The sequence below is a fragment of the Cupressus sempervirens genome, chromosome 5 (assembly GCF_028749045.1).
Source record: "Cupressus sempervirens isolate cs-2001-9-10 chromosome 5, ASM2874904v1, whole genome shotgun sequence".
NCBI lineage: Eukaryota > Viridiplantae > Streptophyta > Pinopsida > Cupressales > Cupressaceae > Cupressus > Cupressus sempervirens.
In genome coordinates, this window is record NC_143122.1 from 338,627,088 (window position 1) to 338,771,266 (window position 144,179).

The window sequence follows — 144,179 nt, forward strand, 5'->3', positions numbered from 1 at the left end:
ACACAAATTTGGTATTCAGGATCCATCCCGATGTGTTTTATGTAAACAAAGGGAATAAGATGTAGATCATATTCTGTTTAATTGTTCATATTCCAAAAAATGCTGGGAATCGCTTAGGCATAGGCTAGGTTGGTCAACCCCCTTCCCTAATTCTCTGTCAGCTCTTCTAAAAGGCTAGCCCACACATTCAGTCAAAGGTGTATATAAAAAACTATGGAACATATCCCCCTCCATTGTGGCATGGGAGATTTGGAAGGAGAGGAATCGACGAATATTCTACAATCTAGAATTGAAGCCTGAGGAGTTAATGTTAAAAATGGAAGCAAGTATTGTTGAGACTACAAACTCACACCTCAAAAAGGTGTGAATAGTAGAAGGATCCTTTTCTAAGATGCACAAATGAAGAAGCTTTGGTCCAATCTGTTGAATCCCTCAACGAGCTATATTAAATCTAATAAAAAGGCGAGGGAAAATTGCAAATGGGAACCACCATTGGCAGGGTGGGTCAAATTAAATTTTGATGGTGCAGCTCGGGGTAACCCAGGAACAACAGGGATTGGTTGCATTATTAAAGATGAGTCGGGGCAATGGATCGGTAAAAAAACATTGTTAATCAAACCAACGTCCAATAATCTAGTAGAACTAGAGGCTTTAAATCAGGGTCTTATTTTGTGCGTTAGGTTAAAATATCCCAAGGTCATCATAGAAGGAGACTTTCAAATTATATTAAATGCTATCAAAAAATGCTCTACTCCTAATTGGGTTCTCAATTCTCAATTAGAAGAAGTCCTCAATCATATGGATAAGTTGGAAGAGTACATAATTTGTCATATTTTTAGGGAGGGGAACCAAGAAGCAAATCTTTTAGCAAATACAGGGTCAGATGGTGCCAATACATTACTTTTTAAAAGTGACACTTCATCATCGAGAGAGCCTTAGTCTTTCAACTTAGCTTTTGGCTCCTTCTACCTTTGTTTTTATCCCTTTTCCTTATCCTTTGTTGCTTGAATCTTCATCACTCTGAGACATATAGATTGTCAATATGGTTAGAGTTAGTTTTTATATCAGCCTTATTTTATACCAATTTTATTCATGGGTTATTAAGTTATTTATTAACTTTTACTTTATCTCCTAATTAGGCTTAGTAGTGTGATCCCCCTTTCTATCGACATCCTTCTCCTCATTATTCATATGGGTAGACCTGGGCAGTCTTAAAGTTTTTACCAATCTAGTATTTCTCTTAACTCCTTACTAGCATGACTTCTAGTCATCATGTCTTGGGATGGTATTTAGGATCCCTGGTCAGTTTAGGCCGAACTCAGCCTTCTTCCCGTGATTCAATCATATCATGGCAAGGTTTAGTGGCTAAGTTTGTCAAGATGATATCATTGGATGGCATCATCTGAGAGGCTTCTAGGTGCTTCCTTTGCCTATAAACTGGAGGTAGTAAATTGTCGTTTTCACCTTTCCTAAGATATGGATTCAAACATTTATGTGTTTCACATGTCAGAAGTTCGCACCATGGCCTTTTGCGAAAATGTAAAACCAAAAAGGTGGAACAGGATACTATACTCGGTCGATGACATGACTCATTTAGCTATCAGCAGAGCAATTAGGGAAGGCATCTTCGATTACAAGTACACATGGAGAACCAATAATGATGTTATTGGATCATTCATTGGAGTCATGGCCAGAGCCAAAATTGCGGCAAAAGATATTATTAGGCTATGTCGCGATCTATTTGTCCCAACATGGAGGAAGGGTTTCGAACAAGCCGTCCATAGCATAGATGAGAAACTCTAGATTTCATTGCCAGAAAAATACATGAAATTGCCTCTGGGCTCACCAGACTTAGACACTACATTCAGATGACCATCGTTGATAATTTAGGAAAGCCTCGTGTTTTATCGGGAATGGCCTAAAATGGAAGCGAGTATTCATTTTTTGCTACGTTGGAGAGGGATAATTGCAGAAGATAATAGAGACTGGCTAATCAAATACCTCTAATTTTCCAATGCGTATATACAACTAGGAGTGGTATTTGATAACCTGGACGCCCTTGAATTTTGCACCCTAAATGCTGAAAAGACTAGTAGGGCTAAGATGGACTTCGAATTTCCACCAAACTTTGTTGTGGAATAGCTGAATGACATCCCATAAGTTATAACGGTGTACTGGAAGTGAATTAGCTACCATGGTTGGTGTTTTGGGGGAGCCTCGATGATTATTAGGGTTAATATTAGATTAGCCAATAGGCAATTTTGTATCTATGGACTCTTATACCCATTATGGCTTTTACATATAGCTAGTATTCTCTCTCATTTTCTCTAGCTGAGAGCCGATTCGCTTCTCGGGATGTAATCTAGATTTTGTCAAAGCATATTGTACAAATGTATATAAATATATGTTGGAATTAGCCTTTATAACACGATGGTTGTATCCTGGTCATGTATGTTTACAAGATTGTCTTTCTTAATTCGACTCCTCTTTGTTATGTTTATTATTTGAAATTTGAATGGCACTAAGATGTATATTATTTTTAGCTGCAGATTTCAGCCCTATTATTTCCTAATAATGGTATAGTATCTTATTTGTTGACGTTAGATCTTTTAATTTTGTCTAGTTATGTAAGGATGAGGTGCTTGAGGTGCTATGCGTAATGCTTTGACGTTTAGATTAAAATATAACATGTTAGGTGATTATTCTTTGTTTGTTGTATTCATTTAACTCAGGAGATCATTTTTTGAAACTCATTTCTATTCATAAAGTTAAGCCCTAATTGTTCTTACCCCAAATTTCACTATTATTGAATGCTACTCTATTTTATGTAGCATAAACTAAGCTTAATTAGGCATAAATTTTGAAGGATTCGATAGTAAGTGAGTACTTTGACAGTATCCAAAGGAGCGACCTGGTTTGGCTTGGTATAGTTGAATTAACACTTCATTTACTTTTATGAGTTGGGTTGGGACTCCTTTTTAGATGCCCTATTTTTGGGCTTTTCCTTGGTTTTGGATTGAAAACTATTTAAGGATGGTAAGAGATAGAATTGTCTTACCGCTTTTTGGATATTGTAATCTTGTCATGTTTTATGATAGTTGTTTAGTCTTATGATTAATGGATGGGAGCATTAGTTGAATTTTGACTTCATTTTGACTTCATAACTCTCTATCTTGTGAGGTTTTTGGTTAGCCTTATATTATTCCTTTGAGTTATATTATCATAGATCTAATGCTGGTGCGTAGGTAATTATTGATCTTACTCTAATCTAGTTAGGATTTATGATCCTTTATTAGAATATAGTTGGGCTTGTGTTATTTGTTTTAGGATCTCTAACCATGTTTTATGTTAAGATAAGATGGCAGAAATCAGAACTGGTACATGCACTTTGTCATCACATTGGCAAGGAGTTTATGTAAATCCAAGAAGGATGGCGAAATATAGACTGTATTTGTTTTGTAAGCAATTGTAATCTAATAGGGGTATGCCCCATATTTGTCTGTATTTATCAATTGTAATCTGACTGGGGTATACCCCTTTTATGATGTAATAATAAAGGACGTTATGTCCCAGGCAAGACTGGAGGTTTTCTTCTCTGTTCTTTCCTACCGGTGCCCGTTTGAACGGAGCAAAAATTGATGTAATCTTTTTATTATATTAATAAAATTTATTATGGCCTTGGCCCTTTACCAATCAAAAAAACTAAAAAAAACTTAGATAATCTGATATCCTTCTAATTCACTTCCGTAATTCATAATCTTCAATCCCATGCTTCCACACATTCAATCCTCAACTTGGCCTTATGAATAAACTGTCAAGTCAACTTGAATATACTTTTAAACAAACAATTTTCATCCCTCAAGTCGACTAGCATTAACCAATAAATCAATCAAACTTAATATGTTGTCAGTCGACTAATATAGAATTAAGTACTCAGTCAACTCAGAGAAACTCTTCGTTAATCAACCCAAATTGGTCAATAACAATTTTGAACTGACTTTCCTTTGGTAACCAAGTGAACTTGGTCAACTCAGGATCCATGTCAACTTTCCTTTGTTAACCACGTGAACTTAGTTAACACAGAATCTACCTTTGGCACTTGAGTGAGCTCAGTAAGAACTGACTCTGAACTTGTTATAACTAGAATGTTCTACAAACACATGAAATTATCTTCAATGCCTGAGTGAGCTTGACAATCACTATCTTGCTTGATAAGGCTTGACATTTTGTGTAACATCAAAGATAACATACAATTGCATAACTGTTTTCAACAGCGGGGTTGATTACTCCATCCATGCATGCATCTTGTTTGTTTTTTCATCTCTCTTTTTGGCAGATGGTTTTTCCCATGAGGTTTTCCCTCTTTCTTCACTTTATGAGAGATTGTATTGCATATCATTTGCTTTTGCATTTTGTACATGAGTACATAACATGGCCTAGTAGTCCAGACCCATCATGCATTTTAATCTAGTTTTTGTAAGCTTAAGTGCATTCCCCTAAGTTGCACTTAAAGGGATGGGGGGGGGGGGGGGGGGTGTGTTAGTGTAATTAAGTATTTACTAATTACACTTACTTAAGTTTACTTAGGATAATGCATTTTCATATTAGTTTTCATGTAGAGACATAGGAGTTTTCATTTTATTTGAGCACATGTTGTCTCACACCTTGTTTTGTGTGTTCCACCTTTGTGTTCTTATCACATGATCATGTTCTCATTGTTGCACATGTTGCATGTACTTTGTTACACGATGGATGATAATCCACCTTTGGTGGACATGTGCTTAACACTTGCATAACTCCTAGTCATCTTGCATTGCTTGTATATTGAGGCACATCTATGATGTAATTGTCTAGTGCCCATTATTGATTGATCAACAACAAATCAAGTCATTCAAGGGTCATATTTTATTGTCTCTCTTGTGCTATCTATTGAGATTTTAGATCTTGGCATTTCATTCTTTGCCTTAGGTAAATTCTTACAACCACCAGTCGCCAAAATGTTATCTGAATCCTCTTGATGGGGGATTTATGACATCTGCTCACTTAACTAGCTGATAAGACCCATAGAACCACCCCTTGCTTATCTATCTGATGCATCTTCATAGAGTGGGTAAGAGTCCCACACATTTTTCTAAGTGTGACCACTCATAGTCGCATCCCCTAAGGCTTTCCTTCACAATCTTGACCCTTGCTAATCAATCATCTTCTAGATGTGTGATTCGACTTCTAACATTTGTAGCACCTAAAAAACAAACCTCCATAATCCAAATTTAGATTCCATTCCCTCAAGATTGAGGATAATTTGATAGAGTGGGGAAGCAATCTACATAGATCAAAGTTGACACAAATCCTTGTATAGGAAGCATATCTCCACCTTGACAATGAACATGAGAAAAACATAAATTTTCACAAGGGATTATCGATAAACCTCGTTTGTCCTCCACTTAAGGATCATCAACGAGCTCATAAAGATAGATACAAAAAAGGAACTTCCTCAACTATTTTAGAATAAAAATTGAAGCCTAGATACCATGGTCTAATGAATAAACCACCATGTCCCATGAATCATGGACCTCCGTTAAGCACCTTATCTCTGTCAAAATTGTATCATTTTTTTTTTGAAGAAACGCTAGAGCTAGAATGTTGACCTTGTGCCCATACCAGTTATGTTTGATCCAGGAACTGGTTCTATATTAAGGGCAAGATGCTAATGAATTTCATGATGATGACATTCTTTTTCAAGCTTTCCAATTTTGAATTCAAATAAGATACATCTGAGATCTCATTGTCTACTTCTAAAAAGATACATCCCACATCTTGTGCATCCTTTGAGCAATCTTTGGCCTCCTTTCCAACAATTTTGCCCTCCTCTATGCCCAAAATCACTCCCTCTCTATTTGCCTAATGAATATTGTTTTAATTTTTGTTTATATCATTTTTTTAATAAAACAATAATAAAATCGTTTACATTATTAAAAAAAAATTACAAGTCCATATTTGTGATGAGAATATCAGGATTTAACTGTGTGATTTTGAGTCAAACTCGATGACCCATGTTTCATGAGTAGTGATTCAACATGAATCCATCTCTCATGAGAATAAATGGAACACTTAGCACTCATTGGATCTAGGTGATGCTCACAGGGGTGAAGCACCGGGACTTCCCGGGAGGTCACCCATCCCAGTACTACTCTAGCCTGAGCGCGCTTAACTACAGAGTTTCCTCCACAGTTAAACCCAAAGCTTGCAACCCCATTTGCAAAACCTTCACCAAGTGTTGTGCCTTATGAACCATTCATTAGAAAGCCCCTTAAGCTCATCAATTGATAAGTAGGAGATGATTTCCACAGCTAGTCAAATTGTGATCTCCTACTTATCAAGTCCATATTTTTTAATATTTTATATGTATGATTATAAAATGGACACAAATATTCAAATTTAAAATATATATATCATAAGTTAAATATATTTTATAGTTTAATTTTTCTTATTATTTCAAAATAATAGAATTCAAATGATCAAACGGTCATAAGTTTTCAATGAGACACAAGGGAAATTCCACCCTGGACTATGGACACTAGTTTAATTTAAGAAAAAATACCGTTTAAAAAGAGGAGGAAAAACCCATCTGAAAAACAAAACCGGTCACGGGGAACGTGAGCGAGTTGTCTTAAAACGTAGAAAGCAAAGCAAAGCTCAACGCTGAACTGAACTTATTTGAAAGTTTTAAAATGGAGATCCACAAAAGCTCTCTAATGGCAGCTCTGCGGGTTTCCCCTTCGCTGGCATTTCCTTCCTGGAACGCGGTAAGACATCTCTCCCGGTTTTATTGTTATCACCTCAAGGTGCGTTTGGAATCCTGAAAATAACATGCAGATATTACTATATGTATGCTTTTTAAATGCAGGTGGGAATACTTTTGGTATACTTCATGTATTTATATTTTGCCGGATTTCTTCTGCCTGGGAAAGTCATTCCAGGTGTTCTCCTTGCGGATAAGTCGAGGATCTATTATCGCTGTAATGGTAAGCTTGATTTTAAGTGAACATAATTGTTTCTTTTGCAATGGAGATTTATTGTGAAGAAATTCCGAATGCAGTAGAGATTGATGGTGATATCCGATTTGCTGGTTACAGAGCATTTGCAATTTATATATTTGTTTATTTATGCCTCGAGTTTCATAGAGATTTTAGCAGATACAATTATTTTTTGCTCTCTTGGGATTGTGTTAGATCATGACTTTAAACGAAATATTGTAGTGAGCACGAAATTTTTCCAAATACAATTTATAGTAGAGGAGGACAGAAAGAGTAGTAATTTTTTTCTTTCGTAAAGGAATTTTATTGTAAAGACGAAATTCCTAGGAATTAGGACCATCAAAATAAGGACCTGTTGTTCTGTGGGCGAACTGTAGAAAATTCTGTCAAAATCTCGTAGGATCCGTGGTTCTATTGGTGAGCTGTAGAAATTTCTGTCAAATCCTCTTCCCACTTTTACGCTTCTTCATTGGGTATGCCGCACGCAGCGAGTTGAAAGTGTATTTCATCTAACTTCAATGCAGAATTTCAGTCATTGTTTACGGCACACCCAGCAAGGGGAATGTTGTATTTTGTGGAATTTTAAGACATTATCGATGTCCCTTGGGGATTTGCATGCTTCTCTCTACATTTCTTCTTGTTTGAAAGGCACGCACGTTTTCCCACCTGGGCTTAAACCATTGGATATAGTTTTTTTGTTTTTTCATGATTTTTGTTTTGTCAGTAAAGGAAGGGATTAAGGCCCTCTCACAAACTATTAAAGTAAAAAAGAAAGAAAGTTTTGTAAGAGAATATAGCACCTAACACAGAAGAATCTAAAAGATTCCAAAGAGTATGAGAAACTGAACTGCCCTATACTTCCAATCAAAACTGAAGAAAATGTGAAACCTATGCTGAAGTCTGAACTGAATTACCTCACACATGTTTCGAGAGGAGCTTTTGCCTGCTTCTACTGAGGAGAGTATCCATTGGTCATTGCACACCATCATCAACTGCACCTTGAGCTTACATTTGAAAATTTTATTCTTCTATTTTTCTTTCTTTCTGCTTGCCTGAAGTACCAAAGTTTTGTTTAGTTATTTTGCTGTCTGGGAGGTAGTTGTTCATTCAGGTAATGTAACCAGAGCATCTTCATTTACTAGGAATTTCATCATCTTCCTTACAATGCTGAAATGCATCTTCTTTGTCAAAACATTGATCTGCACGAGATGGAGCTTCTTTAGGAGGAACCTACATAAGGGTGGAGTGCTCAGAATTTGGTTCATCGTGGAGGACCTGAGGGGGCAGGCATGGGTGGGATTCCAGCCTACTGTTCACATGTTGGTGCAAAGGGCTTGGATGTGTGGGATTGACGCCTACTGTCCATCATCTTTAATTCCTGTTCCTTTGTAAGAGCCTGGAGCTACTTATCTTCATCCTCAAATAAATGCTCCTCACAATCCTAAAATGCATCTTCTTTGTCAAAACATTGATCTGTATGAGATGGAGCTTCCTTAGGAGGAACCAGCATGGGAGTGGAGTGCTCAGGATTTGGTTCATTGTATAGGACCTCAGGGGATGCAGGTGGGATTCCAGCCTACTGTTCACATGTTGGCGCAAAGGGCTTGGATGTGTGGTTTGCCCCAAAAAAATTCTGCGGTTTTGCCATATGAATTCTTTGCCTAGGACTTGATTTTTTCGACCATTTCTTGAGGCTTATAAAATGAAGATCCGAAGACAATTTTACAGAACCCCCCATAATTTTGTGATAAACCATGCTGCATTTAAAACACCTCTCTAGCAATCCTTTGAACTTCACAAAGTGACACACATCCTCACAAACTTGCTTTATGAGTCTGCCATCTCTGCATCGACTTTCAAGAAATCCCTCACCAGATTAATCAGATTTTTAATAGGTCTAGAATATCTCAGAATTAGTGGTAGTCTATATAAGCGCAATTAAATTGGGCTTTTGGAGATGATAGCAGATGCGGAGTCAAAAAGCAAGATGACGTGGCCAGGATCAGTCAAACCTTTCTAAAAAACCAAGGACCATGCTGCCACACAAACAAACAGTGTCTGGCCAAGTGGAATTGCACTAGTGTGAATGATCAACTTGGCGATGTGATGCAGAGCAAAGACGGCCTAAGACACAATCCCAAAATGGACTCGCCAAGTTGTTAAACCCATAGGATTTCTATCGGCTTTCAAAGCACTCAAGCCCTCCAAGTATTTAAAACTTGATCCACCCTATAACCACTTGTCTCCACACTTAAAAATGTTTATTTGGTCTTAGACAAGCTTGTTTAAACATGATTCAAACCCCCAAGTACAATTTATACTCCCAAATCCAACTTCAAATAGTTAACTAGCCCTATTCACTAATTACGTCTCCTAACCCTGTTTGCCCACTTTTCATCCAAACCTTCCAAAACACCACACAAATAAATCAGACTTTCAGATCCGCTTTTGGGAGTCTTTTAACATACCTGAAAACCGGATGCCCTTCCTTTGGATTGTCAGTATGAAATCAGGTAACTTGTCTCTGTTTTAGGCCTAATTAGGCCACTTTTTCAAAGCAACTAGTCTCCAAACTTTGAATCAGGACTTCTAACTTCTTGCACAGTTTTAACCTGTCACCAAACCAAGGATTTTGACACTTGTTTGCATAGACTCGCTCTCTAGGTAGGTTATTTGACAAACCCTCACCATCCAGGCTCTACAACTAGGGCTTCTCGGATCTTTGGCCAGAACTCACTTCAAGACCTCGACCAGAGTTGTTACACCATGTCTTGGACTTGGCCAATCACAACTCACCATAAAAACACCTTTTCCTTAGGCTACTTCTCTTGCTGCTATACCTGTAGCATCAAATTAAACCCTTTCACAATGCCAAAGTCATGGTGATCATCCTCTTTCCAGTCAAATATGCAAAAACAGTTGTTAGTAATGCAATATCGATACAGAAGGTGGTTCATTCCTCAAGAAGCAGTAGGAACAAAAGGAGGAATGAATCAAAAATATATCAAGACTCTCAAAATCAAGGGTTTTGCTGCCCTGTCACAGTGCAGTCAAATTTAGGGTTATAAAATGGATTTCTTAAGATCTCAAACTGTTTTAGAAATGCATGAAAACATATGAAAATGATCCTAAATCCTTTCCAAGATATCAAGTGTTAAGAACTTAAAGGAGGAGTAAAAATAAAAATGAAAAACTCGGGAACCAGAACTTTATTTATGTTGCAGACTAAACCTCCGTACAATACCTTCACACCCTTCACATCCAGGCCTTCTCAAGGCTTTATAGACTCTTCCGCAACCTTCTCCAACTGATTCTGATCTGTTGGAGGCGTTGCATTAACCAAAACAACCAAATATGGTTAAGCCTGCCAACTAACTAGCCGTCATAATTTGAATTTTCAAATTTGGAACTCCTAGCAAATGAGCTTCTAAGCTCTCAAAACCAACACAAATGAGGCATTGCATTAACCGAAACAACCAAATATATTTAAACCTGCCAATTAACTAGCTGTCATAATTTGAATTTTCAAATTTGAAACTCCTAGCGATTGAGCTTCTAAGCCCTCAAAACCAATACAAATGCATTGTTTTGGACCTTATTAATGTTCCTAATCCTAAGTACTCCATCTAGACACATTTGGCATCTTCGGTCCTATGGTCCTTATCAGTACCATTAGGTCTTTAATCATTACATCAATTTTTTTACAAAAAAATGCTAAATAGGCCTTAGTACATCATAATTAGGTCTTAGTGACCCTGTTCTATCATTTGCATTCCTTGGTGCCTTCAAGGTTGTAACTGGTCCAACAGGTGCTCCTGCACCATACTCCCCTCAAAAAAGATCTCTTTTCCCAAGAGATAAGGGGCCTTGACTTCATACCATGCATCCTCCTTGATGGCTCTGATCTTCCAGTGCGCTTCTGTTGCAATAACAACTCTTCTACTGGAGTCTTCTTCCTCCTGTTACCTGCACTCGACTCCAAACAAAAACTTGTTTATGTTTATGACTGTCATATGCTGCCTTCTGTTCTACTCCTTTGTCTACCATTGGCGGGCTCAACTGGCTCAACTGACCCTGCCATTCTTGTAACCACGAAGGATGATCCCTGCCTTGAACCTGTATGCCACTAGGACATGCAATGGTCCCTAGATACCTTCTGATCCATGGAATACTGATCAGATCTTAATGCTGCCTTTACCTTTTTCTTGTCATCAGACCTGTCTTCTTGCTGTATTCCCTTCATTTCCCTGGTCAAATGTTGTTGTTCCCTTCAAAGTAACCTGCATATTAACACACTCATTACCAAAACATATGATACTAAAAGTAAAATCATTTACATTATTCTCGTGCAAAGGGGTAAGTACAAACTTCCTGCTATCTTTATGCATGACATAACCATTTGTGTACCCATTATGTAAAGTTTTCCTCAAATACATGTCATTGGTACACATCACGTAAAACTTATCAGAATATTCCCCTATAGCGAATTCTGCACATGCTTGTTCTCGGACTAAAATGTTTGGTTCATTATTGACTCAAGTTGCATTGTATGGCTTAGTATGAGGAAATTTCTTCAATTTTAACTTAGTAACCATCTCATAAGATACCAAATTGTCATGTGAGCCAGAATCAATGATCAACTTACAAAGTTTACCTTGGCTTAAACACTGAGATCTGTAAATTGATACTTTGGTTGTGCTGGTTTCTGCAATGGACCTCTTCTAAACATGAGTGCCTCTCCATCGAGAACTGGATATGCCAGTGAAATGCCTTCTTCTTCTTTCATCTCATCTTCTTGCACTAAGTTCACTCTTCTTTCATTGTTCCTATTCTGCTGCTCCAACTTTGGACATTTAAAAGAAGGATGCCCTATCTCATTACAATTGAAGCATCTACCGGTGAGTGTCCCTCAACCTGCTCCAAATTTACCTCCACCTTTGTATCCTCCTCTCCACTCTTGCATGATCTCCTTGCCTTTGTCTTTATCACTCTGATTTTCTTGAGTAGGTCTTCTGCGTCTACCCCTGTTTGTGCCTCCTCTACCACTGCTTCCATGTCTCTCTTGCTTCCTCTTCACCTTCTCTTCAGCCCTGATGGCTAGTTGAAAACACTTACCTAGGGTCTATGGAACACTTAACCCTATCTCATCTTGTAGGTTGTACCTCAAACCATTGAGATACCTTGCTATCTTCTCCTTTTCATCCTCTAAGCCTCCTCTGATACTAAGCCTATGGAATTGTTCAGTATAAGACATGATATCCATGTCTTTCTGCCTTAGGTTTTGCCTCATCCTCTTTGTTTGTATGCCAAAATCTGAAGGAAGAAATTGCTCTTTTAGCATGGCCTCAATCCTACCCGAAGTAGTAACCTTAGCCATGCCCCTTGCCGTTCTGTCTGTCTGAGCAGTAGAACACCATGTCAATGTTGTCCCCTTAAGTTTTGTTTTGGCAAACTTCACTTTCTTCTCTTCATCTGTATCTTCAAATTCAAAATAATTATCCAATGCATCCAACCATCCTAAAACTTTTTCACTATCCATCTTACCCTGATAGATAGGTAGATCGATATGCCCTTTGTTGCCTCCTCCTTGTACTGCCTTTAGTACTCTCAGCATCTTTCTTTAGCAGTCTCAACATCTATGGGTTCTTCTTCATTGCCTTCATTCTGACTTTCAGCAGCAACTCTTACTTCACCTTATCCTTCATTTTCCTCTTGCTCTCTCCTAGCCTCACTTTCCAAGGCTTCCAGTCTTGCCATCAAAGTAGTGTTATCCCTCCTCAACTGTCTCATCTCTCACTCCCTTGTAGCTTCCTGCTCCCTCCTTTCTCTTTTTTCTACCTCCAAAGTCTCTCTAAGTTTTTGGTTCTCCCTAGCCCATTGTTTTGGTGGCATCTTGTCAAAACAACAACCACACCACATAAACCTTCTTCTCCTAAAGGGATCTAATTCCTTGCTCTGATACAAAATAACAAAAAACAAACAAAAAACAATGAGGAACAACCCTCTAGCTACTCTTAGCAACCAAGAAAAAATCTAGAAGCGAACGATAGGCCCTAGGGTGAGAAGGGACCCCACACCGTTTCAGATGAACTCTGGAAGTAGAAGACGGTTGTGAGTGTAAATAAAATTTATATCAGATTTAGATGAATCAGATGTCTTTTCTACCAGAATTCTATGATTACTACTCTCTGTCTTATTGTTTGCAGATTATGATCAGAATATATTGGTCTTGGTATATTTCAATTGTATGTGAATTCGATTGAATATTTATAAATACTAAATATTAAAGTCTGATCGCAGAACTCTAGATGAGGTAGAGCATTAATCGATTTCTATGCACTTTTGCCTGATCAGGTTTGAGAATAAATATGCTTATGAGAGGCCATGTATTGGGTGGATGTGTCTCCACAATGTAGAGACATGTCCACACAATACATGTCTCTTCATTTGGCAACTAAGTAAACCCGACTGCCAATCAGTGTTTAGTCATTTGTTTATTAAAAAAATCTCTACACTAGTCACCGATCATACAAGGTCAATAATCAGAATTAAATCTGCATATAACCCAATCTTGTGATCATGACTTGATCATTATATATAAGGAGAACATGGAAATAATAATGAAGAATCTGCAGATGCAGATCGAGGATATACTTGGATATCATGATCAGAAATATTGGATGATGGTAATTTGTATTCTATTGTTTAATATATGCATCAATATAAGCAAGATATATTGAAGTCTAAGTAAGCTATATACAAATTATTATCATCCAATCTTTATCTGAAAGAAGCTATAACATCAACAACGAAGAAGACATCTGCTGAGTGGAATTCTTGCACTGTCTCACTGATCTAGTATGGCCAATAGGTCGGACCAAGCAAATGCTTGGTGAAGTGATGAGTTGGTCAGGTGTGGTCTCTGTTGTCTTGCATTTTGTCACCACAAAACATAGGTAAGAGTATGAAACTTTTTCATCTAAGTTTTGTATTTCTTTAAAATAATTCACTATTTAATTGGCCAACATTGATCAACCAGTCGTTCCCGATTCGCATAGTGAATCCTTTTATGGAAGGCTTCATCAAGTCCTTTTCGTTTTTTCATTTTGTTAGCATATGCTTGATTTTTGAGGCCTTCAAAGTCCTTGTTTGCACTTTTGAGTGTTTGTTTTAGTTTGCTTTAATCTTTTTGATACGTTCAATCTCTTGTTTTCGGTTTTCCCTTCGATTTGGTATATCTTAGGGCTTAATCGTACTTATTAGTCAGAAGATATGACTATTTAAGTGCCCAAAAAGTGGACTCTCCAAGCTCAATCACATATTTACAATATGAATGTTATATAGAAATAGAGAATACTGAGAGGAGGGGGTGAATTAGTATTCTACAAACTTTTGCCCAAAATTGGATATTGTTAATTACTTTATAACATACATATGAAAGTAGGCAAGAGCCTACAACACAACGGTAAATTGTGAGCCTCTTATTGAAGAGGTCTTGGGTTCGAATCTACCCGTGCTTAATAAAATAATAATTAATAATGATGCATAATAATTAATCTTGGCTTCGGCCTCTAATCGATTAAAAAAAAAAACATACATATGAAAGTAAATTAACAATGCTAAATAATAGAAGTAACCATACACAAAGAGAACTCATAAAACCATATTTTGTTAACTAGGAAAACCTTGACCAAGGGAAAACCCCGTTAGGGATGGTACCCACAAGATGATCCACTAAACAAAAGTATCCTGTTCAGGATCTTGACTCTGTTAGGAGTCTATTACATACATATAGTGTCTCGGTCCTTGTTAGAGGACTAGGCACTGTTAAAAGCCTCAAACCTGTTAGGAGTTGTTCCAACCCTGTCAGGAGTTGATATATAGAATTACAAGATGTATGCAAGATGAGCCCACTGTCCAACCATGCAATTATATGATATAGTTCCTTTATACAAAAGAGATAGATATAAAAACCTCTTTGCTATGCTGATATCTTCAACATTTGATCTTTCCTTTGCTGCTCTTCGCATACCTCTGATCATATATTAGAATTCGCATCAATATAATTCGCATATGAGTTTGCATATATCATATGCCATGCACACTACTTCGCATAATACAATCTTTCCTTTACACCTTTACATTTTACAAAATTTGTCCAATCATCGACCTTCAAGCTTTTACACGCTTGGTAGAGTACAAAATTAATTCTTGCCCTATTAGGGTTAACATCTAGGATGTCATCCCTAATTAGTTAAGTAATTATTTCGTGACCAAAATAATTCCTTAATCCATAATTCACATTACTCTGTTCTGTCCTATTCATTTTCTTTACTGATGTTTAATTCATAACTTGTTCCGTACTGACTTGTGCACTTACATACATCATCCTTATACTTTGTACTATCTGTACCTAACTGCGCATGTGCTAATAATGTCTTTGGCATCCGTACACATCAAAACTGTCTCTGCTCTACTAGATAACTATTTGATTCTTACAGAATTTTCTATGTCTAACTGTGGAGACTTCATCTGTACATAGTGCCTTCTTCACATAATATATATGTTGCCGTAAATGACAACTCCATCATTATACCAACTTATCTTACTTTGCCATATTGCCAACAATTTTCTAATGTTGATAGTCATTTTCTAAAAAATATAACTTAAAATGACTTTATGTTATGTTTTTTAGTTACTTTATCACTTAAGTGATTTAAGTGGATATAGTGCACTTTATGTTATAATTTCATGTTGAGTTGCTTTTTGATTTTTCACTTAAGTGACTATAGTGCACTATACAGTCTGATTTACTGTTTTATTTAAAACATCTAAGTAAAATGTTGCTTTTAAATAAATATTTACACAATGTGTAAACTATATATGTGTGAATATTCTATTTGACCCATTTAAAGTGATATCTACTCAAAAATCAACTAGACATGTGCTTAATAGGAAGTTTAAGTTGTGCAACTCAATAACATGCCCTTTTTAAAATATGTTACATGCAATTGCATCTAGAGAATGAGATTTACCTCTTGCATGTAAACACAAATGACTAAAACATGCAAATGCATCTAGAGAGTGAAATTTACCTTGTTCAACCAAAATGCATATAAAGTCAAAGCATATTTTCAACACATGGAAATGCACTTGGAGGGTGTGATTTGCACTTGAGGCCAAATATAAAACATGCAAATGCACGAGAATTATGCACTTGAAGGGAAATGTTTGACTTAGACAAATGAAAAGACAAAAAATAAAACACGCATTTGCATGTCTAGAGTCCGATTTGCATGTAAAAAGACATTTCCAGCCAAGGCGTCACATGCAAATGGCCTCCTAGAGTGTGATTTGCACTAAAACATGTCTTTTCTATGTCATTTTAAATATGTGATGAGGTCTCATGGTGAGATTTGCATCTTATATGCTAAAACGCGACATGCATTCGTATTTCAAAGGTATATATCTTCAACTACATGCTGGGCATTACATGTAATGGTTCATCAAGAGTGCGATTTGCACTTTAAAATCATTTTGCATGCAATAAAAACATGTGTTTGCACTCCAAGGGTTCGATTTTGCCTTTATGTTAAAAACGTTGGAGTTTGAGGAGAAAATAAAACACATAAATGCATCCCAAGAGTGCAATTTGCTTCTTGGATGCATATAAACGTCATTCAAAAGGCATTTTTCCTCACTACATGCGAAAACGTTACATGCAAAGGCAGCCAAAGGGTGCGTTTTCATCAAAAATGCCCAAAAAAAGACATTTCTAGCCCATGCGTTTGCATTTGGAGGTCATGTTTTGGCATTTGAATGCATGTATTTGCATTTCTAGTCCACGTTTTTCATCATTTTATGAAAAACCGCCTCATGTATAAGCATTTCTAGGGCATGCTTTTCTCCAAAATGCCTAAGAACATGTATTTTGCCAAAATGTTTTGCATGAAATGGAGTTTGGGGATCACATTTTGGCATCTATGAGCAAAAATGCCCATGCATTTGACCTTGGAGATCACGATTTGCAAAGTTTGAATTTGTCAAAGGCTCTTAGTTGTTGCAATCATTTGCACTTGGAGAACCCGATTTTGGAGAAGACTTGTTTATCTAAACTTCTCTTTCCTCCATTTTTGGCTCATTGAGCTCCAAGTAAGTAGAAGGATTCAACTTTGCTTGTATTTCTTTCTTATTTTGCTACAATATTGCATTCTTTGGTTCGTTTTTGTCCATTTGTTCAAATACAACCCATGTATTTAAGTAAGTTTGAAATCCTCTCATTTGCAAATGTTAAAACTCTTCCAAACTCCAAAAACGAAATTGCATGTAAAGGGATATCTTGAAGTTTGTCATGTTTGAGTCAAAAGCAAGAGTTAAGTTTTTCTTTTGTTATTAGTTTTTCTTTCTTGTTTGTTTTTAGTTTGTTTTTGGAGAAAAGTTGAAGTTTTTCACCCAAGAATTCAAGTGCATTTCCATGTTTCCATCTCCCATACTTAATCCATTTCCCAAACTCATTCATTTTCCACTTTCCCATTAATTGTACTCTATGAACCCAATTGCATGTTTTACATCATGTAAAATGAGGAGTTTTTACCACATGAAATGACATCAAGAGAACCCGATTTGGGTGAAAACTCATATTTTAAAGCACCCAAACTCTTGTTTTGCACATATCCATATGCTTCCAACTTGCATTCTTGGTCACCCAAAGCAAAAGCCTCATTTTGCCCACTTGCAATTCACCATCTTAGATCTGATTTTGGCCATTTTTGCCCAAAATACAAGTTGTCCTAAACATTTCCAGCCTTCCAAAGTGTTCAATAAGTATCTAATCCATACTTCAAACACTCATCTCTCATGGATCTGTCATTGTAACTGAAATCACAAAATTTTCATGGATCCAATCTCATTGGAATATGCTTTCATCTTCATGTTGTAGACTCTTCAAGATATGTTAGAACTTCGTCAAAGAATAGAAACATCCTATCTGAAAGATCCACAATCCCGGTGATCTTGGAAATTGATGTTTGTTTCAAAATTTGAGACTTTGACCAGAATTTTGTACCTCTGAATAGACTTTATAGAATTCTTTCTTTTTGGTTTTTTCTCATTTTCCAGTTTTTAGGTGTTTTTGAAGATACATGCAAGTAAATGACAAATAACAAATAACTTCAAACTAAGAATGATGAGCAACATTCATATATTGAAAACACTTAACAATCTAGAAATGATTCAAATCAAACCAGGCATAATATTCAGATTTTTGTAGTCAAAGAAATAAATGTATCAAATGGATTTGCTGCTATCTACAATGAACCTAATGCCAGCTGTAGAAGGGTTTTACAAACACAAAAGATGGAGAGCTTGCTGTCACAAACCCCTATATGATCTCCAAACTGCAAAACGTGGCTGCTAATAAGGAATGATGCCCATAATACAAGCCCAAGCTCCCTTTGGAAGAAACACCCAAGCTGGAATAGGCTGACTGCCTAGTTGAATGTGATGTTTCCTTCTAATAAATGGTGCTATGAAGATTGTCGATCCTTGCCACAGAGAATAGTTCCTTCCAACTCCAATATTGAATCACCATACCCTTGTTGAGGTTTGCATCCCAACACTCCAGACTTCGGGTTTTCGTCCCAAGCCTCTGAATCGCTCCACTAGAGCAATTTCCAATCTCACAAGTTTCAAATGTCAAAAGATACTCCACAATTAGGTCTTTATCTCCTTATAACTGCTCCCATTTTGCACTTTATAGTAAAATAACATTTTCCCAATTAAAGGCATCCAAACTATAGGAAAAACTTTACTTTATTAAAATGTCATAACCTATGTTCCCTCGAGTTTCCGGTACAATGACGGTGGGGGATAGCGAGATGGGTTTTCGGGATGGCAATTTTGGAGACCCGGGGGGGGGGGGGGGTGGGGAGGAACGGAAAATGGGAATGACTATATATATAGGGAAATTTTAAAATATACATTGAAATTTGCAAATATACATGTCATTCATATGAAACTAAGCACAAAGCATGTCTTTTAAACATTATAGAACCATATCATACAACATTTGAATGCCATCTAGGAAATAGTATCCGATTTCAATATTCAATTGTCAAAATGCATATCAATATCAGTGAACAATATCATAATGATAAACATGATAAATCTGAAAATGTAAATCTAAATATGCCTAAAGCTATACGCCCAAAGGCTAGAGGGCTGCCATAAAGTAATAAGCATCAATGTATCATAATCATGTTCACGTTCAACATAAAAAACATAACATAGAAAAATGAAGTAGATTGCTGCTCCTATTCTGCCTCTACTGCATTTGGAGGGGTAGGGCCCACGTCGACGACCTAGTAAGGAGCCTAAATTAATTTTTAATATTCACTTTTTATTTTTTTGCATAAAAAAAATTTTAAAAACAAATTGGGGACGGCTGGCCGTACTCGCTATGGTTGGGGGACGTCTAAGCGTCCCCTTTCCGTACCAAGGACAGCCAACCGTCCCCCTTTTTTTCCATCCATCCCCAAGTTTCGGAGATGTCCCCTGGTAATTTTCCTTTTTTGGGGACGGTTGGGGGACGTCCCATGCCTGTCCCTCCATCCTTGAGACGTCCCCGTTTTTAAAATTCCTGTTTTTAGGCCGGGTACGCGTCCCCAAGGAACATAGGTCATAACTCAAAGTGCCAAAACAATCTCCAGATAGTGAAAATAGTTATAATAATTCAAGACCTTTCCAACGACCTATAAGACAAGAGCACATCTGACCAAACGAAGTCATATTCCCCTTATTGCTTCAAAATGACTATATAAATAGCTTTATTGTAAATTATTTAAATGCTAACTTAAGAAATATTTAGATATATTAAAATATTCCCCACTTTGCCTCTGAAAGCCCAAACCTACCAAATAAACATAAAACTGACCATGTCACCTGTCTGTGACTGATACCGGACGAGATGGTTCAACTAGTAGTCCCTTCCCTATAATCTAGGGATGCTCTTAGAAACTAGAAAACACACCCTGTCATCCTAAAACTGAAACCATGGAATGGTCTCTTGGAACCTTACATCTGGAAACTACCAAATCCTCCTAAAATGTAGTTTGGTGTTGGTTTATTAGTATCCTTGTTTCCAACTATCAGATAGAAGTGTAGTTTAGAGATTTAATCTTGCCCATTACTCACTCTACTGGTAAGTGGATTCTTTCCTGAAAGCTAAGACGAAAGAATATTGGTAACACCCCTTACAAAATCTCTCGACTTCTTGATCCAAGGAACGGTGAGGAGGGGGAGCTTTCCTTTAAAGGTAGGAGAGACTTGGTCTCATACACAGTGGCTGGTCTACCTATTTTGCGATTGAATTTGCGCAAACTATCGGTCGAAGATAGTGCCAAACCAGGTCAAAAATAGTGCCAAGTCTTAAAGGACATGCACTAAACTTAACAAGGACAATATTGTGAGGATTGTGTTGCTTACATTTGTTGATGCATCGAAGAAGAAGGTACTGCACTCACTCCATCGAGGCCCAATCTGACCCAAGCAGAGAAGGGCCCTAAGAAAATGAAGATCAACATACAAGAAGAGATAAGATTGAAGAAGAAATCAACAAGTTTCAAATTTCAAACTGGAAAAATAGCAAGTTTAGGTGGCACCCATATACAAAGTTTCCTTTTGTCTATCCGATTAATACTAACTTGGCCATAGAAGGGAGGGATTTTCAAACCTAGCTATTTCATCTTATTTTCTCACCCCATGAAGACATTTTAGGATTACTATGTGTTCGAGAGGTTTTACTATTGAGATTTTCAATTACTAGTGCTTCTAAATTAATAGTTAATTGATCATTGGTTCGCTTATTACCTTTAAAAATTCTTTTGTTTCTATCTTTCCATAATTCCCATATCAATATTTGAGGGGGAAGTGATCCACTAGCCTTTAAAAATACAATTAGCAAGGACAGTATTTTGAGGAGTGTGTTGCTTGCATTTGGTGATGCGTTGAAGAAGAAGGGAACGCACTTGCTCTATTGAGGCCCAATCTGACCCAAGTTGAGAAAGCCCCTAAACAATCGAGCCATAAAATACTGTTGGTCTAATCAGAGTGTCAAGAAGAGTCATCTTGATGTGGTGTCCTAAAAGAGGTGCTGAAAACACACTCTCTAGAAGGGCCAAAGAACCATAACCTTTGTTGATACTAGGTTGAAGGGTTGGATGCATGTAAAGCGAGTGCCCAAAAACTTGACACCTAAGTAAGTGTACGTAGAGAAGATCTCCAGAAGGGCCAAAGAACCATAACCTTTGTTGATACTAGGTTGAAGGGTTAGATGCATGTAAAGCGAGTGCTCAAAAACTTGACACCTAAGTAAGTGTACGTAGAGAAGATCTCCACCTTGCAACTCAATAAGAAGAAGTGGATGTGGGAGGTCTTCAGATTGTTGAAGACCATCACCTTGGTCCTCCCTAGGTTAAGCATCGGCTGCCAAGAGTCACATTAAGAAGCAAGGCCATCATGTAGCGTTGCAGATCCTTAGGAGAGGAGGCCAACGAGGACCACATCATCGACAAAGAGAAAAATAGAAATCAAAACTTGACGCAAATAACATCCTTTAGGAGCAAGTGGTCTTGTAGAAATCCTCTAACTCATCAATATACAACCCGAACAAGGTAGGGGATGGTGAACAACCTTGCTTCACCTCGATGCTACTCCAAATGAAGCCACAAACCCCACGAGGGGTCTTAATGCGACCAATCACTGTCTCGTGGAGTCTCATGATGACAGTCAAGAGAGTCTTGGAAATACCAATGTTGCGCAGCCTCTTGAAAAGGGCCAACCTGATTACATAATAAAAAATTTTACAAAAATTACAAAGTAGTAGTAGACCTTTGAGGAGCGATGTTGAGGCTCCTCAATAGTAGCCCTTGAGGAAGTTGGAGGAAGAGGCCATGAATGTGAGAGAGTAAATAGTGTGAAGAAGGATCGAAAATAGTGGGACAAGAAGAGGGAGATGCTTGTAAATAAATGTATGTAGGGAGAAGAAAATTATTAGGGTTATGTCCAAGCTTCTTAAAGGTACCTACGTGGAACTACCACACTTCTTTGGAATTCTAGACCTTGAAAAGTTGATAGATTGGATGATACAAATGGAGGAATTTTTTCAGTATGACGAAATAGTAGATCAAAGGAAAGTGTGAGTGACACAAACTAGGTTTAAGGCATGTGCTGCACTTTGGTGGAAAGAGGTGTAGTTTTAAAGGAAAAGAAGTGGCAAAAGAGAGAATTACTTGATGGGAGAGGATGGTGACTAGAATAGGCTAAATTCATACCAGCTTATTATTAGCTTTAGTTGTTGCACAAATTTTAGAACTTGTGGAAAAGGGAGTTGAGTGTAAAAGGAACCATTGGAGATTTTTACAAATTCTCCATTAGGTTGGGCCATTGGGATATGGATCATGAGAAGTAGGCTAGATATATTAATGGCTTGAGGTTAAATATCTAGGATGAGTTGAACATGGCGAGGCTGCAATCTATTGAGGAGGCCTACCAATATATATTAAAGAGTGAGGAGAAATTGTCAAGAAGAGAACAGGTTTTAGCTAGAGACAAGTGATTTTTTTATGGGAGAGATAACTAAACAATAATAGAGAAGTAATGTGAAGGTGTTGAAGAAACTACTAGAAGACAAGCTCCGCAACAAGGTGAATCATGGAGTTGGATCATGAGAAGTTGGCCAGATATATCATTGGTTAGAGGTTGAATATCTGAGATGAGTTGAACACGATGAGGCTGAAAATTACCGAGGAGGCCTTCCAATATATATTAAAGAGTGAGGATAAATTGTCAAGAATACGATAGGTTTTTTCTAGAGACAAAAGTGAATTTTCTATGGGAGAGATAACTAAACAATAATAGAGGAGAACATGGTGTGAAGATGTTGCGAAACCACCAGAAGACAAGCTCCACAAGGAGGTGAATCATTGAGTGCTGATTTCTGATTTCTTAAAGAGAAAAAGCATGTGGCATGGGATGTACATGTAGAAAAAGAGAATGAGTTTGCAGCAAAAGAAAAGACTATAGTAGAAGCGACATCATACCCTTTGGGGGATAGAAGGTCGTTGGTAAATGTATGAGAACAAAATGTAAAGAAAGGGAACAATGTGAAAGAGTACCTTGAGGAGCTTGAAGAAGTGGAAGTTGCAGACATTGGACCTATGGTAGCTGGTTGTAAAGAAGAGGAGAAATCCTTGATTAAGGAGGAATGAGAACGAAAGCGAAGAACACAAGGAAATGCTGCTTGAGTTCATTGTGCATATAGAGTTGAGCTTGAAATAAACTTTGCATTTGAGAAAAAGGAGGTGCTATACAAAATATTAATAAAGATGCAGAAGGAGATGAGTTAATGAACATGGAAGAGGAGTGTAGAGCCGAGATGGAAAAAATTGGATTCGTAGAGAACCATCATGAAGCAACAATTTACAAGTAGATGCTACTGCAGCAGTAAAGTAGTTATCAGATTCTACCAAGGAAGAAATGTATATGAATTTACATGGCATGGAAGTACTTAGGAGGTTGCAAACATGGTTACCTAGAGACTTGTCTACCACCCCTTGAGATGTGTCTTGGGAACAAAATGTCTCTGGAAGCTTCCCATTGCACAAGGTTATTTTGGCTGCTGTCTCCAAATTTTCTTGACCATAAATTGATGTCTCTCACTATAAAACTTAGGGTAAAATGTATTAAAAGGCAAAAAAAGTAGGCAAATAAATAAAATAAGCCTGCATGATGTTTCATATTGATATTTTAGATGAGTCCAAAAACCATGTAAAGTTGTAGTGATCAGATCTACCGCCAGTGTAGACTTATTGAGAGGGACATACAGAATTGTACGGCTAACTTCTTCTCATTGTAATGGTCTTAAGACAAATTGCCTATACTATTTATTTTTCTTGTGTGGCTGATTCACTTTTCTTGTTTTCGAAGTTCTGCATCATGATAATTTTTGGAAATCACTAAAGTATATTAAAAAAATTATGTCTCCATGTAGCCCAATCTCAATATTGTTGAAAATTAGAGTGTCTAGTATCTCCAAGTACCCCTGCCTCCTGATGGTTATGGTTGCAACAAAAGAAAAGAGAATCAATGAGCGAAAAAGCTTGCTTGGCAATGCAAAATAAACATTCGTCAAATGTTTTGACATGTGGAAGAAGATTCACCCAACAGATTTTGCATGATGATGGGGGCAATGAGTAGTAGTGAAGGCAGAAAAGATAAAGGTCTAGGCTACTTTGCAGCAAGTTCACTTACAGGAAGACATCTTATAACTTGCAGCAACACAATTGGTAACTTGTAGTAACACATTTTTTTGTAGTGGATGGAGCTCACGTTTTGACAACTTAGGGAACCTAATGCAAGGGTATCAAAATGAATATTCTTGTCGTCACCAAGAAAAGACACTTCTATTGGGTCTATGCTGTTAGATTTTGCATTTAAGTCCTCAATCCTTTGTTTTGGACCATCAATTTTGAGACTGAGGTCACCAAACTGCATTTAATTTCTTTGGATCATGATTTTTAGTTTGCAATTTGTGCCTTTGGCTTGGATAATGGAGTGTTCACCTTGCTTGCTGCCTTATCATTCAACAGTGTTAATTTGATTGTGGTGGAAGTGTGAAGGTTAAAACTTTGTTTGGGCACATCTCACAAAAATATTAGCCGTTTTGGCACTCATATGCAACCGTGGGAAGAGTTAAGACTCCATTTTGGGCAGGATTTAGTGTAGTCTGGGAGGAATAGTTGTCTGAGTTCTTGCAGTGTTGAGAAAAGATAGTGTGCAGGCATGTGGGAGATCCAGTGAGACTTTGCATGCTACCACCTCTGATTTGGGTGTCCTTGCTGGTCTTCCTGGGTCATGGATGACTGTATTTCCATCCTTCTTTGGTTATGGGATACAAAATTCCCCCAACAACAATGGCTTCCTTCTTGTCCACTTGCACAAACTCGTTGTAACCCATCAAAATGATTTTGTTTTCCTTTTGCTTTGCTTCAATATTCCCCTGCAATGAAGTTAGCTTAAAAACCTTTCAATCCTTCTTAATGGTGTATGTATTAGCAAAACCATCATACATAATTTTCTTGTCCAATTACCATGGTCTCCCTAGAAGAAAATGTCAACAATCCATGGACAAACTATCACAAAAGGACCCTATCGTTGTACTCTACAATCTGAAAATCAATGTAGGCTTGTTCATCCACCTAGAGTGATTGGTTATCACTCATCCGCGATACTTTGTATGGGGTTTGAGTAGGGATTCTTTCTAGGTTCAGTTTGTCTACCATCTCTCTAGATACCATATTATCAGTGGAACCAGAATTTATGATTACCTTGCATACTTTACCTTTTCTTTTGCAGTTGATTTTGAAAAGTGCCCTCCTTTGGGTTATGTCCTCCTTGGGTTTGTTCAAGAGTGTCCTCCTAAGCATCAGCATCTCTCCAACCTCTGAAGCAACATTGGCAGGGTCAGGGAAGTTAACACTTTCCTCTTCACCTTCTTGGACCAATTGTACTCTCCTTTCACCACTATTAGAAGCGGTACCAATCTGTTCAGGACACTTGTAAGATGTGTGCCCAATCTCACCACATATGAAGCATTTCGCTGTGAAAACACCCAATCCTCTTTCTCCACCTCTAGTACCTCTAAATTCTCCTCTTGAATCTGCAACTTGCTCTTGGCATTTACTTGTGTCTCCTTGTCCTTCTTGGGTCTGCCTTGTACCTCTACCTCTGGTATTGTTTCCTCTACCTCCTTGTTTCTCTTGTCTCCTCTTCAACTTCTCCTCAGCTTTGATGGCCAACTTGTAGTGTTCTTCAGCAGTCCTAGGTGTAGAGAGACTAAGTTCATCTTGTATGTTGAACCTTAGACCTCCTAGGTACCTTGCTACCTTTTCTTCATCTTCTTCATGTGCTGCCTGTATATCCAACTTATGAAACTCCTCTGTATATGTCTGCACAACCATGTCTTTTTGTCTCAGATTTCGTAGCCTTTTGTATATTTGAACTCTATATTCATTGGCAATTTTTCCCCTTCATTTTGTCCACTGTCTCGTACCATGAGGTTATTTTGGCTTTCCCTTTCTTCCACCTATCTGCTGGTACACAATCCCACCATAAGAGAGCATGCCCCTTCATTTTTGACTTACCAATCTTCACCTTTTGATTCTCTTCAACCTTGTCATATTCAAAGTAGTTTCCATTTCCAATGCTCCAAATCAATCTATGAGTTCTGCTCCATCCAATTTGCCTCCATACATGAGTAAATCTGCCTTGGCTCTATTGTCAGCAATTCTGACCGCCTTAATAAGCTTTGCAATCCTTGCATCCTCCGGGTCCATTTCTTTCTCTTGATGAGCTTTCTCTCCACCCACTTCTTCTTGGTCACTTTGTTCATCAGCAACCCTTCCTCTTCTTCTATCACTGACCTCTAAAGCTTCCATCCTCTCCCTTAAGGCTTTCAACTCCTTAGCAACTGCTTTACTAACACTTGGTGGCATCTTGATTTCAACCTCTCACTCCTTACTCCTTATCCTCTTAACCTTCTATCCTCTACCTGCAAGGTTCTACTTCCTTTCTCTGATATCATTTATGACACAGAGCATCAATGTTCACATCAACAACCTTGTTCAATTGCCCTTGTAGGCACAATGATTCATTTGGCAAATCAAAGATCAACATACGTCAAGGACTCACATGTTTTCAAGGAGCAATAATATTGGCTAGTGGGAACGCTCCAGTTATGACTCAAATCAGTCACTGATCACATCCATATCACAGTATTAACATATGGCTAGACCATCTTTGGACACCTCGGCTTGGATCATTCTCTTCCCCATGGGGACTTTATGCAGAACAGAATCTTCATGCTTCAAATAGACTTGAGATGCAATTCCTTTTCATCAGACTTTTGTTTTCTAATGACAACTTAAACATTTTTATAACTTAGTGTCACAAATCAGTTTTACACTACCCTGTTAAATCAGACTTTGAACAGTCCTAACATTCCTGCGTGTTGGTCTTATCAAATGCATCCACTGCAAGTTCCGCATGCACAAGGTAGCAATGTAGTTTTAGACTGTGACGACAGACCTTTGAGATGGTTGCAAGGCATATACAACTTTCAATCAATGAATAAACTTGTGACTGTCACTATCATACCAGTTTAGATAGTGATTTGATGATCAGATATAAACAAAACAACATAGAATCTTTGTCCAATGGACGGATGTAACTAATCTGGAGCAATGAAGATACATCACAAACTTCAAAATGATTATAAAACAAAGAGTAAACTCCAAGTGACAATGGCAAACTAACTTGACTGCGACTGTCACAATTTTAGGTCGTTTAGGAAGAGATTGCCAATATCAGAGTTCAAAATCACATGAACTCATTTGTTATACACATGGAAGGAAACCTTTAGACTTTTTCCAATCTTATCCAACCTTGTGTGCCCTTAGCAATCATGACAAACAACTATAATCAACAAGATAATGCAGTTAACTATTAAGGAACAATGAAAATGGACTGAATCAACCAGCTAGGGCATCCAATTTCTCGCCAATGGTTGAAACATTCAATCTGAAATAAATTGCATTAGAAAGAGCATCCAATATACTAACAAACCCCAGAGTTATAGATTTTTCTAATAGTGCAAATAGGAGTTATGAGTCAATCTTCCTTCATGCCTTTGGATGTGAGGGTTTTGGAACAGTTCTGAAACAAATGACTTGATCTCCCTCTGTATTCAGCAGCTGGCATTCAAGCTTGCTTCAAAAGGAAGTAAATTCACCATACTTAGTGTTCCAACGGGTTTGGGAATAAAAACTAATCAATTTAGATGAAAGCCATGCCTCCGATCACCCATTTTTCAGGAAAATGACATGGAAAAACGATGTTTTATTGCAAACTTCCTTCCTGAAATCCATCATTGATGGTTCCCTTGACCCAAAGATGGATTTAATAACTTCTACAATCATTTGCAACCAATTGCAACCAACTTTCCAATTAGTTGGGTGTTTGAGTCACTAATGACAAGTTTGTTTGCAAAGTTGCAAAAGTTGTCAAATAGCTTTTGCATATTATGACCAATGACCTCATACTGACCCCGAACATTGCAAACATGTCCAACATGATGTAGAAACATTAATTTCACCCTTTTTGACATCTTTGACCACTGCTATGTGCATTGATCATCTTTGACCAATATGGGGTCTAGTTGCATTAAAACCTATCATATGGCTCAAAGGCCTTACAAACATGTTTCAATTAATCATAACAACCTTATTTGACCTAAAAGGAAACAAAATGGCCTCACATTGGCCTTATTACATTGATTTGACCAATTTGCTCTCAATGGTCTCAAACCAAGTTCCTGATTTGGATATATTTCCAGATCCGGATGCAAGAAGCGGGTGTGTAATTTTTTTTTGGGGATGCTGCTGCTGCTGTGTGTGTGTGTGTGTGTGTGTGTGTGTGTGTGTGTGTGTGTGTGTGTGTCCATATATATATATATATGTACATACACACACACAATTATACTATGTATATGTAAAGAAATGAAAGAAATATACAAAATTAAAACATTTGATAGCTTGTAACTTCACCAATACATATTCAAATATTAAATAAGATTGTAAACCATATTAATGATATCATATACGTCCATGTTCACGATTCCAATGCAATTCAACAAATCATCACAATTACAAAATTCATTGGAATTGTCTCCTATTATTGAAAGAATATATAAATTTAATGACAATGCATGAATTATTGAATATTTACAAGTATAGTATTAATTAAAATAATCTACAAATCCTAACTGTATTTATGGAGGAACTCCTAAAAAATATATCTTAATAAGTGCATAAATTGATTTGTGTTATGTGCACATTCAAATATGGATATAATAACTTCGGGAATTTAAATTTTGTTTTCTATAATAAAATCTGTCTTGTCAACCATTTAATCAAATCCCTTGAAAATATAATATCATTATAAACCTTAACTTCTACTTGAATACCTGCAACTGTGTGCATAACTTATATTGAAAGCTTGCTTAAAGAAATAGGGAATCATGCAATCCTCAGAGACATTAGGGAAATCAAACTGATTAAATGAAAGAAGGAATAGTTTTAATGGCCTTTGTCAGACTGCACAATCGAAATGACCCAAAGACACAATTTTAATGCATCTTCGATTTAGCTAAACAAAAATAAAACATAGAGAGACATCGGGACGACATCATAATAAGAGTGCTTCATCAAAGCCTTGAGCAATTGATGTAAAATGGAGCAGAAAATGGTCAGCTTTCTCCAAACGCTCTATTCTATTATAGTGATTATGCTGCTGGTGCAGGTACAGGGTTATAAGAAACAAGAAACAGAATTTTGTTGGAGTATAATGGTGATGGCTCTTGGATGTGTCCGGATGCTGGCCGGAAGCCATTCCCGGCCAGCTGGATGCATGCATCTGAGCTGGAATCAGCATCCCCATGCCACTGCCTCCACCTCCACCTTTGCTACCAGGAGGCTCGAATTGGTATCGTAGGTCTCAAAGGACCCTGATGCTCCTGCATCAGCTGTCGATTCCACCTCTTGGCCCACAAGCGTGCAAGGGTGGTCATCCTTTCACATTGTCCTCCCAATTCGCAAGACACAAAAATTCAAAACTGACTGGTCAAGGAATTTGCTAAAATATTCGTAACAAAATACTTCTTGATGAAATCAAAAGGTTTATTCAGATGGCTGAAAAATAGTTATTGCTGCACTCAGTCTGTTTTTGAAATTAATTGATTTCTGCTGTCTATGCTTTTGCCTTTTCATAATTTGAATCATCTTAATTCTCCCTTGATTGATCCTCCTATAAGTGATCTAAATTGCTGGTCTATTGATGCCTTTCTTGGATGAATTGTTCTCCCTTTATTCCTTCAAATGGGAGGGAGGATGACCCTTTCATGTTGCAAGGGACAGATCTCTTCTCCTTTAAGCTCTGCCTTGTTTAGTTAAGAAAAACTTAATCTTGGTTGGCCTCCTTTATTCCATTGTTGATAATTAAATGCATTTTAATGTTGGGTTGACACTTACATTGGAACATATTACAATGCCTTGTTTTTTTTCTCAATGTTGCGATCTATTGTGATATGTGAAATATCCCAAACAGATATTTACTCGATTTCCTTTTCAATCAATATATTCATACTTAAAGAGAGGCAAATGTATTACAACACAAAAATAGAAACCGTAGATTCTACAATAGATAATAACCCGTTTCTTTTCAAAATAAGATTTAGCATTCAAGCATATGGAAATGCGTTACAAACCAACAAAATGAAACGAGTAACTCTCCTAAAAATTCTTAAAACAATGTTATTGCATTATACAACAGCAATACAGTAACCAACAATCAGAACCCAATCTTAAATATAGTTATACAGTTAGATTGGAACATTAAAAGAAAAACCCGTAACCGCATACGAGACACTTGAAGTGATGTCTCTAAGGACAATGGGTTTGCATCCACTGTCTGCCAAGACGAGGGGCTACTTCCTCATACTAGCTGAAAGCTGAAACTTTCCAAATACTCTCATAAGAGAGAAACTGAAATCTGAAATAATAAATCAAGCATGCCCAAATGAAAGATTCTCTTCTCCTTTTATCCTCATAGCTGAGACTCTTCGATTTTCTTCCTGGCTTTTTGTCTTATCTCTCATTGTCCTTTTTGCCCACTTTATAATATTAAATTGACCTATTATATTTTGAGTCCATGCTCTCCAAGTCAATTTTAATATTATACATAATATGCCTTTAATATTTCCAATGTCCCAAAAAGGAGACATTACAAATCTCCCCTCCTTAAAATTGCTTGTCCTCAAGCAATCAGTACTAGGATCCCATAAGAGTTTGTAGGTAGCTCTGTAGCCCAATCTGAAAACAAATCCGGCCATATTGCAAAGCAAGGTGTCGAATTGCAATCCATCCATCAACCAGATCCCTGGGTCCCATGTTAATCCAATTAATGTCACTGCACTTGAGGTCTATAAAACTCTAAATCTAATCGCATCTAATCTGAAACTAAGTAGAATTGCGACTCGACCCTCAAAAAGCCATAGATACATAAGGCCAACACTTGGATCCCAAACACTGATGGCATAACCAGCTGATATGATGAGATAAAAATGTATCCAGAAGTTATGTATATCCCAGTAGGTGGTGATGACCTGTACTAAATAGATGATGTAGGAAATGAGCTGTTCAAAAGCTGAAATCAACACCAAGGGCACACAAAAGATAATACTGCCATCATCACTCTGAAGAGTCCCTAAATACATAGGGGTCATGAGAAAGAATGAAGCTGAAAAAGCATTCCCTATGATCAACACATAACTCTCCTCAATCCTCCACTAGGACCTATATAACTGCTGAAGTAAGAAGTCCATCCAACCCATATATAAGTTAGAATTCGGAACCATGTACATGCTGTATGAAAGAGAGGCAGCAGTAGTCACTTCACCACACCAATCTTGTGACCAAGGTTCGCTGTTAAAAACTGTAGCTAAATTCAAATCTCTTAAGTCAAGGTCATCCTCTTCCTGGAAATCAAAAGGAGCTCTCTCCTCTACCTCAAAAAGTGGGTTATCGAAAATCCAAACAACATCTACCTCAGACAAAGGGTTGTCTATAAATTGAAAGTGATTTGAAATTTTGGAACTTGGTTGCTTGGGGCAACTATTCATATCATACGTCTGCTGAATGCTATCAAGTTCATCAATTACCTCTAGGAAAAATCCTTGCCTTACTTTATCCTCATGTTCCATAAAATGATTTGCGCTCCGAATCTGATTTTTTGCTTCTTGAAGGGAAATCCGAGCATCATCTAATGCCTCATGAGTATGCTTAAGCTCTCTATTGAGCTCCATAATCTCATTCCTTTCTTTATTCAGCTGATCAACATGTATTTCAGCAACCTTAAGATTGTCATCCTTGTCGGAAAGCAAATATAAATAATCTGATTTCATAATTTCAAGAGCTGTTTTGATCACTTGCAAATCAGAAACAAGCCAATCTGCTTCCACTTCATTTTGAACCTTTTTGTAGAGATCTTCCACCATCTTGCGAGTGCTGTCATAATGTACCAATGATGCCACAACCATGTCATTACTAACCTTTAATTGATTCTTTAAGGTATGCATTTCATTATTGTCCTGTTGAAGTGGTTCATTGTCTTGTAGCATCATCTTAGATTGTTCCTCTAAATTCATGTCATGGGTATAGGAAATATATGGTTCATCACATTAAGACCCCAACTCGCTATTGCCTTGTGTGCAACTGACCTTATCGACCTGCTTGTCAAAGCTAACCTCCACATCACCAATGAAGAAACTTGCACTTTGTTTAACATCTTCTATGTGATTGTGAGAAGGCTGCAAATCAATGATAGTTGACTGTTCTTTTTCAAGACCCTCTATTTGATGATTTTGGTTTGCCAAAAATTCTTCATAAACACCTTTGCGCTAGTCTTTTGCAAGGAGATCCTAAACCAAATTCATATACCTTCTTTTTGCCATATCAGTCTTATTTTGCTGCTCTAGATAAAAATCCATGTAATCACTGAATGATAAATCATTCTGAATTTGAGTAGGAAGTTCTTTATACTCGTAAATGTCGAGTATTTCTGTTCTTATATCAGATTCAAAATTCTGGGCTAACTGCACTTGTAGCTTCATAGTACCTTCCTTGGTTTTATCCAAACTCTATATTTTCCCAAATTACCAAAATGGATACTCTTTCAAAATGAAGAAGACCAATGCACATAAATTTCTATCAATGCTGCTCAAACTGTTGCGAAGATAGCTCAATACATTTTTTTGCGGGTGTGTGATAGAAATGTTCTTCCAGTCGATACTCGACTTCCACCAATAATTTTAGAAACGCCTCCTTATCCAGAGTACAAATGAAGAATCTGTTCCGTACCTTCCAACATAGCAGTCAAGTATAATGTGGAATTTTTTTTTGTTTCATCTATATTGCTTCCAAATATTGCTACTAATTCACAAGATTCTCAAATTTTATTATTTTAGAGAGATTGCCAAATTAGGTGTGGAAACTTTGGAACTTGCAAGCGGTTGCAACCTCAACTCCAACATCTACCAACAATATCCGTTCTCATGCACTGTCTGTTCACCAAGGTCTTTAATAACAGTCCTCTACTATTGAACACAATTCTATAAAACCTGACTAGTTATTTTATCTCATATTTTCCCTTGGCAGTGATTGCAATTTGAGTTTGCTACTTGTTTCATAAAGCATTTTGGCCCATTTTGATATGTCCTTTGATGCCATTTAAAACTGAGAATTCTTTGTTTTGGACTACTCAACAGGTTGTATAAGCTGTCCAATTTTGTCACCAAGTTGTTTACACCAGCTATAGTTTTCAAATAGTCCAATACAACTGGAATGTTTACTTCAGCTGACTCTATATGAATCAGATCAAGAACTCATAATATGAATGCCGGAAGATAGAATTACTTAATTTGGACACAAGATTGTTACTGATGGGAAATAATTCACCCCAGACTGAAATAGTGATGTCCAATTGGGTCTTTGCATAGAAACCGGATCTTCACAAGTTCCGCTAATTGTTTCAATTCTCCAAATTTTGGTAAATGGATAAATTTGTTCTCCTAGGCATTAGTCTTTGAAGATTAGCCTTCCAAAATGAAATGTCCCCTCGTGTACCATAAGGCAATTATGTATTCCAATAATATATAAACGACCCCACAAGATTAATATTTTCTTCAGACAAATTTCTCACAACAACATTAATATAATTGCTCAAAGCTTCCCTGCAACTGCAAAATTCTTTACAAACCCTGCCATACGGATTCCTAGAGCCAATATCAATTACGACAATTGATAGAGTGTTCCCCTAAGATATTCCAATTTGGTACTGAATGTGTGTCGGCTCCCAATAAGAAGTTTCCTCTATCTCAAAAAGTTTTTGCTTATGTTCTTTTATGTTGTAGTTGTGTAAGAGCTCGAATGCCCAAGAATATATGTTTGACCTAATAACCTCAACGAATCAGTTTTGAAAACTACAAAATCTTTGTAACTTAGTTGTAATGAAGATGAAGATGACTTTCTTCCAAAACATGGACTCGATATGATTTGATCGCTTTAAGCAACCTCCATGCTTAGTAATACAATAGATAGTGCCAAACTTGTCTACAACCTCCAATTAATTATTTGGTGATGCCAGACTTTGTCGGAGGAATAATTTCGATTAATGGATGCCCTATTAAATTAAGAAAAAATTTTAAAACAAAAATTTCTAGTATCTTTACGAAAATTCCATTCCTTAAATTTTTGTTTGTATGTCCAACATGTAATCAAAGTAGCATAAGTATGAGAAACCTAATTTGGAAAGATAACGTGGAAGCTTGCCTTGAGTAAAGTAACGTTGCGTTTTGTAGTGTAAATCCAAAGATTTGTCTGCTTTCTTGTGTTTACCTGCTTTGCCGTTTTGATTAATACTCATGCGTATAACCTTTCAATGATTCATTCTACACCAAATACCGTCGTTACAACTCCAGAGGCGTTACTCCTTTTTACAACAGAAAAATTCTTTGAGTGATGTCAAAGTGTTATCACGACACTTGGCTTGAGTACTATAATATTCCTCTCCGTTAATAAAACAAACCAGAACCTTCCTCGTGTGTCAGAAAACCATGAGTATAGGCGATATCCTTAGACATTTTAAATTAGTTGTGGAAATTGGAGACACCTAGCCGCTGCTAGTAGTGCTTTGTAATTAAGTATCGTTTCGTCTAATGGCTACGACAACCCACAAAACTACACTCATAATCTTGTAGAAATTGATGAAAGCAATTGCACAAGCTTCTTCAATTTTATTTTTTGTCGTTCTGAAGTATGACAAGAAATGTGACTAGTTTGGACAACGATCTCTCCATCTGCCAATGTTCCCGACTATTACTAGCCTTCGTTATTCCTTAATACACAAAATGATGTTTTGTTCTCTGCATACTCTTGCCCAACGTTTGAAATGAATCCTTGATGAAAGAATGCAAGTGGTCGGTTCTAATTCCTCTATATTATGGTCTTGGAACACAGACAACTTCCAAGTAATGTTTCTACAAGGGGCATAAATGAAACTACAATCTTTTCTACCAAAAACGTTATCTGCAACTGCCCAAATATACCGCACTTTTACCAAATTTAAGTCGTGTTATCTTGAAAGAAGCTTCTCCTCTTATCATATGGTCGTGAGAATCACTACTTCAGTAGACAATATATTGGAGTGTATCCTATCGCAGAAAAGGCTTTCTTCTTCATCCAACGGAATAACCTCATGGTTCTTGCCTTTGGGTGTTACCAACTCATTCAATACAAATCCTTCCAAATTACCGTTTGGAGGAGTTACATCCTATCCTTGATTATTGTCAACTCTGTATTATCTAGCAAACACGGGCTGAGATGCTAGACCCTATATTGCCCAAATTTCTGAGTGCACTACTTAGCTAGTACATTGATAACCCTTTTGAAATTTCTGACTAAAAACAATTTCACAATTGATATTCTTTATAAATCCTCACAGGCTGGCAGAAAAGCTGGCTCTGTTATAGTTTCATAGGCTGGTAGGAAGACCAACTCTGATACCATTGAAATATCCCAAACGGATATTTACTCGATTTCCTTTTTAGTCAATATATTCAAACTTAAAGATAAGCAAATGTATTAGAACACAAAAATAGAAACCATAGATTCTACAATAGATAATAACCCGCTTCTTGTCAAAATAAGATTTAGTATTCAAGCATATGGAAATGTGTTACAAAACAACAGAATGAAATCGGTAACTCTCCTAAAACTTCTTAAACAACATTATTGCATTCTACAACAGCATTACAATAATCAACAATTAAAACCCAATCTTCAGTACAGTTTTACAGTCAGATTGGAACATTAAAAGAAGAACTTGTAAGCGCATACGAGACACTTGAAGTGATATCTCCAAGGACAATGGGTTTGCGTCCACTATCTGCCGGCACGAGGGGCTACGTCCTCATACTAGCTGAAAGCTGAAGCTTTCCAAATACTCTCACAAGAGAGAAACTGAAATCTGAAATAATAAATCAAGCATGCCCAAATGGAAGAGTCTCTTCTCCTTTTATCCTCACAGCTGTGACTCTGCAACTTCCTTGCTGGCTTTTCGTCTTATCTCTCCTTGTCCTTTTTGCCCAGTTTATAATATGAAAATGACCTTTTATATTTCGAGTCCATGCTCTCCTAGTCAATTTTAATATTATACGTAATATGCCTTTAATATTTCCAATGTCCCAAAAAGGGGACATTACAATATGGCAGGGGCACGATATTTCACCCTTCCCAAGATTGTTTTTTCACAAGCAACTTTAAATTAAGATGGTCAAAAGATTTCTACTCCTTCCCAATTGGCTTTTCTGTAGGCAAGTTCTTCCACTTAAGCAAATATTCCAGAATAACCTTATTTAAAAGAACAGTTTCAAATTTAAGATGCTTGCCATTTGCATTGGATATTAGATGTAAGATGCTTAAATTTGTGGTACAGGACAACACATCCAGCCAAAACTATGATCAATATCTATGCAAAATTGATACATGAAGTGCAGTTATTGGACTGATGAAAAATTAGAATAAATGGTTTGTTTATTAGACTTTGTGCATTCCTGTATTGATTATCCTCAGTTTTGAAGTAAGAAAATCTGTATTTATCATTGATGATTTCAGTCTTATTCAGTTAAATTTTGTTGTTGTAATTGAATGAAATTAAAATTTAGTAGTTCAGAGAAAGTTAAATGTGTATTCACTAATAATATAAATGACAAATGTTGCCAGGTTTTGCTACACTTCTGTTGTTGATTTCCCTCCTAGGAATTAGTGTAGCTGCTGGTCTTTTCTCACCAGCGGTATGTTCTTCGCTGTTTACGCTTTTCATAGTCTTTCATATTTTATTATCACATTCTATTCCCAGGCAATGAGTGTGATGTCAGTTTTTGTAGTATTTGAAATTTTGAATGTTTGTTCTTTAGCAGCGTTTCCATTCTAATAACATGAAACTCTTTTTGAAAGGGAAACTTTCCTTGTAGCCATTTAAATCATTCTTTTAGCTATAGCATTTTCTTTTTTATGGTACTCTTGCTAATTTACGCAGAAAGCCTCTTTCTCTGAGGGCAAAAAGGGGATGTGACGCACTTTATGAATTGAGTATCAAATATTGTTTTTACTAAATTCCTCTGCCATGTTAAACTCCTCTGCAATGGTTTAATTCTTTTATCATTCTTGTTTGGTTTCAGGTTATAGCAGACAGAGGATTAGAGTTACTGTCTACAATATTTGTACTCAGCATCTTGGTAAAGCTTTGGCATTATCCTCTTTCATATACTTATGCAGTTGGCTAAAGTTTCAAGTTTGAGAATTCATATTATACTCAAATAATTTGGTTTCACTGTTTATGATTAGTATTTGGTGTTTTGCAAAGGCACATATTTATTTCTTGATTTTGTACATATCTTAAACAAAAATGATTTATTAATAAAAATAAAACTATGTGCTGCTGTGCCAAGTTTATTAATACAGCCATCAATGTAAAGAATATCTTTCATTGTTTCCCATTAGGCATCACCCAAATCAGTTATTACCTATTGAAAGAAGTATTCTTCTTATACCTGTGTTAATTGTCTCTATTAGTAGCGTAATGTTTTTTAATTTTCAATTTCAATATTTTTAGTGATAAACGGCTTTAAGGAGCCATACCTATTTATTAATATTAAAACTTTACATGAATGACAGGTCCATAGGAGGCCATGGTAGCTACAAACCACACCTTCCTAAGAGAGTTTGATATAACGTGTAAAAATTGGCCACTCATAAGGCGTCCATAGTTCAAACTTTCTTGTCTATGCACCAGTCTGACCTTAGTGATTATTACAAACTTTTAGTATATCCTTACTTCGGAAAATATTAATTTTCTGCTCTGTGGTTGACACCCATTGGTTGTGGTGGAGCAGAACCCATAGAAGGCATTGCCTCCTCCAAGTCCGTTTCCGAGCAGGCGATGAAGGCAAATGCTAGTTCAGCGTGCCACTAGTGGGGACCCCTACAATGTGTTTCAGTCTGCAGTAAGCTTTGTGAAACTTGAAACTAAGCCTGAGCATCACCTTCTCAAGCATCGCCTTTAAACCTACCAGCCACTTGGGGCCTAATTAGGGTTGTGGCCTTGCACAACACTACCATTTTGTGCTCTTCCAAGTCTAGCATGGTTGCCACAACTTGGGTGGAAATAATCCTATTTGTAGAGGCCAATTTCATAATGTGTCTGCCGAAACCAACTCTATAAGCCCAATCATCACCTTCTCAAGCATTGCCTATGATCCTACTTGTCCCTTAGGTCTGATTGGGGTTGTGACCACATGCGACACCACCATATTTTGCTCCTCCAAAATTTGCTCACCCTAATCCAGAAAATGACTGAGTTACCTTATTTCTAGAGGCCAATTTCATAAATGTATTTCTCAAAACCATTTTTGTTGCCTGCAAGACTATTATAGAGTTAGTTTTCAAAGGGATCTTTGGATGTTTCTCTGTGATGAACCCCTTGAAAGCTATTTGACAGAAATTTTCTTCCAATCACATGGGAGGCTCTGTTGATGTGTAAATGAAGATGGAAGAAATAATGAAATGGCCTTGTTGATCTCCACTAGTTCATTGGATGTTATGAGGGAATGTCATAAATGCTCAGTAAGAATTGAGTCCACATCCAAGCATGTTTCACCAGTTCCGTTTGCTGTAGTGTGTGATAGGCATGGTTTAAGTATGATGTGAAGAACAAGGCAAGTATCATATATCAATTACAGATCCACATAAGCCTTCAAGCCAGTTTTAGCGATTGACTCCATCAATAAGGTATTGAGCTCCCTATTACCTCCTGCTTTACATGGGCTATATTGAAATCTTCAAGCTCTTTAGCAAGTTTAAACATGCCTTCAACATATTATTTAAATTTCAGCTTTTAGATTTTCCTTTTCTTAGAGCATTGATTGCCAACAAAGAATCCTCTTTAATTACTAACTTTATGAAACCAAGTTTAACCTCATCCAAAAGGCCATGGAGACCACCACAATTTTTGCTTCGTTATTGGTGCCAGATGGAAGGGAGATGCCCATTGGAGTCCTTGAAGATGCACTCGGCCCCCTGTTTGCCTGGATCGCCCCTAGACACGTCATCATAGTCAAATTTGATCTAACCATCCTCTGGTAAAATCCATTTTGCTTTTGCTTTTTGTGAGGAGCCATGATTAGCCCTGAGAGCCCCATGCATGGGGGAATTTTCAATGTCGATATTATTGTAATTTTTTCTTCTTTTTCTTCTCGACCTAAGCTTTTAGGATAATATCTGCCCTTACCAGTTTTACATTCAGAGTAATATAACATACTTCCTCATTGTTACTGCTGACATTAAAAGAAGAAAACTTTTGATTCAAAATTCAAACGATCTAGTGGTAAGAGCCTGGTTATCATAACTCGGGTGTAAACTGTGTGGTAAAGGCAGTCTTTGATCTTCCTCTTTAATTTATTCATCCACTCTACCCAAGTATTTTTAAAGGATCTCAATTTGTATGTGAATTGACATAGCTGTACATGGGCCATTTTAAGCTTAATTCAACTCAAATTTGGTATTTACTCCTTTGACCAAACAGCACAAGCAACTCATCTTCAAATTTTTTGAAGTTTAGGAAAAGTGGAAATAATGTATATCTGAATCATATAATATTATTTTGTATTTGTCTAGTTCTGGTTTAATCTGGTTAGTACAAATTTTTCTGTGCGTTAAGTACACAGAGTTTCGACTAGAAATCTTGTCTATCTAGAGACCATTCTAAGCAGCTATAACCTGTCAAAAGCAGTGTTTCCCCAAATTTGTGGGATGGGGGATGTTGGAATAGGTTTTGGGGATGCCAATAATTATATTAGATTTTGAGGCTGTTAAGTGGCTTATAGATTTATATGAAAGTAACCGTAACTTGAATAAAATGTACAAAAATAAGTAGTGAATTGAGAGCGCCCCTGATGATTGAAACATAAAAATTTAATATCACTTGTTAAATTTTAAATGACAATGATAAATCAAAATGGTTTATATCATAGCTGCATTACCTTGTATAGGGATCAAGTAAATGTTACTGATAAATCAAGATGGTCTATATCAGAGTAGCATTAAAAATTCAAATAGTATAGGGGTTGATTTGTTGAACCCAAAATATAAATAAAATTCATTTACTAGTGAAATTCTCAGGATGAATCTTTGTTTTTTAATTCCATACTTAGGGTAGGGGGTGGAAAATCCCTGCAATTCTGTGAGGCAGTACCTTTAGAATAATCTCTGTTCATCACCAAGCCCAAGTTAAGGCCTTTGAGGCCACAAAGACTTCCATGACTCATGCTTTCTTCTGTAACAAATTTTAAATGAGAAACAATGAAAACAGCAAAGCCAATGTCTTTAGGAATTGGGAACAAAATAACATTTTTCTTAATGTTTGGGAACCTTGTGTGATCCCCTCATAAAGGTAGGCAGTACCTTTAGAATAATCTATGTTCATCACCAAGCCCAAATTAAGGTCTTTGAGGCCACAAAGACTTCCATGACTCATGCTTTCTTCTGTAACAAATTTTAAATGAGAAACAATGAAAACAGTAAAGCCAATGTCTTTAGGAATTGGGAACAAAATAACATTTTTCTTAATGTTTAGGAACCTTGTGTGATCCCCTCATAAAGTTAAAAAAAAAAAAATTGTGACATATTAAGTGTTTTATTAGAAGGTGTGTTTTTTCAGGACAATTTTTGATGACTGCAGAAAGTGTCCCGATGTTCTGGGATGTCACAAGGCTATTGGGGATGAGAGCCCATCCCCTTAGGGTTCCCTCAGAAAGGGGATGCCTTGGGAAGTCTAAGGGTATGTTTAGTCCATGTCCTGCAATTTGTTCATAGACAGTAAAACATATGAAAGCCCAAAGGGATTTCAATGACTGCAGAAGGTGTCCTGATGTTCTGGGATGTCACAAGGCCATTGGGGACGACAGCCCATCCTCTTAGGGTTCCCTCAGAAAGGGGATGCCTTGGGAAGGCTAAGGGTATTTTCAGTCCATGTCCTGCAATTTGTTCGTGGACAGTAAAACATTTGAAAGCCCATGGGGATTATATTCTGATTTCTATGCTATGTGGTTATCAGTAATCTTATGTTAGCTAATTTTTCTTTACCTTAGTTTTTAGAACATCATCTGCTCCTAACAGAGCAGTTTAAAATCCATGGTAATAGCAAATATAGTTCCTTATCTTTGCTGCCAACTTTCATTTGCTTTTCTTCTGTTGCTTGTTTCAATTCAACAGTGTACATACTTTGAAATCTCATTGCCATGCAATAGTTTGTCCTATCCATTCAAAGTAAAACCTGTGGCTTCAAATGGCTCAGAGTGAGGTTATAATTAACTTGGGTGTATACTTAGTAGTTGAACACCCTTTGATCTTCCCCCCCGAATTTTTGCACCCTGCCATTTAGCTAAATGTTTTTGATGGACCTCAATTTGCACATGACTTGATGTCCCGTACATAGAGCATTCTAAGCTTATTTCAAAACTTCAATGAATATTTGACATATCATGTCTTGACCCGAGCAACCCATGTGACTCATCTAAAATTTCTTTTGAAGTTATGGACAAGTTAAGATGAAGTAAATTGGAATCAGATATACAAAGTGCAACTACAATGTTGGAATTGTCATCCTTGTACTGCTATTCAACCTATTTTTCTAGCTGTATAGTTTTGGTTGAATTCATTGACTACCACTCAAGATATTTCTGTGCATTAAATACAAATGAATTTTGACTGCCAAGGCAGCAGAGAGCTTTCCATAAAATTATTTTATAATTGTTTTCATCCTGGAGAAATTTCTCACCAATACTTAACTTTTCTAGGATTCATGTTCTACAGAAATTTTTTATAATTGTTTCTATCCCGAATCTACAACAGCTTACTATCTTTTGTAAAAATAAACTGGACTGTTCTGGACAGGATAGTTACCTGTACAAAAGTTATGCTCTTTAGAAGAGTTTGGTAGATATGATACGATATTTAAAACTCTACAAAAGTTATGCTCTTTAGAAGAGTTTGGTAGACACAATACTCACTTAAAGAAATAAGAAAGTAAGGTTGTTTTTGGTCAACTTTGAAGTCTATTATCCTCTATTTTACTTATCTCATCAATAGCAATGCAAAGATCCACATTTGTGATTAACCACAACAGGTTTATTTTATTTGCTTCCAACACCACATTGGTGCTCAGATAGATAACATGAATACGTGATAGAAGAGAGTAGTAAATAGTTGAATATTGGTTATTGTAGGAGCTATCCACATGGTTCAATGAAGTCTTATGTGTATGCACTCGAGGAAGTTATGCACGAACATACTCCTTAACTAATCTACTTCTATCGTCGACTCACTATGGACTTGTTACATTATTGACTTATTATTTTAACCAATGTAAGAGTTAATTGAATGCAAAGTGAAATATAAGCACACTCCTACTCGTTTAAGTTTGAAAATGAAAAAAAATGGTAATATTAAAGCTTAGCTTGTCAGCTAGTGCTAGATAATGGGTATTTGAGATTGTTAAGGCCTTTTTTCAAAGGAGAAGACATTTTATTTTTTGATTTTTGCTAATAAGCTTTTACTTTGAACTATTTTATCTGAGCTAAAAGTGGCTATTTTTTGTGTTCTACATGTCTTGCTCTCAACAGATGGCATTAGTCTTATATTTTTCTGGTCATAGTTCCCATAGTGGTACAACGTCTCTGAAGCCACATGTTACAAAGAGCTTCATTCATGACTGGTATGTTTATGATCAACTTTTATGTATCCAAGTTCATTTCTATGCACATATGGCATGAAAGGTTTTGAATTTTTGTCATCAATTTATAATAGATTAGAGCTTTATTCATTTCTTTACTTGCATCGCCATCTCAATATTTCTGCATATTTGGTTACGCCATTCAGTTATCTTTAGTTTTATCTAATGCCTAAAATCTATATTGCTGGTTTGGGTTTTATCCTCCACTCTGAGAGCAACCAATCCTACATCTCATCTGACTCTCAAGTTGTGAGCTATATAAGGTAGTCAAAGGGTCTTGTTCCATACCCTAATTAGCTAAAAGGTAGACATTGGTGGTGATCTTTTTGGAAGGATATTTACAATATTGAATAATTATGCAAATGTCAAAGTAACCTTCTCTTAGATCTAGGGTTGGAAGATTTGATCCATGATATGTTTAATCACTTTTTGGTCACCATCAAGGAGTATCATGATACTAAGTTTTTGGTTTCTATGGAGAGCCTTATGATTTCGTGCATTGAAGAGATGGAGGAAATATCCCAACCTATCACATCTATGTTATGGTCTGTTCACAATTTCGAATGTGTCCCTTCTATTGCAACATGTAAATTGGTCAATAATGTATTCAAGCATTGTGAAGAAAAAAATGACATCTCAATTGCACAAGGCTAAGGAGGTTAGTGACGACAGTTAGAGTGATGAGGAAAATGAAGTCACATGAGGATTTGCAAGAATCTATTTCTATGCCTACCAATGGAGAGCACTTGAAACTTCAAGATGTTGGAAAAGATGAAGAAGCTGCTTGCACTAATTTCATCAAACCAACACTCGTCGATCAAGTCGATTAAAATTTGGGCCCTATCAGTGATCCTCCAAATGAGAAAGCTCTACCAGTAGTTGTTCAACTTCATGGAGATGCTACCGATGATTCCTTGCAGGAGCAATTGCAGTTGGTTGAATATGGAGTTTATCCTTCATTTGTGCCTAAGTCGTGCATGACTGTAATTTTTTCATGTGAAGGGCTTCCTCATAAAAACAATAGGAACTACATGAGCTGTGAGGTTCTTGAGGAGATCGATGATTATATGAAGGTTGTGGATCTGTAATGTCCTCATTTTTAGTAGGTTCTTGCAATTGGCTAGGCTAGTTCACCATCGTGACCCTCATGAGTTGACAGTGGGATTTGAGGGTCTCAGTTGTGTGGTTCTAGGCTTTCCAACAGCCTATGGTGTGTTTTGGCTCTGTTTGAGGGACGTACTATTTATAGTAAGTCAATTTGTTGGTTCTGATGAGCTCAGTTGAGTTAGAGGAGTTGGAGGATGCTCTCAATTTTTATTTCAGGCTTCTTGTTTGAGCTCCAAGAATCTTGGAGGGAGCATCTATTATATGGTAAGTCACCACGTCAGGTTCATTCATCATCTTTCATCATCGAGATCACTTTGGTGTTGTCAGATTTTGATTCTGATGCCTCTTTAGTTGTTTTCGCTAGACGGGTTGCTATTTTTGATAGTGTTGTTGGTTGGTCACCTTAGTATCATAGCTTGTTCGAACTGGGACAAAAAGTTTTAAATCATGGGAACAAGAAACAATGGCCTTATGTGTCAGAATTTGAAGTTATGGTGGAAAAGGTCATTTTCGGAGCCAAAAGCAATTAATAAACTAGTTTATAATGGCACTTAATTATAATTTAATTTTATATGTGGGAAGCTTCTTAGTGAAGTTCATTTGGGAAATTTTGTGCCATTCGGAGATTATAAATATGAGCTTATTTGATGAGTAAAGTATCCGATTGATTATTTTCTTTTGTTGCTTGCAAAGAGTTTCTGAGTTCGCCGATTTTTTTGCCCTTGCTGAAGTATAAGGGTTAGATTTTGAGTTTATCTTGCAATTTGCTGCTGAGGTAAAGAAAATTATAATTGCTTCTCTACTGTATCTATTGTTATTGAGAAGTTGATTGAACAAGCGCTGAAGATTGGATTTTGGAAAACGAATTGACGGCTGAATTAGTAATTTTATGCTTTTACATCTCGGCTGGGAGTTTAATCTGAGTGTTACAGGGCTGCCGTTTCAGTATAGGGCAGCAATTTATCAATTGTAAGGTCATGTTCACCTAAAGAGAGTTTGTGTGACATTTCTGAGGGGCCGTGTTGCAATTTTCAAAAGCTGCGTTCAATTTATATGGCCTGCGATTTATATTATTGGGGTTGCTGTAGATTCACATTGGACTGCAAATTAAAGTCAAAGTCAATCTAAATTTCCAGGTTCTTGGCAGTTTAAATATTATTGTTGCTACTATTTGTTTGAAACATTGTTGGTAATGAATTAAAGCTGCAGAAAATTGTTTGTGTTTCCTAATTATATAATTGCATAGTTCATAAGGCAGAATTATGAATTAATGTTGGCATTCATACAAACCTTTTAATATTAAATTGATCTGAAATTGTAAGTGCCCAATTGCAATCTCTAGTGTAATTTCGAAAATCAGATTATCAAATTTGCAACAATAATAGTAAAGACTGCCAAATGTTTGACGAAATGTTAGACTATTGGTTAGCAAAAGAAAATTGATGATTCTTATGGATATAGCCAGTTGGGGTTATTATAGGATCTGGACATCAATGAGTTTATGATTGGCTTCTTTGGGATCCTGGTGACTCAAAACATGACAATGCAACATAACAAAAGTTCGATAGGGATGTTTATATTAGAATTGAACAATATAAGCTTGATGGAGAGTTAGTCTTTAGTGGTATGATGGTAGTGCTAACAAAAATGGGTACAATGACAGTGTTTGGGTGCGATGTGTTTGGATCCATGTTGATGGAAGACCATCTCATAGAAGTGGCAATATTCACTTGAATTATGAGACTCTAGAGGAGATTGGTGTGCGTGATCCCATGAAGGTTTTGGATTGAAGGTGAGCAGATCAAGGTTTTAAAATGGTGAACAACACGTAACTCCAATAGGAATTCGTAGTACAATGAAATAATCCAAATCGCATACCAAAACCATCCTACACGTTGGTCATAAATACCCCTTCGGAGGAAACTCCCAAGGGCTTACATGAGAATGCCAACACAACAAACATCTACATATAATTAATAAAAATTGGGCCCCTTTATTAAATAATTACAGCTCCATTTATAATATTATTTAAATTTTGGGACCATTAAATATTTAAAGTTTTTTTTATTAAAATGGGGACATTACAAATCCTCGCCGCCCAAAGATTGCTTGTCCTCTAGCAATCCGCAAACTCTAGGATCCCAAATCATGTGTGGACGTTGATAGCTATATCTACAGAAAACTCCATGCTTATTCAGGACCGCATGTGCATAATCAAATTCAATTGAGATGAGTAGACCACCACTAGGCCTAGCATTACTTGGTCGTGTGACAGACTTATTGGGCAAGTGAAAAACAAAAAAGTCACACGCTTTTTTTCTAATGTATTTTAACATTCCTTTTACTCATAATCTAATGTATTTTGACAAGAAGAGAGGAAAAGTGGGAGAGAGGATAGACTTGAGCTAATAGACTTGTTTTTTGTTTACAATCTTACTGTTTCACTTTCATCATCATGGATCTTACATACATTTGTGATTTGATGTCATTGGTTTTATGGATCTTACGTACATTTATGATTTTACAACATTTATAATTCTATATATCTATGTGACATGTCATATGGTCCTATGTTTTCTATTTACTTTAGTTACAATTTACATTTTATGTTTGTGATGGATTTATGTTTATCATCTATGTTTTTTATTTATTTGTTGATTGGTAACGATATAAGTATTATTAATAATAAAATAGAGAAGACAATCAAGTTTCATCATCAGACTATGAGGCTAATACCCTAAACAAATTACTACTAACAGCTACAAGACAACATTGACATCTACTTTTTTGTCAAATTTACAGACTAAGGCTCAAAATACATCCCAAAAAGACTAAGGCTAATCGGGTTATCAACAATGAACATATATTGATCAGCGAGTTGTCCATAACCGAGAAATAGCTGTCCACCTCCATTATCATGCTATCCATCCATCTCTACAATTGGAAGCGCAGAAAAATATCCTTTCTTTAGCTGACAATCACACTATGATCGTCCACATCCTATCATCCCATTTAAAAAAAACATCTTCAGCCATTCATCTCAAAAAATTCCTAACACTCCGTTCAGCCTTAGTTAACAGCACCGCACAACAACATTCTTCCATTCCTCATTTTCACAAAACAATTCGGGCTCCATAACAATTTCCTTTGCATTCTTCACATAAACCATAATCAGCATATCCAACATTACAAATTTAGGGCCAACTGATAATCACCTTGCGACAGAACCATGTGTGTCTCCATTGCCGAGGCACAAGCAACGCAAAGATTTTGTTCCCAACTTTCCCTACTTCCTCATATCTCTGCAACTCGTTCCTGATCTGACTCCAGACCAAAGCAACACCCCTCCTATAGACAAACTTTTACTCTCCCCCACCACCTCACAAAATGCAATTTGTCAAACCTCCTTTGTTCCACCAAAGGCTATCAACACCCATCCAAAGGCCATCAAAATACATCACTGCTTGCATCATCTCATTAAATGATTAGATACTACATCTAAACCAACCCAATCCCCAAAATCCAAACATGATAATTAGAACATTGCTAAGACAAATCTATTAACACTTAATCCATATCAGTTAATGATAGAGCATGCTCTGCTAAAGAGTCTGCAAGACTATTTCCCTTTCGTAAAATATGGGAAACCTTGAAACTAACAAAATCCCCTAGAATCTCGTTAATGGTGTCAGTGAGGTTTTTAAAATGCCATGCCTGAGTAGAACCTGTAGAAACGGCCTCAATAATAATTTTTGAATCCCCCTCTAAGTGGATGTGATTCAGATTTAAATTCCTGCACAACGTCAAGGCCATTAAAGCCGCTTTGGCTTCAGCTGCATTGCTGGTTCCATCAGCTAACCTCATTTTAGCCATAGCAATGGCTGAACCCTATACATCCCCGATAATATCTCCTGCACCTGATGGCCCAGGGTTGCCACTCGTGGCCCCATCAAAATTCACTTTGAACTAACCTTCCACTGGTGGCATCCACTTGACCTTGGATCTGTCAGGCTTATTTTGCAAATTAGAATCCCAATTCTTATATCTAAAACTTAAACGCGGCCATCTTCGCTGGATAGAAGAGTCGATGGAACCATTTGCAGCATTCATGCTTTCAATAATTGCCCTCTCAAGCCTCCACCAAATCCTCTTCAAAATTCTTCTTTTCCCTGGAAAATTCTTCTTTTCCTTTTTTTCCTTAATACCCAAACCACTATTGAGGATGAGTGATCCATAGTTTACAAAAGGTAGATTTTATATCCAAATTAGGCCATCCATTAAAGACACCTGAAATAGTATTAGGCATGGGTCCTTGCCATCCCAAATTTTGATTCATCCAATCCCAGCAAGATTGAGTAAAATCACAGCCTACCAATAAATGATCTGCATCTTCACTTGCCTTCTTACATAAAACACACCGTGTGGAGCCACAAAATCCATATTTCTTCCTCCTTTCCCCAGTTAAATTCCTATTTTGAACTGCTAGCCATGCAAAGGACCCTGCTTTCTGCAAACAATTCTTATTCCAGCACAATTTATATGGCCACGAATCCTGGATTTGCTCATTGACTAACACAGAATAACCCAGTTCCACAGAATCCTTACCACTATTCGCTGCACACCAAAAAAGTGTCAGCCATACCTGAAATAAAGACATTCCTATCAGCAAAAAATTGTTCCATACAAGCTTGATGCTCCTCACTTAAATTTAAAGTTGTAACGTCCTTCCATTTTTTGTGAGGTCCCAAAGGGGTGTAGATATCTTCTAAATAGTCACATAATTTCTCTCCCCACACATCGTCCATAATTTCTGTCACTTCTTGATAACACTCCAGATCTGCCAGTTTAGGCATTCCATTCCATGAGTCTCCAGAAGGATACATCAGGATGAGTCTCTCCAAAAGGATCATCTGTGTTTCTTGTTTATGTATGTTAGCTTCTATTTGGTGATGTTATAGTGTTTTAAAGTTATATTTTATAAAGGGTGCATGAAATAAGTTTTAAATCAAAAACATCTCTAAATTTCAAAGGTTTTCTCATTTCACTGAGTCGCAGCCAATTCGTAGCCGAGTCATAGCCTATTTACGAGTTGAGTCGGCCTTGCTGATCCCGAGTTTGGGAACTATGGTTTCAATAGCCTTCAGAAACATTACAGAAGGGGGTAGCCTTCTATACATTTGTGATCAAAAGACCTGAAGATTATGTCTTCTGTAGGGTAGTTAGAATGATGACCATTAAGGGAGGGTATTAAATACTGTGATGCTTCTTTAGTGGTCATCTTAGTTTCTTTAGTAAGTTTCTATTTCTTGCTTTTGTTCGGGAGTATTTCGTTTAGAAACATCGTCCTATAATCACTTATAAATAGAACACATGCAACCTTTTATTTCTGCAGCTTGTGGTCGAACAGAAAACATGATGTACATTGATGATTGCCTCACAAATTTTCCATTCTTCTTCTTTGCCATATGATCTTTACCTTTGCGATGAGCTCTGATAACTTTCACAAAATTTTCAGGGCTTAAACTTGCCATGGCTGTATTGCCCACATGATTTTATTGGTGCTTGCAAATGTTGCAATGACCTGATACTTGATTCAGCTGTGCTTTGTGCCTTACAATCACTGCTCTTCTCAACCATATTGAACTCCGTATGATTTATGTTGCACATGACTGACTAGGATTTTCTCAACGCATTTTGGTTTTGATAAGATTTTTGGTATAACTGAATGAATATGAGCTCAAGAGAATTGTTTGTATCTTTTCTGGTTGAGAGTGCTGCATTATGTTAGTGAACATATGCTAAAAATAGAAAGTAGTTACTGTCTAAAATATATTTGGTGAAAATAGAAAGTAGTTACTGTAGATAGAAAGGACTGATGCTACAAATTTATTAGATTGTGAACTTTTAGCAACTGCTAATTTATTACTTTCAAGTGTAAATGTATGCGTTGTTATATAATGATAATAATATTCTAATAAATTGACCGAATGAACTAATTTGGAAACATAATGCCACGACAGAGACTAGCTGCCATGTGGACTTTGTTCCACGATAGTCTACAATTTTTTATTTGTAATATTCAAATTGAGACTTTAATTGTATTTCAGTCTGTCATGTTTTACATCTTGAACTAAAAATTTCAAAATTTTAACATAGATCTGGTTTAATGGCATAGTTGATTTCTCGGAAGTGTAATTCACAAAATATTTGTTGTTTGGCCAATTATATCTTTCTCCACCTCTACTTAGCATTTGTTAATTATCTTATTTATTAGTTGATTCAATCACTTTGGCATTTTATTTCTTATATTTTGATGCCTTTGCAGGTGGTTTGGGATACAATTAAACCCACAATTCTTGGGCATTGACCTTAAGTATGTATCGTTATTTGATCACAAAAAGTCTAATATTTTGTGGTAGTTGTGTTCTAGCAAGCATCCTTTAATTCAATGACTTTGCTTCTAAAAGTGCATTTTATTTGCAATTTTGTAGAACTCATGAAATAAGTTCCTTTGCTGAAAACTGAAATTTTTAACCTTGTCAAGTGTGTGTCTTGGCAAATCTGACGGATATTGTGGGCACTGGTGAAAGAGATTCTAAAACTTTTTTTCATGTTATTATTCTCAGAACTTAAATTACTGCCTAGATTGTGCAACAATATCTGAAGTCTTTCCCCTTATCTCAGATTGTTGACTTCTATTCCAGCTCAAAGCTGGTTCAAAGCCATGTGGTGGAAAAAATGTTTGGAATATTTGATATCATGTATATTAATTTGAGGGCTTTTACAATGTTTTAAAATTATAGTGGTTTCAACTTTTGTTAACAATTGATTAGTGGCTATATTGATTCACCATTCAGAAGTATTGTTTGTTGCCAAGAGTTTGACTTCTATATTTACAATTGTGAACTGGGCTGATTTTGATTTTGATTTTGACTTTTATTTTTTATTCTCATACACTCGTATGATATTTCTGCAGATTCTTTTTGATTCGTGCTGGCATGATTGGTTGGTTGGTCATCAATTTATCAGTTGCAGCAAAAGCTTTTGAACAGAATGGGTCATTAGGCATTGCAATGATTCTTTACCAGAGTTTTACACTGGTATGCATTGTTTATTTGTCTTCTTTGCATAGTAACCTTTTTAATGTTTGAAGAATGTGTTTAAGGTATCCAATTGACATACATCACGCTCTTTCAGTTGTACGTGTTGGATTATTTCTGGTATGAAGAATACATGACATCCACGTAAGTAACTGGCGTAGTCGTGTGAACATGAAAAATATTTAATTTTTAATAGTGGTTTCATGTTGGCAGGGATTTGAATTGAATGATACATGAACCCAAGCAATCATTTCTTTATTAAATTGAATTTATTGTAGGCTTGGTGGGCTTTTCCATTTTAAAACACATCTATAACTCTTGTTGTAGCTTATTTGTCCACTATTACAAGGGAATGAAAGTTGTTTTGGGAAAATGCAGATATTGTTTTCTTATCAAGTTTTATACTATGTTCTGTTGCATTTTAGGGATCAGAGATGGTAGTGAATGTCTATATTTAATTATACATACGAACTTAAAAATTATATCCATATAATTTATATTAATAATTGAATAATATGTATGTAAAATTTATATAAATGTCAATTATTTATATAAAAGTGTACATAGTTTATATTCTTATTTAAATTGTATGCTCTTCTTATTAACACAATTGTTGAAAGACAATGATTGTAATGTTCCCTATTGGGACTTCATTGATATGTGATTTATCCTAAAATGTCCAACTAGGGTTTGTATATCACTTGGAAATTGCAATTTACTTAAGTCCTTGTAATTTTCCCTGCTAAGAATTCCCAATTATTAACATACATCACTATGCATTTAAATCATATTAAATTAAGAAACAATTAATGATGTATTTTACATTTGACAATTAATATACTTAATCCCCAATCCTTGATTTCTTTCCTAAGCATAACTCTAAGGAGGATGGGGACCTACTAGTCGTAGGGCTATTTGGAACCAATTTATAAGCAGGCTCCCTCAAGGCATTGGGAATGCATGTTCATAACCTTCTTGGGATTTTTTGCTCAAGACGTTGGAAATACATGCCCTTAAGGGCCCATTTGGTTGTCGGAATTAAATAGGAATTGGCATTTGTAATTCCTAAAAATTTCTAATCCTCCATTTGGGTGCACAAAGTTGGAATTGGAATTGGGAAAAATAGAATTTGGTATCCCCATTTACCCTCAAATCTAGGATTTGGTATTCCATCTAAATAGGTGGAATTGCTCCAATTCTCATTTTATTTCCAATTTACTAAAAACTTGGATTACATATGAATTGAAATAATTTTTTTTTTGATGTCTGCCTAGCATTCTATTCAAATCATTTTCATTCTCTCTGCTCTCTCTTTTTTCAAATCTTTTTGTGCGCTGCCCTGTAGGAACACCCGACAATACTTCGTTTGTTTGAAATTCATTAGATTTTTTAAAAGATAATCTAGAGTTGGGTTCTTCCTGATACTTGTATGCTTGAAATCCATCATTTTTTTGCGTGCAACTTATAGTCCTTCGCTTGAAATTCATCGTTTTCTTAAGATAATTCGAGAGTTTTGTGTTTCTTGAAATTGATTGTGGGAAGAACTTCCTTTGTAATGGGCAGATCTAGATGTTGAGGTGGTGGTATTGTCATCGAGAACATTGAGGAATTTGATCGATACATTTGCGAAACATGCAACCAAGGCTTCCAGAGAGACCAGAATCTGCAAATGCACAGGCAACAACAGAAGGTGCCTAGAAGCTTTTGAAGAGGCCTACACCTAAAGTTCTCAAGCGTGTTTACATCTGTCTAGACAAATCGTGTATGCACCACAATACTTGCCATGCTCTTGGTGGCTTGGTTGACATCAAGAAACACTTTAGGAGAAAACACACCATAGAAAAGCAATGGAAGTGTGAGAGGTGTTCCAAGGGATATGGATTTCAATTTGATTACAAAGCCCATCTCAAGACTTGTGGCCCTAGAGGCCATTCTTGTGATTGCGGCTGAATCTTCTCAAGGAACAGTTTTCTATGATTTGACAAGATGATTTGAGGATGCAATGCAAATCATAATAGGCACTTTTTTAAGCTGACATAATGGGCATTGTTTTTCACACTAGAGTCGCTATTTGAGTGTATGTAATGGAGGTCGATGTGGGTTTGAACTAGACAGGTCTAGAATATCAAATTCAAAATATTGAATATGTTTGGGTTTGAACCAAACAGTCCCAAACTAAAATTTGAAAACGGTAATTTGGATCTCAAGTTCCATAATTCCAAATCCAGGATTCCAAATTCCAATTTCTAAATCATATTCTAGCAACCAAATGGGCCCTAACCATCTTGGGCATTACCTAGCTTGTGGGGATTTACTTTGCCTCCCCCCACACAACATCGACCTATCCTCTTAAGGGGCTAGAGCGAGTAAATAAGGAATAGGCTATTTATATATTCTACTTCCTAACAAATGAGAGACCAGTCATAGTCAAAATCATCATGCATTATATTAGCTTATAAGTCTCTTGTTTACTTATAATTGTCTGTTCTATTGCTTATATTTAGATATTTCTCTTATTCCAATTGATTGAATGTCTTTAGTCTCTCTTCTTAAGTATTAATCCTTATGGATTAAAAGAAAAGAAAAGTTTCCAATCCCATTCCATATCGATCCTTCTTGGATACCCACTCCAAATGGATCCTTCTACCTTTTATATCCACTCATATGAGGGTGGTGTCATGTGCTTTTATTATTTTCCCTAGTGAAATAGACAACTCTTCACCCTTAGTTGCCGTCTTTTAAAAGTACTTATTTATTTATATTTCCCCAATTCATTCATATTTTCCTTTTTATCCCCATAAGTTGATGATTGATACACTTCTTTCAGTAGTCATTATTCTTTATTTCATGCCTTTTGATCATTCATTAAACTTAATTAGATTTATATCTTATAATTATGTTACAAAATGAGTCCATTTGATTTGACTGATCATATCCCCATTTTCTCAAAAAACCCCTCATCCCACAACAATCTAGTGACCGAAGACAGAGACCCATCTTAACCCGCCATTTGTAGGGCATATGAACAAAAGCTCACCCTTATAGACTCACTCTTCATATGCAGTCAATTTCCACAAAAAAATGCACCTGCCTTTAGCTACACAAACTATAGTATACTACGCAAAATTCTAGATAGTCTAATAATCTTTGTCTACACATTGACAAATATAAACCATACATGGATGAATATACACTAGCAACCATACGACTCACCATACTAACCGAAATGTTATTTTCTACAAAAAAAATCTTCAGTACCAAATTAGTTTTGACATTAAAACCAAAAAAGCTCTGCACCATCCCAGACACTAAATAAAAGGAGAAAGCTAGCGAGGTGAAGAACCACCTTTGCTAACAACACTTGTAGACCCAGAACACCCGACCACAAAACTAGAGCCATGAGATGAGGGGCCCTTGCCACCACAATCACCATCATGTGACCCCCCATGTGATCTAGTTGATGCTCAACGAGTGCAACCTTGTCCTCGATCCCTAACTAATGAATTACTACTAATCCATGCTCTTCCTTTGTTATCGTTTCCATGGCTCTGTTCATAGGCATCTTCAACACACCCTCTACCTCTTCCCCACACATTCCTTATGACTTCCTTCCTCTAGTTCTCTGTCTTCTTGGATGCCATTCAATTTCAGCCTAAAGATGTGAGGATTCATAGGACTTCTTCAAATTCTAACTTCCTATTCATATTCCCATTTGTGGGAGGAATCCCGCAACAAAGTCCAAGCTTTGCTGCCTCCTTGTGCAAACTACCACCCAAATATCGATTCAATAGAAAGTGTTTACCATGGATGGAACCCTAGGTTCCTCTACCCAATCTCCACTTGTAGGTACAAAAACTTGCTCCGGAACTGCATATTGGAGGATTTCCTCCAACTCCACTATCCACTCCGCTTTAACATATTGCTTTACAGTCCTCTGCACCCTTGCCTTTGGTGAAAAATGGAGGCCCCATGCACAAAAAAGGGTTGTGCTATCAACATTTGTTCGCCATTTGAACCTGGAAACTACATACTCCACTCCAAACCAAATGATATTGATGAAAAAGGGTGCACCGAGATAAACACACTGTTTGAGCCTTTCTTCCATTACCAACCCCTTGAATGCCATCTATTGCTTCTTAGCATCGAAAGAAGTTTGCTTCTAGCACTAGTTTCTTCACCTCACAACTCAAAACACTTATTGAAAAAATAATGAGAATGAAACTTGGAAATGTAAATGAAGGAATATCTACAAAGTTGTCAGACGTCTCATTAAGTTTAGCGTGTGCGAGGACTGCTGAAATGAATTCATATTCTGCCACCTTCCCTTGATTCTAATGCAGTGTAGTCCTTTCCTGTACTTTGATATCTCTGGAAACTAAAACTTGTCATACTCTACCTTATTGTGTTGCCATGATGTTGCCATTCTCCCTATGATGTGGATGCCATATCGATTGCTAGTTTGGACAATGAGTTAGCTAATGAGTTTCCCTCTTGAAAACATGCGTTATTTTGAAATTGTGAAACGACTCCAACTTCCTTTTGATAATCGATATAATTTTATGTAGTTGTCAAGTATATGAAACACCAGATGAAATAGAGTTCACAATGATTTGTGAATCTCTTTCCAGGTGTAGGTTTTCCCCCTATAGTTTCTAAGCCAGTTCGACCCCTAGGAGTGCTTACTGGACCTTAGCTTTGTTATTGGTCCCCCTCCTCTAATCTCTTGTGATCCATTGCATTAATGTCTCATCTGAGCTTCTAGCTACACACCTTGCTTTGGATGGGCCAGGGTTACATCTAGCTCCTGCATCAAAATTGATTTTGATCCATCTCACTTCCGGGGATTCCCACTTCATATCCTCCCTTGATTTAGATGTACAAGCCCCCAAAAACTGATTAAAAACTAATTATTAGGCCAATTATATTGAATTTTATTATTATTCTTTATTTATTTTTATGATTATTTTTTAATTATTTATTATTTAATTCTATTTCAGAAATGGGACATCATAGTGATGCATAAAGGGCATATATATAATCATTCTTGTCAAACCCAACTGATGTAGAGGCATAGGGAAACTACGCAAATCTTGGGCTTCTACCCATAATAATAGACCCTAATCTCACTTGTCTACAACCACTTGTCCCCCAAATTGGTTCTCTTAGGCTTTCATTAGGTCACTTCCAAAGGTTTCAATCATTTCACACACAATTTGTATGACAGGATCCTTAAAATCATTCTAGACACTAACCCGTTATAGGCTAGGGTTTGCTCCAAGACTCCAAATACTTTCAATCGTGTGGAAAGTGGATCACAACACCTTCTAATGCCATATCAAACCCAAACCAACTCATTCAAACAGGGTTTTGAGTGGTTCATGCCCATTTGTGCAAGATTGTCTAGGACAAGGCCTAATTGGAATTAGGTCGACTTAATAAGTAATTCTGCCTTAAGTCTAAACTCTTCTAGATGATGCCACAAATAGACTAGGGTTTCAGATGCCCTTTTGGAAGGTCTTTGAAATTTTAAAGTTTCAGACTTCAACTCGTCTGTCTAATGCCCTAACACTATATTAGGTCTTTTATGTTTATTAGGCCTACTTTCCAAAACAAGTACCCTTTAGACTCATGATCCAATTAGGGCAATTGATTCAACAGTGTTCCCACAACCTATAAACACCAAATTCAACATCAAACTTTACATATCCACTTCCTTCTTTTATCTATTTGAAGAGCTACCCTCCTAAACTCGCCTATCACATTGAGATGCTCGACTAGTGTTTGAATGTTTGACCCTTACCAAACTTTCATGTTCTAATAATTTGGAATCAGTTATAGTACATCCTCCCTTTGCTTTCCTCCAATGGCCGTTAATTTCCAATGGTGGAATTGCATAGGAAGGCCAAGTTTGTGGTGAAACCCATGAATGGTGAGGGTTTTAGAGCAGTCATTAGAAATTTGAGTGGATCTCCCTTCAAATTGTGCCAACCTTGTTCAAACCAAATTTGAGATGATCCTAGTTCATGCATGCATACAACCAAATGATTTATTCAATCAAACCAATCAAAATAACAAAGTGGGATGCACACAAACACATGATTTGTAGGAAAATTTAGTTATATTTTATTATTTCGACACCCAAATCACATCAACTCTACCTCCCATCAAATTAAAGTGTCTTTCTATATAGGCCAAATGCATCCCTTCCAATCAAATTTCAAACTTTTTGACCATTGGGGGAAGTTTGACACTTGTTTTTGAATTGTTCACAAGTTGTCCCAAATGTTATCAAGTAACATTTGTGACAACATTACATCTTATGTGTTTTTCTTGTCAATTGGGTTCCTATCACCTAGGATTTGACCCAAGCTATTCGAAATGACTTTAAAACATCAAATTCCAACTTTTATACTATTCTGTTAACCCTTTGATCAGATTTGATCATGTTGGCTTATCAATGACAAACATTATAATGGTCTTACAAGTGGGTTTTTATTAGATTACAAACTTGGTTATATTGACCTCAATGACTCATCTAGCCTATTTACATCTTCTGTCATGGCATTCCATGGGTTTTCATCATGCTCATGGGGTGCTCCTACATTGACAACACTTGGGATATTTTGCAACCTTTGATCCCAGAGAGGTATACAATTGATAACACTTACGCAAAACGCACAAATCAATGCATTAAAATATGCATGCGAGGTAGTTTATGAATCCCCAGTTATTCTTTTCATTTAATGTGCGTAGTTTGAAAAGGCATAGAAGAGCTTATGAAATCGAGTGTAAATGCGTTTTATCTTTTATTGTCATTGAATCCACACACTTTTGATTTAAGAGTGATTTCTAGGTGCTAACAAATTTTCATTCAATTTGGCTTTTTTTCCATTAACACCCTTATGAATCTATGCTCAAACAATGAGCAGTATATTTTGGTAGAAAATCCCCCTTTGTGGTAGGCGTAAAACCAAATTGACTCATAAATAACCTTTGCAATCATTTTGTGGGATGGATGAGATCTATGGTGAAACATAAAGAGGACAATGATTACTCATACTTAATGCTTTTGGTCATGTGACGAGGAATCAAGGGCAATGAGGAGTTATTACCATTAAGGCATGTGAAATGAGGGGATCTTGAATAAATGATTGCGAAAAAAAAATGTAATTAGCAATGTTGGGAATTAAAGGTTGCAAATACCTAATGAGAAGAACTTGAGGATAGGGAAGGCCAAAAGTAGCATTGCAAAAGAGTACTTAGTAAAAGGGTTTGGGTTTGGAGGGTCATAATCGGGGCATAAGGTATGAGAGGATGGGAAAGTTTGAGTGGTCAACAAATATACTTGGGAAACTTTTGTATGGCGGGGATTTGGGATTTTACAGGTGCCTTTGAAAATGCATTCAGATAGAAGAAAGCTTGCAAATTTGACTCCCTTAATTTAATTAAGAAAAAATAAGTTTGGAGTTGGAAATTGGGGTAGCTTCATATGAGGTACCTGGATAAGAGATCGTTAGAAACTTTGGTTTGAATGACTTGGATAGTTTTTAATTACAAAGGACTAAGAGGTTAAGGCTGGGGCAAAGGTAAAATGTTAGGATGAAAGTTTGATAACACAATAAGAACAAAGGGGAAGGTGGAGATGTATGAAGTAGTATACTAGGATGGACAACCTCAAAATTGCAAACCTCAATAACTATTGAAGAACTTAAAGAAATGATACAACAAAGCCAACACTCAAGATTTTTAGCAGACTTTTGATGCTGGAGGGGTATATAAAGGATACCACTTAGGCAAAACACACAAATAAAGTCACATGCAAATATCTCTTAGATTGATTATAAACTTAGGGCATAATGAGGCTTAAGTTCACAATAATAGGACTTTAGCAAGATATCTCACTATAGATTTGTGTCTCAACACCTTGAATACTCAATTAGTGTGGTGAAATATTCAAAGCTTGGTATTGTAATATCTAATCCATTGAACTTAGTGAATTCTGATTTTTTTCTAAGGCTTCGTTAGATCCCTAAAAGTAGTATAGTCTTATTTAACAATTCTTTTTACTTGTTTTGATAAGGACCAAATTGACCACCTAAGAAGAATGCTTGATAAGAAATTTGATTTTTGTTTGATTCAACTTTGTGAGTTTTTGCTTCATTAGAGGCTGCATGTTAAGATTGACTAGCCTTTTCTTCTACTTTACTAGTTTTTTGCCAAGTTATCGGTTTGAGTTCATTTTCAAGTTTGGGTACAAAGGATCGGTTTGCCTGTACGGTAAAATTTGTAAAGGTGTTTGGGTTTGTTAGTATAAAAACATGTAAAAATTTGATTTTTGTTTGATTCAACTTTGTGAGTTTTTGCTTCATTAGAGGCTGCATGTTAAGATTGACTAGCCTTTTCTTCTACTTTACTAGTTTTTTGCCAAGTTATCGGTTTGAGTTCATTTTCAAGTTTGGGTACAAAGGATCGGTTTGCCTGTACGGTGAAATTTGTAAAGGTGTTTGGGTTTGTTAGTATAAAAACATGTAAAAATTACATATATTCATATTTAAGAAGCCTAGAAGTATGAACTAAAATCAGAATGTCACATAGTATCTCAAAAAGATTTAAACAAAAAAAACACCATAAAGTTGTAATATAGCATCATGAATCGTGATCATACCTTCATGTACTTAAAGTTCAATATCAAAGATTCAAAACATTAAAAGTAAATCATAAAATCAAGTTCAAGCATGATTGTGTCAAGCTCAACTAATGGATTAAAAATTTATTGAAATTCTTCTTCTTCTTCTTCTTTGGCATTAATTGACTCAGCAATAGAGCTAAGGTCAATGGGATCAGCAGCAGCAATAATAGTATTGGTGTCAAAATCTTCAAATTCATCAAGTGCAAGCCGAGAAGTGGAAGCATCCAAGTCTGCAAGCTCTGCATTTACATCCCACTTCTTCGACTTCCCTTCTTTTTACCATCAACATTTTGGATCATACTTCATGATCCATCATTAGGACGTGATAATTCAAGGAAGCAAATCATTTGCTGGCTCATTATTGTGCACTGTGTCTACTTGTGTCTTGTTTGCATGCTTGAGAAATTTCATAGCTTGTTAGAGCTCGACCATAGACATGTTCTTTATGTTCTTCTTCAATTTATGGTTGGATTTGACAAACAGAGACACTAGATTTCGGTAGAAAAAAGAGTTGTTTACTGCACTGAGAGGTTTATGCCACTTTTTCGTCTACCAAACCAGGATCAATATATTAAGATCCTTTGCAAGGTGTTGGCCTAATGCTGTCTTACTTATTTCTTTTGTGATCATGTAGGTGAGACAAATGGCCTTCCAAATATTTCGATCCCACACATTCGTTGAATCAATGACGGGACTGGAAGCCAACAACTCATTTCCATCATTGTGAGACGAATTGAAAACTCGATCCAACAGCTATTGCGTTGCATAAGCCTTTGAACTCTGACGATCTCTGAGAGTTGTAGGAGCTTGCAACATTTATTTGTGGACATCATTTCCTATGAGCTGAATGTTTAATATTTAAAGTTGAACGAGCCTGCCATAGGATGACATCAAACCCTATGAAAATGGCTCTATTAAGTAAACTTTATAATGAGAACCTTTTGGTAAAGAGCACACTGTAGGATGAAACCCAATTGAATGGTTGACTCTCCTTCATATTGACAATATGTTTTGACAGTATTCAGAATTTTTGAATAGTTCAAATCGAAAGAGATTGATGATGCAGATGACTTCAATCAAACAAAGACTTCATAAACAAGAGTCAAAAGGCTGACAATTGCAGAGGAAAGTATCAAATGAAAAGGCTTTGGGGTAAGTCAATTGCTGACATGCAAACCCTATAACTTCCAAAATACTTTGCTCATCAAAATTATCAAAACCTAAACAAAACGAAGAACCAAAGCTCTACAATTATTAAACATCTAAATAAATTATTGAATAACAGTTTCAAATTATCATGTTTGTTTTTAGTTTTTAAATTTAGATCTGTAACGATGTATAAATCGCCTGGCATCTATGATGACAGTTTTGGGTATTTTCCACACCTCTTCCTATTGTGAGATGGATTGAAAACATGATTCAATAGGTATTGTGTTGCATAAGCCTTTGAACTTTGACAACCTCTGAGAGCTGTAGGAGCTTGCCACATGTATTTGTGGACATTATTTCCTATGAGCTGAATGCTTAAATATTTAAAGTTGAACGAGCCTGCCATAGGATGGCATGGAACCCTATGAAAATGGCTCATTTAGGTAAACTTTATAATGAGAACCTTTTGGTAAAGAGCACATTGTAGGATGAAACACAATTGAATGGTTGACTCTCCTTCATATTGACAATATGTTTTGACAGTATTCAGAATTTGTGAATAGTTCAAATCAAAAGAGATTGATGATGCAGATGACTTCAATCAAACAAAGACTTCATAAACAAGAGTCAAAAGGATGACAACTGCAGAGGAAAGTATTAAATGAAAAGGCTTTGGGGTAAGTCAATTGTCGACATGCAAACCTTGTAATTTCCAAAATAATTTGCTTATTAAAATAATCAATGTCGTCTATAAATATTGTGTAGCCGACAGGGTGTTGTCGTCGGTAAAGATTGTGTAGCTGATGGGTTCATATTGTCAGTAAAGATTTTGTAGCCGATGGGTAGAGTAGTATTATAATGTAGCCGACGGACCCTGTAATGACCCTCCTCAAATCTGCTCTCAAAAATGCTGATGAAAGCTCAAGGAATTTCATCAAACAATTCACATGCAAGGGACGTATAACTGATATAGTATTTCAGCTGGCTTTAAATGACTCTTTTTTCAATTTGCATCAATGAGAATCTTGTGCTAGAAGACTCCAAATGGACTACAAAATGACCTAACGTGAGTGTGCTACTAATTTTGACAATATTACAGTGCATATATATGATCTAAGCATGAGAAATGAACACCAACAACCAACTGGCATTTTTACAAACAGTTGGTATGCAAACTAACTAGCTGATAAATAATGATATTGAATTGCTCAAATGACACCAGCAACTATTATCTTCTTAATTTGCAATGAAATTTCTAATACAATGCTCATGAAATATGGCCAAGACTTTTGGCATTTACATGGAGTACAAAATGATAATGCTGGTATAATGCACACTTACAGCTGAAACCTATAACACCTAAGAAAACAATACTAATAAAGGAACCTGGTTGTAGATGACTATAATAATTTTTCTTTAATGCTGCCCCTTCTGCTTTGCTTGTCCGATTTGCTTCTTCGAACTGCTTTTTCGGATCTGCTTTTTTGAACTGCTTTTACGGACTGCTTTTTCCGCCTGCTTTTTCGGTTCCGCTTTTTCAGACTGCTTTTTCGTATTCGCTTTTTCGGACTGCTACCATGTTGAATCTCAAGACCATATCTTTCAATGGCGTCAAGATTTTCAGCTTGAAGGGATTTCATCTTTCAAACTATTGAGACATAATCTCCAGAAAATTTCCCAATTTCTTTGATATTTCCAAGCATGCTTAAAAGAAGCTCTTTCCATTTCTTTTATAGTGTTCTCACAAGAGCTCCGTCTTTCGTTTTCTCAATGTGGGATAAAACATAACTCCCTTTATGTAGCTTATGTCTCCAATGTGTTATAAAATAAAGGGGACTCTTTTAATTTAAATATTTCCCACAAACTATAGTCTATGCATTAATAAAGTTAAATATTTAAACTTAACTTTATAAAATAGCTTTATCAATGCATAACAAATCTTATCAATGATAAACAAGTCTTCTTGTCGATTTTAAACAATTACCATCGACATACCGTTGCCACTGGATGTCTGCCCATGTCCAAGATGACTTACTATAAATAGTAAGTATGCCCAAAGTTGCCTCCAAACTCCTCAGAAAGACCTACAACTGAAACTATCTAGGCCAAATGGCCTCTAAGCCCCTTTAATGTCCTGGTTAGCCTACGAGACTATGGGGAAATAGGCTAACGACAACATCATGCTATGAATGCTAAAAATGGGACATTACAGACCCCTTTGGGAAGGTTCAGCGGGAAGTATTTATATACCGTCTGGGATCATTGTAAATCATCTTATCTTATGCTCGGTATGTAATCTCTTGGCATATGCGAATAATAGACGGAGTACTGCTGTTGCTGTTCTTGTTCCTTGTCTGTGTGCATTAATTAATTAATCTATGCGGTAAACAATCAAAACCTAAACAAAATGAAGAACCAAAGCTCTACAATTATCAAACATTTAAATAAATTATTTGGTAACAGTTTCAAATTATCATGTTGGTTTTTAGTTTTTAAATTTAGATCTTTAACAATATGTATAAATCGCCTAACATTTATGATGACAGTTTTGGGTATTTTCCACACCTCTTCCTATTCTTGTACTTTTGTTCTCCTTCTGGGCCATGTAAAAACCCTTAGCCGGTTATAGTTCAGCAATTAAGCCTTAACACATCAATTTCCTTGAACTAATCAGAATTTTGACATTTTGTCAAATAGTTGGCAGACAAACTATTAACACTCTATAAATAATTTTATAAATCTTAGTCATTGTATTAGAAGTTACACCACCACTCACAACTTTTAATTGATTTTGGCCTCATGTATCAGCGACTTAAAGAATTTTAAAATGCCAATATATGAAAATCAAATTGTAACCAAATTGCACTTTATTTGCTTAAACATTAATCAGATTTGCATGTTATTAATTAGCACCTGGATTATAATTGGCAAGCCGTCCCACCGAATTTGCCTTCTTTATTATCAACGCTGGCCCCTCACTATCAAATGGCAGCCGTAGATGAAGGTTACTCCCCAATAATGAATTCCACACCCTTCTTTCAGACACAATTCAAGACCCTTAATGGAATTTTTAGGCTGCTGTAAATGCTGGTGCTCTATGTGAATTCATGGCCTCTTGGAGTGTAACCGCAGGTAACAGTTCTTCTTCCAGCCGCTAGAAGAATGGACACAGGTCAGTAATTAAGCCACCCCAATATGCTATGCTGCCCTCTTTCACAATACTGCTTCCACAAATCGCTGCCACATCTATGTGCCGCCCTCAGAGCAAATTGTTCATCCAAACAAAATTCGCAATTTCTAGTCAATTCTAATTACCACAGTTGGAGACATTTTCAGCTATCTCTCCTTAGTCACAGAAATACAATAGGAGACCAAGCAAATTGCTATAGAACAGCAACAATTTGCCACAATACTCAGAGATGAATCCGAGAATTATAATGCCAATCTCCCAGACAAATAATGACAAATAGGAGATTTGATCAGTGAAATCACTATACTTCAGCAGTGACTTCAAACATCAGAGTCTCAGAGACACTTATACTTCAGCAGGGGCTTGCAATTCAGACTCAGGTAAAAACCACAAAAGGCACAAAAAACAAATGTATATTCAAGCGTGATTTTTCCAATGAAATGAGCTCTCATTTATAATCTTTTGTTGGCCAAAGTTTCCTAAAAAACTCCACTTCATAAATTGTGGAAGTTTCCCAAAAGAACTCAACACTAGAAACTTTCCAACACACTTTTAGAAATATCACTTAATGTTATTATTATAATAATATAAACATTATTATAATAATGCAACTTATTAATTGATGAATAAATATGAGCTCATGCAATTATTAACTTTATTTACTACAAGTGACGATCAATTGCTAAAGCCACCCACTGCACTGCCAAAAATAGCAACTACCAAAAATAGCAACTGCCAAAAATAGCAACTGCCAAAAATAGACCCACTAAAAATAGTAAATTTACAGCTGGGACCCCAAAACACCCTATCAGCCTACGAGGATCGCTATGATGAGCTAGCTCCATTAAATGTGTAAACCTGCCAAAAATTGGGACATTATAGGCCAACCTACATGTTTTTCTAGAAGGGGTTGTTTCTTTTCCACATTAGGTCCTAGAAGCCCTTCAAGAGTTGAATGAAATTTTCATTCTGAATTGCTATTTCATTAGTGAATTGGCGTAGTTCTGAGGTATTGGTAGTCAATCATTTTAACAGAAGTTTGGTACTGTTTTCTGCTTGGAGAAAATACCTGAAAGTAAGGATTGGATAGTGTTGTATAATCTATCTAAGGCAAAATTCAATCTTTTATGTGCATAAAATTTGGTTTTATTAGTATAAATACTAGTCATTAGTTTTATAAATACTAGATATTCTATTTGCTGCTACTTTTTCACATACTTGTTCTTTAGTTCACTTGCTGTGGTAGAGTAGATGTAAATACACTATGGCCTTTGAAACAGAAGGCAAATAGCGTAGTTCTGAGGTATTGGTAGTCAATTATGTTTAATGGAAGTTTGGCACTTTTTTCTGCTTGGAGAAAATACATGAAGTAAGGATTGGACAGTGTCATATAATCTATCAAAGACAAAATTCAATCTCTTCTCTGCATAAAATTGGGTTGTATTAGTATAAATACTTGTGATTAGTTTTACCTGCAAGATATTCCATTTCTGCTACCTTTTTACATACTTGTTCTTTAGTTCACTTGCTGTGGTAAATACACTCTGGCCTTTGAAACAAATACACATTAACAGTTTTATTGTTTGAACTTTGGAAATGAAGCTGGGATATCATTGCAGAAAATTTAGGTTTCATGTTGGTTTTTGGAGATTTGGTTTGGATTCCATTCACTTTCAGTATTCAGGTATGAAAATTGCTAACTTATATTTCACATTAAATATTCTGTTTTATAGCCCTGGTAGAATTATGTACTATAAGAATATCAGTATTGAGATGCTAATGTATGGTAGAACATTTTTGACTATTTTACTAAGCATGCCTGGTATACAGTTCTGCAATTATAATTGTGATTTGAACATGATAACATTTATGCCTGTTTATCAAGTTGATGGACTTGGATGTCATTTTCATTGGCAGTTAAATAAATTTTGGCTATACGGGATTATATCCATTTGTAGCTCAGTATCATGTCCCCTTTTGATTAAAATTGGACTTTGGCAAACATTAATTTCTCCCACGGGTTAATCGGACAAGATTAAGGAAAATAATAAATTTAATATTTATAACTGTCCAAATATTCTATATACCAAAAGGACATTCAAATATTATATTTAGTTTTTAGAATCACTAAATGGGGTATTGGAATTTGTGTTCTTTTGGCAAAGTTGTTGCAGGATGAATATTAGAAAGTTCCCATCATTACAAGTGGGGGAGAAGCTTTGATAACTCAATGACAAAATTTGGCAATTGCCATAATTGAATTAGAAGGAATTCCAAAGGGAGAGGGAGTCTGAATTTGAAATTGTGCCATTTTTGGCAAGTTGCTACAGGATAAATTTTAGAAAGTTTCTGTTGTTACAAGAGGAGAGTTTTTGATTACTCAATGACAGCTTTTGTCAACTTTCATTATCAAATTAGCAGGAATTCCGAAGGAGACAATTTGAATTTGGGCACCTAAACCTTGCATGAGTGATGGATGCAAATATTGGAAATTTGGCATAGTTTGGGGTGGTTGATTATCATTTATTGTCTACATTTGCAGTTTTGCAGGAAGCTTCTTTAGTGGATGAAACCCCACTAAAGAAGAAAGGTTGAGGATGAAAATCCATGAGAATATTATGAGAGAAGGATGGAAACCCAAATTCATAGAGGGCATTCTCATTCAGAAATTGCATTTGGGGTGAAGGAAGTTTGATGGATTATTGGTTGCTTCTTGTCCAGTTTCTGAAGTTACTCTGGGTGTTGTTTGGAGTGTTTTTATGCATATTTTTGTGATTTTTCTATTGTGCGAGGCTTATGAATGTGTTATAGCAGTATGCTTCTGTTATTGAGTCTGCAACCAGTCCTATATGTTATTATTTTCATTTGAAGAATAAATTATTTCAGTTGGAGTAGTTTGCATTAGATTGGGTAGTATTGTTTTGGCATAGTTTGGTGATTTGGGTATAGAAGTTTGATGTGTGAAGCCATAAGCCATAGTCAGGTTTTCCGTTTTGAATCTGATTTTCCGACATAATGCTTGTCTATTTGCTACAAGACTAGTTAAAGGATTTAAAGACTAGTACACGACTAGTCAAAAAACAATTTCAGATATTTTGGAGGATAAGGACATTGCAATGTTTTCAGAGCATAAGCTTGCCATCCTCTTGGATATTAGATAATTGATGTGAATCATGGTTTTCTTCAACTTAATGTTTAAGAGAATGAGACAGAATGACAATGCGAGAAATTTTTTTAATTGGTATGTAGAATACTTGGTTATTAAATAATTTCCAATATTTCAAAAATATTTAGAACAGATGGGAAGGACTATGCCTCAAGATGAAGAGATTATCGTAGTCTTTGAAGAGTACCAGTATAAGCCTCAGGCATTCAAAATGGTAATATATTTTGATAGGCACTTTGTGAAGCCTGGAAAAGAATATGTGAAAAAAATCAAAAGGGGGAGGATATCCAATATCATCAAGTAAATGAAATGTCTACATAGAAAGATGAAGATTTAGAGCTTGAAGTTGAAGGAACAACCATTGAGATTCTAGGCAATGTAATGAAGAAGGTATTGAGATTCTAGGTGATGTAAGGAAGAAGGTAGAGTAAGAAGACTTTCAATCTAACTTTTCAAAGGTTTCAAAATAGGAGCATGCTGAATTTGGAAACAAAGTCAAGGAGGATTTGGATGACTTTCTCTCTGTTAACAAGTTTTATTTCAAAGACGAAGGTGTTGCTACAAATATTTTAAAGATGTTGAGATCATCACTGGAAGGTAAAAGCATCAATTGTTCTTTTGATTATGTTTCAAGGAATAAAGGAGACAGTTGTAGAGAAGAGTTATTAGATCGAATTAGTTTCATATCATTACGCATGTTTAATCATCACCAGAAGCATTCTAATGATGAAGACAAGACAAAGGGTGCAAAGTGAAAGGGAAATGCTTTCTCTCAATTACAAAATATCTCATGAATGATGTTATGGGATTCTTGTATTCCAACTACTAGCATAAAGGTTACATGTAAAAATCCTTTCCTAATTGAAAGAGTTTTATTGACTTTCAATGATGGCACGTGTCAATAAAATAGAGACAAATTCAAGGGAGAAAGAGCTTTACTTGTTAGATTTGAGGGGTTTAAGTTCAAGAGTAACCTTTATGTTAAGTTTTGGGGGATCAGATTTAACTTCAAGTTGATGAATACAGTTTGATAGACTTACAATTCTTTCAATTTGATCATAAATGTTTAATATATCACAAGATCTGTAAATTCCTTATACTTGCAGGTTAGAATAATTTCAGACAGCTGTCTATTACTGGCTAGTAATATAGAAGTCAATGATTTCAGATGGCTTGTCGATCAGTGGACATAAGATAGAGCACAATGATCACAGATTATGAGGTAGCAGTTTTATTGACATTGAAGACTGTTTAGAAACTCTATCTGCTCACGTAACTGTTCGCATATGTTGCAGACTTAGTATACATCAGTATTCAATCCTTTGTTAACTATAGATGAACACTGAAGTAAGTGAACCTAACCCATTGACTGATTAATAATATAAATTATTCTTATATTGAAAAATGAGGTAGATTTTGAAAGTGAACCTTCAATCAATTGAAATTATTCAAATGCTCTCATATTTGGTTGTTAATTAGATATTTTGTCGAATGATTTAATAACCCCAACCGGTTATAACTTCGTCAACCACAAATTCTTTTAATTCACTTGTTTGACATTTTGTCAAACACTCTGCAAGCAAGCTCTTATACCACTGTAAAATCCTGTGCAATTCTGATTTTTATTTCTTGATTGCTAACTTGAGAATTTCGTCAAACACTTTGCACACAAGGGATATATATATATATATATATATATATATATTGCAGATCTAAAGTCTGATTACTGTCTAAATGCCAAACTTTAATTGATACGCTTGCAAAACTCCAAACAACCAACAACACATGTTTTTGTATTTTTTTGAAGCATAGAGCATTGACTATAAATGAGAAAATATGCATCTACATCAATAAGACATTAGGGCAACAATTCTGATGTAAAACTCTGATATAAATCAGATTACAAATGATCTCTAAATTCTTCACATGCCCTAAAATATTCAAATCTAACCTCCATGCATTACAAATGAAATAGATAGGAACCTGGAAAACTGCTCAAGGGAATCTGGATTTTTCCTGTAGCAGCAATGACACTGTAGCGGCAACACTGTAACAGCGTCACTATAGAAGCGATAATGTAGCAAAGTTACTGTAGCAATGTACTTTAGCAAGTTACCGTAGCAGCGGTACTATAGCAAAAATACTGTAGCAAAGTTCCTGTAGCAATATCCAACTTATTCCTTCTCCACAAATCTGGCCCTAGGCCACAAATTCGGCACAATGAAAAGACTGATTTGTCTTCTCCAACAGTCGCAACCCTTTGGAAGATATTTCACCACCTTAGTTATGCAAATCAGTGGGAGTGTTTGTTCCTAACGATCAATGTAACAACTGCAGAAACCCTTGGCTCCACAAGCTATCCGGAAGAGTAGATGACAACACATTCGATGCTCAACAATGAGGCTGCCCTCCCTATTTATTCTTTTCCTCCAATAGATGAACCTTCTTCTAAAAGAAATAAAATAATATTAAATTCCTCCTTCTAGAAGATTCTTTTAATTTATTTATTTAACCTTAGTCACTTATAATTAAATTAATTAAATATAAAGTCACCTTTTAATTTTAATTTATTTAATGACTTTATAAGAAATTAATTTAATCAATTTCTCCTTATATCTCCACTTAGCCTTTGGAGAATGTAAAGGCTAAGAACTCCACTAAGTTGCTAAAAAGATGGGGATATTACACACTGTTATTTATGTTTGTTCGATATATGCAACGCAAGTTTAGGTCTCACGATACTCTGCAACAATGGTCAAAGACTGAAGTAAATAAAACGATGTCAGATTTTATTGTGAAGAGTTGTGTAACATATCATTTTAACTAGACTGAAAACAAGTACTTAATTCTGAGATTTATAAGTTGAACAATTAAACGGAGGATGTAAAGCAGTTTGGAAAATAATACATCTTAAATATATTTGCAAAGTAAACATCTATTACAAGCCATTTCATGTGATCATATTTGGATTATCTTTCTAACTGAAATAACTAACAAATCTGATTTTTTCAACAACTAAAAAGGAAATCAAAGACATTTCAATTTATTCTATGACTATACATTAAGTAAAATAAATGTATTTGCAAGTAAGGATCCAGGACACATATTGAAACTAACTAAAAATATCCGAAGGTGCTGTTCAAGCCTTGGCATCTTGTCAGAGGAGAAGCATTGAAATAGGCTTAACCTCCCAACCTCGAACTTTATAAATCCCCACACAATCTTTTAACAAGAAAGACCCTCCCTACCCCGGGTTAGGCTTGGGGCACTACAGTCCAGCCATTCAAGCATACCGATGTTTAGAATGTCCGCTCAGTAATCGGCAAGCATGCCTGATTAATTGGCACCACTGACATCTTGTGATCAAATTAGGCAAGCATACCTCTAATCAACCTTGGCCAAGGATTTAGATGGGTTTCTAATACGCGATCACCACTGCTCGACTTGACAATAGGGTACATATTGGACAATCATGAGCTGACTTGGATGTTTTTAGAAATCATCATAAAGTTTTCAAATGTTCATACATGGCAGTTCTGATTTGTTGTTACTTCTCCCTTGCAGGGATCCTCTCCTCTCTACCCTCTTTCATTGGCTTCACCAACCAGGGTGAGTCCTTGGAGACTATTATTTCATACTGATATAATATCTCATGATGATCTTGGAATGTTATCCATTAGCGGATATACTGCAAGCACTATCATGTGCAATGATATATTTTGTTTTGGTTATTAGATCTGTATTACAAAACTCTCCTAAGAAAATACTTGGAATTCAGAGAAGAAATAAGATGGATGTGCAAAATTAAAATCAGCACTCTTTGCATATCGAGCCTCAAAGATGGTCAATAAAGGTTGCAAAAATGTCAACAAAAGAAGACCATATTATAATTGTAGTGAAATGGACTGAGAACATAACCTGATTGAAATTGAATAATGCCAAAGAGAAGCTGATGCAGTCTAAGCCGTATGGCTTTGATGGCCGATCTTTGATGTTTGTTGAGAGAGATAGAACATAACAAGGTAAACCGAGAGGAAGAAAGAAATAGATTTCTATTTGATAACAATCGTGTATCGTCTGATGCAAGACGCTAAAAAAACAATCCTCTCCGGCCAAGCAAGCCGTGGGCCTTAAGCACTCGTCTTGTTTTCAAGATGATAGTTTCCAAAAGATCTTCGGTTTCATAAGGTCACCAAATTTGAAAGGTGGCGCCAAGTTTAGATGGTTGCCTCTCATGAAAAGATTATATCTTTTAAATTATTATAAGTTCATTTTCTCAAGACATTATATATATGCATATATATAATTTTAACTTTTAAATATATGATTTCATTATGCTATTTATTATATCTAAAAGCACACCTATAAATATACGTATATCTATATACGTGTGTAGTTCGGAGAAATATGGTTTATCTCTAACATCATATTCTCTTTGTATACGCACATGTATATATATTAAATATACATATATTAATAAGTATGATTATATATATCATCCTAGTATCATGGTGGTATCACACACACACACACACACACATATAAATATGTGCATATATTCATATTTATGATAAAATATTGATGGTATCACAAAACAACAGAGAGGTAATGGTTATGAACAAGAATTTTAGATATTTACTGTTTTTATATGTTTGACCAAGTAGCTCATGACTGTCTAACAGCGTACTCTATTGTGAAGTCGCTAAATCCTTATAAAGGTAGTTAGAGGTCATACCTGACGATTGAATAATGAACTAAGGTAGTGCCCCATGCCTTGATTCCCGTTTAGCAATGCTTTCTCCCCTTCGCGTGCTCCTGCAATCAGCGAGCAACATTTGTACGATAATAACAGGCTCCTCCATTTAGATCAAACATTAGAATGTATCAGTGATATATGTAAACAGCAGCTAACTGCCATTATCAATAAACAAATAAACATTATAACAGTCAACCAATTCTAATATAGATGATTTTGACAACCTCCTTTTACATGAAATAAACGGTTAACTATAATTTCCTTTTTCAAATGATCATGACAATGACAATCTCAACTAGTCGTTACAACGACTATAAACTTATTTTAATTAGGTTAAAATTTTGGGATGTAACAAGTTGGATAAACGGGAAGAGCTATTGACTACTACAGAAGAAATTAAGACTTATTTCAATTGATATGTTCGCTGATATAATCTGCCGCATGTTTATAGCTTTCAAGGAGTCACGTTCGATGGGACTGACTCCGCCGTGGAGTCACGTCCCATCGGGCACGTGACTCCCGATCAACAAAAACAAAAAAACATTAATTTGACAAACATTATTAGAACAAATTAGTTTCATCATTACGCCTGTTTAATCATCACCAAAAGCATTCTAATGATGAAGACAAGACAAAGGGTGCAAAGTGAAAGGAAAATGCTTCTCTCAATTTCAAGATATCTCATGAATGATGTTATTGGATTCTGGTATTCCAGCTACTAGCATACAGGACACAGGTAAAAATTCTTTGCTAATTGAAAGAGTTTTATTGACTTTCAACCATAGATATACAACTGATAGAGTACGCTCCGAGTTGTAGAACTTGGCTAAGTTTTCTTGTTTAGCGAGTTTTTATGACCTTTATTGGTGCCAGAAACTCTCCAATTTTTTTTTTTGCAAAAACTCCTTGAGTACTCAGCGAGTTTTAGTTAAAATCTCGGTGATAGTTAAAATCTATACTTGAAGAGATAATTGGTGAAGTTATGTCTAATATTTCTAAGCAAGTTAACAACATTGAAACATAGGGTGTTGGTCAAACCAGTGGAGATGAAGTACTGATTGAAATCATACCTTATGAAGAGGTTGCAGACACAATAAAGGCACAAACTGAACACGGCGACATGATAGAAAGGTGGTCATAAAGCAGTCACACACAAGAAAGACACACATTGAACACAATGGCAAGATAGAAAGGAGGTCATAGGCAGTTGAAGAGACATTTAACGTAAAAAGGAAATTGACTCTAGGAGAAATGAGTGAAAAGAAGAGAAAATCTATTATTGAGGCTAGTCCAGAGGAAGAGGAGAAAGAAGGAGAAGAAGAGACTCAGACTACTATTGATTACCAAGACGACCCCTAACAAATTATTCAAGTTTTCTAAGAAGCTGAAGCTGAAGGAAAAAATGCGGAGTATGACATTGAGGCAAAAATGATTGATCAGATATATACATTGATAAAGGCCATTGCCGGTCAAATTCCTGATTTGGGAATTGCTGCAATGAAGATGGCTGAGATAATTCTGAAAAGAAAACAACGATCACTTTGATGAGGACAGTTGCCAAAGATAAGAAGACACTTTTAGAACTTGTGGATCAGGTAAAGGACACACTAAAGGAGATCGGTTTGTTATTGAAAAAAGTATCAAAGCTTTCTAATTTTTTTGAGGATTTGGAGAAAATCAGTGATGATACACAAAAAGATCTTGATGCCTTAGTTGAAATTGACCCCATTTCAAGCTTTGCAATAGAATATACATGCAGAAGATACATGAAGCTTGACCCCATTTCAAGCTTTGCCTTAGTGAAAATGATCACACTTAAGACCAAGAAGATACATGCAGAACAAGAAAAGAGGGTCATTACTTTAGTTGAATTACAATCCTATTTAAATTGTACAATAGAGATGATGCAACAAAATGTGAGAATGCAAAAGTTATACTTGGATTCCCAGATATGATGACTTTGGATTCTGTGTAGGATTTACCAGCCGATCTACATAGGCAAATCATTGCTATGAATCGTTTGAAGAAGTCATGAGATAAGTCACTAGATTCAGCAAAGACAAACTTCAAAGAGGCCTTTGACAAAATGTGAGCATGGGATGACATATACTTGTAAATATATTAGTTTTGTGTACCTTTCTCATTGTTTGCAAAAGGGGGAGTAAAAGGTCATGTGAAAATATGAGTCAATGGTGTATAGTGTCAGGAGGAGTCATGCGGTATGAGTTAGTGTTTTGCTTTGATCAAGGATGAGGTAATTGTGGTGGTGTTGATATATTACCTATTTTTAGATGGAGTTTTCCATCAATGCCAAATGGGGAGATTCTTAGCATTGTGATGGATTTTTGGTGAGTGGTCAGAGGCATATTTCTTTACATCCTCAGCAATTCTTTTTCCTTCAAGACCTTCACACATACATACTGTCTGTCTTTCAAGTTCTTTTCTTAGATTTGCTGTCTTTAGTCAATTTGTCATTTTCATTCATCAGATCTGCAATTGCCTCCTCATATTCTTCATATCCACTTGCTTCTGATAGTTGCTCTATGTATTAGAGATGTGAGCATTGGTCCTTTAGGAGAAAGGCTTAACTGTTTGGGGAAAAGCTCCCTAGAAACCAACATGGAGAGATACAAGTATGAGAAGCAATTTGAAGATTCAAACAGAGTAGTCAATGAACTAAATGAAAAGATGAGGAACTTTCTTACAAAAAGAAGAGAACCAAGTCAACAATTGAGTGAAAGCCAAGACTACATAGAGCAACAGTTAGAAGCAAGTAGATTTTAAGAATCTAAGGAGGCAATTGCAGACTTGAATGAATTTGATAACCGGATTAAAGACATAAGAAATCTAAGGAAAGAACTTGAAAGTTAGGTTGTCAGTATGTGTGAAGGTCTTGAAGGAAAAAGAGTTGTTGAGGATGCAAAGAAATATGTTGAAGATGCCAAAAAAGTCGCTGAAGATGGAGATAGAGTAGGGGGGTGAATCTGTGCAAACCTGTAGCCTACTAATTCAACCACTAACTTGATTTACTTTAACAACTTCCAAAACACAACATATAACCGTAAGAATGAAATAAATGTAAACAATATCAAATATCCACACATGCATCACACATAACACATTGATTTTTTTCCCTTGGAAAACCTCGATTAGAGGGAGAAAACAAAAGCAGGGATGACATCCACAAGCCTTAGCTGTAGTAAAAAGGTTTTCCCTATTAGGAGCTACAAACACTCTTTCTGAGGGTTCACCCTGTTAGCAGTGAGTAATATACTGTTAGGAGTTCAAAGAGATTTGTTAGGATCTACCTCGCTAGAGGATTTAGAACTCTTTCTGAGAGTCCAACTTGTTAAAGGATTTACAATAAAAGACCTGTTAAAGTCCACCTGGTTAAGGGATTATCCTTGCTGCAATTATTAGGGAATAATAAGATGCATGATCGGGAAGTAGCACTCCTTGCCTATTAGATCGAATCTACTCTTTGTTCAAAACCATGATCACAACCCTAGCAAACACAAGTTATAATTTAAAAAATCATGTGACAACGACCTTCACAATAGGAGCAATTTCCATATAAATACATAACTTTTTGCAGCTTAGTCTTCACTACAAATTTAACTTTCAATCTTGCCACCCAAATACCACATGTAGAAGATAGTTAAAATGTGCCCATGTTTTACAATAGGCAAGAGATCACTAGATGAGCTAAATTTCTTATATTTTACACACTATCAAGAAATGGAAGATTTTGATCGTTATAAAAGAATAAGAACATCGATAGGTGTGAGATATGAACATAGAGTGCACCTTGAGAATATTTGGGCTAATGCTGCCAATGAGAATGAAATTGGAAAGAGGATATGTTCCAGATTGCCCCTTGAACATCATCGAACCATGCAAAATCTTTCATGTACTTGATCATATGGTGAAAGATTCAAAAGGGACACAATCCAGAAAGGGAGAAGGTTACACATCCCTATGATTGCAAACTTCTTTTCTTTCTCAACAAAGGAAAGTTGGATTTCCCAAATTCAATAGGAGAAGACAAAGTTGAAATGTTCCCATGTTTGAAAGTAGCCGAGAGATCATTAGATGAGCTAAATTTCTTATATTTTTCACACTATCAAAAAATGACAAATTTTGATAAATAAAAAAGAATAAGAACATTAACAAATACGAGATTTCAACACAAAATGCACCTCGAGGATTTTTGGCCTAATGTTGCTAATGAGAATGAGATTAGAAAGAGGATACGTTCTAGATGCCACCTGAACATCATTAGACCATGCAAAATCTTTCATTTACCTGATTAGATGGAGAAATATTCAAAACGGATACAATCTAGAAAGGGTGAAGGTCACTCATCCTTATGATTGGCAGAGATGTAGGAGAGTATGAACCTTTATGTATTATCAAAACCAGCCTTGGACTTTAAAAAGTGGCATATTGAACGATAATTTGATATGATGACCATACCAAAGGATGACTGGACATACAAGTTGTTGGGCCATCAACCATTGTAAGATGAGAGACCAAAGCACCCATCGGGAGGAAGATTGGAAGAAGGATTCCATCAAAAAAGACACACAAAGAGGAGGTTAAATCTTCATATTGAAGGACCACAACAAGAGACAGACGTTCGAAAATGTTCCATCCTTACCTACTCAGACTCTTAGTATGCAAGTGATAGGAACTTTCATTAGGCAAGAACTAGAAACAAGTAGAAGAGGAATATGGCAAGAGAAATAGGATTACCTAACTAGTCTGATGCATGAACACTTATCAAAAGCCTGGACAAGGAAGTAGGGAGTAAAACACAACCACTTAAGAAATTCTTGGAGCTTTGATAGAAAAGGGAAATGATGATGAAAGACATTCATGAGGAACAAACAAAAATTTATGCAACAGAGGTAGAAATTCCTGCTACAGAGGTGACAACTTCAGAAGCAATGGTAGAAAGTCCTAGAGTTGAGGAAGAAATCAATGTATGAATAGTTCAGGAACAAGAGCAGTTAACAATCCAGAGGGATCATAGTGCTTGTGGTCTAGAATGGATGAGATAAAGTATTCAAAGAGATCAAGAGGAGGAAGTTGACTTTGCAATTGAACTACAAGAAATTTTGGACTGAATCAACATATCGGAGGTAAAGGGAAAAGCTAAGAATTTTACAAAGGTCACAAGGGCAGATTTAAGATCCAAAATTTTGCAAATTGTAACGCTTGCATCTGACAATACCAAGGATCAAATTGCTCCAGATGAGTACCATGTTACAAAAATTGATCTAAGTCACGCCTTTTGTGCGCAAGTCATGGAAGAGTTTTATGCAACACAAGTTATGAAAGACAAGATGAAGAAGTTCGAAGAGAAATATTAGAGGGGGAAAGGCGACATCAACACCTTGTATGAGATCATAAACAACCTACCTCATCTAGTGAGAGAATGCCCATCTTTTGTCCATCCTCTAGTTGTTCTGGCTGAATCAGTACAGGGTTATGGTAGAATTAGAAGATTTGCTCATAGTGTAGAAGTTTTGGATCGAAGGCATCTAGAAGGAGGCACATAAGCATGTCGAGGAATTGGTACAAGTTCATGACGGGGTGAGCTGATCTGAATTTTGCAAAATTTAATGAAAACATGTAGGAAAATATTGGTCAATGGTGGTGTCATTTGAGAAGTTGAAGCATATGATTTTGCTTGATCATATGGTGTAGTACTCATGGCTAAGGAAACGTTTGAAAATTTAATTACAGAGTCTATTCAATTGTAATGGATAATTGAGAATATTTGACAAGAAGTCTCTTACATTGCTGTAGATGAAATAACTTTGAGCAACCTAAAAAGAAAACATGAGGATTCCTTTTGGTTGAACTTCTTCACTAGGGATGACTTTGAGAACTTCTCCACTTTTTTAAATGACATGCACATGACCCAAGACTTGTTGCTAGAATTGATGAATTGGAGACTGTATTGGATATATTTAGGGAATTCAAACACCAAGGTTAAATATAGGCAAGGGTGCATGCATAGTGGGTGTGTATAGTAGTCATTTATTTCCTCTACTCTCTTCTTGAATGAACATGCAAGGTGGGCATTTATTACCCCATTAAGGTAGCAGATTCTTCTTGGTTGGTCAAAGTTGACTAGTGCATTAATGTAGATTCTTTTTTCCTTGTCCTAAGTCTTATTAGGGTTCAGGTGGGAAAAAATTGGCCATAGTTATTATTTTGATCTGGGTCACCAATTGTATCTGAGGATCTATATACAAGGCTTGTAGTCGGAAGATTGTGTATTTTGTAGCCGACAGGGTGTTGTCGTCGGTAAAGATTTTGTGCTGATGAGTAGATTGGGATTGTTTTGTAGCCGACGGACCTCTTCTGGAAGGTTCGGCGAAAAGTATTTATGCCCCGTCTGGGATCATTGTAAAGGATCTGATCTTATCACCAGTTATGTAATCTGTTGGCATATGCGAATAATCTAAGGAGTTTTGCTGTTCGTGTTCATTATCTGTGTGCATTTCTTAATTAACCTATGCGGTAAACATTTGGCGCCGTTGCCCTATGAACTTGGAAGGTGGGAGGAATGAAGATTAATGCCAAATCAGCTTAACAAGGATCGAAATAAGGCCAAGGGAAAAGATGGAATCTGTACTGCGCAAGAAAATTTAATTCTGGCACAGCAAGCCGAATGCCAAAGGAGATTCCAGAATATTGTTGACGGAAATTGGAGCACGGAAGAATTATTGGAGGAAACTCGGCAGCGGGTGGAATTGGTGGAAGAAGCACGAGAGGAGTTTTTGAATTTGTGTTCGCCGAGGAAAGAGCATTGACTTGCACGGCTCAGAGTGTTGACGGAGCAAGAGCGTGGAGTGAACTCTTCGTTCGGGATATACTTCCACAGGGGACAACTTCAGAAGACCCTTCTTCACCAAAGTTCACAGCTGTTGAGACCGCCGGTGTGGGAGTGCAGTCTGCCGGTGTGGGAGAATAGTCCGACGGTGTGGGAGTGCAGACCGCCAGTGTGGCAGAACAGTCCGCCAGTGCGGGAGTGCAAAGCCACGGTGTGGGAGTGAACACCGCCAGTGTGGCAGGACCGAGCAACGCCTGTTTACAAAACCTAGTCGTGATGGCAGGACCAAAAGAGAAACTGCCAAAGTTCGACGGCGATGGTACGGCCAATCCCAATCGACATTGCAAAACATGTGAAACGATCTAGAGGGCAAATGGGATAACTGATGAAGACGATTGGATGAGGCAATTTCTGGCCACCCTACGGGGTGTGGCAATTGACTGGTTTACTAGTACAGATCTGCAGAAGCTGGACAATTGGAATAACATTAAAAAGGAGTTTTTGGCCGAATTTCAACTGTTGCATGACGATAATGAAATTGTAGTAGAGATCTTCAATACTAAGCAAGGAAAGAACGAAATTGTCCGCGTCTACGCCAGGAAATTAAAAGATTTGATAAACAAAATGGAGAATAAGCCGACGGATGGACTTCAGAAAAGGTGGTTCATGGAAGGTCTATGCCCGAACTTGCGGAAGAAAATGAAAATTGTGCCGCTGTCGTCATACACGAAAGCCTATAACAAAGCATTGAACCTCGAAAGTGAGCAAAAGACAAAGAAGAAGAAGAAGACTAGCTCATCTGATTTAGATGATGATGAGCCTTCCGGAGAAGATAGTAGCGATGATGAAGGCAATGGCAAGAAGGTCCGCGCCCTACAGAAAGACATGATCCGCATGATGAAGAAGTTTAAAAATATGCAGAAGGAGACAAAGGGCAGTGAGCTGTGGTGCACGGAGTGTAAGGCCGATGGTCATACTAAAGGATCCTGTCCAAAGAAACACTAAAGAGAAGGTGGTGCCCTTGAAGAATGCTACTGCCGATGCAACTCAAAGACCTGCTCCGTCTGGATGCTCAAATCCTTCTGTATTCGTGAATTAACTTCGACAGCCTCCTTTAGGAGAAGTGCCACATCCATAGCGTGCTTCCTTGCTACCTGCAACTCCTGTTCTGCTGCATCCTTATCTCGTATAGCCGCTTCCTTGTCTTGCAGTAACGCTGCCCTTTCAGTTGTCCAAGTTGCTTGCTGAGTGGCCAAATCCGCTGCTAACTTCTCTTGAGCCTCCCTCTCAACCGCCAGAGATCTCTCGGCCGCAATCTTGTTTGCTGCTCTGTTCGCCTCTACGTGCCTGTGGGCATAATAAATCTCCTTATACAGTGCCACGATCTCATGTGCCAGCTTCTCCAGCGAAGTGTTGCACGGCCCCAACTCCGGCTCACTGGTCCAATTTGCCAACATCTCTGATGTCTCGATTGCTGGCCAACCCCTCTCCTCAAAACATGAATGAAACCGCTGCGGATAGATCTCCCTGATGAAAGTTCGAACCAAATGCCACTCCCTCCACCGAGTCATAGCCTGCAATGCCACATCATGTCCCTTCCTTAGCGCAACCTTCATAGCTTTGAGGTAGTCTCTGCACCTGTCCTAATCCTACCCATAATCCTCCTTTGCAAAGCCCTCCATCGTCCATTCGACATCACTATTTTGTTCCTCATCTGCGGGAAGCATGCCCACATCCGATGCGGCCTCCTCTACTCTCGGCGCAACCACGGCCTGTGACACCCTCACCTCCTGAGGCTCTGGTACTGTACCTGATACACCTAGGTGCTCGGAGGACTGGATGGATGGACCAACCTCGGCAGGGATAAGTCGGAACTGTTGTCTCAAGAAAGCACTGGCTCTATCTATCACCTCCGGCTGCTCTTGTGCGGACTTCATGCTGTCTTCCTGCTGTGCTAGCTGGGCTAACTGGATTGTCTGTACTGGCTTGGCGGATGCTAACAAGGAAGACGAAACAGTGACAACCGCATCACAATCAATCACCTCCAAGTGAACCTGGGACTCAATCTCCGACACTGGTAATTCAACACTCTGCGAGGTTGGCTCCACTGGGACAACATCTGCTAAGGCCGCGGAAAAAGTCTCTCCAATTGTCGACGGTGGGACACGCTCTACTACTACTCGAGGGACATTTGCTACGGTCGGCGGGGTCATCACAACCGGTGCATGGCGCTGACCAAAAGGAGGAATGTGTGACGTGGGAGCGGACAAGTGCGCCGAAGTTGACAACTGTGGCGGGGTAAAAAATGTGGGCTCACTATCTGCTGGTTCGTTGCCAACCTCTACAGAAGTACTCTCGTCCTCATACTCCGCGCCGCTGCTTTTCGAAGTCTCCTATTTTGTTAGTCGTCAGGAGACGACTTTTCTTTTTGGGGGCGATGATGTAGTCGGCAGATTGTGTATTTTGTAGCCGACAGGGTGTTGTTGTCGGTAAAGATTTTGTGCTGACAGGCCGACGGGTAGATTAGGATTGTTTTGTAGCCGATGGACCTCTTCTAGAAGGTTCGGTGGAAAGTATTTATGCCCCGTCTGGGATCATTGTAAAGGATCTGATCTTATCACCAATTATGTAATCTGTTGGCATATGCGAATAATCTAAGGAGTTCTGCTGTTCGTGTTCATTATCTGTGTTCATTATCGTGATGTTGAAGACATTCCCCAAGAAGAGAAATTTCTTCTTTAGTCAATTCTAAGATCTAGAGTGATCTCCCTTAAGGGAGGAGATGATAAACTCATATGGGATGGGATAAAAAATGGAGAGTACAACTCAAAAATGGGCTATTTGTATATTGAATCTCTTCAAGGATTCTCTCCATCTCCTTTCCCTCTCCGTCTGTGTTAGGATAAGTTTTGCCTTCTCGAGGTAGGATTATTGTCATGGATTGTCCTTCATCAAAGGGCCCTTACAACATAAAGGCTTAAAAATTTCAGGATTCAAGGGCCTAACAGATGCCCACTATGTGAATCCGATAAGGAATTTGCTGATCACATCTTTCTTAATTGCCCTTACTCAAGCTCATGTTGGCATTGACTATGTTCGCAATTGGGAATTATGTTGGCTTTTCCATATTCAATCAGGAGTATGTTGACTTTTTTGGTTTTTGCTTTGAACAGATTGTATATATATCATAGCCTTTGGATTACGTCTCCTTCCATAATTCTATGGGAACTATGGAAGGAGAGGAACCGTAGAATCTTCTAGGATAAGTAGATGCATGTTGATCAATTAAAGCAAAAGATTGAAGTCTCTATCATTGAATTAACTAATAACAAATTTCTTAATTCTCTGCCCAAACATGCTAAGATGACTCATTGGGATGAAAGGATGAGAGGAAGATGGATTGGTTTGGAAATTCCTCCCTTTTTGGGTAATGGGGGGACTCTAGGTAAATTAAAAAGATTAGAATATGTTTGGTAGGCTCTGTAGGATGGCTGATTCAAGCTCAATCTCGATGGAGCCTCTAGAGGAAATCTAGGGTAGGTATAGGGTGTTGCATTCACAACGATCAAGGGATTGAAGCAACTAACTTGTCCAAATACATAGGTGAAGCTACTAACAACTGGGTAGAGATTTCTGCTCCAATGGAGGGCCTTCGGTTTTGTAAATCCTTAAATATTAAATTTTTAGAAGTTGAGGGGGATTCTGCCATCATAATTATTGCCCTTAGAAACGGTTCCCTTTCTAACTGGCGAATAGATGCAAAATTAGCTATAGCTTTAGAAATTTGTAAATATTTTGACAAAATTATTATCAATCATATCTATTAGGAATGTAGTAGGTGAGCGGATGAGTTAGCTAATATGGGAATTAATACCTTTCTAGCACTGAATGCTTAATTATTGCCTTATCTTCCTTATTATTATTAGTTACAATGCTTGAAAAAACTAATGATACCTCTCTTTTAAGTAGGAAAAGTGAGATATCATTAGTTTTTGCGCTCTTCCCCTTACCGAATCATGATTACATTCGCAAGCTCTAAATCTTTGCGAAGTTGGATATTTAAGGTCGTTAGGGTGGCTTTTATTGCTCCCTTTAAGTAATTGGTAGAAGCTTCCCCTCTTTCAAGTTTTTTGTCTTTCTTACTCTTTGTCTCATTGGATTTTGAGATGTATCGATTTCATTGGTAAATTGAAGTATTTTAAAAAGGTCTTTTGTGATGTTATTAATTAGGTGTGGGTGTGTTGATGTTTTTTTGATTTGATGTCTTGCTTTTCTGTTTAAATGCTCCTTTAAGACTCTATGGGTTTATGCTCCTCCATCTCTGGTTGATGACCTTCTACAGCTTCTTTTTTTTATCTTTTTAATAGTATCTTTATTTAAGTTTCGTAACCCCTAACAAAGAAATATGGAGTTGTCTATTTTGATTAGTGTTTCTGTGACGTTTCAAGTAATTTAGGGCACAAGAGTGGATCTCTTTGGAGAAGATGGAAAATTATAACCATTGGATATGGAATAAAGGATATATTTTAAAAATTTGGCTAAACAAAAGGACCATCACTCAATTCCGTCCTTTTAGTGCCTCACAAGTTGGGTTGTATTCTTTTTTATATTTAATATATGGCCTCGACCTCTTGCTTATCAAATATATATATATTTTGATATAAATATCTACAGTTTTAAAAAATATAATACTTTAATATAAAATAAAAGTTTATTAATGTTTTACTTTTAGCTTTAATCTTTATGATTTTTTATTTTTTAGTTTACAAAATTAAAAATCATATTATATAAAATTGATATTGTAATGAAATAAACAATTTTTTTTAATGCTAAACAAATAAAAATAACATAAACTAAAATAAAGTTTAAAATTTAAACAATACTCAAACCTAAAAATGACAAGAAATTTTATTAATGTCAAGTTATTAAAGGCTTCAAATGAACCTACCTAATATACGTCAGTGGCTAGAGTGTTTGTGAGAAGCATTGAGATGCAACACTGAGTGTCTATGGGAAGTGTCTTTTGGAAATCGCCATAGGAGACTACTGAATATTGAGAATGAACTTTATGTTCCTTCAAACTTCAAAAAATCGCAGATAATTACCATCTTCAAAGGAAAATGCAATCGACAAAAAATGGCAAAGATAATTTTCTCTAGCTGTTGTCCCTCATAAATCCCTTAAAGACCAAGGTATTGATTGATACATTCATGGTGAATGAATGGATTTATTCTAAGTTACTGATGTTGATGTGGATGTGTATGCGAGAATCAGATGCATAATTTTCTTTTTTTTTTTTTTGGGAGTTTGGATGCAAAGAAATGCAAGCAATATACAAAAATAAACCATTCCATAGTATGATACTTCACCATTGATAGTTCAACTTCAAAATTCACAAACACAAATTGAAATAACTAGTTAGTAAATTACTCAAGTTCAAGATTCCAATGTAATCTGAATTACAAAATGAGAAGAATCAGTCCGGGTTAAGGAGCAAAAGAAGAGTAAAATAAAACTATAAAGTACCTACAAAGATCATCTTTTAAGTCATTTTGGGCGTTGATAAAGCATCTAGGCCTACAAATGCTCTCTAATGCGTCTGGATGCTTCTTGGATGCACCATGGAAGTGCATTCTGGGCCTGTGGATGTCTAATTGGTTTTGAAGCATTTATTTATAACATTTTTTTGCTGAAAACCCTAAAAAGGTGAGGTAATAAAATATTGTTCTGCAAAATGACTATTTTCCCATCGTACGAATTTAGGCCAAACTTTAACATTTTTTAAATTTTTTTATGGGTTCGCCAAATTTTGAATCTTAGGCAAAAAATTTGGCAAGCCCTATGACTTAGGTAATCATCATTAGACCTTATGCTCAACTCTAGTTTAAAACAATCGTATCTTTGGCTTTTTGACATTAGATTCTGAAACAATTGTTATTTGTCTCTCAAAACATTTACTTATAACATATTATGGGCAAGCATACCTATGTCTACCTTAAAATACATAAATAATTAACACTGGCTGAAACCTTAGTTGTTCAGGAATGTGGTCTCAATAGTCAACATTGAGAATGCATGTGTTGCTCCTAGAAAAACTTAGACATCCTGATTGCATTTGCCATCTTAACTGTCAAATCCCGTCAATTATTTCTTAATCTAAGCAAGAGCGATCAAGTCAACCATTTACTGTAGATATTTCTGTAAGAGATGCATTTTGCTCATAGATTGTTCTTTTTCTTCAGATATTTCTTATCTTTTCATTAGATTCCTGACTTGAATTTTGCTCATGACATGTCCAGTAACACACACCGGAGGATTTTAGAGGTGACGTGTTCTTTGATTTTTATTCTTCAGTAGGAAATACATATTACGGAAGTAATTGGTAAAATACTTGCTTAATATTAACAGAGACCGAAAGGTCAATTTATACAAAAGAATGAGATGTTTCCTTAGGAAACGATCGTAAAGAATAGAAACATTCTATTCTAGAGAAAGCAAAAAACAAAACCAAACTAGCGCTTATTAGATATTTACAATAGATAACCATTAACTAATAATAGACGACTTATCTATTATTGTAATACCCTCCCTTAATGGTTAATCTATCTAACACACCAAGCTGTCCTCTGAATTTGACAACCTTATCAGGACCAAGAGGCTTGGTGAGGATTTTTGTAGTCTGATTTGTGGTAGGAACATACTACAAATCTATATTCCCGTCTTCAACCAGCTGTCGTATGTAATGACAGTGAACATCCACATGCTTGGTTCATTCATGGAAGACTGGATTCCGTGCTAACTTGATAATGCCTTCATTATCAACAAACAGAGTAGTCGGACCTGTTGGTGACATTTGCATATGCCCAAGCATCCGACGAAGCCAAATAGCTTTACATCCTACCTTAACAGTCATTCTATATTCAGCCTTTGTAGAAGAGAGAGAAACTACTTGCTGCTTCTTGTTGGTTCATGTGACTGCACTGGATTCCAAACTGAACACATATCCAGATGTTGACTTTTTATCATCAACAAAGCCTGCCCAATCTGAATCTGTGAACCCAATGAGTTTAGGATTAGAACTTCGAGAGTACAAAAGTCCATAATTTGAAGTGCCCTTCACATAACGAAGCACACGCTTTGTTGCCATCCAATGATCAACCTTAGGGGCTGTCATAAAGCGTGAAACATAGCTGACTATGAAGCTGATATTAGGCCTAGTAGCAGAGAGGTAGATGAGGCTGCCTACTAGTTGCCTGTATGTAGTATCATCAACGGAAGGAGAATCAGACTTTGCTGATAACTTTAGACCTTTCTCCATGGGTGTAGATGCAGGTTTGCAATCCTTCATTCGAAATTTGTCTAACAAGGCCCTGGCATATTTAGACTAAGAGATGAATATACCAAAAGATTGTTGCCAAACTTCAACACCTAGGCAATAATGCATGAGCCCAAGGTCAGTTATATCAAAAGACTTGCATAAATTCTGTTTGATTCCCTGAATCAAAGATGCCAAACTGCTAGTGATGATCAGATCATCCACATAAATAACCAGAAGGATGATGTCACTGTTAGTAGTCTTGATGTACAGATTTGAGTATGAAGAATTCCTCTTGAAGCCTTGATCATTGAGGTACTTATCAATTTTTATGTACCATGCCCGAGGGGCCTACTTCAAGCCATAGAGAGCTTTTACCAATCTGAGAACTTGATGGTCTTAACCAGCAACCTTGAAACCAGGAGGCTGCATCATGTAGACCTCTTCATGGAGATCACCATTCAGGAAAGCATTCTTTACGTCCATCTAATGGATCTTCCAGCCAAACTATGCTGCCATGGCTAGGACTAATTTGATGGTGCTTATCTTTGTAGTAGGAGCAAAGTTATCCTCATAATCAATGCCCTGACGTTGAGAAAAGCCCTTCGCCACTAAACGAGCTTTGTACTTATCCAAAGTACCATCTGATTCATATTTGATTTTGTAGACCCATTTGCAGCCAATGGGTTTCTTCCTTGGTGGAAGATCAAAAAGGACCTAGGTGTTGTTCTTTAGCAGGCTCTGGTGTTCAGATGTCATGGCCTGTTCCCACTTTGGAATTCTTTTAGCCTCGGAATATGTTTGATGTTCAAACACACTGTGAATGTTGGCCATGAGAGAAAAGTTAACAGTATCTGTAGTATTGCTCTTTTTCCGAGTAGTTCTCCCATCAATGAGCTCATCATGATGAAGATCATCAAGTGTCTTAGCCCACCACTTAGGCCAGATAGGAGAATGACCAACAGTAATACTAGGAGATGCTTGATTAGTAGGATCCTCATCAGAAGAAGTTGGATTAAACTTAGGTGAAGCATCTACAAAGCAAGGTGATCCTGCAGGAGAAGCCGGAGGTGTCTGTACAAGAATCACTGGTGTAACTGGAGCTACAGGAGCTACTGGAGCCCTCCCATCAAGTGGACCTAATGGAAGCAGAACTCCCAAATCATGAGCCATCATAGGCTTGTCTGCTGGATCAGGAACAGGAGAAACGGGCATGAAAGGTCCTCGTTGCTCATCAAAGACTAGATCACGACTGTAGATGAGACGAGATGTCTCAACATTGATCAGGCGGAGGCTTTGTGAAGACTGCTATATCCAACAAGCATGAGTTGCTGACTCTTGTCATCCAACTTGGTGTGTGACGCATCAGGGATCCAAACAAAAGCAAGGGAGCCAAAAACCTTCAAGTGATCGATTTTGGGCTTGTGACTTGACCAAGCCTCTTCCGGTGTGTTTCCTTTGACCACCATTGTGGGTGACCGGTTCAACAGATAGACTGTAGTGTCAACTGCTTTTGCCCAAAACTGCTTTGGAACATGTTTGTGTTCAAGCATGGAACGAGCCATCTCGGTGATTGTCCTGTTCTGATGTTCAACTATACTGTTCTGTTGTGGTGTGTGGGATGTGGTTAACTGACGTTTGATGCCATGTGTATCCAAGAAGTTGGAGATAACATTAGAACAAAATTCCCCCCATTGTCTGATTTGAGAGTAATAATAGATTTCCTAGACTCTTTTTCAACTAAGGGTTTAAACTTCTGAAATACAAGAAATGCATCTGATTTCTTTTTAAGGAAATACACCCACATTTTTCTACTGAAATCATCAACAAACAATAAAAAATACTTGGACCTAAGAACAGAAGGAGTGGCCATAGGGCCGTAGATATCGGCATGAACAAGTTGAAGTACCTGAGAAGCTTGCGAAGAATCGCCACTGGTGAAAGGTGTGCGATGTTGCTTCCCAGCCTGGCATGCATCACAAACTCCAAGCGGTTGAGTCTAAATCTCTGGCAATCCAAGAACAAGCTCATCTAGAGCAAGCTGTGAGAGATAATCCACATTTAAGTGCCCATATCACTAATGCCAAAGTGTGCTGACAGAAGATTGACGAGCAACCATAGCTAAGTCCTGAGAATCACCAGAATCAGTAAGTCTGAAATGACCACGATCCTCAAGACCCACTGCAACAGTAGACTAAGTCACCCGATCAGTGATGGTGCGCTGATGTGAACTGAAGGTGACTGCCAAGTGTGGAGAATGTCACAATAGTTGACTGACTGAGAGTAGATTTAGTTCCATCCTTGGAACGTAGTACACATCAAGGAGTATGAGATTCCTCCCAACAGATTGAATTTGAATGTTGCCTTTACTGACAACCGTGTACTCTTCTCCGCCACCAAAAATAATAGAGTCTGAATAAGGCTGGTAGTCAGTAAACCAGTCTTTGTGGTGAGTGAAATGACGAGAGGCACCTGAATCAATGTACCAAGCAGATGACTTCACATGATCTGTAGGTCTTTTAGCCATGAAGGCATAAAAGGCAGATTCCGCCTACTCAGTGTGCTCTGCACTATTCGCTTTGGGCTGCAACCCCATTGCTTAGACTGTGCAGCTAAGCGCTTTTGACATTCAACCTTCATGTGTCCAAACTTGTTGCATTAGTTGCATTGAATGTTCTTCTTTTTGGAACCATCTGGTGTTGGAGCAAAAGACTTCTGCTAAGATAGCTACGAAAACTTGCCCTTATCCTTCTGAAAGGATTTCGTAGCAAAGGCTTGCTCTGTGGAGGTTGAATTGGAGTTACTATGAATTGTTGTTTCCACCAATCTTGCTGAAGCAACAGGGTGCAGAGATCAGTGAACTTCAAATCAACACCAGAAGATGTGATGTTGAGAGTCAATAAAATGCTCATAGGATTTTGGTAAACTCCGAAGAGTGATAACCACAATGTCCTCTTCCTCCATCTTGCGATCGATGGCAAGTAACTGATTACGGATTTCCTGAGTCCGATTCAGGTGTGCCTGGAGCGAGGTGCGCTCATACATGACAATAGAAAATAGAGTGTTTTTCAGAAAGAAGGCTGGGCTTTTTTCAGAAATCTCATGAAGACTTTTGAGATGTGTCCAGATCTCGGTTGCTGTCTTGCTGGAAGGAATCTGAGAAAGTTGATCATTAGCCACGGATAGTTTGAGAGGCATCATTGCCTCTCGATATTTAGATCCCATGTATTTTGATTAGGACTTGGAGAAGTCAGACGCTTCATAACACCTAGAACAAGTTGATTGGCGTTCCGATATTCAAAAATAGTGATGATCTGTTGCTTCCAGGTGCCATAATTGCGACCATTGAATTTGGAGTAATGCTCGAGCAGAATATTTGTTAGAGATGCCATGGCACAATCTTCAATGAAAAACTGTGAAAATCTGTGAAGGCACATTCTTTGAGGCAAAATTATGGAATACCTAGAAGAATCAGCGAGGGACCTAGAAGAGAGCTCGAAAAACCTAGAAGGAATATGTTGTCATTTTTTGGATTCGCTAGCTTGAAAATAGAGGCACAAAAACGAGGCACCTAGAAAAAACGGACGACGACCCAGTTGAGCTTTCGAAAAACCTACCAAAAATCTAAAAACGGAAAAAGTTTTTGACCCCAAAAATTAGGGTTTCAAGCAAAAAAAAAGTCGGTGGCCATGGAGGTCGAAATGGCAAAACATGGTGGCTTTCTTGAAAAAATGGTTGGTTTTTGTTCCAAAAAGAGACCCTCAACCAAAGATGACTGTGTAAGAGATAGGGTGAGCAAAAAAAAGGGATGATTTCGCTGTTGCAGGCACGTGAAAGAGCCAAATCCCGTTTGCAAAAACAGCTGCAAATGCACGACTTCAGGCGGAGACTACGGATGAGCTTGCTGGGATGTTTGTAGCAAACAAAAAAGGGCACATTCTTGCTAAGAAATGTTGGTAGAAATCCGCGGTTGAAGACCAGATTGCAGCACAAGGAAAACCTGCGTTTTTTTAATAGATAAAAAATGACCACGATTTTCAAACGTGAGTTGCATAATCGTGATTTGGAGAGGACAAACCCTAGCTCGAGATTTCGAATTTCTCTAGGTAGAAAACCCTAGGCGGGTTTTAGAGAAAATTGATTGAAATAATTTTGAAAAAATTAAACAAATAATTTCAAGTAGAAATTATAAAATTTTCCAAAAAATTTTATGTATTAGCTTTGATACCATATTACGGAAGTAATTGGTAAAATACTTGCTTAATATTAACAGAGACTAAAAGGTCAATTTATACAAAAGAATGAGACGATGTTTCCTTAGGAAGCGATGGTAAAGAATAGAAACATTCTATTTTAGAGAAAGAAAAAAATGAAAACAAACTAACGCTTATTAGATATTTACAATAGATAACCATTAACTAATAATAGACGACTTATCTATTATTGTAATAATACAATTGTTCCAAAAAAAACATTCATCCGTTTAAACTAGGTGCATTTTGGAATTAGCAAACCCACTAATGATGGTAAAATTGTTGACGCTAATCTCTTCTCATTTCAAGGATTGAATCTTCATTATTTTTTTCATCTTCAAGCAGTTTTGAGATTATTAGGGTGCTCATTTTTGGTAAGCATGCTCTAGTAAATTTGAATTAAATTGCTTGTAAATCAGGTGGAACCTACCATTCTGTCAAATCTCTTTTGACATTGTAATGCTTTTAGTTTGATTTGACTATAATGTTTCCATGTGTGTTACAGGGTTGGTGGCTTTTAACACACAAAGCTGATATTACAAAAGCTGCTACCATCCTTAATGTTCTTGTTTTCATAATTGGGTATGCAGATGTGGTTTCTCATGCTGTGATGTTTCAATTATAAAGAATGGATTAAGAGCATAACCAAATTTTTATTTATTAATTTGAAGATTCTCATATAGAAGAGGTTTGCACTTTGCTAGGTGTGTTCTTGTTAGGATAATATACATAGTTAAAGGATTTTTATAGAATTAAGTACAACTTATTATTCTGTTGACCTCATTCTTAGTCCATTCTACAGGTATCGAGTGTTTAGAGGCTCAAACAAACAGAAACATATTTTCAAGAAAAATCCAGCTACTCATATTTGGGGTGAACCTCCAAAGGTTATAGGAGGAAAGTTACTGGCTTCAGGTTATTGGTATGCTCTCTTGTGCAACTTGAATGATACATCTACAGCTTCATTTGTTATACATAGCACACCCGATAATGTCTTTCTGATGTCCATACAACTTTCTAGGAACATTTGAATCTTCATTTTTATTATGCACAATTCAGTACTTTGTGATGGCCATCTCTTGAAGATGGTATTGGACAAAAACCTCAGAGAAGTTGAACCATTTGGGAATAGGAACATGTTGACATGGCACAAAAGAGTAATTCAATGCCTCCTCCCACTTGTTCCTCTTATATTAATCTTGTTTACATCAATGCCTTATCAATGTGTTCTCTTCCTCACTTTCATAGATTTAAATATCTCCCTGTAAGCTCATGTTTCTTAAGTGAGAAATTTGACAAAATGAATTAAATGAGCTTGGATTCTACAACTTTAGTAATCTGAAATTTGGTGGAAGTAAAATACTTGTTTCTGACACCACAAATTGAAATCTGGTTTTTAGATTTTGAAAAACAGGAGATATGCTAGAACATAGAATCCCAAGGTTCTTGTACGTTAATGATAAAGAATACTAAAAAGAATATAGTTACATATTGGCTACCTCTAGTTGGAGAGCCTTCTTAAACACTCAGGTTTGGCAATTACTTGGCTGCTTCCAATATTTCTATAACCCAGGAATAAGAAAAAACTTAGAAAAATTACCGAACATTAGAAGACACGTAAGTTTTTCAAAATAAACTTCAAAAGCATGCATATTCTTGAATTTAGGGAACACGTTACCGATTTCCATCCAATATAGATAAAGAATTAGACTTCAATACACATCATAGACCAGAAAACGAGTTCAATACATTTAAACTTAATGTTTCAAAATAAATAGAACTTACCAATAAATTTCTCTTATGACAAAAGCTTGTAAAATTCTGCTACCACCGCATGGTCCTTTTATTTGTCATAACATTGAATATTGATTGTATGAATTTAATGGAAGCACTAAGAGAGTAGAACGAAGACATTGCAAATGCAGTTGAATTTGAAGGAATTTGTTGTAGTAACCCTGCTGGCTCACCCAAGACTATGGCAAAAAGATATTTTGCTTTTTGAATGTTTTTGCAATTTCTTTTGGTCTTGAGTAGATATGCTTTTTGAAATTTTCAGAATGTAAAGAAATTACAAATGATATAAAATTTAAACTACCATGAATGCCAATGTAAATTTTCAATTTTCAGTTATGTTGTATGCAATTATTACAATCATACACTTATAGAGAAGCAACAATTTTAAGAACCTTTGTATGTATTTGACATCGGTAGATTGCAGCAGTAAAAATGTTAACTCCATAGCTGAAAATTCTCACACCAAACAATAAATGCAGGGTCTGCGAAAGTAATTGCTGCCCAAACAAATTGCCTATAGGGCAATTCAAATCCCCAAAATGCAAATGGCAAACACTAGCAATGATGCTGCCCAGCCATGGATAAATTATCAGACTTGTAGGCATCCAATTGCAGGATAATTGTTGCCCAAATGCTAAGAATATGCATGCTAAAATGCAGAGATGCAAATAGCGCTAAATATCAGAATTCCACAAACCAAAATAATGCTCAAGAGCTGTCACTATCTCTCACCTTCAGTTGACCGGTCTCATAATGCCTCTGTAACCCCTGCCTCCTATGCAAGTTCTTTGTCTCACTAACTACACTCTGATAGGAAACCGAATTAGAACTGCTCACCACAAGATTGCTCACTGTATGTTTGCTACCGTCCTCACACACATTTGCAATTGAGGTACAACTACTTGGTACCTCAACTGACACCTCCTCTGAAGAAGCAAAAGACCTTGCTGTATCACACTACTCGCAAGATTCCACCTCAACAAAAAGTCCTTGTAAATCTTGATCCTAAGACTCGTACAAAACGTCCTCAGAGTTGTCACTCAATATTTGATGAGGAATATCATACTCTGTGTAGCTCATAACATCCTCAAATGGATCATCATAGGTGTTCACACTATCCATATCCCCATCACCTGATAGAGCCTCAACTGCTGTCACCTGACTCTACACACATCACTTTATTTTAGGTTGTGATCAATAACACTGGAGCATAAACCAACATCTGCCGACTCCGCTGTAACACCCAAATCACCAATAACACAATTGAGTAACTCCATACATGCATCAGTCCCACCAGAGAGATCAACTGCCTCTTGCAAAGGAGCAACATTGCAATAACTAACATACAAATCTCCAATTAAAATCCCCTCCTCAAGAGAGTTAGAACAATCAACAGTTACTACTTTCCCAATAGCAGCTGTACTATTCGCAGCAACAGCTTAGGAATTCTCAAATTGCTGAAGCTCAATATTGCTGTCTACCAATGGTATTGACACATCCAAGTGTCTTTGAGTGGAAAGTCCATCATCAAAACTATGAATAAGACTAGTGGGTGTTGTATTGAACACAGGTACATTTGCCTCCTGAATGCCGGTGAGAACTTAAGCCTTCTTCCCTTCATCCTCGGTAGTGGTCTCCTAAAAACAGAAACCATATATATATCTTGCTACCCTATCAATCATCTCTAGATCCGATAGTCTCGTAACCAATCTCTACTAATGACGCATAAGTTTCTTCATACTTTCTCTGAAGGCATTTATTTTGCTGCTATCTTCCTCACTACTTTGCCAAGTCCTGGAAATACTAGGCCTCCCGTATTTGTCCATAGCTGGAAAAAGCTAGAGTGCAGGTCACTCCCAAAATAATAGATTTGAAATAAAAATAACTTTCCTACCCTATAGAATGGTAGGAAACCACTTAGATACCATTGTAGTAACCCTGTTAGCTCAACCAAGGGTATGTTGAAAAGATATTTTGCTTTTTGAATGTTTTTGCAATTTCTTTTGGTCTTGAGTAGATATGCTTTTTGAAATTTTCAGAATGTAAAGAAATTACAAATGAAATAGAATTTAAACTACCATGAATGCCAGGATAAATTTTCAATTTTCTGTATAGCTCATAGCATCCTCAAATGGATCATCATAGGTGCTCATACTATCTGTATCCCCATCACCTGGCAGAGCCTCAACTGCTGTCAACTGACTCTACACACATCACTCTATTTTAGGTTGTGATCAATAACACTGGAGCATAAACCAACATCTGCTGAATCCGCTGTAACACCCAAATCACCAATAGCACAATTGGGTAACTCCATACATGCATCAGTCCCACCTGAGGGATCAACTGCCTCTTGCAAAGGAGCAACACTACAACAACTAACATACAAATCTCCAATTAAAATCCCCTTCTCAAGAGAGTTAGAGAAATCAATAGTTACGACTGCCCCAATAGCAGCTGCACTATTCGCAGCAACAACTTAGGAATTAACAAATTGTTGAAGCTCAATGTTGCTATCTACCAATGACACTGACACATCCAAGTGTCTCTGAGTGGAATGTCCTCATCAGAACTACGAATAGGACTAGTGGGTGTCGTATTGAACACAGGTACATTTGCCTCCTGAATGCCAATCGGTGAGAATTTAAGCCTTCCTCCCTTCATCCTCGGTGGTGGTCTCCTAAAAACATAAACCATATATATACCTTGCGACCCTATCAACCATCTCCAGATTCGACAGTCTTGCCACCAATCTCTACTAATGACGCATAAGTTTCTCCATACTTTCTCTGAAGGCATTTATTTTGCTACTATCTTCCTCACTACTTCGCTATGTCCTGGAAATACTAGGTCTCCCATATTTGTCCATAGCTGGAAAAAGCTAGAGTGCAGGTCACTCCCAAAACAACAACAGATCTGAAATAAAAATAACTTTCCTACCCCACAGGATGGTAGGAAACCACTTAGATACCACTGTAGTTACCCTAGTGGCTCACTCAAGGGTATGCTGAAAAGATAGTTTGCTTTTTGAATGTTTTTGCAATTTCTTTTGGTCTTGAGTAGATATGCTTTTTGAAATTTTCAGAATGTAAACAAATTACAAATGAAATAAAATTTAAACTACCATGAATGCCAACATAAATTTTCAATTTTCTGTGTAGCTCATAGCATCCTCAAATGGATCATCATAGGTGTTCATACTATTTGTATCCTCATCACCTGACAGAGCCTCAACTGCTGTCACCTGGCTCTACACACATCACTCTATTTTAGGTTGTGATCAATAACACTGGAGCATAAACCATCATCTGCTGACTCTGCTGTAACACCCAAATCACCAATAACACAATTGGGTAACTCCATACATGCATCAGTCCCACCTGAGGGATCAATTGCCTCTTGCAAAGAAGCAACACTGCAACAACTAACGTACAAATCTCCAATTAAAATCCCCTCCTCAAGAGAGTTAGAACAATCAATAGTTACTACTGCCCCAATAGCAGCTGCACTATTGGCAGCAACAACTTAGGAATTCTCAAATTGTTGAAGCTCAATGTTGCTGTCCACCAATGGCATTGACACATCCAAGTGTCTCTGAGTGGAAAGCCCATCATTAGAACTACGGGTAGGACTAGTGGGTGTCGTATTGAACACAAGTACATTTGCCTCCTAAATGCCAACTGGTGAGAAGTTAAGCCTTCTTCCCTTCATCCTCAGCGGCGGTCTCCTAAAAACAGAAACCATATATATACCTTGCTACCCTATCAACCGTCTCTAGATTCGATAGTCTCGCAACCAATCTCTACTAATGACGCATAAGTTTCTCCATACTTTCTGTCAAGGCATTTATTTTGTTGCTATCTTCCTTACTACTTCGCCTAGTCCTGGAAATACTAGGCCTCCCGTATTTGTCCGTAGCTGGAAAAAGCTAGAGTGCAGGTCACTCCCAAAACAACAACAGATCTGAAATAAAAATAACTTTCCTACCCCACAGGATGGTAGGAAACCACTTAGATACCACTGTAGTAACCCTGCTGGCTCACACAAGGGTATGCTGAAAAAATATTCTGCTTTTTGAATGTTTTTGCAATTTCTTTTGGTCTTGAGTAGATATGCTTTTTGAAATTTTCAGAATGTAAAGAAATTACAAATGAAATAAAATTTAAACTACCATGAATGCCAGCATAAATTTTCAATTTTCAATTATGTTGTATGCAATTATTACAATCATACACTTAAAGAGAAGCAACAATTTAAAGAATCTTTGTATGTATTTGGCATCGGTAGATTGCAGCAGTAAAACATGAAATGTTAACTCCAAAGCTGAAAATTCTCACACCAAACAATAAATGCAGGGTCTACGGAAGTAAATGCTGCCTCTTGATATGTCATCGCAGCCTTCAAACAAATTTCCTGTAAGGCAATTCAAATCCCCAAAATGCAAATGCCAAACACTAGTAATGATGCCGCCCATCCATGGATTAATTATCAAACTTGTAGGCATCCAATTGCAGGATAATTGTTGCCCAAATGCTAAGAATATGCACGCCAAAATGCAGAGATGCAAATAGCGCTAAATATCAAAATTCCCCAAACCAAAATAATGCTCAAGAGCTGTCACTATCTCTAACCTTCAGTTGACCGGTCACATAATGCCTCTGTAACCCCTTCCTCCTATGCAAGCTCTCTGTCTCGCTAACTACACTGCGATAGGAAACTAAATTAGAACTGCTCACCACAAGATTGCTCATTGTATGTTTGCTACCGTCCTCACACACATTTGCAATTGAGGTACAACTACTCGGTACCTCAACCGACAGCTCCTGTGAAGAAGTAAAAGACCTTGTTGTATCGCACTCCTTGCAAGATTCCACCTCAACAAAAACTCCCTATAAATCCTGGTCCTAGGACTCGTCCAAAACCTCCTCGGAGTCGTTGCTCAATATTTGACAAGGAATATCATACCCTGTGTAGCTCATAGCATCCTCAAATGGATCATTAGAGGTGTTCATACTATCTGTATCCCCATCATCTGACAGAGCCTCAACTGCTGTCACCTGACTCTGCACACATGACTCTATGTTAGGTTGTGATCAATAAATAAACCAACATTTGCTGACTCCACTGTTACACCCAAATCACCAATAAGACAAATTGGGTAACTCCATACATGCATCAGTCCCACCTGAGGGCCTCTTGCAAAGGAGCAACACTGCAACAACTAATATACAAATCTCCAATTAAAACCCCCTCCTCGAGAGAGTCAGAACAGTCAACAGTTACTACTGCCCCAATAGCAGCTACACTATTCGCAGCAACAACTTAGGAATTCTCTAACCGCTGAAGCTCAATGTTGCTATCCACCAATGGCATTGACACATCCAAGTGTCTCTGGGTGGAAAGTCCATCATTAGAACTACATATTGGACTAGTGGGTGTCATAATGAACATAGGTACATTTACCTCCTGAATGCCAACCGGTGAGAACTCAAGCCTTCTTCCCTGCATCCTTGGTGGTGGTCTCCTAAAAAGCTGAAACTATACCTTGCTACCCTATCATCCCTCTCTAGATCCGATAGTCTTGCAACCAATCTCTACTAATGATGCATAAGTTTCTCCATACTCTCTCTCAAGGCATTTATTTTGCTGCTATCTTCTTCACTACTCCGCCAGCTCTCGAAACTACTAGGCCTCCCGTACCTGTCCATAGTTGGAAAAAGGTAGAGTGCAGGTCACTCGCAAAACAACAAGAAATCTGAAATAGAAATAACTTTCCTACCCCACAGGATGGCAAGAAACCGTTTAGATACCACTGTAGTAACCCTGCTGGCTCACCCAAGGCTATGCTGAATAGATATTTGATTTTTGAATATTTTTGCAATTTCTTTTGGTTTTGAGTAGATATGTTTTTTAAGAATTTTCACAATGTAAAGAAATTACAAATGATATAAATTTCTAACTACGATGAATGCTAGCATAAGTTTTCAATTTTCAATTATGTTGTATGCAATTATTACAATCATACACGTAGAGCAGCAACAATTAAACAACTTGTGTATGTATTTGGCATCAGTAGATTGCAGCAGTAAAACATGAAATGCCAACTGCACAGCTGAAAATTCTCACAGCCAACAATAAATGGATGGTCTTTCAAATCGCCTGTAGGGCAATTCAAATCCCAAGAATGCAATGCCAAACATTAGTAACGATGCCGCCAAGCCATGGATTAATTAGAAGACTAGTAGGCATGCAATTGCAGAGATAATTGTTGCCCAAATGCTGAGAATATGCATGCCATAATGCAGATACAAATGGCACTAAAAATCAGAATTCCCCGAACCCAAATCTGTTGTAATGTAGATCTCCTTAGCTACAGTTAATATAGTAGGAGGAATGAAAAATTGTATACGTTAATACAATTTGCCAAACAATCTTGAAATAATTCTCGAAATTGAATCTACATAACTTCAGCTGTAGATCCCAAACCCTTATACTTCAGCAAGGGTACAGAAAATTAGTATTTCTGGAAAATGTCTGAAAGACAACAAAGAAAAATAAGATAATCAGATGATCGGATGTTTTGCTCATCAAATGGGCTCATATACATAATCTCCAAATGGCACAAGTTTCCCAAACAAACTCCACAACATTAAAATATAATAAAGTTTCATTATAATAGAAATTATTAATTGCTTTTGGCTCCTAAAAATGACCTTTTCCACCAAGACTTAATATTCTGACACACAAGCCCACTGTTCATTGTGCTCACAATTTAAAACTTTTTAATCCAGTTTGAACAAGCTATGATACTAAGGTGACCAACATGCAAAACCAACAAAAATAATGACCTTATCATATTTAGATGAACAATAATAATAATTCACCCATCATGTGAAAAAAACTGAAAGACAATGAATGAGCCTGATAGGGTGTCTTACTATAAATAGACACTCCCTCCAAGATTCTTGGAACCCAAACTGGAAGCCAAATATAAAAACTGCGAGCATCACTCAACTCCTCTAGCTCAACTGAGCTCGTTGGAACAAACATTTGACTTTCTATAAATCGTAGGTCCCTCAAATGGAGCCAAAACACACTATAAGATGATGGAAAGCCTATAACCCCACAATTGACACTCTCAAATCTCATTGTCAGCTCATGAGGGTCGTGATGGTGAACTGCCAAGCTAACTGCAGGAACCTGCTAAATATGGGGACATTATAGTCCTCCCTTCTTAAGATTGCTTGCCCCCAAGCAATCCCAGAACAAAATGAACATCAAAGTCCACCTCGATCCCAAGGGCAGAACAATGTGCTATCCCTACTGTGTACAAGCAACTTCTGTAGCATCAACACCCTAATAATTGATATCAATGACATCGTCTAGAAACTGACCATAGGTATTGATGACGGTAACATCTCATTGGAACTCAAACCAATTGAAATACCAACTTTGTCAACAATTGAGTCCCTATCAAACTGACACTCACACCTAACTGCATCGTGGAGATGATAATGACCATAAGTACTTGAACGACTATCACCAACTCCAACCTCTGTTAAACTATCCTAGGTGTGCAGATACTGCAAGTGGTCTAACTTGCAGTTGTCAATCACATTTGCAAAAGATGGTACTAACCCATCTCATAATGAATGGTATGAAATTGGAGCCAACCCACACCAACATGAAACCAAACCCTCTACTAGTGGGTCAAAAGAAAAGTGATGAGGATTCCTCATAGTGTAATGCTAATAAAAACTCCCAATAATTGTCAAGGGTTCATTAATATCAAAGTGGGAATCAAGAGATGGTTGGGCAAGGATTTGCGCAACCCTTTTAGCAAATCCAACCTCAAAATCCCAGTTGGGAAGCATTGTAGCCAAGGTCTCTACAATCTTCCTTGCCAATCGTCGTATAGCCCAAGAACCTTGAATGAAAGTAGCCTTAGTACTCTATAAGAATCTTCTCGCAAATCTGAACTGTCAAGTAAATTCTCCATGAATGGCTCAGTGCAGTATAAATTATATGTGGAAGCATCAACCTATTCCCTCATGACCCACAACAGATCCTTTTGGAAACGTGGCACTACCAACTGTCCAATGCTACTAGTTGTATGAAATGAAGAAATAAATTCACTTCCAGCAGAAGAAAACAAATCACCATGAGAGCTCGTCTCCACTGATGCTCTCACCTCCTCTGTACCTACTGCACTCATATCCTAGACTGGTGCGACTACGAGATCATCATGTCTCTTATCCCCAACCGTAGAAGCAAACTCACCACCAAGCACCACAATGTCCGAGTGAACTGGATCTGGGCCTAGTGTGGACCAAACATGCTCCAACTTCACGGTCCCCTCATCCAATCATGAGTGTGACTGTTGAAGAGCCAACTGAATACACTGAGGAGAGTCCACAGTCACCTCAAGCTCCTGGGTGAGACCAACCATCTCCTCGTCTTTCCTTAACAACGCCTCATAACAGATGCTACCCCACTCCATAAGGTAATCCTTGGCAATAACTAACTGTAAGTAATTATGCTTCAAGACCCTGACAGCCTCTCGAACCACATGAATCTCTGTAGGGAAAGACCACTATCACTCTGCTCATCTAAGATAGGAGCACCCCAACCCGATGTAGCTAGCATCTAACAGATAAATCATAATGCTGACCAGTCACATGGTGCCTCTGTAACCCATGCCTCCTATGCAAGCTCTTTGTCTCACTAACTGCATTGTGATAGGAAACTAAGTCAAAACTGCTCACCAAGATTGCTCACTACATGTGTGTTACCATCCTCACACATCTACAATCAAGGTAAAACTACTCTATACCTCAACTAACACCTCCTCTGAAGAAGCATAAGCCCTTATTGTATCACACTCCTCGCATGACTCCACTTCCTCCTCAATAGAAAGTCCTTGTAAATCCTGATCTGGGGACCCATCCAAAACCTCCTCGGAGTCATCATTCAACATCTGACGAGGAATATCATACCCGATGCAACTCACATCATCTTTAAATGGATCACCAAAGGTGTTCATACTATATGTATCCCCATCACTACAGAGCCTCAACTGCTGTCACTTGAGTTTGCAAAAATAACTCTTTGTCAATCTGTGAATCAATAACGCCATAAGCCAACATCTGCTAACTCCGCTATAACTGTTTAGGGGGAAAAGGGAGACATTAAATAGAGTTATAGATCTCCCAATTCTGAGGTCCACTAAGCCATTCAAATATGTGTGAGGGAATGAGGGGAATTTTCGAATATGATTCCACTTGTGATCGAAATTAGATTATCTAGGCCTCAAAGGAAGAAGCATGCTAATTTTAATTCAAATTATAAAGGGGAATGCAATACAAGGAAATGTACTTTTTGGTCCCTAATAGGATAATGTGAATGTGAAATTGAACTAATTGCTTAAATGATGTAAATCTAGATGCTATGTGAACACAATTAGCCCAATTAAGATATAGATCTAGGGTAAATATATGAAAGGAAATAAAATATGAAAGCCTCACCTTGAAATGCATAAAGGAAGATGTATTTTAGCTCCAAAACTTGCAAATCTGGAACATATTTGAATATTCATCCACAAATCTTGGAATAAAATGATGAAAGGAACAAAAACCAAAAATCTTCCCGAAAATGGATACTGGAGGGCTAGTTTGACTTGGGAAGACATCCTACAACCAGGTTGATGTAGTCCGACGACATGAGACTAACTTCTCTACAAAACTCCTGAAAAGTATGTTCCAGATCTGCAAATCTTTTGCTGATATCTTGCAAATCAAAGTATAATCCCATCATGGTGCCATGGATATAAAAGTGCATCAATTAAGAAGATGAATGCTTCAATGAAGATCTCCCTTGATGACCAACAATAAGCTAGATCTTGGAGAGGAAATGCTCACAAATGATCCTTCAACGCTAGTAAGAAATCTCCTTGCTCAAATGCTTGAAATCTTGAATACTTGAACTCCTTGAATGCAAAAAGCAAAAATTTGGACTTGAGAGCAAGAGCTTGGATTACTCGAGTGCGAATGAATGAGATATATAAGATGAAGCCTCCTAGTCTTCTTCTATATGAGTTTTTAGGTGGGAAAACAATACAAGCGAACGAGATAGCACAAGAAAGAAAATTAAACCTTTGAGGCCTTTCGGGCCCCGAGCTTGAAAACCTCAGGGGACTAGGTCTTTCCTTGGTGAAGCCCTAGGTTAAGGGATTAACCGTAATTGAGAAATGTAAATGTAAATATAGATGATTGAAAGACAAGATAAATGTTAAGATTCACCTTGCTTGAAACTCTTGTTTGTAAGGATTTTGTATGTAAATGTATTTTAGATCTTGAACTAGGAGTGTAGGGTATCTCCACCCTTTGCAACGTATCTACCATAATCCCATCATGGTGCCATGGATATAAAAGTGCATCAATGAAGAAAATGATGAATGCTTCAATGTAGATCTCCTCCCTTGATGGCCAACATAGGTTAGATCTTGAAGAGGAAATCCTCACAAAGGATCCTTCAATGCTAGATAGAAATCTGCTTGCTTAAATGCTTGAAATCTTGAATACTTGAACTCCTTGAATGCAAAAGGCAGAAATCTGGACTTTAGAGCAACAACTTGGAGTATTTGAGTGCATGAATGAATGATATATATGAGATGAAGCCTTTAAGTCTTCTTATATATGAGTTTTTTGGCGGGAGAGTGCAAGAAAACAAATTAAACCTCCGAGGTCTTTTGGGCCAGGAGCCCCGAAGCCTCTAGGGACTAGGTTGACCTAGTCCAAAATAGGTCGACCTGAGTTGACCTGGTTTGGGAGATCAAGTTCAAGAAACCATAGAGAGAAGAGGCAAATACCAGGAGGAATAAGGTGGAAAGAGGAAGAAGAGGAGAGAAAAGGAGATCGAGCACATGCATATCCATGGTTCGAAGAAGACATTATGAAGAGGGAGTTAAAAGGTCTTCAAAGGCAAGTGCATCCATTTTAAGACGATACAGTAAAACCCAAATCACCAATAACACAACTGGGTGGCTTGATACATGCACCAATCCCACTTGAGGGAGCAACTGCCTCCTGCGTAGGAGCAACATTGCGACAACTAATATACAAATCTCCAATAAAATCCCCCTCCTCGAAAGAATCAAAACAATCAGCAGTAACTACTGCCCCAATAACACCTGCACTATCTGCAGCAACAACTCTGGAATCCTTAACTCGATGAAGCTCAGTGCTGCTGTCCACCAATGACACTGACACATCCACATGTCTTTGAGTGGAAAGTCCATCATCAAAACTATGGATAGGACTAGTGGTTGTTGTATTGAACATAGATACATTTGCCTCCTGAATGCTTAGTGAGTTTTTTATACAAATTGAAAGTTTTTGTAATTTTTTGGGTTTCGTGTAATGCGTGGTCATGAGTGTTTTAGTGAGCCACTTGTAAAATTGATAAATTGCACCTACTTGATGATTTTCGATCTATGGGTCTGCTATGCACACCCCATACTCCCTAATCCCTTGACTACATATTAATAATACCAAAATGTGATTATGGTGGTTTAACTGTCTAACAACTATTTTTAATGTTTTATTAATAATTCTCTCATACATGGTGAAAACAAACAAAATTAAGTCAAGGTAGAAAGGTATTACAGAAAGCATAAAGCCTCATACAAGTTCTGAAGGATCAATGGGAGGGGCACATAGATACAAAAAGTACTATAAGAGTAGTACAAAGGATAGATATGATATGATAAGTTTATTAATGTCCAACAAGAGATCAACAAAAGGGTCTAAGGGATTGAAAGATTACAGACCAATGAGGTAATTGGAAAGAAAAATACAATAAGCAAATTAAATTGAAGTACCAATGATTAGATGGAATGTTTGCATTTCATAACTAGGCCAAGGTATGAGGATCGCTAAATGAGAAAGCAACATGAATAATAATAAACTAAATAAAAAAATAAAAAAATTAGGAAGGCCGACCTGTCATAGGGCATAATGCCATAAAACTAAAATGAGCGGCCACTGTTATATATAGCACCGAATATGAGTCATAATGAATGCGGCATGAGAATTGTCAATAAACATTGAACTCTTGATAGCAACCCTTGATATGCTTAAAGAAGTGACAAAATCAATAATTACCACAGCGATTATAATTAGAAGCAATTTCAATCCTCAAAACACGTGATTAAGAACATGTAATGTATTTATTAAAAGATCTCATTCATTATTAGTATCCATTCATTGAAGAGACACGACTCTTCCACTACAAGGAAGGCATCGAACCAAGGATCACAAGAACTGATTTGCAAGACATGAAAAATCAGGCACATTGGTGGATCGGACTTCATGGTGGTGATAGATTGTCACATAAGACCAAGGGGGTGCATGGAGCGCCCCACCCAAGGGCTTATAAGGGAATGATGCTTGGAACAACCTATTGTATTTTCTTCAAGAGAATAAGGGTGACAATGGAAGAGGGTAATGACAATGAGATTGCTCACTAGGTACACCCACTCATGGATGGCAAAGTGCCACATGATGGCCAAGAAAGAGATGATATTTGATCTTGGGTCTAGGATAGAGGAATTGATCAGCTATGGGTTCCTCACTAGGTACACTCCCTCATATGGATGAAAGTGGCCATGCGATGGCAAAGAGAGTGGCATCCACCCATGGGCCTAGGGTTGAGGATTGATTTAAGGAACCCTGCTACGCCTCTTATCTTAAACTCTCCTATGGTTCAACTCCAATAAATTGAATATATCTTACAATTAAATCAATGTTCCTACCCTACTTGAAATAATGCTTACTTTTTTTAATGTTTTTAATGAGGAAGATCTATTTTGTTGATAATGATTTCGTAACATGTTTCAGGCTCTCAACTAGGTACATGATGTTACTAATTCTATGTTATTTATGTTTGGAATTATGATTTAAAGAAAAAACTGGCGCATTTACAAAAGGGAGATTACAATGCATATCAGCAAACATTTATAAAACTTAAGAATGCAAACATTTATAAAACTTAAGAATGCAAACATTTTGGCAATTTCTTTTTCAGATGAAGGTGTTCCCAGCAAGGATACTTTTGTCTAGCTGTTAAACAACTTTTCTTGGGAAGAGGGGAGGAGTTGCAGCTTATCTTCATAATTATTGGAGCTGCTGATTCCATGTTACATGGTTAGCTAGTGGAATTCCTCTTTGAATAATTCTTGTGGAAGTGCAGATTATGTGGTGAAGAATGTTTGAGTGGCTGGTCAATTTTTAGAGCTTGCACTGCTGCCCACTTGCCAATCATTTTACACATCAGTATGAATTCTAATCCAGCGATCAGTTGGATGGTTTCTTCAGTCCAGAAGATGGTCAGTTCATGGTTGATGATTCATGTTAGATGTGATTTAATCATAGGAGATAGGTTTTCTGATAGTCCATATTCATGGATCCTATGTCTTTAGTCAGATTCAGATTGCTTGCTGCTATTGTAGTTTTTTCACATTGCTTTTTTTGACCTCAGTCTTAGGGCACTTTAATTTTGAGAACTTGACAATTTCACAACAACCAAATGGGTGAGATCCTCTTGGTATAGTTTGATTATTATCAACTTCCTCTTGGGAGAGTGTTGGACACTCCAGTCATTGCACAATATTTGTATGCATGCTTCTAGATAATGATTGGTCGATTGCAGTTAGTTCAATTTCTTGGCGTACTTGAGTTTCTTCCCTCGATGTCGATGATATGATTCTAGTTGTTGACGACAAAGGCACTACTTGGTTAGTTGATTTTATGGTTGTTTAAGCTAACGTCTTCCTTACTAGTCCCTTGAATATGATAGATCCCTTTCTTGTTTGGAACTTCATGAGGAGATACCTGGAGGATTATGGTTTGGGGCTGAGAAAATATTTCTTTATGTTGCCTAGGATCATGTTGGTTATTGGGATTACAGTTATATATCGTACTAGGATGCGAAAGGAGGAGTTTCATGTTCTGATCAAAGTGGCACAACATTAACCTTGTAGGTCCTTTTTGTTATTAAGTTGGAACCCTGTGATTACTAGATTTGTAGTTCATTATTTGAAGATAAGGAAGTCAATATTGGCTTATTGGAGTTTTACTCCTATGTTGTTTTATTTAGTTCTTTTGGAGAGTAGTTTCCAGAGGAGTTGACAGAGTCGGTGCAATATTCGACTGCTCTTCCAGCAAGAGGTTCTCAACAGGTCACCTGATTGAGTATCATGTAGAACAATGTTTACAGAAGATAGTATTACAAATCTCCTAGGATGACTTGGGAGCCAAGGAGATCATTCTTGGTTATAGTCTAGATCAGTTTGATGATTGTGGAGCTTCTTTGGCATTATGTGAGAACAAACAATATTTGGGAAGGGTGGACTGTAATCTACCTTTTCTAAAGTTTTTCTGTAGTGCAATGGTTATTGGCTTTCATGGTTGGTGTTAGTAGGATAAAAGAAGTATTTTGATGTTGCTTGTGTTCTGAAAATTTAATGGAGATGATGAGATTTTGTGGAGTGATTTGAAACAACTTGTCCAAGACTTACCATTTTTATTAAGAATTACAAGTTTTGACTGACATACCATTTTTAGTAGTTGGTTATAGTAAACACTATTTTTGGCAGCTGATCGTTGCTTCTGACACCTCTTATCACTTGCACTATTTTTTGCTGTTTTGAGAATATTACTATTTATTATAAATTTTATTTTGGTAGCTGGTCTCAATCTCAAGCTTTTCCTTTGCTTCATAGTGTAGGTATTTAGTTTCTAGACTTGCTGAATTTCTGAAGGCTAGGAAATATTAGTTGATTTTTCACTCAAATATTTTAAGAGGTTTTGGTTCTATGTTTACTTTTGGTCCTACCACTAGCCAAGGACATGCAAGGCATGTTTGGTGAAGATGAGTTTAGGCACCAAAATTAGATGCCCAAGATTTACTCTCTACTATTGCCATTAATGTGGATATTTATTTTGATCGTTGAGCGAAATCGGGGCCATATGAATAATAAAGCAACTTGTTGAAGGATAACTATTCATGCAAAATTGTTGATAATATATAGTGATGTATTTGATTGCTTGGGTCAATTGTTGTTTAGCATTTTTTCCTTGCAATTCTCTTCAGTTCAGCTCACGGGTTCCGGCTTTTCCCGTGATCTGTTACTTTCATTCCAGGAGCTCGATTTTACTTTTACATCCACTCCATTGCATGCATTCATATCATCTTCCTCCTATTCGAACTCGGGTTCTGGTCTTGCTTCCTTCCTATGATTTTACTGTGACTTGTGCATGGGTTGGTATTTTGTTCACGGCTTGCTGCTGGTTGTTCACGGACCTCCTTCCTTCCTTCGGTTTTTTTGTGACTTTATGTCTGCATTTCCTTCATTTTTTTCAGACACGGTTTGGTGGTGGGCGTACAGATCTATTTGCTCACGAGTTGGTGATTTTTCACGGGTTGGTTGGTGTAAATACTGTTATTTGGGGTTCCACAATGTCTGACAATGGGGATTCAGGTTCTGGACAACAAACTTTAGCCTACCAAAGGCTTTCTGACATGATTACTAAGCTAGAGGTGGATAACTTGTATTTCAAAGAGCAAATTATCTCTTTGAATGACACTCTATCAGAACTCAGAACAACCACAACCTCAAATGCATCTCTGATCCAACGATTTTCTAATACTTTTACCTCAGAGATTGCAAGTTTACAAGCCAATATCCATTCCATCATTAAGCAACTTGAGGGAATAAACACCATCAAAGAACAACAATTTGTTATGATAGCTAAGCATTCTTTTCTTATCTTGGAAACCGAACAGAAGGTTAAATCGTGGGCTTCCCTCTACAATAACACGGCTACTACACCTCTAGCTAGTATTGACAAGATGGTTCAAGGGAAAATTGATGATGAGAGGGTGAGGCGGGTTTGTGGACTTCCTTCTATTTCTGATCCTCTTGCAGCTGGGCGTTCTTTTCTTTGTGATCAGCTTGGTATCTCTGATATTACTTTAGACAGATGTTGGGGTGGACATGCAGACGTTTTGTTTATCCGATTTTTCACACTTGCAGAGAGGCTTCATGCTCTTAGAGCTAAGAGGAAGTTGTTTTCTCTCCCTTCCAAGATTTTCCTTGATGAAGATTTCACAAAGGCCCAGGTTGCAGAGCTGAAACACCCTCGTAATATTTTGGCAGAGGCTAGAAAGGCAGGTAAATGGGCTATTATTAGAAATCTTAAAGCTGTCATTCGAGATTCCCCCCCTAGTGGATGGGATGCTAGATTGGGCCCCAAGACCAAATGACGGCCTCACTAGCAAGTCGAACAAGAGGGAGACTCCTTGCTCCCTTCTTGTTAACTACTGGAATGGTAATGGATCTTTATGGTCATTACCCGGTCTCTTACATGATGCTGTGGGGTCCGCCGATATTCTTGTCATTACCGAGACTCACGAGAGTCCTGTTAGACCTCTTCCAGGATTCCCGAGTTATTAGTGGTTATCTGTTTGTAGAGAGGAGGTTTGTGCCTCTGGTGGGGTCCGTGGTTCTAGGGGTGTGGTTTGCTTGATTAGAGATATTATATTCGGCTGTACTTCTGTTGTTCATTCCGATCCGTTTGCCAGATTTTTATGGGTTTGCATTGATCATAAGTGTCACCTTCAGATAGATTTCTATATTGTTGTTTGCTATTTTCCACCAGCTTCCTCTCGTTATGCTATCCATGGTTCCAAGGACAGAAACTGTTATGTTGACCTTAGTGAGAGTATTTCTCAATTTGCTGCTTTGGGAGACATTATGCTTCTTCGTGATTTCAATGCAAGGACCAGAGAACTCTAGACTCCGCTTTTTGATCGTAGCTCTGATTCCATGTGCTCTGCTGAAGTTGATCCGGCTACTTTAAGGCTTCAATGTTTTTCTGATGATGCACTTGGTCTGATTTCTGGTTATGGTCGCCATCTTCTGTAGCTTTGTGAGTCTTCTGGGCTTTTGATCTTGAATGGTGTTGTCGGTAAAGTTATAAAATAGCCGATAGGTAGATTAGCATGTAGTCAGTAATTATTATGTAGCCGACGAGTAGAATTAATTATTTCCGAATGGGCGCAATGGTTGAGTCACCCCTTCAGAATGGTATATTTACACCATCCGAAATGGACTTTGGATCATGGTTGTAATCATCATTGGAAGCACTATGTAATCTCTTTGGCATATATGTGAATAAAAGGAGTACTGTTGTATTACATGTTCTTGTCTATTATCTGTATGCATTAAACATTTACCCCATACGGTAAACAAATGCTCTTCCCTGTTTCCCTGGTTCTGAGCTTTTCACTTGCTGGCCTTATTGTGCTAGCGTTGTTGATTATGCCCTTGCCTCTTCCTCCTCCATTCCCTTCATCCATAGCTTTTGTGGATCATGCTCTCCTTAGTATTCGTACTCACATTTTTCCTCTCCTTTCGCCTCTGTCCCCTCGCCTTTCTCTTTCTGCTGCTCGTTTCCCCATCTGCTTCCGCTTCCTCGATGGTGATAGTGATCTCTTCTCCTTCCATCTTTCGAGGCTCCTCAGTCTGGAGTGTTTTACGGATTCCTTTGATACCTCTTCCATGTTTGAGTTACTGGCGACGACCATTCAGAAATCTGCCATCCTTTCCATTCCCCACCGCCTTTCCCTTCCTATTGGTGATAAACGTTGTAATACTTGTCCTATGAATGAATGGTTTGATATTAACTGCAAAGCTTTTCATTAGTTAGTTTGTTCGGCTTTTGAGTCCCACTCCCCCGACTTTGCTCGCCTTCGTGTGTCTTACCTTTGTTTTCTTCGTTGTAAGAAACGATCCTTTACCACTTCCCAGTGCAAATCCCTTTGCTCCATGCTGGTCCGCAACCCCCAGCTTTTTTGGCGCACCCTTTTTCCCCGTTGTCCCCCTCTGTTCACCATTCTTGATTTTCGCTCCTTTACTGCTCATACTACGACTCTTTATGACATTCCTGGACAACCTCCTATTCTCCCCACCCCGCCTCCTTTCTGTCATTTGTTCACCTCCTCTTTCATCTTTGAGGCCATAAGATCCATGAGATGTAGCAGAGCAGTTGATGAAGAGGGATTCCAAGCCGAACTCTTTAAGTTTGGTGCCTTGGTCTTGGGCCCCTATATTTCTACTCTTTTCAGCAGAGTAGTTTGCTCTAGTTTCTTGACTTCTTGGTCTAGACATCTGATTTACCCTATTCACAAGTCCGAACCTGTCTCGAATCTTGGGAATCACAAAACCATTATGATTGGACACACGTTTGCCAAACTTTATGCCACAACTCTCAATGCTATGTCATCTAGTGAGCTTGATAGGAAAGGTTGTAGAGCTAGGGATTAGGTTGGTTCTCGAGCAGATTATCAGACCATGGATCACATTTTTACTCTTCGGGCTATTATTGAGGAGGCTAGACGCAGATCGACGAAAGTTTATTGTTGCTTTGTTGACTTTCGCAAGGCTTTTGATACAAATCGACGAAAGTTTATTGTTGCTTTGTTGACTTTCACAAGGGTTTTGATTCTATTCCTCGGGTGGCTCTTTTTGAGACACTTCGAGCAATTGGGATTTCTGAGCTGTTACTTATTGCTATTATGAGATTATATGAGATTGTTGTGGGTCGATTCAGGGCCCCGAAGGGATTCTCCATCCTGATCCATAGCACCATTGGGGTCAAACATGGCTGTCCTCTCTCCCCTACTTTGTTTGGCTTGTATATTGATGAGCTTGAGGACTTCTTTTTGAAGTCATCACCCCCAGGTGATGGTTGTTTTCTCCATCGGGTTTTGATCTCTATTCTGCTTTTTGCTGATGATGTGGTTCTTCTTGCCTCTTCTCCAAAGAGTTTACAGAGTCTTCTTAATGGTTTGGCTTCCTTTTGTGATTAGCGACAGGTTGCGGTTAACCTGGGTAAGACTCGGGTTATGATCTTTAATTGCCTGAAAACTTCTCACCTACACTTCTTTTTTCAGGGTCAGGAGATTGAGATCACTTCTTCATATATGTATATGGGGGTGAAGTTTTCTGGTCCTCGCTTCAGTTTGAGACCGGCGATTCAGTCGAGAGTTAGCAGGGGCATGGGTTCTCTTGCTATGCTTGAGAAACAGTGTTTCAGACAGCACTTTTAGGATGCCTCCTCCAAGTTATCCCTTTTGGATTCGGTTGACGGTTCTTTATGGCTCTGTGGTTTGGGGTCTGTTTCTTCTTAGCTCAGACTGGGCTTCGATTGAGTGGGTTCAGACTCTTCTTTTGCGGCACATCATTAGATGCCACAGATTCACTCCTCATAGTATCATTCTTGCTGAGTTCGACGTTCATCCTTTTAGGCTTGCGGCCATTTTTGATCTAATTTGGTTCCTTCATCGTTTGTGTTGTTTTGCGGATTCAGCTACTGATCGTGATAGATACTCCTACTTGGCTTATTGTTCTTCTGTTGATATTGCGAGTTCTGATACACGTTCTCGTGCTCGTTTTTGGTATTTACAAGCATCCTCCCTCCTAAGTTCGATTGGGATAGACGTTGATTGTCTCCCTCCCTATTAGTTCTCACTAAATGCCCCTGCTCATCTTCTTCCATCCTGACAAGAGTTAAATGAGCAAGTCAGACTTGATATTTACAGACAGTACATCATCACTACTTGGACTAATCTGTTGGGTGGGTTGTGACCAAGGATGTCCTTCTATGCGGAGCACTTTTTGGAGATCAATGATGGGACTATTGTCCGTCCTAGTTACCTATCTTGTCGGTGGTCTCATGCTCTGCATTTTTCCTTGGGGTCCTTCAGAATTGGTTCTCACCGTCTTCGTGCTCAAACAGACCATCATATTGATAGTGGTGAGAGGATTTGTAAGCTATGTACTTTAGCTGAGGTCAAGACAAAGACTCACTTTTTATTCCGTTGCCCTATCAACTACGAGATCAAAGGGAGATTTCATCGCCTATTTCGAGATTGTTTTTCTCATTCTGACTTCTTCAGTTATTGTGATCAGCGATGTCTAGCTCTCTATCTTCAGGAGGCTACTCTGCTCCGTGATAGCACTCTTCAGGCAGTTCTTCCTTACCGACATTCTTCGACTCAGCTCATTATTGCTTTTTTCACACCCTTATCTTCTTTGCATGGTGTGAAAGGCCAATCTAGTTCTTCTTTTGATCATTCTAGGTCTGTTAGACCCCGTACTAGTTTCTTACATCAGCGGCATTCCTCTACGAGCTCACAGAGACATACCAAAGCTTCTTTGCACTCACGGTCATATCCTTTTGTGACTGATTTCTTCTCACCAAAAAAGGACTCCTAGTCTTTGTCCAACTTGGCATCTTCTTCTGTTCTTTTGTTTGCTTTTTGCGGACACTGTTTGGTGCTCGTGCTGTTTTCAGCTTCTTGATTGTAACCTTCTAGTCCCATAGACCTTTGGTGGTCTTTCGTTGGACATTAATTCTATTATCTTATCTTATCTTATCTTGTCATTTGTGACTTTTGTACCCCTTAGATTAGCACAAATCTCCCATATGCTTGTTCTAGTCACTCAAAATATAATGACACAATAAACCATTAAATAATTTTTGTAGTTTAATTTTAGGATTTTGTAGTTCATGATTTCACTATATTGGAGGGAAAACAGTCCCAATAAACTTGGGAAATCATGTATCTTGCTCTCATGTTGCACTCATTGCCATGGTTTATTATCAGTGATATAGAGGTAGTATGGTAACTAGTTGCACTCATGCTTAGTGATAATATTTGGAGTTGTATCAATAGTTTGGGATTTCTCTCAATTGCTTTTGGCTATGTATTTTATTACAAATATCTGGGAATACCCTCTTAAGTCAATCTCAAAGTGTAGGAGAGGGAACCCATTTTCATGGAGTTCATCTCAAACCCTCCATTGTTCTTTCAATTAACCAATTCATTTGCTTGATGAAAATGTTGACCTTGTGAATGGGACTTTTATAGGAAGTGGAGCAACAGTTTTGGGACCCAACAAAGGAATTAGTCATTTTGGTATGAATTATTTGTGTTAGAATTTATTTGTTTAACCAAAGAGTATTTAGCTACTAGGATTACCTCAATTTTTATGAGGTACCAAAACGTTTGTTAGATACCCATTGAGAAACCATTAGGTTCATAAACATTATCTGACTCAACAAAGAAAATGATTGCTTAATTATATCACTCAATAGGATTCTACAATAGGTTATCAATTATTATCATCCTCGTGAACTATATTTTAATCATGTACTTCTGTAGTTTCTCATCGCAATAAATGTGATTATTCTTTTTTTTATGGTGATAGTGTTTTTGTTAGTGCCCTCTCCCGAACATAAAATGAGATGCATTATCAAATGAGGGGGCATAGAGGCCAGTCCAATCAGACATATATCATAAGCTTGGGGAAACAAAAATGCCACACCAAGATAGAGAAAAAATACTGAATAGAAAAAAAAGGGAGTGCATCTCTTGCTATGATTTAACTACATGAGTTGCACCCAAATTGCTCACACCACTTCAGAAATAGTCAACAAGATTAGAGAAAGAAGCCACTCGAAACGCCTTTAGAAATAAGTTATTAACCATTAAGTTTTCAACAGGGATGATCAATTGTAGGAAAGTGAAATTGGAATTAAGCTTGCTACATGACTACATTGGGCCAAACTACTAAATACGAAGGGAAAGATGTATACATTGGTGGCTTTCTTGGTTCCTTTACCATGAGTTAGCAATCATAGTTTACCATCGAAGGCTCAAATATCCTCCAACTTGGAGAAATTGCAATGATCTCTCTTTTAGGATCTTTATTTCATACTTGGATATCAACTACATTGCATCCTTTGAAGTCGACAAAGGCATGCCAATCGATTTTATGCTATAGAGGATACATTGCATCCTCCCTTTCTATCATTCACAACACATTGTTGTCATTAGCCTATATCCGAATGGTTTTGTAGGCTAACTAGGACATAGAAGGGACTTAGAGGCCATTTGGCTTAGGCATATTTTCGTCATAGTTCATTCTGAAGGTGATTTGAGGTTGTTTTCGGGGCAGTTATTATTTATATGGGCATGTTTTGACTTCAAGTTGCAGTGACATGATGGAAAATTGCTAATATTGAGTAGATCATTTATTTATCATTGATATATTTTATTATGCATTATTAAAGTTATTTTATAAAGTTAAATTCAATTATTTAACTTTACTAATGCAAAGTTATAGTTTGTGGATAATATTTGATTAAATGGTCCCCTTTATTTATAACACATTGGAGACATAAAAGAGGTGTTATATCATTTATCCCATATTGACAAAACATGAGTGAGAGCCTATTTGAAAAGTGCATAAGCGGAATGAAGTGCTCTTCTTTTGATATACTTGGATCCATCGATTTTTTCTCTAGGGCTTGAGGACAAAAACCCTTTATGCTAGCATTCTTCTCACTGTTGCAAGACACAGTTAGCAGGATTTGTAAGAGATTCCAAATTAATTTATCTGTATGTGTTTGCTATTGCATTAGATTAAATCTATGAGTTTCCAGAGTTCAATTTGATGAGAAGCAAGTTGCTGATGCTTTAGCAAGTTCATAGTGATTCAGATATTGGGTAATCTTCTGCAGATATTTTTCTATGTTTTGATATGCCATACTGGGAGGTCTTGATAGCCGCACGAGCACTGACACCATATTATTGCTAGTCGTATCACTGTAGCAGCTCAAGTTACTGTAGCAATCTAGAATATTGTAGCAGCCAAGTTGTTGTAGCAACCCTAGAAGATTTGTAATACTACGTAATGTCCCCAATTTATAATAAAATACTTTTAATAATTAATGGTCCCAAAATTTTAAAAATACTATTTGGACCTTTAATTATCTAATAAACTAATAAGTTTATTTGGGGTTCCAATTGATTTTTGTATATCTTGGGCCCATCTTTAATTTTTCGTAGGTGTTGCCATTGGCTCTCTTTGTAAACCCTCATGAGTCCCTCTGAAGGGTATTCAAGTATGACATGTAGGTAGTGATTGATATGTGATTTGAATTACTTTTTTGTACGACAAATTCCTGTTGGAATTTTGTATTGTTCGTCATTTTGGAAGTGGAAGATCTTCCCTACTTGGCTATTCCGGTTTCGGTGGGATTCAACTCACCCTATTCTATCTTGTATTAATTTGCTTCGGATCTAGCACATCTGGAGCACCATCTTTGTTTTGCAAATAAAATATTTTGGATTTTGGAAATAAATTGTTACAGCTCTATGTTGGCATACGCTTGTGTGTCTTAACTATTATTTGGCACATTCACTGAATTATATCTTCCTCTTGGCATCTCGAGCTCATTCCCTTTGGCATATTCCTCAAACAGTACCATGGCATCAAAAATTTCCCTCAGGTGTTTCCCTTGGGCACTTTCCCTCGGCATCTCCAGCTCACTTCCTTCAGCACATTCGTCAAACAGTACTGTGGCATCAAAACTTTCCCTTGGGTGTTTCCCTCGGTTACTTTTCCTCAGGTACGTTCGTCGGGCACTTTCCTTGGGTGTTTCCCTCGGGCACTTTCCCTTGGGCACAGTTCTCCTTTACGTTGAGTTCTCCTTTGGACTGAGATTGCCTTTGGACTAAGATCACCTACGACCAAGATCAGTTGGGAACATTACATACTATCTTCTGAACATCATGTTTGTGTTAATGCATCAATTATAACTTGAGACTTGTGGGGTGAAAACCTTGCAGCTTGCATGATTTTGCTAGACACATTTTTTGGTTTAATGAAAATATTTGATAATGGTCACAATTTAGTGTAGCTAACCCAAGAATTCTGGCCATGAACAACAAATCCAACTGCTCCCATAACTTTTGATGTGAACCAAAATTATCACAGTAGTTTGTAAAGTAGATGTTTATTTATGAGATACTAGGATATGTGATGGCATGGTGATCTTATTGAAAATGCATAAGATATCAATTGAGAACCCGAGCAATTATGTTTCCTCACATTGCCAAATTTTCTAGAGAAGTCACCATTTTATCATGCTGATAATATGTTGTTTTAGGGCCACTTTTGTCTCATTTATGCTAATGAAATAAATGACTTACCCCAGAGATCTCAAGGTGGTGCTCGTGATATCGATCAGCTTTATGTACACGTGTCTCCTTTAAATTGTTTTGTATGCAAGGATTTCTCAGTCTTAGTGCTATGTCCTCGCTCAACAATACAAGACTCCTTATAGGATGAACACACTATTATAAATAAGGATTTTAAGTGATTTGGTTGAAGGTTATTAACACTGTTGAATCCAATTGAACTGTTATTGTGGAATGTAACATGATACATTCATTATGCCTATTCTATTGTTGGATAGCCTCCTTGACAATTTGGAGCCTTTTTAGGCAGTTTCTTTATTTTTAGTTCTCTGTAACCAATCAAATCCCTTACAAATATCCAATTCTTAGTTATCTTATATTTTTTGAAGGAATTTATAATTTGGTTATTTATGTGGCTACAATTTCCCCATGATTGAGAATTTCCTCATCTTACTGTAAGAAGTACTCTGAATTGAAATGTTACTGTTTTCTTGCAGGGGCATAGCTAGACACTGCAATTATCTTGGGGATCTACTACTAGCATTCTCGTTTAGTCTGCCCTGTGGTGCAACGTATGCATTTCTGGCACTTGCTTTTCACTATAAATAGCAAATTGAACCAAACTTTCTTTCATGCAAAGGTTTATTTTTGGTTCTCTCATGAAAAATATTGACTACTGCAGCTCTCCGATTCCTTATTTTTACCCTCTTTACCTACTAATCCTACTTATCTGGAGGGAACGAAGAGACGAGGCAAGATGCCGTGAGAAGTACAGGGAAGATTGGGTTGCATACTGTAAAGTTGTCCCATGGAGAATATTACCATACGTTTACTAGTTTAGTCCAGTTTTTTTTTGTTCGTTTGAATTCAACTTATTTTTGATGCAATTATAATGCTTATGATCCTTCCTGTAAGATCTCGATCCTTGGAGACCATATTGAAATATCTCAAATTTTGTTATGTAGGAAAATCACAAGTATTAGTTATCATGTGTTTCTTCGAATGTACGTTAAAGATTGTGGTAGTTGCAAATGGAAACGAAATAAGAAACTGGATACACATTTTAAGTGACAAGGTCTTTCCAATAATTTATTGCTCTGCATTCTCTCTGTTTTGAGGTACAAAACACTGTAACATATGATATAGAATAAGGAATATAGCTTAAATATTTTTTTTTTACTAACCTATAAAACGTTTGTATTAGCATCCACTTCTTCTTTGGTACTAAGATGCCTTGGAGGTACTTGTGTGGTATGTGGTTCTCCTTTGCTGTGACAATTGCAACAATTTAATCCCAATTTAATGTCCATCTCTCTCTCTCTCCCTCCCTCCCTTTAGACGTCTTGTCTAAAATAATTCTTATATTTTAAATGTTATATAGATCAATAATATTTTGTATTATTCAAATTATTAAAAAAAGATACAATTTGTGGCATGAAAACGGATAAAATCACAAAGTTAAAACTGCGGTGAAGGGGATGCCTTATCGCAAGTTATCATTCATTTGAAGTCGTCTAATAAAGGCCATACAGTATACTACACTAATACACACGACTTTTGACTGACATGGGAACTCTGCTTGTAATGCTTTTTCTATGCTAAGTATCTCCTGTAAATTACTATAGCAATTGATACTGTATTTGACAATATGTATCATCATCGAGTTTATCATTTTTTCCTAAGTTATCAGATTCTCTCCTGCAATCTTCAGTCTGGCTCAATTTTGTACAAAGTCTGGTCCTTGTCAAACTCTCCTCAAATTTGTCTACATAGCTACGGATTTGCTACAAAATCTTTTAGAAAAACCTACGTAGAATTTGCTGCCCAGCGGCCGAACCTGGTGACTTTGGTCTCAAAACATTTTTAAAGATTTTTTCAAAGTGTTTTCTTATAGAGGAAATTCAAATTGACAATAGGTGACATACAAATTGACGATAGCAGAAGAAATACTTTTAAAAAGATATGATATCTTCGAATCTGGAGATTAAAATTTGAAACTCAACTTTTGATTGAACCTGATTAGAAATCCTCTAACCAATATAAATAAAAATTCAGATAATCGCACCTGTCTTTTGACAATTCCTTTCATTCTCAAACTGTCTCTTTGATATGGAAATACGTTCCATTCATGTGACCAAGCAAGTGTATCATGTTGTATGTATGGTTAAATAATGCAATTAATATTCGATTGAGCTGAAACATAGATATGGTGGTGTATTTTGCTATGTTGCATTACTATTAGCATACATACACACACATATTTTACAAAATCATATGTTTTGTATGGATGAACCCAAAACGAAGCCGAACCTAACTTCAAAAAAATTTAGATGAATTTTAAAACTGAATCTCAAATCCGCATCCATACCAAAATCCAAACCGACAATTTAAATTTTTTCCTATCAACATTTTTGCTCTCCAATTAATAGGTGCCCTTATTACTATCCAGCCAAGTATGGCAAGTTTTCATTAATGACTAGCTTGGGCCAACGATGTTTTTCCAAACATGATGGTGGAAAAGAACCCATCTGAACTGATAAGATTTCATACGACACACTAGATTTGACTCTGAGATTGCAAGTAATAAAAGGCCCATTTGGTGAGCAGAATAGGAATACGTATTCTGGAATAGAACGTATTCCTGTTTTCCTTTTGGTTCAGCGAATATTTGATGGGAATTCGCGGACCCGAAAATTTATGTTTTCTAAAATAAAATAAAATAGAATAGGAATACGTATTCCAATACCACCTATTTTGGTGGAATTGCAAAACCCCATTTTTGGGCCAAAAATGGAATATGTATTCCATTTTTGCTTCGTATTCCAATCCCGTTTTGGTGCATCCAAACAAGGAATTCACAATTTTTGGAATACGTATTCCAGAATACGTATTCCTATTCCGCTCACCAAACGGGCCCAAAGTGTTTTTGAATTCCTCTACATATCTATCTATTTGTTTAAGTGTGCATCTTTCCCAGTACACACGTACTTCAAGTTCAAAGCATGTGATAAGCCAATGCGACAAATTAAGCCGCTCAAACAGTACGTACAATAAATTTCACATTTTCACGTGAAACCCCACGGGTTGCTTGTGTTTCTAATAAATAAATGGTAGATGGTTGCAAACCTCACGGAAAAGCATGGGTTGAAGTCTAAAATATAGATTTGGGTGATGTTATGCTGATGCTCATATCACTGTAAATATATGTTTTATTTTATTTTATTTTCAATTAAAATGGAAACCAATATGCTCCATAAGCAGACAATACGGTAATTGTGCAGCAGGAGGTCTATGGGTCTTTCAATTGTATGTTCATTGTTTTCCAAAGGATTCTACTGTGTACAACTTTTTTAATAAATGATTGGAGATTCGGTTGATCTTTTCCTTGTCATATTTTTGTGAATGACCTGCCACGTTCCATAACGAATTTCCCGTATGTTTTGTCGCAATGAAAGGAAAATCAGAAAACACAATATATATCGACATCTACGATGAATACTTATTCGATCCTTTTGTTCACGAGGGGCCTTAGTGAAAGCAATTTTTTAGTATTATTAATAGTTCCACAATATTATTCTTCAAACTTTGTCCTCTTGGTTTGGTAGGTTTTGGTTGTGTTTTTCCCTTTCCTTTTTTTAATATTGGTTTTTTTAATTGAATTATAAATGTATAAGTATAATCAAATCTATTAATATCCCACAAAATATTTTTTCAGTGTCTATTTAATTTTTTATTTCACATATTTAATTGTTTTCCATTCAAGTGAAGTCAATTATGGGTTTATGAAAATGTTGCATTTGTTATCTTTATTTTATTCAACAATAGCTTTTGTACACCTTGTTGAAGGCATAGATGATTAGTGAACGTGAATTAAATATTATCATAACATTTTAGATAATATTAAATGAATTTGGGGTTTATATTTTCTTTATGTGAAATGATCTTTGCATAAAAAATGTTTGAACCCATACAAGCATTTTTTTATATAAGTTATATACAACAATACAAGTAGGTTCCTTACCCAATTCAACAAAATCTAGATCTACAACTAAATATTGGACCTTTATAAAAGTGTTAGATATGTAAGGAGTTAGGTGATGTACACCTTGCATAATGTATATAATCTCTACCTTATTATTGTGTGTGGTGCACTTAGGGGGACCTTAGGGTACATGCATCATTATGTAACATCTCTAATGCAATTGGACAATTAAATTAAATTAAATTACTGTGTGACCTTGAACTTAATAAAAAAATCTTTTAGGCTCCCTTTTATTTTATTAGTTAAGTTTTATAGTTTGGTGTGTCAACCATTTGTAACCCTTAAGAAGTTTCTTAGAGCCTATTTATAAGGTCGAGTTGGTAGTTGTTGTAGGTATGTGACTTTGGTATTTTCTGTGTGTGTAAATTCTCATTAGAGTTCAACTTGTCTGTCATTTCATAGGTGAAAGATCCTCCCTCACCCTACTTTGTCATCATTCCAATCTATAATATCTTGATTTGAAGAGCACTTGTAATCCAGTTTTAAGAACAAATAAATAGTTCTAGATCTGGGCTTATGCATGAGGTCAAAATAGCTTGTGTTTCTATTTAATATTAGCATTACAAATTCCAAACTCTATTGTAAGCAATATCGTACGTAAGAGAACTTATTAACTGTGTAAGTGTTAACTATGTGTGTTAAGTATGTGTGTGTGCTATTGTACAAGTCTTAACCATACGTGTGTTAACTGTAGGGTGGTGTAAAGAGAGGTTGGCCATATGTGTGATAGTCATATGCAACATATACAGACATTAGATCTACAGCAAGAGGTCTATGTGCCTTTCAATTCTAAATACCATTTTTTCAAAGGATTTGATTGTGTACAACTTTTATGATTGGAGATTTCAAGGAGATTCCATGGGTCTTTTCCTTGTTAGGTGTTCACAAATGACATGCCATGTACCATAACAAATTGTCCTATACATTTTGTTGCAATGAAAGAAATTAGAAAATAAATTACATATCAACATGTACGATGAAGAGCCTTGGAAAAAGCGATTTGTAGTATTATTGATAGTTCGACGATACCATCCTTTAAACTCTTCCCTATTGGTTTGGTTGATTTTTCTTGCATTTATTTTTTCAAATAATACATTTGATTTCCTTTAATAGGGGAAAGTACCCAATTACCATTAGGGGGTCCAATAATTGTGAACTTTTTTTCATATTTACCCCAAATTGCTATAATTAAAAGATTCCAAAAACTGAAAACATGTGTACTGATAACCAACAATACATGTGTTAATATTCAGTCATTTTGTAAGTTTTTTTATTTGTGATTGGCCCAGTTGTGCACCTCTATTGAGACATTTCATAAGACTATTGGAACATTTGGCCATAAGTACTAGCTTTTTTTAGTGAATGACTATTAGGGGACACTTTGAAAATGCCACTTTTTGACCACTTGACATTTGATGATTGTTATAGAGAGATCTGAATGCCCATAAGTGGAAACCTTAGCTTTAATTTAACAAATTTATGGAGATGCATTGAAAAATCCATCGAAATCTAACTTATGATGTATGGAATCTAGGTGTGTGAAGCAAGCTTGGGTAGCTACTGGGTACTTTCCCCCATGGGGTAATTGTTTTTCTTAATGGAGTTATAAATGTCAAATTCTATTAATTGTTGACATAATATTTTTTTATTTAGGTTATATAGAAAAAGCAAGAAGGCCTCTTTTCATAATAAAAGAAAAAGTTTAGATCTACAATTTACAATTATACCTTAATCAAAGGGTTAAATTTGTTAGGAGTTAGATTGGGCACAGTCTACGCAACAACATATTTGCACCTTTATAAAAAAAAATGTTGCTTACAAAAATCAGTGTGTTAGCAAATATGTTAGCTAATTTGTTAGCGACGTTTTTTATTATTATAATGGTGCAAATATGTTGCTACATAGACTGTGTTGTTAGGTGGTGCACATATTGCATAATATGTATAATTCTTATTGTACTATTATGTATATGTTGTGCCTATGACATGTGAATTATTAGGGGTTAACATTTCTACAAACACTATCTATTGTAACATTAGAAAATATATTTAAATGTAGGCCTTCATATTGGCAAAGTATATCAAATTTAATATTGGGTGAATTTTAATCTCAGTAGTGGCACTTACCTTGGGATACTACACCAACCAGTATACAGAAGCCATGTGAGCTCTATAAGGCCTAATCCTTGCTAAAAAATTAAATGCGAGACAAGTGTGGATCAAGGATGATTCAAAAAAATATGTAAATGCCTTAAAGGGAATAATCCCACTTCTTGATCTATATATAATATTATCAAAGATTGTAAGTAAATAATAAATAGTTTCCAAAAGTGTTATATTTCCCATGTCCATAAGGAATAAAATGTCTATTGATACCCTTGCTAACTTAGGGGTTGGAAGTAATGATAAAGTGGTTTGGTAAGGGGAAGCTCACCTTAATAATGATTTGAAAAATGTGGCGTCTTTCGAAAGACTCAATAGTAAAAAAGGAAAATTTGAAAGTACAAATTATGGAGGTGACATGTAAGATAAATATCATTAAAGATTAGTGGGACGAGACTTCACTTCCCATAATTGTTACTCCCTTCAGTTGGCATGCTTTCTAAGTGCCTTAGAAGAAATTGCCTTCTTTTCTACAATGTGATTCTATATATTGCTTGTAGAGTTCATATGGGAGGGAATTTCAAAATGGTTGAGCCTGTAACTTGTGAGCACGTCTAGAGGGATTTTGAAGTATGGAATAAGTTTTCTAAGGGTGGTTTGACTCCCTTGTTGGAGAAAATTGAAAGGTTGATAGGAATTTCACCAACATTTCCATGGAGGATTGGGACAATGGTGTGGTTCACTTGTAAGGGAAGAAGTTTATAATTACTGACAGGGTTATTGGGGAGGCAAATGGTAACACTTCCTACAACCCTAGTCAATTGAAGATTTTTTGCAGTGTAAGGCTATTGTGATCACAAAGTTAGTCACTGTTGATTTAAGATTTTTTATGGCTCCAAAAGTACCATTTTATTTTTCTGAAACATTTTAGATACCAAGACAACAATTCCTTTCCTTTCTACATTTTACCATCATTGAATGCCAAATTTTTTTACCACAAGAAAAGCCCTCTAAATTGGTGCTCCATGGGGCTTAATTTTAATTTTGTATAAATATTCGAGGATGAAGAATGCAGAGAATCCCAAAATTGTAATTCAAGAGAAGGGTGAGGCTCATCCTGCTTCTGATAACTAATAGTGATGTAGACTCTGAGTTTGTGGTTAAGGAGGGAGGGTCCAAAAAGAAAATGAATTCCTCTACTCCTAAGAAGACCAAGTCACCTCCAATAAGGATTTTGTTTGGAGAAGAGGTTAACCACATGAAGGACAACGAGGTAGCTTTTGTTCCTCAAGAGAAAAATAGTCTAAAAGAGGCCAAGTTAATTTTATTGATGAAGGTGAGCATACTGAGGATAATGATAATGTTGAGGAGTCTCCAAAATTTATAGTTTCCCTTATGGTTGGTCTTTCTCAGGTGAAGGCTTCGCCTAAGCCCAAGAAGGATGTTGTAGGGAGAAATCTTGGTGGTTTGAAAAAGACTAGTAAGATAGTTCTTGCTCTTGGTGAAATTTGTATTAGTTCTCCATTTGCTGTTAAGATTCCCTTTAGCCATTTTGGCAATCTTCCTTTCAACAATTATGAGGGAATCCACCAGAGTGAAGAAGAGATGAATGCACAGATCCCATTGGTTAAATAATACACCAGTAATATAATTCACAATGTTCATATCTTCCTTTCCTTCTCACATGGTGAAGGGGAGAAGGGAGTGATGCAGGAGCATCTAGAGGTATAAGGGCAATCCTGTGTCACCCAAAAAAATGTACTTAGACTTAGTTTCTGTTTTATGTCTTTACATTTTTGGATACCCATTTGGCTCAAATAAAGGTTCCAACTCTCATAGTTCAACTATCAGTGCGTTGAAAATCCCAAAAAATAGGAGCATGTATTTGGGCCATCATTTCGATAAACTAGAAGGTGTGAATTGGCTAGATGAATGTAATCATGATTTAGAGCATTCCAGAAAAAGAATCAGGTCAAAAGGCCCCACGGTTTGAAAGTTATTGCAGTTTTTCGGGTTTTGGAGACCTCCTAAGAATGCTTCAAAGTCAGGTTTGGGGCATTAAATGACCTCGAAAAGGGTCGAAAAATGGGGGACGAGCGAAGTTGGTCCATAGGGCTATAGAGCGCTTCGAGAGCTTTCCGAAAATGTAAACGGTTCGTCAATCGGAGCTACGGTTCAAAAGTTATGCCTCTCGAAAGTTCGGTTACCGTTTCTGGATTCTTCTAGATTTGCACCGACTTCTAACGCAGCTTCTGGAACCTTCTATTTTGTCGGTGGATGCCTACTAGCACTTTCTAGAATGTACTCCTAGTCCTTAACCCTCCGGGGTCTATTTAAGGAGATTTCTGGCATTGTAAAAGGTAGTTCGGATTGGAGCTTGAGAGGAGGTGCTAAAAGGAGAAATATTCTCCAGATTTATGCTATTGTAAGCCCGTAGGGCATGTTTTGAAGTTTATTTTCTCTGCACTGTTTGTACTTGCTTATTTTCTCAGTTAATATAATTTCCCTTTTCTATTGTGTCCATTCTGTTGTTGGGTTGTGTCCCCATCAGGGAGGTTCTACAAGAGTGGTGCTAGGGGACCTTTGGCCTACTAAGTTTTAGGATAGACAACAACCTTCATTTGGTGTTCTCCAAAATACAAAAATCTTTATCCCTGAATTTTTTTTGGGTGACTAGGTGGGCCTTCCACAAGATAAAAAGTTTGAACCTCAAGCAATACACCTTTTTTGCTAAGCTTGGAGGGGAGAAGGATGTGTTATGGATGACTAAGGAGAAAAGCTTGATGAATGACCCAATTGAGACTGAGGGGTCGACTACGAGGTTTTTAGAGGAAATTATTGAAACCCTTTCCAGGAGGTTGGATAAAATGGAAGCTATACTAAAGAAGGTTCTTGAGCATAGTTTCAAGATTATATAGTCATTTGCAGAGAACATGGACATACTAATTAGTAAACTTGAGTATTCCAACTAGGAGAAGAGACCCCTCGTTGTGCATGTTGATAAAGATACAATTGTGGAACTCTCTAGCTCTGAAAAAGGAACTAGGGAAAGTAAAATAAAAATGGATGCTACTTCTCAACTTGATTATCTGCAGGAGCTCAAGAAGGTGGTCAGAAGGATTACTTGTATTAGAGAAGAGATGGGTATTGCCACCAAGGAGTTGTCTTGATGTTTGGTTGTTGTTGTTGGTATTTATCTTGTCCTTTTGTGTTCTAGTGTTGTCTTTGTGTAGTGTGTCTAGTTTTTTGTTATGTGTATCTCATGTTGTGTTGATTTTTCACTAGTTTTTGTCTTTTCTAATGTTGAATTTTGGTCTCGCCTAGCATAATTTTGTTGTTGGGCTTAATGATTTATATAATTAATTAATGGTTGTAGAGGGTTTTAGGGCCCCTTCAAAACCTATTTTCCCCAACATAAAGAACATTGGCAGAATTTCAAAGTAAAAATTTAGTACCCAATTTAATTAGGGGTTAACTACTCTTGTGCTTGTTTCTATAAAAACAAATGCAAGAGTAGTAATCTAAGGTTGGCTAGTTGGTCATTTTGGCTAAGGGGTTGAGATTGTTTCTTGTTAGCATTAGCGTGTTAAATGTTTTTGCTATAAATGAATTTGTGAAAAATGAATCAAATTATTGTATTAAATTATCTATTTTTTCAATCAGAAAATAGATGAAACAAAAAACAAATTTTGTAACCCTAATCTCATAAAGAAAAATGATACATAAGTTTATATTTATCATTTAAATTAATTTAGTGTAATTTTAACTATGTAGTGAATCATAATATGATTTTAATAGAGCATGAGATTTAAACTCCAAAGAAGGTTAGTTTCTTTCCAATCACGGTGTGCCTATCTAATCTAAACTACAAACTTGTATGAAAAGGGAAGAGTGACTAAACTAAAAGTAATGGGCAATGCACTAGATTGGGTTTTGGTTTCTCCCAACCGATGACTACATATGAGAAATAAACAATATAAAATTAGTGGAAAACATTTTGATTTTCCTTCATGGTTGAATGTTATTGACCAAAATATTGAATAAGATATTTCATAATAACTTTAACTAGCAAGAAAACAACAAACAAAGGGGATGAATAAGTATCAAATTTAATACAACCAGCAAATAACCAAGATGACTTAGTGATGAGGAACAATGGTACATAAAAGTGATTAATGGAATGACAACATTGTTGGATATACCAATAGTGGTAGTTATCAAATATTTATTAGTGGCCATGGTTAGTCATTAATGTGATTAGCAAGAACTATGATGACGTTACATGGAAGGATGATAGTTGACATATTATTTCATGTGGGAATAAGACTAAAGAATTTGTTTATCATAAACATTAGTATTAGGTGAATCAACAAATCATTTCAATAGTTATTTTAACATTGGTAATCAATTGATTAGTAATTCTTAGAATCAACAAGAGAATAAATCAATTTTGAGAAACTCAATAATGAAAATCAATTAATGTTCATTAAATCAATGGTCATTAGAGTATTATCACATGTGTCTTTCTCCTAAAATAAGGTTGACATAGACAACATTGTGGATAAGGGGAAATATCCAATCATGCCAATATCAACTCAAGAATTGGATATTGTGACTATTCACATTTGAAAATCACCTTCAATAAATATAGTTGTGTCGAATAAAAGAACAAAGTACATGTTATGAATGGAAATAAGTATATTGAAATTTGAATTTGATCTCAAACTCAAGAATTCCTAAAAAAGGGGACATCGTAGTGGTATCAGAGCATCATCCTACCATCCTGTAGGGTAAAAGATAACAAAAGGTAATTATTTTATTCAGTAGGAGGAACAAACAAGGAAATATTAATTAAATTAGAGAAGATATACAATGTGCAATTGAATGAAGGTTCCACACATGATGTGATTTGAGTTGACCACCAACAAAAATATTATAAGTATTTTAGAAGTGTAATGAATGAATTTAGAAGCAAATCTTAAGTATGTAAAGGATAAAAAAATGCTTTCTACAACATATATTTTTAAAGTAATTATTTAGATTTAAGAGATTCATTTGATCTCATTTGTTAAGATATTCAAGGAAAAATTATGACATACGCTAAAAGGTATGTTGAACTCTTGATAAAGATTGCAAATTAGATTTTCGGTTGTATGTGGATTTAAATAAAGGCTAGCTATGGTTAATTTATAAGTAACTTATAAAAAACTTGAGGAAGACTTCATAAGAAGATGGAAGGAATTTTGAATTTCTTGTAGTATACTTGTTGTTAGGCCTATAAAAGTTTCAAGGAAGGTTGTCCAGATATAAAAAGAACTGTAGATATAGAAAGAACTTATGAAAATAGTTCAAGGAATTTTTATTGATTGTCAAATTTAATTAAAGATATTTTTGGTGAGTGTCGACGCTTAATCAAGGACATTCTTGGTGAGTGTTAGAGCTTGATCAAAAGATGTTCTCGACGAGTGTCAAAACTTAATTTAGATGTTCTTAGTGAGCGTCAAGTATTGATCAAGTACATTCGTAGTAAGTGTTAGACCTTGATAAAAATACATTCTTAGTGAATGGAAAAACATTATTTGGATGTTCTTGTTGAGCATTGAAGCTTAGTCAAGGACATTATTGGTGAGTATTAGAGATTGATCAAAAGACATTCTTAGTGAGTGACAAAACATGATTTAGTTTTTCTTGGTGAGCATGAAGGTTTTGCATCTTGGTGAGTGTCAGAACATGATCAAGAGACATTCTTGGTGAATGTTAAAACTTGATTTTTACATTCTTAGTGATTGTTGAGGCTTGATCAAGGATGATCTTGGTGAGTGTTAGAACTTGATCAAGAGACATTATTGGTGAGTATCAAAATTTTGTTTATACATTCTTTGTGAGAATCAAGACTTGATTAAGGACATTATTTATGAGTGTCACAACTTGATCAAAAGACATTTTTTATGAGTGTGAAAACTTGATTAAGACATTCTTGGAGAAAAGCAACACTTAAAAAAGGAGAACATAAATACTACAAAAAATCAACATAAGTTTCATCTTTTGAATTATTTTTAATATTTTGAATTAAATATTGTGATCTTCATATTTGACAAGCTTATATTTGTAAAATTATTGTAATTGTAACCTCGAGTTGAAATTATCATTTCACAGTTGTTCAAGTTTGATATTAAAGTTTCATAGTAGAAGTTACACGTCACAAGTTTTATTTTCTTGAGGGCAAGAAATTTTGAGAAGGAAGGATTTCAATGTTCCCTTTCCTGACTATAATTTATAATAAATAAATAAAACAAGTTAACAAATGAAAAAATAATAAAAAATTTAATGTATTGTTTAAATTAATCAGCAATGATAATTATCAAATATTTGTCAATGACCATAGTTAGTCATCATTGTGATTAGAAACAACTATCTTGGCATTACATGGAAGAAGGATAGTTGACATATTAATTCATGTGGAAATAAGACTAAGGAATGTGTATATCATAAACACTAGGATTGGTCAAATCAAAAAATCGCTTCGCTAGTTATTTTATCATTACTAATTGATTGATTAATAATGCTTATAATTAGCAAGAGACATAATTAATTTGAATAAAATTGATACATAAAATCAATTAATATCCAATGATCAATCATCATTATGGTATTGTCACATGCCTCCTGCTTCTGAAATAAGATTGACATTGACAACATTGTGGACCAGGGGAAATATTCAATCATGTTGACATTGACTTGGGAGTTGAATATTATGACTTCACATGAAAATCACCTTTAATAAATTTGATTGTGTGAATGACATTGTCCTAGTATTTTGGATCTAAATTTGGTTTGGAGCTTGATAACAATGATTTCTTCCAACGTCTTTAACTGTGGTCAACCTTGATGGAAATTGAATCCTAGAATGAATAGGAAAGGGCATCAACTCATCTCATTTTAATTTACAAGATTAATACACAATATATATCTGTAATTGTAATTTTATTGTCATGTGTAAGCTATTGATGATTTAAGGAGAAAATGAAATCTAGGTTATTGAGGATCCAGATTCAAAATTTGAAGGAAAGCTTCCAATTCAAGATATACAATGTGCAATTAAATGTTCCACACATGAAGTGATTTGAGTCGACCACCAAAAAAAATATTATAAGTATTTTAGAAGTGTAATGAATGAATTTAGTAGCAAATGTTAAGTATGTAAACGACAAAAAAATACTTTCTACAACATATATTTTTAAAGTAATTATTTAGATTTAAGAGATTCATTTGATCTCATTTGTTAAGATATTCAAGGAAAAATTATGACATACATTAAAAGGTATGTTGAAATCTTGATAAAGATTGCAAATTAGATTTTCGGTTGTATGTGGATTCAAACAAAGACTAGCTATGGTTAATTTATAAGTAACTTATAAAAAACTTGAGGAAGACTTCATAAGAAGATGGAAGGAATTTTTAATTTCTTGTAGTATACTTGTTGTTAGGCCTATAAAAGTTTCAAGGAAGGTTGTGTAGATAAAAAAAGAACTGTAGATATAGAAAGAACTTATGAAACCAGTTCAAGGAATTTTTTATTGATTGTCAAATTTAATTAAAGATATTTTTGGTAGGTGTTGACACTTAATCAAGGACATTCTTGGTGAGTGTTAAAGCTCGATCAAGAGATATTCTCGACAGGTGTCAAAACTTAATTTAGATGTTCCTAGTGAGCATCGAGTATTGATCAAGTACATTCTTAGTGAGTGTTAGACCTTGATCAAAATACATTCTTAGTGAATGGAAAAACATTATTTGGATGTTCTTATTGATCATTGAGGCTTAGTCAAGGACATTATTGGTGAGTATTAGAGATTGATCAAAAGACATTCTCGATGAGTGACAAAACATGATTTTGTTTTTCTTGGTGAGCATGAAGGTTTTACATCTTGGTGAGTGTCAGAGCTTGACCAAGAGACATTCTTGGTGAATGTTAAAACTTGATTTTGATGTTCTTAGTGAGTGTTGAGGCTTGATCAAGGATGATCTTGGTGAGTGTTAGAACTTGATCAAGAGACATTATTGGTGAGTGTCAAAATTTTGTTTATACATTCTTTGTGAGAATCAAGTCTTGATTAAGGACATTATTTATGAGTGTCACAACTTGATCAAAAGACATTTTTTATGAGTGTGAAAACTTGATTAAGACATTCTTGGAGAAAAGGAACACTTAAAAAAGGAGAACATAAATACTACAAAAAATCAACATAAGTTCCACCTTTAGTATTTTTAATTAAATATTGTGATCTTCATATTTGATAAGCTTATATTTGTAAAATTATTGTAACTGTAACCTCGAGTTGAAATTATCATTTGACCGGTTGTTCAAGCTTGATATTAAAGTTTCATAGTAGAAGTTACACATCACACATTTTATTTTCTTGAGGGCAAGCAATTTTGAGAAGGGAGGATTGCAATGTTTCCTTTCTTCACTATAATTTAATAATAAATAAATAAAATAAGTTAACAAATGAAAAAATAATAATAAATTTAATATATTGTTAAAATTAATCAGCAATGATAATCATCAAATATTTGTCAATGGCCATGGTTAGTCATCATTGTGATTAAAAACAACTATCTTGGCATTACATGGAAGAAGGATAGTTGACATATTAATTCATGTGGAAATAAGACTAAGGAATGTGTTTATCATAAACACTAGGATTGGTCAAATCAAAAAATCACTTCACTAGTTATTTTATCATTACTAATTGATTGATTAATAATGCTTATAATTAACAAGAGACATAATTAATTTGAATAAAATTGATACATAAAATCAATTAATATCAACGATCAATTATCATTGGGGTATTGTCACATGCCTTCTACTTCTGAAATAAGATTGACATTGACAACATTGTGGACCGGGGCAAATATTCAATCATGTTGACATCGACTTGGGAATTGAATATTATGACTTCACATGAAAATCACCTTTAATAATTTTGATTGTGTGAAATAAAATTAGCTCAATAAGTAAAGTTAGCATTGTCCTAGTATTTTGGGTCTGAATTTGGTTTGGAGCTTGATAACAATGATTTCTTCCAAGGTCTTTAATTGTGGTCAACCTTGATGGAAATTGAATCCTAGAATGAATAGGAAAGGGCATCAAATCATCTAATTTTAATTTACACGATTAATACACAATATACATCCATAATTGTAATTTTATGGTCATGTGTAAGTTATTGATGATTTAACGAGAAAATGAAATCAAGGTTATTGAGGATCTAGATTCAAAATTTGAAGGCAAATTCAAGATATAAAATGTGCAATTGAATGAAGGTTCCACACATGATGTGATTCGGGTCGACCACCAACAAAATTATTATAAGTATTTTAGAAGTGTAATGAAAAAATTTAGTAGCAAATGTTAAGTATGTAAAGGACAAAAAAATACATTCTACAACATATATTTTTAAAGTAATTACTTAGATTTAAGAGATTCATTTGATCTCATTTGTTAAGATATTCAAGGAAAAATTATGAAATACACTAAGAGGTATGTTCAAATCTTGATAAAGATTGCAAATTAGATTTTCAGTTGTATGTGGATTTAAAGAAAGGCTACCTATGGTTAATTTATAAGTAACTTATAAAAAACTTAAGGAAGATTTCATAAGAAGATGGAAGGAATTTTGAATTTCTTGTAGTATACTTGTTGTTAGGCCTATAAAAGTTTCAAGGAAGGTTGTGCAGATATAAAAAGAACTGTCGATATAGAAAGAACTTATGAAACCAATTCAATGAATGTTAATTGATTGTCAAATTTAATTAAAGATATTTTTGGTGAGTGTCAATTTTTAATCAAGGACATTCTTGGTGAGTGTTAGAGCTTGATCAACAGATATTCTTAATGAGCGTCAAAACTTAATTTAGATGTTCTTAGTGAGCATTGAGTATTGATCAAGTCCATTCTTAGTGAGTGTTAGAATTTGATCAAAATGCATTCTTAGTGAATGGAAAAACATTATTTGGATGTTCTTGGTGAGCATTGAGGCTTAGTCAAGGACATTATTGGTGAGTATTAGAGATTGATCAAAAGACATTCTCAACGAGTGACAAAACATGATTTAGATTTTCTTGGTGAATATAAAGGTTTTATATCTTGGTGAGTGTCAGAGCTTGATCAAGAGACATTCTTGGTGAGTGTTAAAACTTGATTTTGACGTTCTTAGTGAGTGTTGAGGCTTGATCAAGGATGATCTTGGTGAGTGTTAGAACTTGATCAAGAGACATAATTGGTGAGTATCAAAATTTTGTTTATACATTCTTTGTGAGAATCAAGGCTTGATTAAGGACATTATTTATGAGTGTCACAACTTGATCAAAAGATATATTTAATGAGTGTGAAAACTTCATTAAGACATTCTTGGAGAAAAGCAACACTTAACAAAGGAGAACATAAATACTACAAAAAATCAAGATAAGTTCCATCTTTTGAATTATTTTTAGTATTTTTAATTAAATATTGTAATCTTTATATTTGGTAAGCTTATATTTGTAAAATTATTGTAACTGTAACCTTGAGTTGAAATTATCATTTCATGGTTGTTCAAGTTTGATACCAAAGTTTCATAGTAGAAGTTACATGTCACAAATTTTATTTTCTTGAGGGCAAGCAATTTTGAGAAGGGAGGATTGCAATGTTGCCCTTCTTGACTATAATTTAATAATAAATAAATTAAATAAGCTAACAAATGAAAAAAATAAAAATTTAATGTATTGTTAAAATTAATCAGCAATGATAATTATCAAATGTTTGTCAATGGCCACAATTAGTCATTATGGTGATTAGAAACAACTATCTTGGCATTACATGGAAGAAGGATAGTTGACATATTAGTTCATGTGGAAATAAGACTAAGGAATGTGTTTATCATAAACACTAGGATTGGTCAAATCAAAAAATCACTTAACTAGTTATTTTATCATTACTAATTGATTGATTAATAATGCTTATAATTAGCAAGAGACATAATTAATTTGAATAAAATTGATACATAAAATCAATTAATATCCATCAATAAATTATCATTATGGTATTGTCACATGTCTCCTGCTTCTGAAATAAGATTGACATAGACAACATTGTGGACCAGGGGAAATATTCAATCATGTTGACATCGACTTCAGAATTGAATATTATGACTTCACATGAAAATCAGCTTTAACAAATTTGATTTTGTGAAATAAAATTAGCTTGGTAAGTAAAGTTGGCATTGTCCTAGTATTTTGGGTCTAAATTTGGTTTGAAGCTTGATAACAATGATTTCTTCCAAGGTCTTTAATTATGGTCAACCTTGATGGAAATTGAATCCTAGAATGAATAGGAAAGGGCATCAACTCATCTCATTTTAATTTACAAGATTAATACAAAATATACATCCGTAATTGTAATTTTATGGTCATGTGTAAGCTATTGATGATTTAAAGAGAAAATGAAATCAAGGTTATTGAGGATCTAGATTCAAAATTTGAAGGCAAGCTTCCAATTCAAGATCTTCAACTCTCCATTTCTCCAATACCCATTCAAGGAAAGGCAATCTTATCTGATCAATACAAGTTTCTCTCCCATGATGGACAAATAGAGGGATTCTCGATCAATAAATAATATCCACTCATCCATTCTTCTTCTCTCTCCTTATCTATTAAGGCTATCAAGCATATTAATATTCAAGATCTAGGATTGGTGATCATAGATTTATACATTTGTGAATGCATCATTGATTCTACAATACATTCCAAGATTTACACATTTAAGCATCTTCATGGATTTGATAGATTATTAAATCCATCCATGAGAGATTTTCATGCAAGGAAAATATGACATTAATCTTGTTTATGTTACTTTCCTTATGTAATTTGAATTTGAATTTTATTTTGTTAAGATATGATAGTGTCAGTCAAAATTCAAGTATAGGCATACCAATTGTATGTGTGTTTGTGTGTGTGTGTGTGTGTGTATGTACATCAGTTCACCATGGGAATTGATATACATACATACATGCAAACATGAACATTGTTCTTTCCATCAGCAAAATCATCCTTGTAATTAACCTTATTGTCCATATCATGCTAAGTCTAAAATTTGAACAATCTCTCTTGAATCGAGCATTTTTATTTTTCTAAATTGATCAAACATTGATCAATTTTGATTTCCTTTCTTTATATAGATTGGTGACTATTTGTTTATCTAATAACACTTTATTAAGATCGATGTTTATATAGATGTTTATTTGGTAAACTATAAACACCCGATTAGGATCATTTTTTTTAGAAATAAAAAAAATATTGTGTCATGACCATTGGTGGGTGTATATGTAAGAACAAAGTCAAGAGATAAGAACCATCAAAATCAATAAATAGTGCTAACACTACAAATATTACTTCTCATCATGCAAGGAATCAAATTATTAAGACTTATCTCTCAAATCTAAATTTTTATTTGGTGCAAATACATTCTAAATTTCATTCATTTGCAAATAAGGTACAATAGATTAGTAATCTGGCAATAACTAACATCACAGTTTGATATAAGTTTACCAGTAATTTACATGGCATCAAAGCTAAGTTAGGAATATCCAAATTAGACTTCAAATATCAGACTGTCTACCTTAATAAGTAAACTCACACTTCCGTTCTTCAAAATGACAAATGCAATTAGATTTGAGGATGCCTTAGAGGTTCCAAAAAATTTAGAACATGCAAGCTGAGAATCATGATGATATTAGAATAAAACAAAGTAGATTCATATGTAAAAGACAAAAGGGCATAACTTGACGATGAGCCAAAAAATCCCAATGGATTGAAAATAACAATAAAACTATGAAATTGATAGTGGATAATGTAAGAGACCACATAGTACCTATATTTTCAAAACAGACAATTGCATTTATCATTTTCAAATCTCTAGAGAGCACATTTGAGATAAACAATACCAACATAACCCTTGAGCTCAAAACACAATTGAATCACATAAGTATGAACAAAGGAGAATCTATGAATGTCTTCTTCATGAGATTAACGTAGTTAAAGATCAATGGTCAACTGTTGAGTATGAAATAGATAGAAAAGAATTATCCCTAATAGCCTTAGGTGGCCTACCAAACTCATGGGAATCATTCAAAAAAGGCATAAGTGCAAGGTCAACACTCCTTAAGTTAGACAATCTAAGATCCAACTGCCTACAAGAAGAAGCTAGACAATTAACAATAGAAAACAAACAAAAATCCATAAATAAAGACATTGATGTTCATAATACCAACCATCATAAGAAAAGGAAGAAAAATTATAAAGGAAAAGGTTCATTCAGACAAGAAAGGATGTTTCACAAGTTTAATGTTTCAGATGTGATCAATATGGTCACTATGCTACCAAATGCCCTAATAGAACTAAGAAACAAGCATCCTATGCTAAAGTAGAGAAATAAATTCAAAAGAAGATTCTAAGAAGTTCCAATTATATTTAGAACTATCAAATCATGTATCAAATAAATTCAACACTTGGGTGATTGATAGTGGTTCATCTAGACATGTCACTGGATTATGAGAAAATCTAGATACTATGGTTGAAGAGATTGGGGAAGATGTAACTATATAAGAGGAGTGGGGACCTGTAACATCAAATTAGAATTAGGCATCACTAACCAACTTCAAGATATATTATTTATAACTAGAATCAAAAGAAATCTAGTATCAATATTTGCCCTAGAAGATAATGGATACAGAGTCACATTCATGGATGGGGAAGTTATGGCATGGCCAAAGAACACTACATTTAAGAAAGCCAAAACTATAGGTGAAAGACAAGGACACCTTTACAAAATCCTCATTGAGACTAAAAAAGAACTCATTTATGAAACTTATGACTCCAACAAGATCTAGCATAGAAGATTGGGAAATATACACTTTCAAACCCTAACCTCAGTGGATATAGGCTCTTCTCTTGAGATTTAGAAGGAGTATCCTGAAGAAGTATCAAATCAAAACCAACCTAATTCTAAGAATCAAAGGGAGAATCAAGAGGAAAATCAAAAGATCAACAAAAAGAAATAACCGCATTAGGTTGGAAGTGTGACTAATTGAAAAAGTACCTTGGGATGTTACTTCTGTTTGGGATCAACCATTAATTCTTGGTAAGAATGAAACAATCTTCAGTACCATAGAGTTTTATAGAAGCATAATACATTGCAGCCTCTATGGGAGCTAGAGAAGCACTGTGACTCAAAAACTTGATTGTGAGACTATTTAGTGAAACCCTAAAGCCAACCATTATCTACTACAATAATCAAAGTTGTATCAAGCTCTCAATGAGGCTTGCGTTACATGATCAATCCAAGCATATAGAGAGTCCTTATTACTATGTGAGAGATATGGTGAGAGGAATGCAATCCAATTTGAGTATATTAGTACAAGTGATCAAACAACAAACATTCTCACTAAACCTCTTGCTAGAGTTAAAGTGGAGCACTTTAGAAAGGAACTTGGTATGGTTGAAATGTAATTTTTTGAGATGAAGTCTCAAAATAGTGTTACTTGTACTAATATATATTTCTATTTTGTAAAGATGTTTAATGTGTAAACTCTTTTGTCACATGTGTGACTCTATGACTTAATGGGGCCCCTCTATACATTACTAAAAGGTGACAATCTTTCTGATAATGTACACTTGTATTCAACATTTTAAGGTGATGAATCTACAATGTTCACTATCATGGCGAATATCATGTTGACTTGATATTCATGGAAATGTCTTGATAGTTAACATCTCTTGGAATCATTGATAAATATTGTGCTAACTTGTTATTGGTTGTGTATCAATATGTTCTTTATGAGATAGTCATGATGGATATTATGTGACGTGATGTATGTGGATACACCATTATATGTTAACGTAGACATCATGTGACATGATGTCGGTGCACATACCATAACAAGGATATACAAATGTCATGTGACTTGATGTTTTTTATACTCCTTGATATCACATGTTAGGTGGCATCTAAACTAGTTCATACTTAGTTATCTTCCCTAACTAAGAGCAAGTGTTAAGATATGATAGTGTCCATTAGAATTCAAGGATCTACCTGGAAATTATATGTGTGTTCATGTATGTATATGAATTGATATAAATACATACACAGATACATAAAAATTATTCTTTCCATCAGAAAAATCAAATCCTTGTGATTAACCTTATTGTCCATATCATGCTAAGTTTGAAATCTAAACAATCTCTCTTGAAATGGGCTTTTATTTTGCTAAATCAATCAAGCATTGATCAAGTTTATGGTACATTCTTTATAAAAATTGGTGACTATTTTTTATATCTAATAACACCTATTTAAGATTAGTGTTTACATATGCTTATTCGGTAAGCTATAAACACCTTATTAGGATTGGAGTTTTTGGAAATAACAAATTATTGTGTCTCTTCAGATTGAATATGCATGTCCACCATTGTTATGACAATTGGAAAGTGTATATATATGAAAAAATTCAAGAGATAAGGACCATCAATATCAATAAATAGTTCTATCCCTACAGATCGTACTTCATATCATACTAGTAGTAAAATCATTAAGACTTATCTCTCAAATCTGAATATTTATTTGGTGTATATACATTTTGAATTGCATTCATCTGCAAAAAAAAAGAGGATATTAGTACTATAAGTAATATCATAGTATGATATAAGTTTACTAGTAATTTACACATTTCAAGGTTAATTCTTAAAAAGGGGTTTGAGCTAGGCATACCACTTTCCACAACCTTTGTCTTTTTTTTTATGTTTGCAGGAACAATTTTGAGAGTTGTGGATATGGATTTGGAAGTCTTAACATAATTGCTTGTCCTCAAAAGTCTTCTTTAGATTTGAAGTTACAAAGACCAAGGATGACTTTAAGGAACCCCAATTCTAAAAAAGTGTAAATTTTTTGTGAATCCAACATTATTTCAAGGGAAACAATACTTGTCCAAGGCGACTTTTTTTTTTGATGGAGAGTTTAGAATTGCGAGGCAGCCCAGTGAGGCATGAAGCCTACGAGCTACCAACCAACAAAGGCCACCACATAGACATTTTAGGAACCTGATACAGGCCCACTCGTGCTTGAAACTTCTTTGGCTTAGAGCCAAGGACTGAGGGGCATCCACACCATCAAAATCACCCGAGGCACGATCCTAGCCTCATCCCTTATGATGTTTGAGCCTTGCACTCAACAAGACTTGATCCCTAGTGGGCTCTTTGTGAGCCATTCAACTTCAACAGTAGACCAAGAGCCCATTGACAAAGCTATTTTTTTTTTTCGAAGTAGGAAAAAACTTAATTTTTGTTTTTTTTTTTTTTTGCATCGTAATAAGAATTCATAAAAATGTGGTGAATAGACATTTACATGGGGCCAAAATATATATTTTATGAGGTAAGTAGGCATTTATATTGGGAAAAAATATTTAATTAATAAGTGAGGCAAATATTTTCTTTACAAGGGGGAAAATAATTATTATGGCAAATTTTTGAGGTTACAAGGTTAAAACTGTAATTATTATGGCAAATGTTTCAACGTGCGAGGCCAATGCCAAATGAAAATCTACACTGTACACAATTAATGCAATGTCTTGTTGCATTTATATCTCCTTTTAGGTTGCCAAGTTGTACGTCAACACTATACAATCATACTAATAAGCACAACCACATATATATGTATTGTAGTTCAATTAATCGAGATATTTGATGGATCATAGACCAACAACTAAAGTTTTATTTTAGACTCAATTTCTTGAAGGAAATAAAAATATCTAGGTAGTCTCTAAAATAAATAAATGTATGCAGCCTTAACATGGGCATTGCATGATAAATTATAAGAAATAAATGTCTCATTAGTGATTGTGACATTCTTTAACATCTATCTAATCATGATGCAGGTCACATGATTTCCAAATTGGTACTCTAGTTTTAGTGTGGAAATTATCGATTTCTTATGCTTTTGCATCAATGGGGAAGATTTACTAAGTACTTAGAGATGTTAATGAAAATATCTATTTATAGACGTTCTTATTTCTTTCTTCTTCAACTTTAATTACCGTTTCCTTTTGGTAGGTATAGTGTTTGAGCTGTCAACAATTGAAATCATCTATTCTACCTCTAGTGTAAGGTTTTAATATCTTTTGATTAGAGTGTTTTTATGACTGGTGAAAGGTTTTTAGGTTTGGGTCTACAAGTTGTGTATGTTGAGATCGATGCTCTAATTAGGTTGAGAAGAACAACAATGAAGGACTAGAAGCCCTTTTTGGGCATGGTACCAGATGTTGTGCTCACTTCTATTTGTAAGGAGGTTTGGTATTTTGTGAGTATTTCTTTGTTTATGGTGTTTGGTCTGAAGTTCCCTCAAAATGATGAGAGATACTGCATGTCAATGAACATAACATCATAGTTCTTGGCATCCCTACTTGACCTCAAAGGAGACAAGGTGGGCATGCTTATGCTACTAAGGACGATGTTCAAAGAAGATATCTAGTGGATCCCAAGGGTAGGCATGGGGATCCCTTGGGCCAATGAAATACCCAAACTTCTCAAGCACACTAGCAACCCTTTTCTCTCAATAAGAATGCAGATAAGTTGACACAACATGGGCAACTATGGGGAGGTATTTTCTGCAAAAAATGGTTCCTCCTAGAATATTTGATGGATGTAGACTACAAATGAATCAAGTAATTCTTTGTTGTTATCCACTCTAGAGAATTCTTCATGGATGGATTAAGAGACACTTAGTGGTCCAAACTCCTCATGGCCCATCACCATGTGCCTGATGGTTTTTTAAATTGAGGGTTTCCTATGCAATGTAATTTTTAAATTTTGTTTTAAAATTGTAACCCAATCAAGGCCCTACTTACCAAATTTCAAAATGTTTGGTTTTTTAGGCCAGTGCCTCCTATTCCCCTCATTTTGGCTTAAATGTTTTGGAGGAGCCCAAATGATATCTATCCATGTATCTATAAAATTTTAAAAGTATTAATTCAAATCCTACTACTTTAGACCAATCAATATGTATTACTTCCCTTTTTATGAATGTAAAATAATGGATTTGATTTCTTTGTTTTCCATTTTCCTAATCAATTTTCCAATATTGTGCATTATATGTTTTGGTCATAAATGAATGAAACAATTGTATCAAATAACCTATTTTCAATCAGAAAATGAATGAAAAAAAATTGTAACCCTAATATGATAAAAAAATGAGACATAAATTTAGATCTATCATTAATTTAGTGTGATTTTAATTAGACAATGATCATAATATGATGTTAATCTAGTGTGGGAATAAAACTCTAGAGAAGGTCGACTTCCTTCCAATCAAGGTGCACCTATCTAATCTAAACTACAAACTTGCAAGGAAAGGGAAGAGTTCCTAAATTAAAATTTAATGGAATATGGACCAAATTGAGTTGTGGTTTCTCCCAACCCATGAATACACATGAGAAATAAATAATATAAAAAAAATTCCAATTTTCCTTTAGTATTGAATGCTATTGACCAAAACATTGAACATGACATTTCATTAGAACTTTAACTGGCATGAAAGCAAAAAACAAAGGGGATAAATAAGTATCACATATAATATAACCAACAAATAACCAAGATGACTTGGGGATGAGGAAAAATGGTACATAATAGAGATTAATGGAATAACAACATTTTTGGATACATCAACAATGATAATTATTAGATATTTATTAGTGGCCATGATTAGTCATTAATGTGATTAACATCAATTGTGGTGTCATTACATGGAAGGATGATAGTTGACGTATTAATACATGTTGGAATAAGACTAAATAATTTTTTTTATCGTAAACACTAGAATTAGGTGAATCGATAAGTCATTCAATAGTTATTTTAACATTGCTAGTCAATTGATTAGTAATGCTTAGAATCAACAAGAGAAATAATCAATTTGGAGAAGCTTGATAAATAAAATTAATTAATACACGTCAAATCAATGATAATTATGGTATTATCACATGTCTCTTTCTCTTAAAATATGGTTGAGATAGACAACATTGTGGATCTTGTTAAATATCCAATCATGCCAACATTGACCCACATATCAGATATTGTGACTATTCACATTCAAAAATCACCTTCAATAAATTTAGTTGTGTTGAATAAAAGAACTAAGTACATGTTACGAATGGAAAGAAGTATCTTGAAATTTGAATTTAGTCATAAACTCAAGAATTCCCAAATAGGGGACACCGCAGTGGTATCAAAGCATGATCCTACTATACTATAGGGTAAAAGATACAAAAATAATATTATATTCAACATAACGACGGGCAAGGAAGTATTAATTAAATTAGAGAATATATATATATATATATATATATATATATATATATATATATATACACATTGTAGTATTGGATGAGGTTACACACATGATGTGATTTGAGTAGACCACCAACAAAAAAACTATAAGTATTTTAGATATGTAATGAATGGATTTGGAAGCAAATCTTAAGTATGTAAAGGAAAAAAATCTTGGTGTTAAGTAGTTATTTAGGTTTAAAAGATTCATTCAACCTCATTTTTAAAGATATTTGAGGGAAAAATGTGATTTACAATGAAAGATATTTTGAAATCTTGAACAAGATTGCAAATCAAATTTTCAATGTATGCGGATTTAAACAAAGACTAACTATGGTTGATTTATAAGTAACTTATAACAAACTTGAGGAAGACTTCATAAGAAGATGGAAGGAATTTTGAACTCCTTGTAGAATACTAGTTGTTAGGCCTATAAAAGTTTTAATGAGAGTTGTATGGATATAAAAAGAACTTATCAAACCGGTTCAAGGCATTTTGAGTGATTATCAAATAAAATCAAAGACTTTCTTGGTGAGTGTCAAGGATTGATCAAGGGTATTTTTGGTGAATGTTAGAGCTTGATAAAGAGACATTTTTAGAAAGTGTCAAAGTGTAATTTAGATGTTCTTGGTGAGGGTCTAGTATTAATCAAGGACATTCTTAATGAGTTCCAGAGCTTGATCAAAGGACATTCTTAGTGAGTGCTAAAACTTGATTTGCATGTTCCTAGTGAGTGTTGAGACTTAATCAAGGACATTACTGGTGAGTATTAGAGATTGATCAAAATAAATTCTTGGTGAGTGAAAAAATATGATTTAGTTGTTCTCAGTGAGCATAAAATCTTGATCATCTTGGTGAGTGTTAGAGCTTTATTAAGAGGCATTCTTGGTGAGTGTCAAAACTTGATTTTGATGTTCTTGGAAAATATTGAAGCTTGATCAAGGATATTCTTGGTGAGTATCATAACTTGATCAAGATACATTATTGGTGAGTGTCAAAATCTAATTTATACATTCTTGGTGAGAATTGAGGCTTGATTAAGGACATTCTTTGTGAGTGTCCCAACTTGATCAAGAGACACTCTTAATGAGTGTCAAAACTTGATTAAGACATTCTTGAATTAAAGTAACGCTTAACATAGGAGAAAATAAATAATACAACTATTTTGATGTGGAGCCTAATCAAACTTGAAGGATAATTTTTCCCCACTTTATTCAGCGTAGTTTCCCCCCAAATTTTACTATAGGGGTTTAAGGGAAGCACCCCCAAGATGAGGTCAAGGAGCACCTCCCCTTGTGGGGTCAAGGGGTGACATCCACGTGGGGGTTTTTGAGGGAAGCACCCCCAAGATGAGGTCAAGGGGTGGTGCACCCTGTGGGGTTGAGGGACAATGCCCCTGTGGGGTTTTTTTGGGGACAACGCCCCTGCGGGGGTTTTCAAGGAAAACATCCATGTGAGATCAATTAAATTTATTATTGTAAAAGGCATCAACTCTTATTTTTCTATTGGACAACTTATTGTAGCCCTAATTTTGTATGTGGAAAAAATCTTGTATAAAATGGCTTAGGGTTAGGGATTTCACGATGTATGATAGGATTGTATCTTTTTGCGATGGTATTGAGTTGTAAGGGATTACAAATTGTAATAAAGTTGTAATCACTGGATAATAATAATATTGGACTTGTTGTTTGGTGGACGTAGCCCAGGGATTGGGTGAACCACATTAAAATATTGTGTCTTGTGTTCTCTTCTGTATGATTTTTTTTTTTGATATTGGTTATATTTACATATAATTGTTATTTTTGTCTCGTTAATCCTATCAATGATAAATCAAGGTAAGTTCCATCTATTGAATTATTTTAGTATTTTAAATTAAATATTGTGATATTCATATTTAATAAGTTTATATTTGTAAAAATATTGTAGTTGTAACCTCAAGTTGAAATTATCATTTCATAGTTGTTGATATCAGAGTTTCATAGTTAAAGTTACACACTAGAAGCTTTATTTACTTGAGGACAAGAAAATTTGGGAAGGGAGGATTGTGATGTTCCCTTTCTTGACTAGAATTTAATAATAAATAATAAAAATAAGTT

The 144,179-nt window shown here is 36.2% G+C and overlaps 1 protein-coding gene across 1 annotated transcript; it reads left to right on the top strand.

The window, feature by feature from the left end:
- Positions 1-6,636: 6,636 nt before the first annotated feature.
- On the top strand, positions 6,637-117,603 carry FK (Ergosterol biosynthesis ERG4/ERG24 family). Its single transcript, XM_089830197.1, has 13 exons — positions 6,637-6,806; positions 6,908-7,025; positions 36,986-37,056; positions 37,444-37,500; positions 42,943-43,034; positions 50,485-50,532; positions 51,136-51,259; positions 51,357-51,403; positions 65,890-65,971; positions 91,130-91,206; positions 91,427-91,546; positions 117,027-117,101; positions 117,212-117,603. The coding sequence occupies exons 1-13, from the start codon at positions 6,732-6,734 to the stop codon at positions 117,363-117,365; spliced, it is 1,140 nt and encodes a 379-aa protein (XP_089686323.1). The 5' UTR covers positions 6,637-6,731; the 3' UTR covers positions 117,366-117,603.
- The last annotated feature ends 26,576 nt before the right edge of the window (positions 117,604-144,179 follow it).

Bases quoted from the DNA above. Each gene is read 5' to 3' on its own strand.
- FK (XM_089830197.1), top strand. From the start codon at position 6,732: ATGGAGATCCACAAAAGCTCTCTAATGGCAGCTCTGCGGGTTTCCCCT. The intron at 37,057-37,443 runs GTATGTTCTTCG...GTTTGGTTTCAG, and splicing joins CTGGTCTTTTCTCACCAGCG to GTTATAGCAGACAGAGGATT. The intron at 91,207-91,426 runs GTATGCAGATGT...TCCATTCTACAG, and splicing joins GTTCTTGTTTTCATAATTGG to GTATCGAGTGTTTAGAGGCT.